Genomic DNA, 112,906 nt, shown 5'->3' with positions numbered 1-112,906 from the left:
ATACAAATGTGGACCACTTAGCTGAAAGAGAATTAAACCCACCCCACCACGGTGGGGTCGGAATCGGAAGGCAAATGTTCTAACCAAGCGAGCTCTGGGGATGGAGGCGTGCAGTTACATTCCAGGTTGAGCCCAGTCCGCCAAGAATGCATAACTATTCAGCTGAACACTTCTGCTGACGTTTATAGCAGGCGATTCTTCATTAGTTGGTTAGCACCTGTCTCTTGTCTGAAAGGCAATGGCCAGAGCATCGTCACCGATGCCCAGATCCACGATCAAACCTATCCTTTACGTTTGCCGATCCGCTGTTCCTTCATCGCCTCTCGCATCGCACTGCCGCGCAAGAGCTCCCAGCAGAAGCGCTTTTTACACAGGAACATATCGACAAATGGAATAGCTTCCCTAGTCACAAACCACGTATAGAGTGGGAGATTCTCACATCACTTTTTTCGTTTATTTTTTTTACGAACTTTTGCGCGTCGCTCTTCAGCTCCCGCATAATTCATCAGATTGCCTTGCGCCAACAAAACAACAGACCCGCCATCTTGTGCGAGCCCTGTTGCGGAGACTTCGAGTAACTTTTTCAGGAGTTTCGGCTTTTCATTCAGAAATGTCAGAATTTCACAACAGAATGACGATTTTTTTGTCTACTCACCACGCGTGAAGCTTAGAAAGTAGTGGACCGTGACGACGATGTCATCTGCTATCTAGGAAACAACTTCTTTGGTAACTGAAGGGCGTGGACACAATAGCGCAGGACGCTTCTGACCCACAGGGAAGATGACTCAAAGGTAAATGAAGACTTGAAGTTGGACAGTTAAAGTTGGACACTAAACCTTCAAACTTTGTATCGTGACCGTCATTTCACGTTTTGAAAAGGTCACAAAATGCGACCCGTGCGATCCGCTGTTAACACCACTGGTGTCGCCGCAGGGGTGCACCCGCGAGTGATGCCTAACCGACCCGACGGCACCATCGACCCGGACCTGCTGCGCGCCAAGGTGCGCTCCGAGGACGTCCACTACCCGGTCACGAAGCTCATCTGCCTGGAGAACACGCACAACTACTGCGGCGGCAAGGTGCTACCGCTGGACTACCTGGATCAGGTCCGTTGTCGTCCACATCCGCTGAGGTTTCATGTAGGGGAGAGTTGCGAGCGATGCAAAGAAGCTGGCTTCGCGGGTGTACGGACTAAGACGTGGCCTGTCGTAATTTGTTGCTTAAAACAAGTATAGAGCTAAAGCAGATAGTTAAAAGTTGAAGGACAGATAATAGAGAATTGAAAATGATCACATGTATTAAAAAGTCGAATAAAGAAACCTGTAACTTAATACAAATGAATATATATATATATAATATATTATATATATATATATCTATGTATGTGTGTGTGTGTGTGTGTGGTGTGGTGTGTGGTAATAGAAATATAATTTTTGGGGAAACATCCAATAAACTTACTTCTTTTTAAGCTTAGACAGATTATTCAATTTCTCGAAGGCGAGGTAAGGCTTCTCTTCCGGAGAACTTCTCAATGAATGAGGCGTGTGTTTGAAGGTGGTGGCTCTGGCGAAGGAGGTGGGAGTACCATCCTGTCACATGGACGGCGCCCGACTACCCAACGCTGCCGCCGCACTGGGGGAGACCACTGTGATATACGCAATGCCACACATAGTCCCTGTCCATTACGCGGTTATGCGAAACACATGGGGGTGGTATCGATATGGTGTTGTTTTCTCCACGACTCGAACAATCGATTTCTTTCTTTCTTTTCATCGATTCGTCCACGATTGATCGCGAGGGTGAAACGTATCATGCCACTTACTTGGTCACGTGGCAGCAATATGTCGTACCACATGCTTGCTGAAATGTTCACTCAACGTATACGCGCAGGCTCGAACGGGGGCAATTCGGGAGAACGTCCTAAAATGCGGGAGAACCAAATCCCGCCTTCTAGGTCAGCTCTTGGCATGTGCAACCGTGCTTTAAAGCTGCCCGAAGAAATATTGGCACCAATCTTCCTAGGGTTTTCCTGTTCGGATCCCCCATACATGGATGCAAGGGCACCGCCATGATTTGGGGCTTGGGAGGGTAAGATTTTCTAGGCGGACGTCATGGACAATAAGGACCTCCTCACAGGGGAAGAGGAGCCCTTGAGCGGTGGTCGTATTAAAGGAAAGAAACACACCAAGGCATGAACCCTTATAAAATTGTCGCGTGTATATATCCAAGTGTATAAATGTCGACAATAACAATTTCAGGAATGGGGCGTTCTAATCATCCAGAATGCCGGAGTTTTCTTTTTCCAGCCCAAGGTATTGTTTCCTAAAATGGGAGTTCCTGAAAACAGGGCCAGAAAAGGGCCCTCTGATACATGGAGAACATTATAATCCAGAAGAGAAAGTTTCTGATTCACGAAGGGTGGGGGGGAGGGGGGGAGAGGCCTCCAAATCTGATTAAGAGGCCTCATTGTCCCAAAAGGGCATCTGATCAGGACACAACGGCATGATGCACGAACAGGGGTCTCCTGCTCCATAAATGGAACCTCCTGCATATAAAGGGTGCCCCGGACCCAGAACAGGGCCTTCTAGTTCGCAACGAGTGCCTCCCAAGCCTGCAAAGAGCTTCCCTTAAGTGAGTGCTCCACATTTGTATGGGGTTTGGACTGAAATAGCCATCTGGAAGATCATTTAGTGCAGCCACAAGCCCTGCCCTTCTTAAACCCGAACCGTTCTAGTTTCTGGGACGCACTCCGCTATTTCTATTTCAAGGCCAACCAGCATCTATGATGCCATGGATAATGACATTCAAGTCCTGCCGTTTCCTTTTCCCATGTGGTGATCAAGACCAAATGTCATTGTCGAGTCGCTCATATTCTGGCGTTCGTAGGCACCAATTTCCAGATATCACGGCCATCAAGTGCTCTCAATGTTATGCAAGGTGCGATGACGTAATCAAACAATGACACATTGAGAAGCATAGTTACTAAACAGAGAAAGAGTGTTGTCAGAGGCAGGCCTTTTCTACCTCAAACGTATACCAATAGTTATAAGTGAGCTTTTGTTTCATGATATCTGATGCTTGCCCTCATTACATTCACTTGTGGAGCATTCCATTCACTTGTGGAGCATTCCATTCAACACAATATGGGCGCTACTGATGAAGATCATGGCCCATGTTTGTAATATACGGATAGCTTACAGTGCCTTTAGTTTGGTGAAAAGGGACTCCCAACATGTTTGAGGGGCAAAACATGTTCTTGCCTTCCGCCCCCTGCCAGAAGGCAGGGGGAAGGAACTGCCCCACCCCCCCCCTCTCTGCTCCCCCCCCCCTGTTGACCGGCAACAATTGCCCCCTCTGCCGGTCCCTGCATGTATGTAAAAAATCCATTTGTTCATCCATTGCATCCCCACGTTTTGGCAAGAAACGCATTAGTCTTAGATCAAGCTGTTCCCATCAGTTTCCGTCTCTGCGCCAGGTCTGTGACGATTCTGTCGCGAATTCTCCGCGGATTTGCTTCCAGCACCGCTGTGCCTGAGCAAGTCGCTGTCGGCCTCGGTGGGCTCGCTGATCGTCGGCTCAGCGCAGTTCATCAAGCAGTGAGGGCCAGAGGATGAGCTGGTGTTGTTGAGAGCGGTGGAAGCCCGACGAAACACGTTCACTGCAAGCTCAGCAACCAAACCGCGCTTCAGCTCTCCCGCCGAGATAACACGTCGCTGCATGCTCAGCAACCAAACACGCTCAGCTCTCCGCCGAGATAACACGTCGCTGCAGCTCAGCAACCAAACCGCACTTCAGCTCTCCGCCGAGATAACACGTCGCTGCAAGCTCAGCAACCAAACCGCGCTTCAGCTCTCCCGCCGAGATAACACGTCGCTGCACGCTCAGCAACCAAACCGCACTTCAGCTCTCCCGCCGAGAACACGTCGCTGCACGCTCAGCAACCAAACCGCGCTTCAGCTCTCCCCGCCGAGATAACACGTCGCTGCATGCTCAGCAACCAAACCGCGCTTCAGCTCTCCCGCCGAGATAACACGTCGCTGCACGCTCAGCAACCAAACCGCGCTTCAGCTCTCCCGCCGAGATAAAGTGCCTAACTTTATGATCAGCCACACAAACGGAGCAGTGGTGCAGCACGGATCGGGCTCTAGATGCATCATGGTAGAGTCCTGGTGCAGAACATCACAAAACATAGCATAAATCATAGTGTTACCTGACCCATGACTCCGCGAGTGACTCGACCCGTGACTGCGCGTGTGGCCTAACCCGTAACCCCGCGAATGACCCGACCCATGACCGCGCGTGTGCCTTAGCCCATAACCTCTTGTGTGACCTGACCCATGACCCTGACTATGACCTGACCGTTGACCTCGCCTGTGACCGGTCAGGGCGCGCCGAACCCGGAAGGTGCTGGGCGTGGTATGCGCCAGGTGGGCGTGCTGGCCGCCGCTGGTCTTCTGGCCGTGGACGTCATGTGTGACCGGCTGGTTGACGACCACCAGCGGGCCCGGAGGCTGGCCGAAGGTGAGGACCACCCGCCGGCAGGCGCAGAGGGCACAGGTCACTAACTTGAGAGCTCTGAGATGGAGAGCAGCCACCTCTTCTCGAGGTATCCTTACATGAAGCTCGAGTGAAGAAACCTATCCAATAGATTATCCGATGCGGAATAAATTTGAAATTGCCATTTTGGGACCATGTGCTAATGTTTAAGGTTTTATACGTGATGGCTACGTATCTATGATGTTTGCCTAACTCTAGTCGACCTCTGCCGTACACTAGCTAAAGGACCGATCTTCGGTTACCACACGCTCGAGTGACCGGTTGAATGCGACTCGTTGGAGTGGGCTGGGGCCACTGAGATCTCAAAAACTAGCAGAGCTGGACACCAAATTCACATTGCAAGTAGTTCTCTATTTGAACTTGTTTGTGCTATTTTTATGTCTCTAGGTTATGACCTTCGGGTCAGATAAGGTCAATCAAGGGCAAACTAGAGCTCGGTGCCTGAAGCTTCCTCAGACCTGCTCAAGCCACCAGCTTTAACTTGATGCTTCACGTAAGCAAAGGATCACTTTGAGTCATGTCAAGCCAGTGATTTCATGTGGCCTTCAAAGTTCAAAATGACCAAAAACCTTTGATATTATGTTCCCATTCTTATTAGGACTTAGCGTCAAGAACTACACCTTCAGCATGCTTCTCGACATAAAAGGTAAATCGAGATAATTTTATGTCAGTGACCTCCAATGGCTTTCATGGAAATCAAATGTGAAGTCCTTTGTCATCGTTGTGGTTAAGAACATAAAAGAGAGCGTCAAAATCCACCTCGTAAATCAAGTTTTCCAGTGGAAACTCTAAACGGGCTTAATCTTGTCCTCATCTTTATATCACGCCCAAGGTCAGCAGAATTAGTTGCAATAACGGTTAAAATCCTCGTATGGTCGAGGCAACCATTCCAAAGCTACATATGGCATTGTGTAACACACCATCGTCTCATCAGCGCGTGAAAATTGTCCAAGATGTACCTTGACTGACAGTCGTGAGCTGAATGTGGCGTCCTACAGGTCAGCGATCTTAAGAGGAGCTGGCGATTGTCTACGCTTGCCAGCTCGGTTCCGCGGGTTACGCCCCGTCTGCTCGGTGTCCGCAGCCATCAACAGCTGCGGGAAGCCCGGCGCCTCCGTGGACCTGGAGAACCTGCACAGCAACATTCTGCTGCTGGACCTGGACCCGAACGTTATGCTGCCCGACCAGTTCTGCCAGAGGATGCAGGAGGTCAGGTCACGCAGCAGGCAGAGGCCACGCAGAGGTCAGGTCTCGCGGCCGGTCGGCGTGTCTCGGGGACCATGATATGCGCCATGATGTGATGCGTCTTGGTTGTGCTAAACTAACGACAGTCGATCATACATCTTCAGAGATCAATGCTGAGTGCAGGGTACTTGTCTGTCGCGATGGTAGCTTGACAATGCGCCGGTTGTTATGCCTTCGTTGCAGAAATGCCTCTCATATGCCTTTGCAGCGTGTTGAGGACCCTTGTTCTCAGCACGGACATTTACAACATTAGCTTATGAGCGTGTGAGAATGTGATGTTGCCTTTGTCGTTTTAGGTAGTAAACGCACACAATTTAGTCGATGGAGAATACATCGTAGGAGATTGTAGATGCGTTTGCTGCATGACTCTGTGCATGCAACCCCTTCGGAGCTGGATACCTGCTGCACCTGTGTAAACTCTCCTCTGGTCGGACGCTGACCCCAACGGACCCGCTGTTGTGCAGGGCGCCGCCGGAGGAGATCCAGGCGCTGGGGGAGCCGGTGGCGGTGCACATGTTCCCCCATGTCCTCCTCCAACGTGCGCATGGGTGCTGCACGCCGACGTAAGCGACGCAGACGTGACGAAAGTGGCGCAGAAGCGCTGGTGTTCGTCATCCGAGGTCTGAGTGGGAAGCGCCAGACGCCGACGGGGCACGCCGCCTGCAGCGGGGCGTCAGTGTCATCGTGGGAGTAGCCGCGGCCCGCAGTAGAGGCCTCCGTAGTGGATAGCTGTGCACGGAATGCGTGATGGACGCCATAGACCTGACGGATACACTCAAGTGATCACTGGCCAACATATATCACATCCCGAAATGGCTCAAACGACCGAACTTAACCCAAATGTCAATTTCATGGATGAGATGTAATAAAAAATGAACGGAATTTACCCGGGCAAATGTGATATGCAACTCAATGAAAACGACTGGTATCGACAACTCTGCGACTTGGACTTAAGCTTTAGTTAGATCGCAAAGCAAAACCACAGCTAAAAAGCGGGAAACAAGGTATAGCTGCTCATGTGAAACGAAGGAATGCAAAGACGCCTGTCGAAATCGCACAATGACACTTGGACGATTTACACGCAGTCGACAGACTGTCCATCTAATGGAATACAAACAACTTAAAGCAGAGGCTGGGCAGGTCATTCGTGACGCCAAAAGGAGCTCGTGGGAACAACTTTTGCATATGCTCCAACCAACCCCTCCCGTACAACAGCTGTTGGATTCATCAGCGTTGAAAAAGTTTCCATTTACAGGATATGATTGGCGACAAAAAGGGGAGCTTTTTCGGGGCTACTTGGTAACGAGCTAGCGAAAATGACAACACAGTTCACATGACCCTCTCAGTTAGGACGATACCTTCAGCTTAGAATTGGCGTTCTTGTCCTTGAAACGCTTGCAGCGTGAGCTTGTGTAGAACACATGGAAAATCGACCGTTTCGCCTGTATGAGCCCGTGAGCCACAAAATGACACCAAAGGGTAGCTTTAATCAGGATAGCTTTTAGGAGTTCAGGACAGGGTTCAAGGGACCTTGCCAGAAATATACTACAAATTATGCTATATCAGGCTGACACCACAGATCCGAAACAGTGCTCTTCAAATCACTTCAGATCAGTGCTTTCCACATATGTTTTCAGCCAAGGTTCACTTCACATCCTAAGCCGTATAAATTGCCAAAATAACTAGACTCATTACTAGTCGCAAGAATCGTGGCTGGCCCCAACACCTTGCGACGAACGGGATCAATCGGATGCTGCACACCCTGTATTCTTATTAACATCAAGTTCATTTTGTACGAAATAAAATCCCGTAAGTGCCTCATGCTTTTGGCACTGATTAGTTTTATGAAGCGCGTCGGCTACCTAGGCATCTTGTCACGTTTTTAATGTGCCAACTCCATTATTTACTTGGCCAGTCTGCAAATGCGAGAAGATTTTCACCAGATAACACAGGTGGATCGAAGACAGCAATGTACGCCACATGGCAAAATGGCCCTAAGTAGCCGACGCACTTCATAAAATGACAGCAAAGCGGTGGAGAGGTTTTTATGTGTGGATTAAACCCCTTGAGAGCTCTTTCTCCAACGCAGGTATTGCCCCAATATGTCGCAGATGGTGCATGGGTTTAGTTACGTACCATTTATGGCTGTGATGTAGCCGCTGACCAAACAAGTTCTCAGCTTTCTCCGCTTATGCGAACGACTTACGATTTTTTAACCGAACCAATGTGCTCATCGGCCTTAAGTCCGCTGCGCAAGCCATTCACGCACCAAGACCTACGCCTTAACCACCGGGGTTTTGGCACGACCCAGCAAATGATTCTTTCGTGCGAATGAACCTTCCGAAATGTTTGATGATGTTTACGACTCATTGGACTTCATTTACCTTTGTTTGGTAGGATTTATCACATTTATAGCAATATGGCGACTGCTTCTGATAGATTTGACCTCCTGGTGACAATTTTTGGGCACACCTGCTGCTTGCCTCCACCTTCACATATTATCCGGCACAAGTCAACCGCGGGAAGCACATGACCTGGGTGTCCCTCTCAGCACGCTTCTTATGTTCTTACCCATGTTCGTTGGTCGTTGAGGGTTTTCGGGCGTCCTCCGTGCGCATGGCGACGCCAGCGTCAATTACAGTCACCATCAACATCATGTCCGGGTAGCAGGCGTTTTCTTATGGTGTGTGCGTGCTGATGTAATGCATGCGGTTCCCGACCAGGGCGCCACCGTCGGCCGCCCGCCGTCACCACCGCGTTCTCCCCGGCTGTCACATGTGGAGGCGATGGACCCTCCGTCTGGCAGATCGCAAGCGTCCGGCGCGCGCCCGCCGGGGGCTTGGTGGCGAATCCCTCGCTCTATCCACGTATTTACGGTTCATTTACGACTGACAGTAGAGCGATACGCTGTGTTTAAATCGCAGACATCCTGCCACGCTGGTGTTGATTGGACGCATCAGCACGGTTCCAGAGGAGACCGCTGCGATAAAAGGCACTTGAACGACGACGGGTCCGTGTCTTTTTGCCATTGAAGTGAAGCGCCACGACGGTATCCTGCAGAACCTCCCAGTTCCCGCAGATACAACCCGCCATGGTTTATTGACATGACATAAAACATGTTCACTTCTCCACTGGGTAGTACGCGGTCGCTCCTGTACACGCACACATGTAGATATATAAACAAAATGAGTGGACTGCTGGGCGGATGCGACCCGCGGCGGTGCGCGCGCGCGTGTGTGTACCCTCAGCCACGCTGGGCACAACCCCCGTCGAGCGCGTCCACTCGTGCCGACCCGCCGCCGCGGGGACACCCGCCGGACGGGGGGAGGCCGGGGCGGCGGAACGTGCGGTTGAACCGCTGCTGGTGCGCTGGAGCGTGAACAGGCACTTGTATTTGTATTGATCGCTGGGCTCTGGATGTGATCAGACTGGGGGGGAGGGCGGGGTCGGAGGGTCGGAGGTTCGCGGTGCGCGGTCACCGGCGGGCGCGCCCGCCACACATAAACATTTGCCGGCAGAAGACGCGCCGTAAACAAAACACGAGGCCGCTAAAAAATCGCCTAAGCGGATGAGTGGATGCGCGCGACGCCGAGGCTAGCGCCGCGCCCGGCGTCGCGCATAAAACGAGCTCTACAAAACACACAGACTGGTGGGTGGAGACCGCGCGGCCGGCCGGAGCAGGGCTGCGGTGGGCCGGGCCGGCTCGGCCAGCGTCGCGGGTCCAGTCGCGCCGCCACCGCCCGCCCCAGGTCAAACGTTTGGCCGGCGCACGTGCAGCAACAGCGGCGGCAGCCCGTCCGTCTGCGCGCGCGCGGGCGCCGCTAAAACACCGCCGCCGGCCGAGAGGGATGCGACGGCTTCGCTCCAATCCGGTCAGCGCGGCGGCAATGTCAGATCGCAGGTATCACAACCGGGCAAGAGCTCGGCCGAGGGCGGCCGTCGCTCCGGCGGCCGGCAGCTCGCGGGGTCAAAGTCGCGGCCGGCGAGGTCATAGTCGTCCGCGCGCGGCGGTCACCTCCCGCGAGTCCATCACGCCTCGAAGCTGCGCGCGCCCCACGCTCGACGCGTCACCGGCGGGAAGTTGCAGTTCCGACGGCCGAGCCTAGATGGGACCACTGAACAGCGGCGGTGGTGGCTCCGAGCCTCATTCGTGACTCAGGAACGTTCAGGTCTGCCAAAGGAGACGAACGTTTCTCATGACGAGACAACACAGCTGGCAGGAGCTTACCTTTCTTACAATGGTGGCATGTTGCTGACACCACTTCATCGGTCATAAATGGGATGGCCAGGACAGTCAAGGCAACATCAAAGGAGCCGCCCACCGCAGCGGTAAAAGCTAACGCCACATACTATAGATATGCATTGTGGTGAACAATGGTTGCAAGTGTTCTCATTTATGAGAAGCGTATCACAGCTTTCATGCGTAGGATTACATGGCAGCTAAACATAAGTATGCAGGAAGGCTAGGAGGAAACAAAGCAAGCACCAGCAAATGTATTTCATTGGAGGCTTGCTTTGCGTCTATTCCCAATGCTGCAAACGAGCTAAAAAGGAAGGAACAATTAACACGACACTTTAACAAGTTAACACCAACAGAAAACATCAGCATTTCTCACCTCACGTAACTTTCGCTCCAAAGTCAGTTCAAAATTATTCCTCCTTCAAGCATTGGTGCAGGCAGGCAAATATATACGGCTCCATTAACAACCAAAGCACTTGTAATTGAAACATAAACGAAATTACGCTACGCGAAATCAGAGGTCATCGTTAACTATTGCCTACAATCTTACCAGTAAACATCGTTATAAAGCATGCTTTGATTCATGCCAAATGAAAAATATATAGGGCAGTTTTGTAGCTCCTAAACACGTAAAGGAGTTGTTTCCTGCCTTTAGCATTACATCCGATACATGTTCCTCGCTTAAATCCTATCTGATGATCCCTGTTCAGCCTTCCATCACAACGGATGTGGAGAGCCTGGCGTGCGTGGCCGACATTAAATCCAACACAACGCACGAGCTCCTTCACAACACAGACACTTCTCCTTGGTCCGAGTGTGACGACGGTCTCTAAAAACGCCAATCAGTCGCTACCAACAGCGAGTCCAGCCAACCATGGAGGCTGCGCCACGGCCACACAGAGCGCGTGCGGTTGCCGCCGGCGAAATACGACTGCGTGACGTCACGGCTGACCTGGTGACGGCACCACGTGGGGCAGCGCGGGGCGCGGCAGCACGCGGCGGCCAGAGCGGGCACCAGCGCCGGTCGGGCCGCTGGCACCAGCGAGACGGACCACGGGTCAGACATGTACGCGAGCGGCGGCGGTTGCCGGGCAGCGGGCGGATGGCCGCCGGCGCCGCGCAGCGGAGGGAAACGCGGCCTCACGACCGCGACAAAACTGGCGCCCATTACCGACACCATGGTAGTGTAGGGAGACTGCGTGGCAGGTGATGCGGTGCGGCATGTGATCGGCTCGCTGCCTCTTCAACAAACGCAGCGCGGGCCGATCTTCAGGAGCTTTCCACGCTACACGCAAATTTCCGTTGATCTCCAATGAAGAGGTTTCTCTGAGACCGCGAGGGAACTCACTGCGACGCGTGGTCGGGGTCCAAGGTCCATCCTCGGAGGTCCCGTCACGACGTGTCCAGACTCAACCCCGGCCCGGCATTGGGCAAATTATTTCCAGACATACTGTGGGAGTGAGGGTTCCCAGCAAGCATCACATGCTTACGACCATCGGACACCGTCAGTTCTCGGCTCAACAACACTCCAATCTTAATTCCATGGCGCGATACGGTGACGACAAATCCCGAGAATCTCCTGATCACGAGCAAAACTGTAAATATCGTGTCACAAACACTACGGAAATTAATAATCACGCCACCAACCAATGTTAATAGGGCAATAATTGCGGGTTACAATCACGACGTAACTATTCATTGTTTAGAACTGGTGACTTTCGCTTGTCTGTACTTCCGCGCCATTCTACGGCAAAGCTATAATACGCTGGCGAACAAACCGTATACCAACGACGATTTCAAGTGAGAAGCCAGCGTCGTACCATCCATCGACGCGCCTTTTGTCGCGTTTATACAACAAGCGGCGCCGAAGATTGTAGTGCAAACGAGTTTCCTACTTACATGCATGGATAAATCCGTTAACAGTCCGTTAGATATTTAGTGTTAACGCCAGGACATTTCCACGAAATATCTATGCCTTCAAAATGCGCAAACCATCATCCTCGCGAGGAAAAACTAACGGAGACATCCTGGAGCAATATAACTGAAATAGTAATGTTTAAATGCATGAAGTTTGACTGAAGTACAGTATGTAATAAGAGCCTCTCCAACGGGCTGGCGACAACTGTTCAGGCATTCTAGTCAACGGGTCACCCCCGCTACAACACCATAATAATGCAGGGGTGTAGCTCCCATACTCAGTTGGCGGGGCTTCAGGACCCCCAGGCTGCACTGTAACTCCTCCTCCCGCCTGACGTCAAAAGGTAAATGGACGGCATCCAAGAAGAGATCGGACTTAGCAGTGATTTTCGCCAGCCTCAGCCTCCCGAATGTTTTGCAGAACTACGCCCCTGCCAGGTGGAGACATCTAGAGTTGTCGTTTCGTTACGCCGGGTAGCTGCAGGTTAGACTACGGTTCTGCTAGTCCACCACGTCCGCTCACTGTCCGGTGTACCGCCCGCGGCCCTCGCCCGAGCCGAACGCACTGGGTTGGCTCGACTCCGAGTCTGACGCAGAGTCAGCCAGCGCGGCGGCCAAGAACGGGTGCGAGTCGTACGACCGCAGGGAGGACTCGCTCGCCGGCACTGGGCGGCGGCCAAGCCAAGGTCACCCACGAGACGACGGGGATCGCACAAGCTCAGCGAGATTGCCACAGAGTCACGTGCTCACCATAAAACAGGCGGACAACAAATTTGATGGCATCACATCGATCACTGGCTTATCACGTATCAATTTGAATTAAGGTCAAGCATGGTGTACGTGAGCATTAGGGGACTTTGCTGCTTTGCTTGCATGATATGACAAACAATGGCTGTCCAAATACATGGCTAAATATACCGCTTTTCTTCGCATTTCAACGAGCATATCAACACAGCATCAACATAAGCTGAATCTGCAAAGCACAACAGACGGGATAACCGCGCATAATCAGAACAGGTCCCTTGCTCGCTTCCCTCATGCGTGTTCGGGCACGGCATATGCGCATGCGCCAGCGGCAGCCGGGAGAGAACATGCAGCGCGGGGACGCCTGGTACAAAGCAGAACAGGCGGGCCAGGCCGGTATAGAAAATGCAGCGTGCCGCGCACCTGATCCAGCTCATAAGTGGGCGGGGCTGACGGAACGTGAAGTTTGCCGGGCCAACAATAGATGGCTCTGGTCGGGATTTCCGGCCAAGCGCCGCAGCATGGCGTTCCAGTTGGTTCTTGCCTGTTCCCCGGCCACACTGAGAGATAACAGACCCCTCTACAGTCGGCAGCGGTGCAACCAGGCGACTCGGCCGCCGGCGCTACAGCGCGAGCTACGCGAGCCGGCGCCACAGCGCGAGCTACGCGAGCCAGCGCCGAGGCGCGAGCTCAACGCTCAGAGGACCAATTTTGTTTGGCAGCGCTCTTCAAGAGAAAAGGGGCAATTTACGCGGCGTGAACCTTACAAAGAAGTCTTCATGAGACATTCAACAGCTGCAGGCTCTCGGCGCCAAATCACGGGCGAGTCGCCCCTCGACGAATTTTGTCCACCAACCACACCACGGCGCGGTAACAGACAATCCGTCTTTCCTCAGGAAGAAACGTGAGAAGTGGCCCTCTAGCCCCGGGGTAACAGATGTCGGCTCGGGGCGTCACGGCGGCGTCACGGGCGACACAGGCGCGGCGCGGCTCTACCCCACCCGGGTCCAGGGTTAGAAGTAGGGCGGCGGCCGGTCATAGCTGGCGGCGCTGGGGTTGTCCGTGTATCCTGGCGGCCCCCCGTTCAGGTCCCACCTGGCCGACACAGGACGGCGGGTCAGAGGAACGTCAGGCCGCACCACCAACTGCGTGCCGCTCGCCGGCAGTGAGCTGTCGCCCAGTCAGCGTAACGGCAGTGCTGCCACAACAGGTCGCGCGTACAGGCACCCTGTCCTTATTATATGCTCGATCTATCGGGAGGGTAGGAGCTTGGGAAGGCTCAACCACCATGACGCCGGCCACGAATGGCAGCCTACATGGAAATCGCCCCTGGAGCAGGCCAATGGATGTTTAAGCATGTCAACTGCCTCAAGAGCACGCACACATCCTTCCCCCGAGTTAGTAGATTCGCATGCAGCCTGATGTCGGATTTGGGCCGGATGTGAGCCGAATGTGCGCCGGATGTGGGTCGGATGTACGTACAGTGGCGGCGCCTTGGGCTCCGTGTCCTCGGTGTCTGCGCTGGCACCGAGCGGCCGGAACTGCTGGCCGCGCGGCGGAATGGCTGTGTACGGCGGCGAGTCGGGGCTGTAGCCATGGTAACGGCTGTTCTCGTACATGTTGCCGCGCCGCCGCTCGCCGCCGCCGGCCGCGGCCGCGCCGCGTTTGGCGCCGCGCTGATCACGCACACTGCAACAGGAGCGCGACGTTCAGCGACGCGGCTGACATCTGGCGACGGAGCGGGCAGTCCAGCCTCCCGAGATCGGATCTTGGGAATACGGCGAGAGAATAGGGAGCGCTGGAAACACCGACAGTTGATTGTGCTTATTTAACCAGATACCCCTCCATTAAAAGTATGTGTGCAACGGGGTCTAGTTCATATCAAAGCAAATTGGGAGTTTGACTTCGCGCCAGATCTGTCGGCATGAGATCGACATCCCATTGCTTGACTGGCATGCGGATAAGCTGGCACCACAACAGTCCGCTTGCACACAGAACTGTCGGCATTCACAACATGGCGCACAAGTCCAGGCCTCTGGGAGCGGGCTAGTTGAGCGTGGCCGACCGGTTATCCGCCTCAGGCAAGGTTGTTGTTTATTGTTTTCGTCACCATCTGTACGCTAGTCAGGCGGGGAACATTGAGTACCGCCTTAGCAGACGGCCATCGTTAAGTACATTGGATTGACATGGCACTAAAAGCAGGGAAGAGTAAGTCACAGCGCAGGCGGGGGAGGGCAAGAGGCGGCCAGGCGGTGAAGCAGCACCCCAACGAGCTCTGTCCTCGGGTGGACACGCAAACCCAACAGTTCACCAGCGCGAGTCCACAGACAACGGTGGCGTGTGGGGAGGGATAGCGAGCAGACACCAGGTGTGAGGCGGGGCAACCAACACTGCAGATACCTAACGTCGAGAAGGCCCAACAGTCACCCCATACCTGAAACCAGCCGGCAGACGGGCGTCCTAAAACACTGCACCACGACAGACGACCGCCCGCCAAAACATATCCCTGCATCACGACCGACGACCGCCCCGCCAGAACATATCCCCGCACCCTCCGCGTGAAGGCAAGAAAGTGAGAGCATAGGCCAAAACGTCTAACACAAATGGGCTAGCTTCCTCAAATTCATGTTCGACATTCGCTTCGTTGAACCCATGAGGGAAAACGATCGCCGCAAAGCCCGAAGGTTCCCGCGAACAGCCTACCGAACCTGTTCATTTAAAACACGCAGCGGTCAGCATGCGCAGAGAATAGTCACTACGCCAGCACACAGCTGAAAGCAAAGAGCGGACAGGCAAGCAGGCAGGCAGGCCATGCAGTAGCCCGCGCTGTCTCGAGCGCCCAGGGGTGCACACCACACCGCCACTTACTTCGCCAGGGGGATATTATCGTGATCGCCATAAGCGTCGTATAAGTATTCGCTGAAAACGGGGATGCGTTAGTGAAGGTGGCGGCCAGTCCAGCACGCGAGCAGGCGTTGGCGGCAGCGAGCGGCGCGCGCAGCAATCGTCGCCATCATTCTCGTGCACCATTGGCCAGGCGGGAGGACAGCGACAGCACAACTGCACGTGGCTGGCTGCTAGCCGCCCGCTCCTGCCCTGCCCTTGGGAATGACTGCGCTAGCTGCGCCACTTTGAACATCATCTCTGCATCCGCCTTTTGAAAGCACGCCCGAGTCCTTCAGGTGAAACAGTGGTCTTATGAATGTGACATCGTGTTCTACGTTCGCCTTCCAAAGCATTTATTTTTCCTTCCAACATTGTCATGTTGGATAGATCAATACAATGGTAAAACAATTATCAAGTATGGTAATGCATTAAACCTCGATTGTCCCACAAGACGAGCAGGGAACACTTTGTTACCAAATGACGTCTCCATATCCAAGCCACATAGGCTTAATGTACTGTGACCAAATACGCCTGAACTGTCACATTCTGTAAGGAGTGTGACAGCCTATTTGAATACTGAAAGAATGTGACAGTCTATTCCACGCTCGACTTATTTCAGGGTGGATAAAAAAGCAGCAGTGATGATTTAAAAATGGCTTTCAGCAACGACCCCAGGGCGATCTCCCCATCCCAGCACAACATCAAAATACTTCTAATATCCGTGCCCAAGAACCGGCTAAAAAGCAAGCAATTTCAACTACATCTCATTTGGACAGGAGAAGCATGCAAAAACCCTGCCAAAGAAAACGTACAGTTAAGTCATTAATTTTAAGAAACCGGAGACTTGGAACGTGGACTGTCGGGAGAAGCTGAGAAGAGTTTGGCCGTGGGACAACGCAGACTACTGGCAAGCAGCGACCTCTCCGAACCCAGCCACCGAAGAATCGCAAATCATCCACGCCCCGTTTGAAAGCGAGGCCCTTTATTGACCTTTCAAAGAGCGCAGCTGTTTGACACACAAGACAGCCCCGGATCCAAGCATGAGCGAGTAGCGTTGCACCAACTAGCGACGGCAAAGTCAGGATTAATACGGCAGCGCTCAACACAGCCTGTCACCAGCACCGTGCCTCCCTACCGCCACCAGGTGCACACCACATTGCCGGCTGTCCCGAGACAACGCCACTCACGTCTCTCTCTCTCTCTCTCTCTCTCTCTCTCTCTCTCTCTCTCTCTCTCTCTCTCTCTCTCTCTCTCTCTCTCTCTCTCTCTCTCTCTCTCTCTCTCTCTCTCTCTCTCTCTCTCTCTCTCTCTCTCTCTCCTCTCTCTCTCTCTCTCTCTCTCTCTCTCTCTCTCTCTCTCTCTCTCTCCCCCTCTCCTCCCTCTCTCTCTCTCCCTCTCTCTCCCTCTCTCTCCCTCTCTCTCCCTCTCTCTCTCTCTCTTCCTCTCTCTCTGTGCTCACTTGTCGACGAAGGCCTCCGAGTAGGGCTCCGTCTTGCGGTAGAGCGAAGTCAGGCAGAGGCTGACCATCACGCAGGGGATGAAGAGCAGCACGCACCAGCCCAGGGACGCCCAGTAGCCGTTTCTGGACAACGGACATTCGCGTCAGGGAGCTGACACGCCGCTCAGACACAGCGACCACGACATGCGACCACAGACCCGGGGATCCGGTCAGAGACGGCCACCACAGCGTTCCGTGAATGATACTAGGCAAACCACGAACTTAAATGGTCAAACATACACGTAGCATTAACATAAACATAGCAAAGTTGAACAGCAAATTACAGTTAAGGGCCAGGCATATCAAACTTAAGCAGCAACCTTCTACTTAGATGGCAGAAATAGCACAATCAGTATAAAGTTACTAAATAAGTAGCAGAGCCAATATTCACACTGAAAACGTCCACCTCGCTCATCTGCATATAGTCAAGGGTGTCATTTCTCTTTCACACGGCTTGCGATGTCAAATATCACGACATCCCACTCAACACCGAAGCCTCCCTGCTGGCTAGCCGCACTCACGAACGGGTAGACGACGTTGCTGCAGAGGGTGACGGACGTGGCGTTGTAGGCCGTGCTGAGCGGGCCGCAGCGGCCCAGCCGGCGTCGGAAGCCGCCCTCCACGCGCGCCGTGAACTCGTCCAGGTGCATGAGGAACTCGGCCCGCGTACTCGTCCGCCAGCTGATGACGAGCCGACATCGTCAGTCCCGGGACGGCTGACGCCACCCGCTCAATACGCGCGCACACGATCATCTGCATACTTGGTGTCACCATCTCTGACGGGAGCGACGAAACGTGAGACGGTTTGGCTTCGGGCTGTTTGAGCATGACTGTCGCCGCCAAATGACCTCTTGTAAATCTTGCGAGCTCACGGAGGTCAGATATGTGACCCCCTGTCGAGAAAGGAATCGCCACAGTCCGCCCGCGGGAGCTCTGCTGAACCAACACGACCCGATCAATGAGGGCACCGGATTGCCTCAGACTAGCAGCTGAATGACCTCGAAGCAACACAGGATTGAATTATATGACCTTTCGGTCATCGAAGCCAGCCTATAGGATTTCGTTACTGTCAGAGATTGAACTACATGACTGTTGAGCCTGGATTTAGATGGCCTGTGAACCACATCAACAGAACTTTATAACTTCGCGCCACCCAACCAAGCTGTACGATCCCCGAGCCGCCTTGAACCGACCTGTGTGACCTGTGAGTCGCCCGATATTGACCTATGTGACTTCTGAGCCGTCCGAAACTGACCTGTATGACTTCTGAGCCGCCGCGCGTGCGCAGGTACTGCTGCGCCGACTCCGCCTGGTCGATCAGCTCCCGGACGGCCTCCGTCACGTTGGTGCGGTTGAAACGCACGTGCTCCTGCAGCGACACGGTGGCGTTCTGCCCACCGGGAGGGAGAGGTCAGTTTGGCTCAGCAGTCAGAGCCACAAAGTGCGGCAACACGTAAAAGATAGTGACACGATGTGGATCGGGAGCCTCCACTAACCACGCCAGAGTATGGCGGCTTTAGAAACAAGCCGTGGTGGCTTAGAGTTTAAGGGCGCGTCAACTGCAGTCATGCAGCGCCCATACTGCATAAACAAAAACGAACATTGTTGTGCGAGGCTATCATGAAGTGACTGATGCATTATGGACATAGGATGTGTCTAGATCAACGGTTCATCATAAATGTACAAGAACGCTTTGGACAAAGGGACGACCTTCTGGCTATACGATAGATGTATGGAGGCAGTGCTTGAGTAGGCCCTGTTGGCGCATTATCCACAGCATCCTAAACAAAGCTCTCGATGACACCACAGCAACAGTGGTCACCGTATCACTAGCGTCAACGGTCCGTGTCGAGCCCGCGGTCATCACCAGCGAACACGACTCCAGTCCGGTTCGTTTTTCTCGCGGCGGGCCGCGGCTCACCCTCAGCGAGACGACAATGTCGGCCATCTGGTCGACCACCAGTTGCTGGGCGCCCAGGATGGTGGCCTGGTTGCGCAGCCGGTTGGCCGCCGAGCGCTCGGCCGGCGGCAGCAGGTTGGCGGCCGCCTCTAGCGCGGCACCCATCTGACCCAGCTCGACGGCCGTGATGCGGTCCTCCAGCTGCGCGGTCAACGGACGGGAGGGGGTCAGCCAGGGTCAGGGTTACCACCCATGTCAGGAGTTACCATCCACCTGAAATCGCTGCCATGGCCAGGACCCACCGCTCCAGTCATGGGTCACCGGCGAGGTCAGAAGTCACCGCCCTGGTCCGGGGTCACTGCCCAGATCAGGGGATCACCGTCAAGGTCAAAGATCGGCTGAGAAACAGACGGAAGAGGTCCACCCGGGCCCGGGGTCAGAACTCGTCGCCACCCAGATCAGGGTTGCCGAAATTTAATAGGCAACTCGCCGCACATCCGACACCGGCCATGCCAACAGCATCGCCAGCTCGGAGATTTCAAATAATAACCAAAATTCAATTCAAAGGCCATCCACCAAGCCCTCCAGGGAGGACACCAGGAATGTCCATCAGCGATACGGGCAAAACGAGTAAAGAATGTCACCAGCTCTCGCTGAGAGAACCGTTGCCGCATGGTCGCCACAGGGTTTTCGACCAGCAGCCGGGCGGCGCTCACCGTGAGCGTGAAGGCGGTGTAGTTGATGCGGGCGACGTCGGAGCGCGCCAGCTCGTACAGCTGCTCCTTACCCAGCGGTCGTGAGGATCTCGACGTCGGTGTCCACCTGCAGCAGGGCCGGGTCATGCCGGTGAGGGTTCCCTCGCGACAGGGGAGGGGGGGGGGGCGTGACTGTCAGCGGCTTCAGCGCCAGTGGACAGGTCAGAGCAGCCCCCCCGGTCTGACCACCCCGGGCGTGAAACTCACGAGACAGGACTAGGTACGACGGATGGTCCCTGTCGTGCACAAGCGTGCGTATAGTCTGAAGCTTTGGGTGGTGGCTCGAGATTTAGGAAAATTTTTGGAAAAAGGCGCTCGCTATTTGCCCTTGACTGGAATAGCCTGCGGCCGGTGGCAGCGGTCGCGCTAAAGGTAAGACGACGTCAGAGCACAGGACAGACCGTGCCGAACGTTGCGGCATGTTATACATTCGGCAACAAACTCTGCCATTTACCTGGAGTTGCACGACCATATGGTAAGGGACAGGAGTCACCCAACGTGCACTGCTCAGACTGAGCTCTGACCTCCCAAATCCACCCATTCGAAAAGTTTGAAATACATCTTTCAACGATTGCAGGCAACATAAAAAATTGTCAACCAATTGCAACACATTTCACTCCACTAACGCGTGCCAAGTGCGAGGCAACCACTTCACCGCACCAACTAATCTGCGCTCGGCAACTCTGCCTACGCATACAACCAAGGCACTGAAGCCGCCCGGCCTGTGTCTGCCTGCAGAGCCCAGCCGATTCACACCGTCCACTGGTCTGTATCCGACTCTGTGGGAAACGAAGCCCCGTTGCCCGCCAACCTGTATCTGGTTGCGGAGGGCATCCAGCTGCTCGTCGATGCCCAGCTGCTGTTTTGTAGCGGCCCAGCTCGGAGAGGTCGTACAGCGGCTCCAGGTGCAGCACGGTTGTAGATCGACTGGTTCTGGTGACATCTCCTGCACCAACAGTAACCAGTGACGGTCATGAGTGCAGCCAGTTTCCGTCTCCAGATTTTCGCCAGCAGCTCCAAGAACCGTCACGTTGTGGACCCGCATGACTCCTAAGTCCGACGATAACATGTTAAAAAGCCTGCAGGAGCGTCATGTCACGATGACGAAGCACAGATTGACCGCGGCGTGGTGTTTTTGAAAGACTCTTTTCCCCTACAGATCATCCTTTGAGCTAGAGGTTTATACTCACTCTTGGCATCACTTAGAAGGTCGAACACACCTACACCGTGTCCCGACCAGCATATCCCCCGCTCCACCTCCGCACCTCTCCACCCCGCCCCTCCGCAGGCAGCCCCATGCCTCCAGCGGGTCGGTGGAGGCATGAAGGGCCCGGCCCTCCCCTGGTCCCCGGCTGCTGACCTGATGACGTCGGCCAGGTCGAAGCCGGTGGCGGCCAGCTGCGGCAGCAGCTCGTCGGCCGGGAAGACGGCCTCGAGCAGCGCCGGCCCGCCGGCGGGCGAGGACGGCTCGGCCAGGCCGGCGCACAGGTAGAACTGGGTCAGGCCTCCCACCAGGAACATGGCCGTCACCAGCAGCAGCACCAGCCAGCCGAACAGGAAGAAGAAGAAGGTTGGCGCTGTCGGCGGGCCGTGCACGTCATGTCCGGCCCGGCAAGAACAACCGTCACACGGGTGTCACAGGCTGGAAAGCTTATTCTCGCAACCACCGTCCGTGAGACGTCACCACTGCCGAAAGGACGCCAGAACAACAGGGCTTGAGGTAAACCAGGTGCACGCTGATGTTATGTGTTGTTATGTGTGTGATGATGTTATGTGCACGCAGTACCTGAGCATACTTTAACACACAACTGGTATGCTCTGATTACAATCGCATTGCTACATTGCTTTGTTGTGAGATTAGATCGCATTACCCAGAACGCATACATGAGCACCACAAAGCATTACTACAACACATTGCCTGTGATGCCGCACGGGCAAACGAACACACTTGTTAAACTGGAATACGAAGCGAGTTGGCTGCGTTAAAACCATCAACCGACGTGGCCCTCAGCCTTCCACGGCACGCCGCTGGCACTTCTTGGCGGCGCCACACGCGGGCCGTTCAGTCCACAATAGCCCGTGTCCGTTCTCACCGCACGGCCGGCGAGACCCACGTCCAGGTAGTACGGCGGGAGGGGGGGGGGGCCTCAGACCAGAGGGGGCCCAGAAAAGGGGGGCAGAGGAGCAGAGAAGTCGCCTCACCTCAGCAGGAAGTTTGCACCGGCGCCCTTGTTGCACGTGTCGTCACCGTAGACGTTACCCGGCCGCCGGCCGCAGAGGCCGCAGAAGAGCCCCATCACCAGGCAGAAGGTGACGATCAGCACCAGGCCGGAGAGGATCAGGAACAGATAGTACCTGGCGGCGCCGAGAGATGTCGCAGGTCACGATCCCGCCGGCCACTCTTCAGACAGTTCCGCGCGCCTCGCCACGGCGGTGCACGGGGTGTCAAGTGCAGGGACAGCTCCGCTGACAGAAGAGCAGCAGTGCACGGTAGGCGCGCGTCAGAACCAGTGAACGGCACAGAGCGCGAGAACGGAGAGAGGCGGGGGAGGCGGCTGCACCTCCCCTCTGCAGCCGTCCCTTCTCTCCTACGGCAATGCTGGGAAACAAAGACAGTGGAACTGAAAGTCTCAGAAAGTGACGGTTGTCAGCAACAATTTCGAAGCCGATTCTTTCCATACGTCGCTATGAGGTTAATATTCGGCATTCTCAGAAAGTGGGGTTGCAATGACACTGACAGAACACCCGTTTCTCTTCCTATACTTGAAGAAAGCGAACAACTTCGAGCTTGCCCGCCCCTCCCCACCAATCTCTTCCGTGGATGGGGCGTCATTTTCGCACGCGCGTCAGCGAGACAGCTGCCACACTGGGGCCGGCCACCACGCGACAGACCTGCCCCGTGAGACCCGGCCGAAGCCTGACCTGAACGAGCCGTACTGCTGCAGGTACTGGTTGGCCTCGTCCAGCGCCTCGTGAGCCGGCCGCAGCCGCACGCTGTCCAGTGCCGACGAGATGTTTGCTGCCGCGTCCTGCAGCCGGATGCCTGCCGACGACGGCGGGGAGGGGGGAGGGGAGGGGTTCAGCGGCCGCGCAAGCCCACACGCACACGCCGCTGGACGTCAGGCGGGCGGTGCACTAGGTCATCAGGTCATTAGAATGCGGCGTCATGTCGTTACGTATGCTGTGTTAAGTCATCATACACACTGCGGCAAGGCATCACACACGTCAAGCCGACGCTTTTCTTTTTTTGGTTTAAAGAGAGCGCGCCGCATGTCACCCCGCACCCCTCTATGGAGCGTCAGCGGCTGCCTTGACAATGTCTGCGCTCAGGAACCGTAGCACCGGCGCGGCGCTGCGCAAAGACGTCAGAAACGGCCGTCAAGATATCAGGCACAGCGTCAGGAGGTCAGCCACGGCGTCAAGTAGTCAGATACGGCGTCAAGACGTCAGTCACGGCCTCAAGTCGTTAGATACGGCGTCAAGACGTCGGACCGCGGCGTCAAAACGTCAGACACGGCGTCAAGTCGCCACACAGCGTCGTTACGTCAGACACGACGTCATGTCGTCAGACACACCGTCAAGACGTCAAAGAGTCATCAGAAAGGGTTTCAGGTACTCAGTCGCCGTACAAAGTCGTTGGGCGCCGCCATAACGCATACGGCAAGAGTTAGTTGAAAGACTACGCAGAGTCAGCAATGTCCTTCTTAAAGGCGTTTTCACGTTATGGCCGCCACAGTACGATTCACAGGCTGGTGCTCGTTACGACGGCGCTCGCACGGGTCGCGCCTCAAGCCCAGCCCCGCGCCTTCGCTGACAAAGCCCTTTTGTCGCAGTTCCGCTGCCGAATAACAACGAAGAAAGCCGCCCGGCCCGCCTGAGCCTGCCCCCGGGGTCGACGAATGGTCGCGCCCGTGGCCTGGCACCGCCGCTGCAGCACCAAAACAAGTCGGATCGATGGAGAGGCCAGACCTCCTTCTCAGAGGCTGCAATCTCGCAGGCTCTCATTGACACAGTTCGAAAAAGTTGAGCTCAGGAATGATGCTCGGAAATTCGGAGGCAGAGGAACGAAGTCTGCTCGAGGAGCGAAAGGATGGTTGCTGTGTGTTTACGTCGTCGTTATCCGCACTCGCAAACTTAATTTGTGCATTCGATATGTTGGTAAAATGCCAACACACATGCTTTGTTATCAGATTGTTGTTGTAACAACCCTGACGGCAGGAAAGTCGCGATACCCTATAAAAGAGATGCTTGATGCGCTTAATGGTTATGTTCAGCTACCATCAACATATGTCGGAAAAGCGCAGCGAACAGTTACTCACTGGATTGACCCGGTTTTCTTGTATATCATGTATGGCGTTCGTCGTTTCTATGAACTAAAGCGCCCGCATCGTTTTGCAATCTATGCTAAGCTTATCTGAAGAGACAACATGGTCTCACCTTCCCAGCTAAGATATTAAATTTTGCCTGCAAGTTTTGTCGCATACTTCTGGACAGCTTTAAGTACCAAAGGGTCTTTGACGTGCCTTTCAGCGCCACAGTACAATCATGGTGGGGCAGCCCGGTGTTCTGACCAGTTGCCAGTCTTTTGACTAGCCACGTACGCGCTATTTCTAACACGGATGCAGACTCAAACTGTTGATTCGCCCTGGAAGTCACACATATGTCTGACGCTCTAACCACATGAGCTGTAGCGAAATTCTGCGAAAGGCCTTTATTGTATTTCCAAAGAAATGCAGTGGATTGATGACCGCACTCCCAGAATAAACGCACTGACGACAATGATACAGGATCTTTATGGCTCCACGGAAGAGCCAATGATTTTAATGAGTGGGCTCTTACTCAGATATGATAATGGGCGGGGGCAATAGCTGTCCGTCATTTGCCTGGTAAGTGCTTCTGAACTAGACAATAATTATATCATTGCGACTCTTAACGTCAAACAGATGCAGTAGCTGCCCATAATACAAACCGTCGACCCCCCACACACAATAACCACTGATTGAGGCCGTAGTCCGTGATGACGACCACTGAAAGCCATTTGCCACAGACAGCATGCAGCGTGGCGGCCATTTTAGCCTACACGTCAGGCAACCGCAATAGCTGTCCATAACTCACCGGCCTGGGCAATCCTGCGACGCACTTCTGGCACGACGGCCGCCACCTCCGCCTGAATGCGGCCCGACAGCTCGTCGAACGACCGTTTGCCTGCACGCACCTCTCGCTCGATGCCGTTCTCGATCAGCGAGGAAATCTCGCGAGCCGTTCTTGTGACGTCCGGCAACTGCAGCGCAAAGTCAGGCCAGGTCAGGTCAGGTAGCACTCAGGCCACGTTACGCCAGGTCACCACGTGCCACGGGAAGTTACATTGAACACAGGTCGGGTCAGCTATAGAGTCTGTCATGCAGAGATCGGCCAGCCAGCTGTAGTGCAGGGATCGGGCCAGCAGCAAGCCATTGAGGCCCCACTACGTTAAGGTCAGGATCAGGTCATGACCCAGCCAAAGCCTCCATAAGCTGAAGACCAAGCAGGCGGGGGCGAGGCACAGTAGCTGTGACAGATGAATGAGATTGTGTCCGGCTTGGGCCAGGTCAATGGGTCGCAGCGAGGTGCCAGTGGAAGATTTGTACAGGCACCGGACACAGGCCAGGTCCGCTATCTGCAGGTCAGGTCACCGCCGGTCAGCAGTCTGGCGCCAGCGAGCCAGTCCTATGTTTGTTACAAGACAAGGTAATGACAGCTATGAGCATTGGGTTGGAATGATGGGGGCATTAGTTTGTGCACCAGGTAGCTTATACACCAGGCACGTGCAAGCAGCATTATGACCTGAAATCGAATGCAACTTTAGTTGAACCCATCTGCTTTTGGCGGACGAAATTCATGCAACGTCACACAGATATAAAGAGCCACGGTACCTATAGACACCGAGGTTCAAACAAGGCATGCACGCCTCCAATGTCCACGACCGCAGGTCAGCTAGTCCTCGGAGCGTCTCAGGCGAAATCACCAAGACATCCAGGCCTCTCACACCGTGAAACACTGGCACATGGCGCAGGTGCTGATGGACGGAGCGCGCTCCAGACACTGATCCACCAGCACCGTGGCAGACCGCACGCAGGCCAATCACGGCACATGACCACACAACTGCCGGATCCTAGCAGACTGGTGCCAAACTTAATGATAATAACGCAAGGAAATCAAGCCTCATGCAATTCATCACCGCTATGTAAGAAAACGCCATGCTTAATCACTTGCATCTGAAAGAACATATCCCCTGATTGAACTAAATGTGCATTTCAAAGATGGTACCTACTATAGAACTCAGGAGGAAAGCTGTTACCACAGAGGACATGACATTCGGGACTCAACGTCGACATACACTGGAAGAGAGCACATGCCAATCACCAACACAACATGGATAAAGTGAGCTCAAGTGCCTGCATGTCTGTGAGACCGCTTGAAAATCGAGCACACGTATGACCACAGGGTCGAGCCGGTCCACCCGTGCAAATCAGTGTCTGCCTGAACCGCTGAGAACTGTACACTGTTCTCTTCAGACAGCGACGCCTGGACCGCGGAGGACTGTACACTGTAGTCTTCAGACAAGCGACGCTTGGACCGCAAAAGCGACGCTTGGACGCTGTACCCCACAGACAAGCGACGTTCGGGCCGCAGAGGACTACACGCTGTACCCCACGGACAAGCGACGCTCGGGCCGCAGAGGACTACACGCTGTACCCCACGGACAAGCGACGCTCGGGCCGCAGAGGACTACACGCTGTACCCCACGGACAAGCGACGCTTGGACGCTGTACCCCACGGACAAGCGACGTTCGGGCCGCAGAGGACTACACGCTGTACCCCACGGACAAGCGACGTTCGGGCCGCAGAGGACTACACGCTGTACCCCACGGACAAGCGACGCTTGGACGCTGTACCCCACGGACAAGCGACGTTCGGGGCCGCAGAGGACTACACGCTGTACCCCACGGACAAGCGACGTTCGGGCCGCAGAGGACTACACGCTGTACCCCACGGACAAGCGACGCTTGGACGCTGTACCCCACGGACAAGCGACGCTTGGACGCTGTACCCCACGGACAAGCGACGCTCGGACCGCAGAGGACTACACGCTGTACCCCACAGACAAGCGACGTTCGGGCCGCAGAGGACTACACGCTGTACCCCACGGACAAGCGACGCTTGGACCGCAGAGGACTACACGCTGTACCCACAGACAAGCGACGCTCGGACCGCAGAGGACTACACGCTGTACCCCACAGACAAGCGACGTTCGGGCCGCAGAGGACTACACGCTGTACCCCACGGACAAGCGACGCTTGGACCGCAGAGGACTACACGCTGTACCCCACAGACAAGCGACGCTCGGACCGCAGAGGACTACACGCTGTACCCCACGGACAAGCGACGTTCGGGCCGCAGAGGACTACACGCTGTACCCCACGGACAAGCGACGCTTGGACCGCAGAGCGAGGCAGCCGTATCTGACGAGCTCCAACAAAGTTCAGCTCCAGGCCGGGCACGCCTGACTTCCGCGTCCACAGTGACTCGCGGATACGGTGCGTGACCGGACGTGTTAACGTGCTCAACCGCGGTGCCTGGCCAGGCGTGACTCTGACGACTCGCGAGTAGGAACGAGCGGCTACAGCGGCCGGCGGCGCACTACTACGGCTAATGAGCATGCGCGTCTCGAGTCTGACTCAGCGTGCCTGTTGTGGCTCGTGGGCACGCGAAACTACACAGCTTCTGGGCGCGCGGACCGCCGTGCAGGAATACGCCGTGCTAGTTCTCAGTAACGGTGGCGTGACTTATGGCCACCATGTGACTTTCGTGCAACCGGCCCATAAAGCGATGTTAGTACGTTACCTTCGGCAGCAGGTCGTAAGCAAGCCACTGGAAACATGGCCGAGCGGTGGTTAGTTGGGGGATGAGGAAGGCCCTCGGCGACCGCAGGAAGGCGCTGTTATTTCCACGCATATGAGTTAGATCAGCAGTCGACAGTCTGAGAGCGACGGCTGCCCGACATGTGGACGGTAGGAAAAGACAGACCAAAATTGAAAGCACAGAAGGGGTACTTGAAGGTACATGAAACAAGTGCAGGATTGAAGGAGCATGTGCGAAGGTTTAAGATCAGCAGAAATCGCCCACAGAAGAGAAAAGAGACGAAGCTCACGACCGGCAAACAAAACGCCCTTGGAGATTCAAACGTCCGGGCATAATATCGCCAATACTGTCCCCATCGTACACCACAAGACACGAGCCTTACCTGTCAGCTCCCTTTGCTTGTCACTCTCCGAGAGTCTCCCCCGAACCCAGACATTTCTATCTTCTTCTATTGAGACGCCTCTGTGCCGTTTATCATGTTCTCTCGACAATCGTCTCCAAGCCACCTGTGTATCCATTTTCTCGCACCCCTGTTCCTGCCTTCCTACTTCCTTGTGCTCCGCGTGCTCATCATCTCTGCAATTATCTTAGCGCCGTTTGTAACTGCTCCCATCCTGAAACACATTCCTACATCCTCTTGCTACCCCCGTCCGTCTGTCTTCGTCTCCCATCCCTCCGCACACACCATCTGCGTTTCCTGTGAGTCCTTGACAAACTAAGGGTGTTTGTTCTTCAGTGTCTATTTCCGTGTCCAGTGCCTATCTGCTCCTGCATTTATCAAAGTCTCCACCCTTTCCCCCTCTTTTTGTAAAATTATCGCCTCCCACTCCCTTTGCACCCGTCTCCGAGTCCCCTTCGTTATCTGCACTTGTCCCTGCCTTCGTTTCCGTTTGCTCCTTCTTTGCAGCCGCCTCCGAGTCCCTCCATTGGCACAGTCCCTTGTCCGCTCAGTACCCCACTCTCTCTCCCTCACCTGTCTGAACTCGTTCTGCACGGCCAGTTGGGAGAGGTTGTACTGGCGCTCCAGCTGCTGGCAGGCGGGCGAGCTGCACAGCAGCAGCAGGCTGGACAGCTCAGCCTGCACACCCTGTAGGCCCACCGTCAGCTGGTCGGCCCGCACCTGCAGCTGCTGGGTCTGGTCGGCGATCGCCTGCGGCAGAGACCGGCCGGCCGGGGTCAGGCGGGTCAGGCGGACGCGGAGCAGCGCGGGGAAGCGCAGGCGCTGGTGGCTGGTCGCGGACAGGGGTCAGGCGGGTCAGGCAGACGCGGAGCAGCGCGGGGAAGCGCAGGCGCTGGTGGCTGGTCGCGGACGGCGTGCGCTGGGCTCGCACTACGCCGCGATGTTATGTAAGAGCGTGGGCACACGTACTACGTAGGTTTTCTGAGGGAAATACAGCTCACGGTTGGAGTGCGATCACCGAGACTGTGTCCAGCCGCACAGAACCGTGCACAGTGATCGCTACTATGCACGCATGGGAAATTCAATTCCACGATACATACGCTATGACATAATTTTTCGGCAGTCACAAGGAAAGGCAAACCAGTACAACAAAGTACGACAAACGCGGCCGGGAAGGCAAGTGGGGCTCACGCACGTTCAGATCTCGCCGTATGTCCCGCAGGCCCTCGGCGATGGCGGCTAGGTCGTCCACGGCTACGGCACGAGAGATGTTGGCCAGCTTGGCCTTGACCCGGTCACCGCACTCTGCCGGGCGAGCGCACAGTGGTCAGCGCGGCTGCCGTCGGCGACCAGAACCGCCAGCCGGTGCACACTGGGGTCACGGAGCCAGACCGCGGTGAAAGCGGCGCCTGGCGGGGCAGGCGTAATGCGCGGCACACATACAGACGGCAAACGCTCACGACGCGGGAGCCATCAGTCTGTGGAGGTCAACACCCGCGCCCTCCGCTAATGGCGAATCATCACCGCACACGACGTTCTTGGTGGGAAACATGACGCCTTCAAGTTTAACGTCAGACTGTGTGCAATCTGCTTCACACCGAAGGCGCTGGAATGGTGTGACTACGACCGACAACGCTCGCAGACCCTGAACAAGTCCCCCCAGCCCCAGCACCGCACATGCTCCCAGCTCCAGCAACGCATGTCCTCCCAGCCCCATCACCACATGTCCTCACAGCCCCAGTCCCTTACGTTCTCCCATCCCCAGCCCCTCGCGTCCTTCCAGCCCCAATACCTCACGTCCTACCAGCCCAAAACCTCACACCCTCCCAGCCCCAAAAACTTCACGTCCTACCAGCCTAGCACCTCACGTCCTACCAGCCCAGCACCTCACGTCCTACCACCCCAGCACCGCATGTCCTCCCAGCTCCAGCCCCAGCCCCAGCCCAGCCCAGCCCAGCCCCAGCCCCAGCCCCAGCCCCAGCCCCAGCTCCAGCCCCGGCTCCAGCCCCAGCCCCAGCTCCAGCCCCAGCTCCAGCTCCAGCTCCAGCCCCATCTCCAGCTCCAGCTCCAGCTCCAGCTCCAGCCCCAGCCTCCAGCCCCAGCCCCCAGCCCCAGCCCCAGCCCCAGCTCCATCTCTAGCTCCAGCTCCAGCTCCAGCTCCAGCTCCAGCTCCAGCTCCAGATCCAGATCCAGCCCCATCCCCAGTCCCATCCCCAGCACCGCATGTCCTCCCAGCCCCCAGCCTGAGCCCCAGCCCCCAGCCCCAGCCCCAGCACCGCATGTCCTCCCAGCTCCAGCCCCAGCACCGCACGCCGGCCGCTTTGAGCGTCCATCGGCCGCCGTGACGGGTGCTAGTCTGCAGGCACTCACTGTCCAGCGACTCGTCCAGCACCCCCTGCAGCTCGCGGTAGTTGTCCACCAGCAGGTGGTTCACCTCCTGCCGACATAGACAGACACACAATGTGAGCGGCTGGCTCACCTCCAGTGGACACAAACAATGTGTAACACAAAGACCCGTCCCGCATTGGTGGATGGGCTGGAGTGGACCCCTTACCGTCTCGTACAGACGTCACAAACGGTTAGCTAAACGACGTGCTTTCGGCACCGTGAGTTACTGAACTGAGCCCTCGGACGACGCCGGGACTGAGACTGAACTGAGCCCCGGACGACGCCGGGACTGAGACTGCACCGAAACACAAACGACACGCGTGACAGACTGAACTGAGCCATGGACGATACGGGTGACTGAGACTGAACTGAGCCCCGGACGACGCCGGTGACTGAGTCGGTTGGCGGTCAAGCGCTGTGCTAGGATGCTGGACACCTACAGCAGGGGCTCAGCTCACGGGCAAGGCATGACACGTGGAGTGATCAACGGGTGCTATGAGTCAGGAGCATGGCGCGCCGACCAAACACAGGTTTGCAAATTAACTGTCGGCGATTTCAGAGTCAAGAGGAACTATGACTGGTAACCAACGCCTGGGGTCGTATAAACGATCTATTGGCCGCAGTACCCAGCGTTACGATCTGTCATAGGAGACGCACAATGCTGGGCATATATGACATATCAGAACAGTGAGACTGCCTTAGTGATGCTCGACACGCAAACCGTATCACGTCAAAAAAACCGAACATATCGAATCGTTTACATCACAGCCGCATTATGGATGTTCAGATGTTCGTGCCTTTGCATGTCCAGCTCCGCACGCGGATTAACGTCTCCCGATTACCTCCACCGACTAAGCGTCCGGTGTCAGCTGGACTGGCGACCGGTACCCAGTGTCAGCTGGACTGGACCGTACCCAGTGTCAGCTGGACTGGCGACCGGTACCCAGTGTCAGCTGGACTGGTGACCGGTACCCAGTGTCAGCTGGACTGGCGACCGGTACCCAGTGTCAGCTGGACTGGTGACCGGTACCCAGTGTCAGCTGGACTGGCGACCGGTACCCAGTGTCAGCTGGACTGGTGACCGGTACCCAGTGTCAGCTGGACTGGCGACCGGTGCCCAGTGTCAGCTGAACTGGTGGCCGGTGCCCAGTGTCAGCTGGACTGGTGACCGGTGCACAGTGTCAGCTGGACTGGTGACCGGTGCCCAGTGTCAGCTGAACTGGTGGCCGGTGCCCAGTGTCAGCAAATGGTAACCAATGACCATCATCGGTCGGCCATCGGCAGCAGAGGACCGGGGAAGCCCACACAGCCCGGGATGCCGGCTTGTCCACCATTGATCAAGCGGCGCACAGTGGCCAATTCCGACGCACGGACGGCAATACTGGCGCAGATCGATGCCGCTCGCTTCCGGCGCCCGACCGCCGACCGGTCGCACGCACCGACTCGGACCGGCGCCAGACGCCGAAACACGCGGGAGCGAGCCGGCCGCGAGCGCCGCCGGCTAGGACCCAACCCTGGCGCCGATCCTGCACGCCACCGAGCTGCGCCCAGCCACACGACGACTGCATGAGCCGGACGGGACCACGCCAGGCGGGACAATGGGCGTCAAACTCGGGGTGTAATCACGAGACGAGCGGGCCACGTTGCGCTACCATGCATAGCGCCGTCACGAGGGCCGCGACAAGTTTCTGGTGGCGCAGAGGCGGCCGCGCGGGTCGCAGCCGCGACTGCACGGCGCAGAGGCGGCCGCGCGGGTCGCAGCCGCGACTGCACGGCGCAGAGGCGGCCGGGTCGCAGCCGCGACTGCACGGCGCCGCGGCGGGACCTGTACGCGGCGAAACACTACGGCGGCGGTCGTATGCGCCAGCAAACGCCGCCCAGTATAGCGTCCGAGCCGGCCCCGAGCGGCGGCTGGCCACCCGCCAAGGCACTGCCACCACCACACGGCGCGCGCGCGGTCACGGGACGGCAGCTCGGAGTGAGGCGACCGCGGCGGCCCAGCCTCAACTTCTGGTCACCCAGGCTAGAAGCCACTGCCGCAGCGACAATCTGTTGTCGGGCCCGCGAACTTTAACAATGAATTACGCCTTCCCGACATTCAATACACTGTTCATTTGCTTTCTTGCTTTGCGCTGTTTTTCTCTATATGACACCGTACCTTGTAAGTAGGGCACCGAATCTCAAATGTTTACACGAATAAATTTAGCCCAGTGTTTTCACAGAACAGATCCAACGGGTCTTCTGCAACGTGCACTACGATTTCTGTGCCAAGGTCCAATGACATGTTTCCACCATTACTGATCATACGAGACCAATCAGTCCTTTCAACGGATATGACTAGGATGGCAGCTTGTTAGGGGTACAGACAAAGGCGCACATCCCAAGGATCAGCTGCTGATTATGACCCTTAGCAAGGTACACAAAGCATACTTTAGACAGAACACCGATGGCCTCCCCACATTGATGGGCTCGATTCTGTCCTCAGATTCTTCATTGTGCACTGCAGAAGCTTTGTCACTTAATAAAAAAACATAAACGCGGCTATAAGCAGTCTTCGAACCAAAAGACAAATCCGCCTGGCGGTTACTACATGATCTGGCTAATGCTCAGCGCTACGCTCAAAAACACGAACCAGTGGCAAGAAAGCCATGCTCCGAGGTTTTTGGCGGCGGGAAGCGTTTGCGCTAGATTTCGTTCGGTACACAACCGCTTAACTCGAACCAAACAAAACATAGGGATGGGGTTTCTTTTGTTCACTTCATGATCCACCAGTGCCTCTCTCTGTTTCCATCCGCCTGCTCACCCCGTCGTCTCAGCCTGTGTGCCCACCGTTGGCGAGCGTCCGCCGCGCACGCTCTCCTACCTTCCGGGTGTTCTTGACGAACAGCTGGGAGTCGTCAACGGCCACGTGCAGGCGAGCAGGCACCTGCTTCACGCCCTTCTCCACGTACTCGTTGACGACAAACGACGCCACCAGGCCAAACCTGGCGACACGGTGTGAGATTAACTCGTCAGTGATGTGCATTGCCCTCATCAGGAGCTGGTGCACGCGTATGTTAAGCGTATGTACGTACAAACACTGATTTCGAAACCAACCAGCTGTCACAAAAGAATCTGTGATCGCACCAACCACTCTGGCCACACATGACTTCACAACACGCGAAACGATCAGGGTGGATGGGAAGGTGTTTCTGAAACTGAGTTTCAACATGTTGGGCTTACGGCGCTCACCATGCGTGCTGTTCACACTTGGGGGACGTACACACAAGGTAGTTACCTCGGGGACTAATGCCACTCTCTCACCGACTGTACGGTATTTATTGATACGTAGGTGACAATGAATATGCAAGGTGTGATGTAATATGTAAAATTTTAAATGAACAAGTGAATACAGGGTGATCCGAGAACAAGAGATGCTGTTTTACGCCACGCGACGTATTGAGCGATCCTGCAGCGGGCTTAATTCGGTGTTCAAGGATCCTCTTTGATTTATGCCCCTTGCCTATGGTAAAATTATGCGTGAGCCACGTTCTCACTGAAAACGAAAATATCGCACAACATAAGAGGAATAAGCGAGACGAAATCTGCAGCCATATGTTTACATTCCTATGACTGGCTTGGTCGAAATAATGAACAAATTCGTGGCCGTAGCTCAGCTGCTAGTGAATTATAGACTCTGGCCGAAGCGTGACAGACGTGAAGGTTCCAGCCGAGAAATCCCGCCCCGTCCGTGACCTTCCAGTGGCGACCGGTCACTGGTCAGGTGGCGTGAAGTCGCACTAGCCACATTGTGACATTAAATTGCACATTCAGGTCTGCCTGCAAAATTGTCGGTTGAACTGGCATTGCAATCCTGCAACGGTGCTGTCAGGAGGATCTCCAAACAGTTTGTTATGCTTGGCAAGGAGCCTGATTCCCATGCTAGCGTACAAAACATCTCAATTTTCTGTGTATAATTATCAATACAAACGCAAAAAGTAATACATCAGCGAGCTGAATGCATCACGACAATGGCCACAAAGATCAACAAGCTAGTAATCAGGAAAACGATCTCTAAAACCTGCCAATACGGACAGAAGCTGGTAACAATTTTGGACCACAAATCTTGCTTCAGACGATTCAGATGTTGGTGCAAAAACTGTAAGCCTTCTCGCACTTCGCCCGAGTAAATTTGTTTTCAATCTTGTTATCCGCTGGACCACGAGCGTCCAATCAAAGCCGAGAGTCCAACGCAGCGAACCGAACGATATTAACAGGGGGATTGATCAAGACAGTCGGTGCACGCGACGGTCCGAATTCCACCCAGCAGCGAAACTATCGGAGAGTAAGCGCCACGGCCGCTGGCATACTTACAGCACCAGCACAACTAGAAAACTGAGGAAGACTCCGTAACATATGCGGCGACATTTGTCCCGCTTCTTCTCGTATACATCCGAGCCGCCGCCGCATTTACCGGCACATCGGCAGCAGCAGACCACCAGCCCTGGGGGAGAAATGGGCCAAGGTCAGCCAAACATCAGTCAATACCGTGCCGACAGCAGCAGAGCACCAGCGCTGGTGATGGCGGAAGTCAGTCGAGCGGTCGACTCGGGTCACGGCGTCTTAAGTCAGCTACCAGCCAGCCCTGCCCTGCAGGCCAGCCTTGCGCCGGCAGTGTGGCGTCACACAGCCCGACCTTGGGTCAGCCACAGGTCGGCCAGCCCTGCACCGGCAGTGTGGCACCGCACAGTCTGAGTTGGAGATATATACCTGGGTCAGGCAGTTCAGCACACATTTTGTCGCCACACGTGTCTCATCGGTCATGGAAGCTGCCATTTAGGCAGTGTGACAGGCAGAAATGCATCATCCGTCCCTCTAAATCACGCTTAAATCTCACAGTCGAGCGCTTAAAGCACCCCATCTAGCAGGCCGCGACCATGCTTGAGGTGCCTGTCATCCAAACCACGTCCCCAGATTTATCAACGTCACGAGGCCAGAACCAGATTTTCGCGTTAAAGCACAAATGTCAACTAGAGGTCACCATTGCAAAACGAGCCGCGAATAAATGCATTCCAGACCGGAACACCAATGAGAAAGGCTGGCCAAAAAAATAGGTTTTTAGCGCTACGCAGTGCATCCAGACAACTGCACAACCGAGCAGGTGCGATTACCACAAATTGTCGCCTGAAAGTGTATGAGATATGTCAACAGTCATTTCATGACCTCAGGGAGGAACAAGACCTTGCCAACGTGAAACGCATTACAACTCTTCTCCTACTGCCTTTACCACGGTGTAGTAATGAAACATTTTGGACGTTTTCATCTGACGATGGGAAATCTGCGTCATCGAGCTCCCTTCCAGAATCCATTTCAGACGAGCTCCCTTCTTGAATCCCTTTCAGGAACATCACCTGGCTATCAACGCCACTCGGACCAAGCCATCTGGGTCGGACAAATAACCCAAGCATCCACACGGAGCTGCTGTTGATGCCGGCCTATCCAAACAAAAACCTGTGGCACGAGCTCCGAACGCCGCCATGGTTCGGTTCATGACGAAAGTGAAATTTTCGACCGGCGAACACGCAACGGTAACGTGACTGGCAGCACTCACTCTGATGCGACTTTTAGCCAAGAAGCATTATCGATACGGTACTGCCTTCTGGAGACTTAACAATAAAGCGAAACACGCGATTTGATTGATACTTGGTCGAAATGAAATATAACAATTCTTTTCCAGGGTCGCCGGTATCTACATGTGATGATCATGTTGTGGGTGTCGTGGTATATATATATATATATATATATATATATATATATATATATATATATATATATATATATGACGCCCTTCCCCATTGATCGCCTCTGTGATCTGTCTTCCGTCATTTAGACCAAAAGCATCCGCAACAGTCGACGTCATCTTCAACAAACATGCATAAGAAAACTGTTGATATCTGCCAACCGAACGGCGGAGGCCTTCCGTTTACGTGGAGTTCAGAATGTAGCGTTCGATCGGCGCCGATGCGACCACCGATCTTATCCCCGGGGCATGTGGACAGCACAATCAAACCACCCGCAACAGCACGAACTGCCACTTCAGCACAACAGGTTGACAACGGTGCGCGGCCCAACCGGAGCGCTGCACCAGGCGCTCTCGGCTGCCGCCAGTCCCGCGCTACCTCGCTTTCGCTCTGGGCCTCGCTCTCGCCCCGGGTCTCGCTCTGGCCCCGGGCCTTGCTCTCGCTCCGGGCCTCACTCTCACTCCGGGCCTCACTTTCGCCCCGGGTCTCACTCTGGCCCCGGGTCTCGCTCTTGCTCCAGGCCTCGCTCTCGCCCCGAGCCTCGCTCTCGCTCCGGGTCTCGCTCTCTCTCCGGGCCTCGCTCTCGCCCGAGCCTCGCTCTCGCTGTGGTCCCAGGTCGCGTCCGGGCTCGTCCTTCAGCCTCGCTCTGAAGTGGAGCGTCGCGCATAGCTCGTCTTTGATCGGGGCCCGTACCGGCCGGCCTCCTAGCCGGAACCTCATCAGAGTAGCCCGGGGCGAGCTCAAGAGGTCACGGGGGGCGACGCGCCAACCGGTCCGCCCAGCCAGACAGATGGGCGGGGGGGGGGGGGGCGGGGAGTTCTCGGATGGCCAGGACTCTGTGACGCCCTTGGTATCAGCGTCCGTTAAGGCCGCTCTATCTGACAGGAAATGACCATTTTTCCTTGCGGATTATGCAGAACTGATGTCATGATCTGAGCTCTCGGGCTCACTCTGTCCGCCCAGACGTTTAGGATTGCTTGATCTGGTGAAGACCGATCTGACTTACATAAACCAGCCCACTGCATGGCTCATGCATAGTTCAAAACATTCATAACGGTTATGCTGTACCATAGACGGTCGCATCTCGGACGGTCCTAACTCCTTTCCTCTTGGTACACAGGGGTGGGGGTTCGTTTTTCGATTTGGCCGTGGTAGAGAAGTGCAGCAAATCATGCGCACAACAAAACGAAACCAAGATAATATGACAAACGAAATGGATGTGATGAAAGGAAAGGGAAATACAACAGCTAAGCTCAACGCTCAACAGTCCAGGCGCCCTCGGCGCACGTCCAACTGTCGTCAAAAGCGCGCCCACGGTGGGCACTGCCGTCGCCAGCACCATCCGGTCCATTCGCACGTGCCTCTGTATTGTGTCCCCCACAGCACGTTCTGTCACAGGCTCGCCGTTCCTCAGCGATAAGCACTCCCCTGTGCCTCTAGCATTCATAGCTGACGTCTCCCCCTGCCCAGCTCAGCCCCTGGTTATCGGAGCTGAGCCCCTTGTTACCGGAGGGACGGACCGGGTCCGGGCGCCATGGCAACCAGATGTGATACGGCTTCATACGCGACGCCGGAGGCAGAAGACGAACAGCATCCGCCATAGGGCCACCCATACTTATAATAAATCCCCCACTGCTCGACGTACGCACCCTATCAATTTTCAAAGCAAGGTCCTTCAAATTCATCAAATCAGAGAGCGAGGTCACATTATTGTTTTCGTACAATTTGTTTGTTTCTTCATGCAGTATTCGTGACCACTGAACGATGGATGGAATCAGCTGAATGGCCCAGACCCGGTCCCAATGTCGACTGTCAGCCCCACACACGCTTGGCCACCGCTTGCCGCTGAGACCAACACATGCGAACATGGCGAACCGGCATGGCTAGTCGTCACCAAAAGACGCGCATCCATTCTTTGTCGCGATGAACCGTGTCACCAGGCCTGGTGGCCCTTTCCACACCAGCACCGACGACCGTGGAGTCGGCGCGTGGGTGTAGGCCGTGTCCAGCTCCGGACAACGCATCCCACAGTACGCACACCAGCGTCCCCATCCTTCCTCCCCTCAGTCCGCCCCACCCCAGGTGTCGCACTGACCGGCCAGCGGCGTGATGAGGACCAGCAGCAGGCCGACGGCGGTCAGCACGGCGAAGCCCAGGTGGTGGCGCACCAGCGACGGCCAGTCACGCACGCCCAGCTGCACCAGCGTCTCGGTCAGGTTGTGTGCCTTCTGCGCCGCCTCCAGCTGACGCCGGTCTGCCGGGCAGAGGTCACACATGTCAGACGGACGCACTCAGAGGTCACAGAGGTGAGCGGGGCGCTTGGAGGTCACGGACGGACACCGTGCTGCGCGGGTGTTAACGGGTCGTCTGCAGGTCGCAGCTGAACAGCTGCGCTGTGACGGGGCAACACAAACATGCTCTGAAACGTAGTACTACGCAATGCTCCTAAACCGGTGCCGACACGTTACAGAAGTTACAGGGGTCACAGGTGTGTGGCAGTGATGCATGCGCATAGTGGCAATACCGACGCGCAGAAAAAGGCACACAAAAATTTCATTCATGTTTTGCGTGGCACCTTTCGATACTTCTTACCCGCCATCACAGCAATATCCAGGGTGTCCCCCACCTGCTGCCGGGCTTAGCTCGCATTGGTATGGCAGGCGGGCCTCCGTTACGACAATGGTTTGCGTTCCTACCCCGGTAATTGTGTGTTCCGTCACTGCAACTGCGATAAGGAGTGACAAAAATAAAAACTTAAATAAAAGTTTCATTGGATTACCAGCCCAAATCTTGCCGTCCCCAGTTGAGGTTCCGAGCGTGCCAGGCTGTCGGACTCGCACAACCAGGGCCGGGAAGCGGGAGTGGTAACTCGGAGGTGAGGGGCCGGAGCTGCGCTGTGGTGGGTGAGAGCTGCGAGAGTTGCGGCAAGTCACGGCCCGGGCCGACGGGTCCGAGTCGGCCGGCCGGTCGTGACTCCCGACTCGTGAATCACCTCTGGCATGCGGCCGAGCCGTGAGAAAGGTCAGGACTGGTGGGCGTGATCAGAAGCCACAGGCCGCAGCCCAGGACTAGTCTTCATTCAAACCATTCCGCTCTAGTACCATGCATTTACAGCGATATTCTCGACAGGTGCGCCTACTGCAGCACAATTGTAAACCTCCGGTTGATAAGAACGAACGAAAGCTAACGCAGACAAACCCACTGACTGCAAGTCACCTCTCTTCCTGGAATCTAAAAGGCCGGATGCATACCGTAACTAAGCTCTCGTCAGTTCCTTGCAAACAGTGGTCCAACCGATCTATTTTTTACACCGACGGCCGGTTTGCCGCACTGGTTTGCCTTGTGGAGCAGCTGCAAACCCGGCGTGGCAACTGAGCCGGTCCGATGCCTCACGCGGCAACATGGACGGCAACAACAACGCTCCACTTCCCGGCCGAGAGAAATCATAACGCAACCTCGGAGGGCAGAGGTGGGGAGGAAAACGTCCCACTAGGTCGCTCGGTGATGGTCGGGGGTCGTGGCGGATCACGGGCGGAGGTTGTGTCTCTTTGGAGCCCCTCCCACCTCATCCCTCGCACACACCAATGGTTGTCTCGGGCCCATCCATATTCCACCCAAATCACCAAAAGATAAAACGCATACATGCATAACAACATCTGAAACATCTGATCGCAATATCTGTACTTGGAGGGAAATCCGAACTTTCCCGCTCCCATAACCTTTTTAAATACCCGTCCAGGGGTTAGACCATATGATCCATATGACCCAGGTGGCAGCTGCGTCGCAAAGACAAGCCGAGTAGTGGCGGCTCTGACTTGGGTCCCACAGGCTCGCCAGTACCCACCAAAAGCCGTAGCCGCCGCCATGAGCGCGAACGGCGAACGGGAGATTGGCAGCAGACGCAGGGCGTCGGTGGCCCTCTGGTGACGTGCGCGACAGGTAGCGCGACGACCGGCCACAGTCCGCCGGCACAAATTACGGGCCAGGCTCCAGCGTTGTCGGCTGGTTTTGCCTCACGGCTTCGTGGCATGCAGGCTCACGTGGCATCACAAAGCACCAGTGATGGCATCACTAACCACGGTGGTTTACACCATCATTGAACGCTATTGATGACATCACTGATCCCGGTGACTGTTGCTCGCTAGGCCTCCGCCGCGGGACGTGGTGCAGGGGACACAGTTTTGGCAAATTAAACGTGACGCCCGTGGCATTACGCGCAAGAAGCTCCTACAAGAAACTCAACGATCTCGCGGCGAAGCCACTGGACGTGAGAGCTGAGGCTTGATGAAATAATGTACTTATTGCAGGCGCCGACGTGATCATTTCCAGCACCGTCCAGAGGCTTAGGCCCCTCCCCTGCCCCAGCGCCGGCAGTCACCCCCGGGTCAGGCCCCCACAGACAGCGGGCCTGGCCGACACCGAGCCCGACGGCGGGGCCACGCTCGCCAGAAGGCCGCGGTGCCCTCTCCCTCCAGCCTCTCCCGGGTCTCTCAGTCTCCGCCGTCCCGGCGGGACGGCGGAGACACCCACGGCTCTGTTTTAGCCCCGCTGACGGCCCGACCTCCCAGGCTGCCGCCCACGGGCCGCCGGCGGGAATGGGCGTGGGCAGCCTGGGCTCAGTCGCGTGGGAAATGGCCGATAACCCGGGGTGTGGCCGTGTAGCCAGACCTCGTTTGCACAAATTCAGGCGGAAAAACTGGGTGTGACATGGTTCGTATCTGTCTCCACTGCACCAGCTGCACATGTGCACATGACTGCATCAGTGTGACAGCAAGCACATATGTTAGTTAGAGGAATAACACATGAGGAGACCCCGGCCGTAACAACTAAAACATGTTCAATTGCGTGGAAACAATACAAACTTAAAGAGACAGGAAAGGGTGAATTATTTAGGCACTATGTCATCACTGACACAAGCGTGTCGCCAGGCTTCGTCAAACCAGGTGTGTTCAATATTCCCAAGGTTCCTACTGCGAGCGACAAAGCAGCGGAACGTTTCCGCCACTCCAACAACCAACCGCGAACGCTTTTCTCACAGCCAACACCGAACAGACCTCGAGGGAGATTCGTGTGAGACAGAGTAAATATCCTGACCGCGCCGTACTTCATCCCAGCTGATCGCTTGTAACACTCGACGACTCGCGGCACAGCTGGACCGCCGGCCGCACCTCAGCGAGGGCGGTGCTGGAGGGGGGGGGGGAGGGGGGGGGCCGCCAGCGGCTGGAGGGCAGTGTTGCAGACGCGACCGCCGCTTATCGTTGCGGGCGCCGATCAGGACGATGTGGAACAGGCGCTTGGTCATTCAGCCAACCAAGCCAAGCCGCGTTATCGGCCTTCGAGGCATCGGCACCGTCGACGGCGGAAACAAACATTTCCCGTGGTCAGCATCATTATTGTCGCTGGCTTCGGCCACACGAGCAGACACTGAGCTTTACGGGGCTGGTCAGCGGTCAACACCATTGCTTTGACGATGACAAGTCTTGTAATGCTTCTCATGATCATAATGAGGTTTTTTGGACGCTCCGGACTGCACATCGACACTCGCTCTTCTCCTTTGAGCGCGCCCCGCAAATGGAACGTAAGGAGCACTGCATGTGTGTATGGACGAGGTGGGGGGGGGGGGGGGGGGGAAGGAGGGAGAGGGGGAGAGGGAAACAGAGAGGCGAAAACGTCGCCGTAACATGAATCTCCCGCCAGCGTTGGTTCAGTTTGCTCCCTGCTCGCCGATCACCCGGCGGGGGTCAAAGGCAAAGGTCGTGGCGGCAACAACAGGAAGAGGGGCAGACTTCTGCTGACCGACGAGCGAACGTCGCTGTCAGGGGGTGCCCTGACTGGGAGGAGGCGCCTCCCGCCGTCCGCCAACAGACCTCGGCGGCAGGAGCGGAGCCCACCAGTCTAGTTTTAGAGGCTTTGTAGTGTCACGCACTTCTTAGCAAAGCTCCGTGGCGCTTCACGATTCATTACAATGAAACACAAATTACCAGGCAATGCACTCGTTGCTGAAAGAGGATGGAGCAACATGAACGATGACCCAGACCACGTGACCAGGATGGCTTCCATAACGCAGCGTAATAAGACGTTTCCAGGGACGGGGACGATGTCCCAGCTGGGTGCAGCAGGGTGCGCTGTGCCACCATGATGTCCCAGCTGGGTGCAGCAGGGTGTGCCGCGCCACATTAATGTCCCAGCTGGGTGCAGCATGGTGTGCCGCGCCACCATGATGTCCCAGCTGGGTGCAGCAGGGTGCGCCGCGCCACAATGATGTCCCAGCTGGGTGCAGCAGGGTGTGCCGCGCCACCATTATGCCCCAGCTGAGCGGAACAGGGTGCACTGCGCCACCATGATGCCAGACCAATATCGAGACCGGCGATGCGGAGCAAAGGCGGGGCCAACGCAGCGAACGGGATGATAAAAGCCGACACCAAAACAGAAAAGGCTGATCAGTTCTTCCGAACAGCGGGCTTGCGCATCAATATCAGGCGGTCCAAGCAGCTCGTAAAGCTACAACCGGGCTTCGATGGGAAGACAGCAGCTTTCTTCCTGGCAGCGCCGAGCCGGCCACCCGCCAAGAACGGCGGACGAGCAAAAACCAGCACAAAAAGGCGTCCAAAAACGCGCCGCCTCCAGCCAGCCTGACCGGCAGACTTCTGCGCCCCCAATCCACCGAACGAAGACCCTCGCTACCGTGTTTTGTCGACCGGCGCTCGGTGCTGTTTAACGTTTGCGGCAGAGGGAAGCCTGCTTCCACCCAGCCGTAAGGCGGACTCCCCTTTGTCCCGCGCTTCTTACGAGGCAACGTCCCTACAGCTTTAGCAGGCCTTGCAGTGAATTCGGGCGCAGCGGTGTCCGTCGGTTCGTCTGCCTTACGCGGCCCTTGTGCCGCCTGCCCCCGCCCTGCCTCGTTCCAGCCATGCCAAGTCCTGCCGCAGCCCTGCTCCATATTTGCTCCATTCCTGCTCCAACCCTGCCCAACCCTACACCAGCCCTACTCCAGTCCTGCCCCAGCCCCGCCCCGGCCCTACACCAGCCCCGCCCCAGCCCCGCCCCCAGACCTGTCCCAGACCTTCCACAGCCCTGGCCCAGACCTGCTCCAGCCCTGCCTCAGACCTGCCACGGCCCTACTCAAGCCCTGCCCCAGACCCTTCCCGGCCCTACACCAGCCCTGCCCCCTGCCCCAGACCTGCCCCGCGCCGCCAAGCCAGGGCCGGGACGAGCGGGCCGGCGGCATACCTTACCATATAAACTCGGCACGCAGCCGGCAGGGGTACACAAACCAAGCGGGCGGGCGCGAGTTTCACGAGCTGCCTCCCCGTCGGCCCACACTCAGCCCGCTCGTCAAGTGAGCAAAGGCGGACACGGCATCAGAATCAAAGACTGTCGGCGAGGTGGTGTATGAAGAGAACCACACGGCTTTGGCCCGCCAGACGCCCGTTCCGGCTTCACCCCTGGTCTGATCTCGGAGGTCTGTGAGGGTTCACGCTGGTTTCGAAGGTCTGCGTTGCCACGGCTCCGCCGGCCCACCACGCCCGCGCGGTGTGTCACCGCGGTCAGCAAACCGTTCCCAAGAGAACGGCTTCGTCCGGCCCGGCTCGACCTGAGCCGGTCTGGTGGCTGGCGAGCGGCAGTGGTTCCACTGCGTGAGCCGCAACAAGCGACACCAAATGAATGGGTCTGCGCTGGTCACAGGGCTGACATCTGGTAAAATCTTCAGTGACGTGCTTTCCGTCCCACCACCGGAGTGATTACGAGCTTTGAAATTAGACCTATGGCGGCACACAGAAAGACAAACCTAACAAATTACAATAGGCACTAATGTTGGAACTTCAATCTTCTTTGGAAAGAGCTTTACGCGGCTTCCAAACTAGTTCGCTGGTTGGAAACAGATGACCTCAACACGCAGCTTGCATCATAGCCCAACTCTGAGGGAGGCGCCAACCTTAACGCCATCAGTTCCGGTGGATCTCCGTTCTTGGAGCAATCCAGTGGGGGAGGGGGCGGGGGCCAACTGGCCTTAACCAACACAGCGAAAAACGCCTAAATTCACGATCTTTGTTTAATTTTTGAGCAACTGGTCAAGAGTTGGTGCTTCACCCTAACACGAACTTTGCCCTCCCCCCTCAACAGCGGACGCTGAATCCGCCCATGATTCGTAGCCTTCACGCTCAACGCCATCCACCATCGCCACTTCCGACATCCGCCATCCAATGCGGCAGAGTGGCGGTGCTGCCGTCGGCTCTCTCCGCCAATGGGAGGCCGAGCCCGGGCTGGCTGCGGCTCGGGCCGGCCGGCGGAGCGGCGGCGCGGACAAAGGCCGGACCCCACTGGACGGGAGCAGTCTGCCGCGGCCGGCGGCGCAAGAGATAAGTGACCGGTCGGCACAAAGCGAGCTGACGGACACACAAGCCGCTGGCCGGTAATGCCACGGCACGATACAAAGACGGCTGGTCGTTCAACATAGGCACCGCAGCTGCCGCCGGACGGTGGTGGGTGGTCCCATGGTCTTTGTAGACAGCTGGTCGACCTCCGCGAAGTCGGCTAGATCGACACAACAGGCCAGTGCGAGGCTTGGCTGGTTAGATCTGGGAGAGATCGGCCTCGGTCCGGAACCACGGCGAAAGTGAGCAGCCTGGGGGTATGCTGCTGGGCAAGGGATATGGAGAGGATATATAGGTGGAGCGCGTGCGCGAGTATGCCCGAAGGTACATAGCAAAAGCGCGCGAGGTCATGATGCCAAGATTCGGTTGCATTTCGACCCTCCTGCAGTAGACGTCAGTAACGGCGGCGCCCACGGTCACCACACACACACAGCGTGTATGCGCCGTACAATACTGGGAATGACACGGCGAAGTGTATTTGGCGTGGCGAGCTGGGCCTTCGCCCTCGCACCCCACCTGCCGAGCAACGCCAGCGCCGAGCGGTGCTCTACACCGGAGCACCGCTGACCAGCTCCACCGGAACACGGCTGACCAGCTACACCAGAGCGTGGCTGACCAGTTACACCGGAACACGGCTGACCAGCTGCACCAGAGCGTGACTGACCAGCTACACCAGAGCGTGGCTGACCAGCTACACCGGAGCACGGCTGACCAGCTACACCGGAACACTGCTGGCCAGCTACACCAGAACGTGGCTGACCACCTACACCGGAGCACGGCTGACCAGCCACACCGGAACACTGCTGACCAGCTACGCCGGAGCGTGGCTGACCAGCTATACCGGAGCACCGGTGACCAGCTCCACCGGAACACGGCTGACCAGCTACACCGGAGCGTGGCTGACCAGCTACACCGGAACACGGCTGACCAGCTACACCGGAACACTGCTGGCCAGCTACACCAGAACGTGGCTGACCACCTACACCAAAGCACGGCTGACCAGCTACACCGGAGCATGGCCGACCAGCTACACCGGAGCATGGCTGACCAGCTGTTCCCTCCAGCTGCCGCCGGCGCGTCCCCGGAGAGCGGGTACCCTGGACAATATGAACGCCTCCCCGGGCAAGGGACGCGGCGGCAGGCAACCAGCGGCCTTGGGGGACGGATACGACGAACTTGAGACGTCCGCCGCACGTCACGGTCTCTCGACCGCGGCCACGGGAGACGGCGGCGGGGAGGGGAGGGGTGTGGGGGAGGGGAGGGGAGTGGGTCGAGATCTGAGCCGTCCGCGCCGGGGCCAGTGTTGTCGGCACTATCATGCCTGCCACCTACCATTCAGCCACTCGCCAGCCAGTGGGGAGGGCTGCGAGGGATGGCGAGATTATCCTAGCACGTGGTGGGCCACGCTTGTACGGTGCAGGTGCCGTGAACGTGAATTGCCGGAGTCGATGGAGAGGCCACGGCGGAGTCCATCCCGTCCAGTGAGCCCTGGTTCCGAACCAGTCGCCCAAGTTGGGATCGACGACTGAAGTTTCGTCCGCGAATTACCCCAAATGAGGCTCCGGCAAATGGCGGATCTGAACAGAAGCGGAAACCGCGTGACAAGGCCGTCTTTGTCGGAGAGTTACATCCATGGTCCGCATCGCCTCGACTGCAGCGAACGTTTGGAGCTCTGCAGCTTCAGCCGGCGAGTTCGTGACGGAAGTTCTGCTCATCCTCTTCCGAAAGTTAACATAAGAAGTTCGCTAGGAAAGCCACAGACGACGCGGATGATCATAAGCCAGGTGCATGGCATCGAGCCACAAGAGACCGCAGTAACACATCAAAATCTTGCCACGTAAACACATGGACTTAAACCACTTGTTTCAGTGGTGTTATTTATTCCTATCAGCTATCAGGCAGCATAGAGAGCTTGCTACATTATGGTGACATAACTAAGCAACATTTTAAGATACACAATGACGTTACAAACTCATACCGTTAATAAAGCTGATCTATCTCCATCAACAAGCCAAGGCAGTGACATCTGAAAACGACACAACTTTATCTTTTCGTTACGAAATTCGACTACGTTTAACGTAGGGATTTATCTGTTCCTTGCCACGGTCTAAGTCACGTGACGCCGCTTCAGTGCAAGAGTCGGACTCGCAGCACGCTTGGAGTCATCATCCTACAGCTGGACACAGCGAGTGCAGATACTGCAAGAACACTCAACACTGTTGGCATCATACACAATGGGGCAGCCGGGCTCTCCGGCAGACACAGCACCAAGCTCGCAGGGAAGCGCTGGCAGCATTTGTCACGGGTCAGCTGGAGGCGACCTTGAAGGGCCCATACCCCAGATGGCGCACATTTCCTCTCGGCTGGCGAGGCATTCCGACGGCGCAGCGTGCCGCCTCTGACGTCACCACCGCAGCTGACTGCGTGCCAGTACGGTCTTTCTCCGTTCCGAGACGCTCGCGAGAGCCCGGGCGGAAAGAAAATGCCACATCCGGTTCCGACCGCGCTCATGGCGACTGAGCTGGCGCGGCGTTCGTCACCGGGCTCTCCTGCCCGTCGGCTAGCGTTGACAGGCTTTCCCAGCAGCCGCAACCTGTCCGGGTACCGCTTCCATATCATCCTAGCTGATCGCGATAGATAACGGTTACCACTCCCATTCAGGGTGAAATTCGGCGCTACGAACTCCGCAAGCCTACGCCTTCCTGTTGGTTGCACCGCTCCTCACGCTGAGGTCGAGCCGAACCTGCCCCCCCCCCTCAATGACAGCCTGCGTCCTGTGCAATGTGTGGCTCCGGTCCGCACCGTAGCACACGCAGTACGATCACATCGTGTAGCAGCCATCCCACGAAACACAGCACCCTGGACCTGACTCGTCCGGTAATGGGGCGCGCAGGCTCACTTAGACCGTGTGTGGATGGGTGGCCGTTTATAACCGCCGGAATAACGCGACCAGACGGCGGAGGTGCGCTGGTTTCGACCTTCCTCAGGTCAGGCGCTGACCTGACGTCTGCGGCAGCCCGGCTGGATCATCAGGTGGGGATATATCTAGTGCACGTGTCCACAAGCACGACTAAAAATAGCGTTTCTCCCTCCGCTAATACATGTTATGCCACATGGGCTCTTGAACTTGCTGGCGCCTGCCTTGTATTCATAAGTGCTCTTACACCCAAATGTTCAACTTCCCAGGCAGCATCGTGCGACGGAGGCGTGTTCCCACAACATTTCTATGTACACCTCACAATGCATTAGGGCTGCTAACGTCACACCCTCTTTATAATGCTCTGAACTGTTCTTTGATCGCACATCACCGTGCGTTCTGCATCATGAAGCATGAAAACGACTGCTTCCCCGACACCGAAGCAGATCTGCGCCCAATATTACGAGTGTGACGTGCAAAAAGAGGCCGCTGGCTCCAATACGGCTCACTTAATCGTCGCACATATCCCATGCCATCCAATTTACTTGAAAATGGGCCGCGGCTGGTGGGGAAGAATGCGCGCTTGGCCAGCGTTGCCTTGCTGATCGCCCTTTGAAGTCGAACGTGCCCGTAATAACCATGCAAAATAGCACGCAATATGTGACTGTCATATCTCCGCGGTCCGGAGCTCAAAAGGCCTCTGTTGGCGATGTGTGGGCACCCCGGCCGATTATTTCCCGGAACTATCTGACGTCCAAACATGAACGCTTTTGCCTCACCCAATCAGAGCGCTTCGTAGCTGCTAAAGCTAGTGAATGCTGCTAATCCGCGACCGCGCGGGCAGACGCCGAACAGAGGCCACGCATGCGCCCTGCTGCTGATCGCGAGACGGTACAGACATAGCAGAAGCTGCCGCCAGAGCGAGGCGGGACAGTGGGGCGGCCAGGGGCTGGGCGCAGCGCGCCCGCTCGCCTGGTTGCCGCGAGACACATGCCGACGAGCGGATGCGGCACACGTGCTGACAGCAGGGCGCCGCCACGTGTCCGCGCGGACGCCGGCCCGGTCGGCTGGGACCAGCTGACTCGGGGCAGCTGACCTGAGCACAGTGTGGATACCCGCTCAGATCGCCTTGCCGCTCGCTGTACGTGATCCATGGAGATGACACCGCGACGGGGCACTCCGGATGGGAACTGCTTACAGTGATGGCTGCAGCCGACAGTGGCCATCACGCGCTTGCAATACAACCAATGTAACCTGGTACGCTTGAGGTGGCGGTTGCAAACGACGCACGGATGAATAAGCTGTACCAGGGGCGCAGGCAGAGGGGAGGGAGCGGGGGTCAGGCTCCTTCCCTCGGCCCGTATTTTGTTACGAAGTACCATAACCGGCACGCTCGTTTTTCGTATGATGCGTGCTCACTGAGACTCCCCCCCCCCCCTCCCCCTCCCCTCTGAGGAAAGCCCTGGCCGTGGCCCACAGCTGTACATTATCTAACTGCAGTATGCAGTGAGCTGCAAAACGTGTATATTTGTCCTCTGCCAGACATCCTTTGGAGACCCGGCCCAGTGGTGTCCTTCGGCGCGCGGGAATGTTCAGAGACAGGGATGCGGTAGACTCGTCATTTCCCGTCAGCCCGGGCCCGACAGGACAATAACATCAGCCAGCCACGCAAACCCAAGGAAGAGAAGAGGGGCGCACGGGAGCCTCCGGAAAACCATGAGTAATTGCCCCGGCTAGGTCACGTCAGAGACGAGCATTAGCTGCCGAGTCCGCTTACTGAGGCGTATTGGGGGCCTCACCCGGCCTCACCTCAGGCCACGCACCCGGAGCGTTCGCAAGTGGCGCGCGGGGATGCCTTCCTCACGGCATGTGCGGACGGCGTTCAATACACCATGGTACTCGCGTATGTCTGAAGGAGACACGCGTTCCGCCTGCAAACTCTCCGCCTACGCATAGGTCCGGCTGGACGATGCCGGCGGCGTTCCTACCACCCCAGTGGCAGCCTTGGCTGGCTCCGTGCGAGGGCCGGACGGACTCCAGCGCACGTCAGGGATACTTCTGATCCTGTCAGCTGGGCACGCGACAAGGTACGACGCAACTGAGCGGTCTCCCAGCTGCCTCCCGTCCGGGCGGCACGAGCCTGCTCTTCGCCCCCCCCCCCCACCCCCTCCTCGGCGCCGCGCGTCACGAGGTGACGGTCGTGACGGCGTCTCCACTCACGCGCGGGACGTCGTGACGCCGCCTCTCCACAGACGAGCCCGCTCGTGACCCGACTGGCGATGGCCTAGTCGTGATGCTCAGAAGCTTTGCAGAACTGAGCTAAATAATTGGGCATGCAGACCAAGCAATACCATCTCTGCATACTTAGCTTATCTATCTGCACGGTTCCTCAGTAAGCCAAATAGGGTTAGTTGGCTCAAGGCACGAGGCTATGCTCGTAGCTCACGCCATACAGATGTGCTTTGATCTTTGATCGCGGGGCGGGTGGAGGGCCTCGCGCCGGCATCTGCCAGTCTCAGGCACGTTATCAGGTGGCCTTATCCCACGTGACCGAATCAGTCCGAGTTCCAGATGTTTCAGAGCAGTTGCGTGACGCGTCAGTACCAGAGGCCGCACTTGGTGCGAAGTTGTCGAGCGACTCCGTCGGTCTCGCGTTTCAGCTGACGCGTCGCCGATGTTTCTGCCTCAGTCCTGCCATGAATCGCACCCCGGCCGGCGTCTTTGTGACCAGAGGCGCGGAGATCTTGATGTCCGGTAAAATGTCACCACGCCCAGCTATGGTGGCGACGTCACTTGATGCCTGGCAGGGGCCTACACGGAAACGAGGGGCAGTTTCCTCTACGCGACAGATCGATGACAAAAGCGAACAGATTCCACTCTGCAGCAGACCGTCGACACAGGCGAACAGCGTCCTCTCCACGAGAGCCCGCTGACAAAGGTGAACACTTTCCTCACTGCGGCAGACCACCGACAAATGCGGACGGTTTGGCGGACCGCTGACAATGCGGACGGTTTCGCAGACAAATGCGGACGGTTTGGCGGACCCCTGACAAATGCGGACGGTTTGGCAGACCCCTGACAAATGCGGACGGTTTTGGCGGACCGCTGACAAATGCTGACGGTTTTAAGTGCGCAGCAGACCGCTGAGAGACGTTGACAGTTGCCTTGCTGCGACAGAGTGCTGACATGGCGTGTGGTGTCGACTGGCGTGCCATCGAGACCCAACCGGTCCATAGCTGGCTGACGCGACGCAGCCGCGAGAGACGTAACACTCGATATCCGGCTAACGTGGCGGAAACAGCGGCTGGGTCAGCGGCGGCGGGCGGACCCTGCGGCGGCTGGCCCGACGTGTTGAGTTGAACAGCTGAGCCGACTGCCCAACAGCCCAACCGACTGAGGACCGACCAGAACAACTGAGGACCAGTCGACCAACTGAGGACCGGCCAAACAAAGCCGACCAACTGAGGACCAGCCGACCGACTGACGACCGGCCAAAAAGCTGAGCATCGGCCAAACAACTGAGGACAAGCCGACCAACTGAGGACCGGCCGAACAACTGGAGGCTAGCAGAACAGCTGACGACCCGAGTTAACAAATGACGACCGACCGAACAACTGAGCACCGGTCGAACAGCTGAAGACCGGCCCAACACTGGGCACCAATTGACAAGCCCGTCGCCAGCCAACCAACTAAATATCCGTCGACACCAGCAGCGCCTCCACGTCCCCAGGCCCTCCGCATCCATCTCAATTACACACCGGGAGTGTTTCCACGCTGCAGGCTCGTGCCGCTGGGGACCAGCTGACTGGAGCGGACACATCCGGTCGTTCATTAACCGACGTCAGCTGGCCGAAACAACCGGAAGCACACTTCCATCTTCATTCGAACGCGCTCGTGCGCGTGCACTGGCAGCCGCAAGAAAGATTCAATAAGAAAACTAGAACAGAAACTGCCCGGTAAGAGGGTGGGGGGGGGGGAGGGGGGAGGGGGACAGAGCTGAAAGACAAGTGGAAAACGTAAAGAACTTGGACGGACGTGAGATCAGAAAGAAGTTGGTCCATACGAATGAGTGAATCATTTACAGCTTAAATGACGTCACTCTCGAGGTTCAGTGTGAATATTCTCGACGAGAGGTCATGATGAGTTGCTAAACCGGACCGGGGGTGACCTCCGAGGGTGGGCTGATGTCACCGACCGCGCGCCAGGTGGCGCCTGGTACGGAGGCCGGGGAAATACTGCCCGGTGCCGACGGCACTCGAGCATGAGTCAAGTGACTACCCCCCGTCCCGGCGCCAGTCCTGAACGGTTCACCGCACACAGGCCATCATCATGCCATGACTCAGCGCCGCGGCCGGGGCGACTCCGTCCGCCCGATCTCACCATCCATGGAGCGGCGAGCGCGCGCGGCGGCCGCCAGTTTCCCTTTCGTCGCCATATGGCGGGCGGGCGGGCGGGCGGTGAGCTGATCGACACCACGTGACCCGGGAGTGGGGTCAGTGACCTCGTCGGCGACAAGGCCAGACGGGCCACGGCGCTGATCTGCGTTTGCAGATCCCCGCCGGGCCAGGCAGCGGCTGGGTAGGACGTTTGCAGATCCCCGCCGGGCCAGGCAGCGGCTGGGTAGGACGAAACCAGTCCTGACCTGGCAGCTGGGCCCCGGAGTGTTCAGGGCAGCCAGCGCCTCAGGTCACTATAAATTAGGTCCAACACTGGAGATGCCCCTCATCGAAATGTCTCCAGCGCTGCCCACCAGAGTCTTCAGATATTGCTTACTCGTCTGGCATGCATTTGCCAAAGTATCATACGCTGCGCGATAATACATCACCACGTAGGTGTTTGTGCTCCGCTCCAACGTGCACCAAGAGATGGGATCTCCACCTTAAAAAGTTGAGAGCTAAATTTGCGTTTTATGTAAGCTTGCAAAAGGTTGAACGTGAAACCAGTAGCAAAAGTCCATGAGCTCTTTACTAGGTTTCCAGAAGCGTTTTAGGCAGCCGGATCGGCTATGGGACAGCTGCTGCTCGTCTGAAATGGAGCTCCCGGTAAAAACTTGGGCTGCCCCGAACCAGGTTGAGCCTCTTCCGCTAGCTGCCAGCTGACCTCGCCACGCCAGTCGGACCGACAGTGCACCCGCTGCGGGCTCGCGCCCCGTCGCCGGGCTGCGCTTCAGGCGCCCTTCCTCGGTATCACGCGCCGGCCGAAAAAAAACAAGAAAAACAAACTTCCTCCGTCATGAATCGGATGTTAGGGTGTTTGTTGGATTGAGGGTATCTGTTGTACATTTTAGTCAAATGTGAGCGGTTTCTAAAAACCTTCTTTGTTTTGTTTTTCAAAGATACATGCCTTGTCAGATGTCATTGCTTCCCTGAACAACACATACGTTATCTCCTGCGATCATGGTCCTAAAGACCCCGTGGAAGCTTTGAGCTTTCACGCCATATGTGACGAATCTTTCAGCTGATCGCGTGTGGATCTATACAAAAACATGGGTCACAAAAACGACCCCTGCTGTTGTCCTGTCAGACGGCAAACAGCTTCTTTTGGTAGCTAACGGAATTATGAATGACAGCGTAGGCCAGGTTCGCGGCACAGGTCCACCGGCCCCAGAACCCAGGGATACTATACATACGAATGTGGGGAAACCCAGCTGGGCAATTCACAGGATCCCCCTAACAGGTTACAATTGCCTGCTGAAGCGACTGTAAGCCCCCCATATAATCATATTTTCGCCACAAAGGATATCCAACTGCCATGCGTGACTGAGCCCAGCTCGGAGAGAGACGGGGTTGGGGAAGGGGGAGGGGGGGGGGGGGGTAGGGCAGAACGCGCGGTGCCGCACCCGGCCGGAGGTTCGGTGCCTGGTCAGTCGGCAAGCCGTCAGATCCGACGTCCCGCTATCGACCGATAGACCAGTGGGGAATTGGGGCCTCGCCTCTAGGGGTGTGTCTGTCACTGTCTCCAACCGTCTCCCCGGTGGGGAGAGGAAGGCCACCGCTCTCGGCCAGGCCTCGCCTCAGAGGGTGCGTCTCCCACTGTCTCCGACCGTTTCCGTGTGTTCCAGTCTGTCTCCGACCATCTCTGACGCCTCCAACCTTTCCCAATCTTTCCGACTGTCGTCGACTGTTCCTGACCGTCTTCGACTGTGTGCCACTGTCTCCGACGTCGCGACTGTTTCCAGCTGCTTTCGGCTGTCAGCCACTTCCTCGTACGTCTCCGAAATTGCCAACGTCTTCGACTGTCTCCGGCTGCCACACATCGGCGGGGAGACTGGAATCTCCCGTCTCCGCCCGTGTACGACCGCCGTGTACGACGCCGGCCGTCTGCTGCTCTTCCCCAGCCGACAGCCACCGCCTGTCTGTCGCTGTCACAGCCCTGCAAAGCCACCACCATTGTTTGGCGTCCGCGGCCGCCTCAATGGCGACGTTTCTCTCCGCGCACCGCCGCGCCATCGGCTGGCACATCTTTGATCGGTGGTGACGCGGCGCATGACAGCGGCAGCGCGGCCGTCACTCGAGGCGCCACACCGCCGGCGTGACGCGCTCGCGGCGCGGTCAGCCCCGCCGCCGCCCGTTTCCCGTCGTCCGACGCCGTCGATGGCGCGGCACTATGCAGAGCCAAGCCACAGCGCAGAAGCGCCAGCTGGGAGCACGTCAGGCCGGTCGGTTTCAATCTAACGTGCGCCGGCCCTCTATCAGGCCATTCCGCCCGGCTCCGCCTCCCGAACGAGAGCAGGCCCAGGGCAGAGCATCTGCAGTCCCGGCCCCGCCGCCGCCGGTTCGGCGGCGACTGCAAATGGCGACAGCTGTAGCCGCGCTGACGTCCTGACTGCGGGCAGCGCGCTCTGCTAGTATGCTCGATCGATTAAGTTAAGCCGGTGTCCAACATGGAAATGGCACCTCCTTACCGATGCCCCTCATCAAAAACATGCATTCAGGAGGTGTGGAGGCGCCCCTGAAAGCAAAGCAAAACACAGAGAAGGTCCGTTCTAATCCAGCTGACGCTGCGATCAGTAAGGCGCGCCGTCATCTTTGTCCATGGGCCGCACGCCAGCTGTGAACCACCGCCAGCGTCGCCGATGACGGGGAGGGGGAGGGGCGGCTCTATTGACCGGACGACCACAGGTGGTTCCCGAGGGAGGGCCCTGACCTCCGTCCGTCCCTGTCGTCACCGCGGCTAACGGGCTGACAGACGAGCATGCCTGGCGAGCGCCGCCGCCGCCGGACCAATCACAGCGAGCGCGACCTGCTGACAGAGCAGCGGCCACCGCCAGCGAACGCGGCCGCCTCGGCCGGCGCGGCCGTGCCGGTGTCGTGCGGGAGGCGTCGCTTGGACAGGCCGCCCGTGAACCGGCGCCCGGGGGAGGGCAGGCGCCGGCCGGGCGGGACTGCCACGCGCCTGCGCCACCGTCTCCATGGGAGAGTGAGCAGAACTGAACGGGCCCACTGGGCTGGGGCCGGGCCAGCCCGCTGTTTGGAGCTTAACGGACGTTAGCAGCGAAGAGACGGCCGGAAAATAACCACTGACGTCGTCGAGGCCATTGCATTTCCGCTGCTCGACGGCAGTCGATGGGGAAACGGGCTGGAGGCCCCTGCTCCTTGAAACGTTTTGCAGGCCCCACTGAAACCATGATGTTACACGACATGGTCAGAAACGGATCACAAGCCCGTGGCTGGCGCTTCTCTGTTCCCATGCGAACGGCAACCTCCAACAAAGCAGCCATGATGATTGCAGCCAAAACCAGCTTCGTGAACACGCCATTTATTATTCGTTTCGCTGAACTGTACGCTCGCCTCCCAAACTGATCATGCCCTCCGCGTGATTACCGCCACCCCCACCCAACCTCCTGTACCAGCGACCCCTTGTCGCAGAATCGCCGCGGGCTATGCCGCCCGGCCGGCCAATGGCAGGACGACCCTGAGTCGGCCAGCGGCACGTGACGGCCACTGGGCACGCTTCGGGCGCTTCCGTCCGGGAGAAACAGCACCGGGCCTCCAGTCGTCAGCCGACGCCATCAGGTGTCCGACGCCACATCTGGTGACGTCACCGGGCCTCCGGCATCGCATCTGATGACGTCATAATGTCTCCCGGCACCACATCCGCCGACGTCATCAGGCCATCTCCAGGCATTACTTGCCCCACCGTGGGTGAGCGCCTTTGTTGATGTCATTACTGGAAACTCATGGGAGGATGCCTCGTTAAAACACCGGATTTGGAAAAAACAGTAATACGCTATTGGTGCGAATTTCTCACGTTTTGCCAAGGACAGCTGTGACCACCTCCTCCCTGAGCACCATGGCAGCCGGGTTAGTTGGGTTGGCACAAGAGCCCGGGGGCTTACGCCCCTTTTGGGCCACGCCAGGCGGCCGTTCACGCCCCTGCTTACCGTCATGACTGTGGTCAAGAGGCTTGCTAGTTTGAAATAGCCCCTAATCTACGTTTTGATTCACTGATGGCTGGGTAATTAAGCAGTCAAACTACCCATCCGACGAGTGACTGGGCTCCGTGCTAAGGCGGCGCAGCGATTACATTCACCCTCCAGAGCCAACAATGTAGGGACGAACGACACGTCCTTTCATCTCCCCATACGTCAAAGATGCCGAACATTGGCAGCCAGGCTCCGGTGAGCCAGCCACCTGCGCCAGCGGAGCAGGTAACCTGACCCGCGTCCGGCCGACCGTGTGCAGCGGGCCGTGACGCTGCACACAGCACCCTCCCGGGCACACGTGACCCGCGTCCACCATAACTCGGCCGGTCGTCACCATACATTATGAGGGCTCGTGAGGTGCATCGGCCCAGTCCGTGCGCCCCGCAACACCCCACGCCATCTGCACTCTGGCGTGCCTGCCTCACTTGTGCTGATGCAGCTCCGTGCTGTAGAGACCCCCCTCTGGCGACAAAACTGGACATTGCGTGGACGATATTTTAGTTGCTGACGTGCGTTGGCCGCGCAAACAGCCCCACGCCGGCCGCTGGCGGCCTGGTCAGGACCGGCCCGGCAGGCCGAGGGGAGCGCGAGCGCGCGGGCGGGCTCGCCCGGCGCCGGGCGACCGTTACAATCGCTTCCGAGTGGGATGACCCCGTCAGCGGTCAGCCGGCCTCACGCTCCAGCGAGGCGGCCGCCCGGCTCACCGGCCCAGAGCCGGACACGGAATCACCAGCTCACCGGCCCAGAGCCGGACATGGGATCACCAGCTCACCAGCCCAGAGCCGGACACGGATCACCAGCTCACCGGCCCAGAGCCGGACACGGGATCACCAGCTCACCGGCCCAGAGCCGGACTCGGGATCACCAGCTCACCGGCCCAGAGCCGGACTCGGGATCACCAGCTCACCGGCCCAGAGCCGGATTCGGGATCACCAGCTCACCGGCCCAGAGCCGGACTCGGGATCACCAGTTCACCGACCCAGAGCCGGACTCGGGATCACCAGCTCATCGGCCCAGAGCCGGATTCGGGATCACCAGCTCACCGGCCCAGAGCCGGACACGGGATCACCAGCTCACCGGCCCAGAGCCGGACACGGGATCAACAGTTCACCGGCACGTAGTCCATGGCGTGAACCGGAGCTGTTTTGTGTACTGCCGTATGACACAGGGAATTGCAGCTTTGTAAAGACGACACCCTGAGCGCCGGTGAAAGAACACAAGAAAGCGAGACGGCATCCCTTATCATCTCTTTGAGTCGCGTCAGTCACACCAAACCTTTTGTGGAAGCTTGCTTGCTTAAGCCATCCTCACCCGTGACCGCACCATATCCAATGATTGAACTATAATAAGTCATGCAGAATAGCTTTTGATGCCAGCGATGCCAGTAAACCTCTCCAATTTGACGTGATCAGGTTCCGGTCCATCGTGATATTGCCTAATCCCATTAAATGTACCCAATAACGCGATCCAATTATCGAGGCTCACGCAATGTGGCAATAGTCTTGATTTTATTTGGCGAGATGAGCCTACCCAACGGCTAGGTCCAATCAAGACGGTCCGTTTATCACAAGCAGAACCCAGCTTTATTTCGCCGGAGGCGGACCAGTCAGCAGCCGCGGCCCCGACCGGCTGCAAGGAACGCACACAAACTCACATCCCGCCACACCATGATCCTCGAGAGCATCAACGACCACATCATGACGCCCCCTGCAGCAGCACCAGGACACTGCGAGGCCCTCTGCGACGAACGACACATCGTTTATTTCATCGCAGAGGCCATCCACAGCCGTACCGTTCAGCCCACAGGGAGCTTCGGCCTGAACGAGGTCACTATAGAGACGGTCGGGGTCAGCGCGTCCAGCAGCCGCGACCAGGTGCGCGTGCTGGGGCCAGCAGCGCTCGCCGCAATAACAGATTCTGGGCTTGCAAGCTTCAGCCAGGAACCTACAGGCCTGGCCAAATTGACCGAGTTTATGTCACGTGTTGGCTCAGTGGATGATGCTTTGGTCGCTTAAACAGCCAGACAGAGAAACAACGAGGTTAACAGGTTGTCTGAGGGACGGAATGTCTCGCGGAACATCTCGTACCATTTGTCAGACGTTGTAACTAAGCCATCGGACTGAGCTGACGTTTCTGCATTGCTCTCACCCCGTTGAGGAGGAGGCTCAGTCAGCTGATGCTGCGCAGTGGCTGGGTCAGAACACGCCCCTTCTCTCCGGGCGAGGCGCTCCACAGTGGCTGGGTCAGAACACGCTCCTTCTCTCCGGGCCAGGCGCTCCGCAGCGGCTGGGTCAGAGCACGACCCTTTTCTCCGGGCGAGGCGCTCCACAGTGGCTGGGTCAGGACACGCCCCTTCTCTTCGGGCGACGCGCTCCGCAGTGGCTGGGTCAGGACACGCCCCTTCTCCTCGGTGAGGCGTTCCGCAGCGGCTGGGTCAGAACACGCCCCTTCTCTCCGGGCAAGAGACGTCTAACACTGAGCTAGTTGCCACCACAACGGCAAGCCACTCACGTCAACAGACAAGTTTGAAACGGCACATGCCGGGGAAAGGCTCCCTGTTCCTCCGCCCGCTGGATCGGCAGCGAGCGGGCGTGCGCACGCGTCAACAGCATGCGAGCGGCTCGCTATTCCAAACTCAGCCGTGGGCGCTGCCTGTTCCCTTTTCTCTCCCAGACGGTGGACGGGGAGACGCGAAGAAACAGACCACGCGTCCGTGAGCTGAGATTTCTCCCGTCACCGCTAACAGCCCCCCCCCCCCCCCCCTCCCCTGCCCCTCCCCGGCCTGACCCACAGGAAGGCGGCAGCAGCTGGGGAGCGGCGGGTGGGCTCCCCTCCCCACCAATCAGAGCCGGGCGGCGGCAGGTACGGAGGTTCAAGGTCGCTGAGGCCAGCCCCGCCCGTCAGTGGTCCTGCCGCCGTGACCCAGACGGGAGTCGCACCGGCCCCGCGGCCGGGGATCCCGGGACTGGCGATGAACATTGATTGATGGTGTGACCCATTATTTCCAACATTTTGATATGCCCACATCGTCCAATTTGACAGGGCCCTCCGCCCAATTTGGGCTCACATAAATGTTTGGTGGGGACTCCTTACTCAAGAAGATATCGGAACACATAAGATAACTTACATCGACTACGAAATCCATTTAATGCAACTGTTCCGGCTCAAAGCATAAACACATTTGAAACAAGGCAGGAGCAAGGCGTCCTGAAAAACGGAATTAATCCACCCCGCATACGCTCATGGCGGCGATTTTTCCACACCCATCACTTCCATAATTGCCTCCGCGCGGCACACTCGTTTACAAACGCCCGTCTTAATCTGAAGACCAGCTACATAAACAGACACGCACGTCGCACAGCGAACAGTTCGTTTTGAACGCCCGTCTAGCTCCGGGCGAACGGCGACACGCGTACACACGCACATCACACATCTGCCACTGTCGCCAGCCGGTACGTGACGGCAAGCCACGAGACACTGCCTGAGTTCTTCACACATCGGCCGGCGACAGAGAGCAGGCCTCAGTCAGCGCCCCGCGCTGCGGCTGAGTCACGCGCGGGAGGCGCCCCCGCCCGGCCGCTCGCGGCGGCGGCCGTGACGGGCATCGGCCGCAGGAGGGCAGCGGCACGGGCAGCGTCACACCCGCCGCGGGGATCGCCACCATCGTGACGCGTTCGTGATGCCGCACCGCGCCTGGGACAGGCCCCGACGAAGACGGGACGTAACGGACGCGCGACAGGGACGAGTGCGCCACGGCAGGGGCGAACAACGCTTCCCTGGCTACGAACTCGTCTATCACAACCAGCTGGCGAAATAAACGATTCGTCTATCTGAGATGGTGGTTGGCTGGTTGGCAAGTACGCTCCAGCCAATCCCGTCCGGCTCTTCCTGCGACGGCGCTCGTCAGATGATGGCTGGCTACCACAAACCAGACCGGTGTCCTGCTGCGCCAGCGTCGTCAGAGCGCCGGCGCCGCCCAGAGCCACCCCACCAGAGCAGGCCACCGGACACCACGACAGGATGCCGCCCAGCGTCGGAGCGTCCGCCCAGAGCCGCCCCACCAGAGCAGGCCACCGGACACCACGACAGGACGCCGCCCAGCGCCGGAGCGTCCTGCCCAGAGCCGCCTCACCAGAGCAGGCCACCGGACACCACGACAGGACGCCGCCCAGCGCCGGAGCGTCCCGCCCAGCGGCTGCCGCCCGCTGACTCCCGCCAGGGCACACTGATCCGAGTCATGCCCGACTCCGGCTGGCCGCCGCCGGCAGTGGCCGAGCGTTGGTTCAGCCCCGTCGCTCCGGCGCCGCCGCCGTCTGCTGAGATGTCGTCTAAAGGGCGTCTGCGCCGGATGGTGCGTCATCCGCCGGGGGGCCCCGCCGGCGGGCCGTCCGCGCCTCCACGGACGGCACTGGCCCCGTGCGGATGATGATGAGGCTCCCACGGTGAGGCCGGCCCCCCTCCCCCCCCCCTGCTCCTACAGCCGGTGTGGCGCGGCGTGGCGCGCGGCGGGCCGGCGCTTTCCTTCGATTCCCGGATGAGTCATGGTCAGAGTACGATGCCTTTGTCTTTGTTCGCAAGAGTCGTGCCGTTTGCTCCACCACCACCTAGCACCCTCGCTCCGCTGCCATGGCATAGAGCGCATTCATAGCACGTGAAATGGCCTGATACCTGCACGGCTGTCAGGGGGGTCGCGCTACAAAGCATGCACTGCTATTGTTTTCGATCGAAGTGTATGATTAGGCAGATTTCATGCCTAAACATCATTACACCTACGCTATCATCAGCAAAGTGAGGCAGTTTACGCATGTCAGTTCAACTTGGACTAAACACCAACCAGCAGCATGAGCTCAGCCAACATCGACGGTCCACTGGATTCCCGACAGGCCCCGGAAAGCACTCCAATCCTGCCAAATCGAACCGCCGCTCGCGCGACGGCACGGACGAATAACAACGCTAGAATAACAGATCGCGAATCTGGGCTAGAGCGCTCGGGTCTCCCGGGCTGGCGACCGGCCAGGTCCGCCGTCCGTGACGAGCTGAGGCGTGCACTTACCGGGCCGCCTCCAGCAGCCGTTCAGCCGGCTGGGGCGATCTGGACTGATTGTCAGCTGCAAAAACGTTTGGCCTTCAATGCGAAATGCCGCCACTCTTGGCACCAGTCATCGGCAAATCAAACAATCGGAGTGCAGGGGCCCGCAGGCCTCATGAGCGAAAACATCCCAGGGGCCGACCCAGTAAAAACGCTGGAGGGGCAGACGGCGCCGGAGCAGCCCGAACCCGGCGAGCTGACGGCAGTCGGCGCCGACCCGAACCCGGCGAACTGATGGCAGTCGGCGCCGACCCGAACCCGGTGAGCTGACGGTAGTCGGCGCTGGAGTAGCCCGAACCCGGCGAGCTGACGGCAGTCGGCGCCGATCCGAACCCGGCGAGCTGACGGCCGGGAAGCGAGCCCGGCGCGCGGCGGCGGTCACGTGACCCGGCGGTGCCGACTGATCCAAACAGACCCGGGCCGGACCAGCTGTAACCGGGTCAGAGCGGGACGGCCCTGCAGTCAGCTGATGCTGCGGCTTGGGGGCGGTGCGACCCGGCGCCCGGCCCGGCCGACCGCTCGCATTTGGTGGCCTCGATCTGCGACGCGGGCGGCGGGCTTCCGGTGAGTGGACCGCCGCCCTGCTGCTGTAGTGTCCGGTACGGCCGAGCCTGTGGACCGCCGTCCTGCTGCTGTACTGTCCGGTGCAGCAGAGCCCATGGACCGCTGCCCTGCCGCCGCACTGTACGGTACAGCAGAGCCCGTGGACCGCCGCCCTGCTGCTGCACTGTACGGTACAGCAGAGCCCGTGGACCGCCGCCGTGCTGCTGCACTGTCCGGTACAGCAGAGCCCGTGGACCGCTGTCATGTAGCTATACTGTCCGGTACAGCACAGCCCGTGGACCGCTGCCCTGCTGCTGCACTGTACTGTACAGCAGAGCCCGTGGACCGCTGTCATGTAGCTATACTGTCCGGTACAGCGGAGCCCGTGGACCGCTGCCCTGCTGCTGTACTGTTCGGTGCAGCAGAGCCCGTGGACCGCCGCCCTGCTGCTGCACTGTCCGGTACAGCAGAGCCCGTGGACCGCTGTCATGTAGCTATACTGTCCGGTACAGCACAGCCCGTGGACCGCTACCCTGCTGCTGCACTGTACTGTACAGCAGAGCCCGTGGACCGCTGTCATGTAGCTATACTGTCCGGTACAGCGGAGCCCGTGGACCGCTGCCCTGCTGCTGCACTGTACGGTACAGCAGAGCCCGTGGACCGCTGCCCTGCTGCTGCGCCTGTACGGTACAGCAGAGCTCGTGGACCGCCGCCCTGCTGCTGTACTGTCCGGTACAGCAGAGCCCGTGGACCGCCGCCCTGCTGCTGCACTGTACGGTACAGCAGAGCCCGTGGACCGCTGTCATGTAGCTATACTGTCCGGCACAGCAGAGCCCGTGGACCGCTGCCCTGCTGCTGCACTGTACTGTACAGCAGAGCCCGTGGACCGCTGTCATGTAGCTATACTGTCCGGTACAGCGGAGCCCGTGGACCGCTGCCCTGCTGCTGTACTGTCCGGTGCAGCAGAGCCCGTGGACCGCCGCCCGGCTGCTGCACTGTACGGTACAGCAGAGCTCGTGGACCGCTGCCCTGCTGCTGTACTGTCCGGTACAGCAGAGCCCGTGGACCGCTGCCCTGCTGCTGCACTGTACGGTACAGCAGAGCCCGTGGACCGCTGCCCTGCTGCTGCACTGTACGGTACAGCAGAGCTCGTGGACCGCCGCCCTGCTGCTGTACTGTCCGGTACAACACACCCCGCGTGGGCGCCATCTATTATACAAGAGCCGCTGGTGAGGGAACATCGATTAATGCCGTTTGGCCCCCACCTGTGTGGTGCGTTTGGCATGTTCGGCGCGTCGGGGTGTTCCCCGTCCCCAGAGGGCGAGGCGTGAACGACCGTTCCTTTCCTCGCTCTGGCCAGAGCGGAGCGCCAACCAGCGCCCCTGCTGTCGCGGGAGGGGCGAGTCGGCGATGGGAGGGGAGTCGGCGGCGCTCGTCCGCGGCCGGGCGGCTGAAACTGGCTGGGTACGGCTGGGGCGCTGGTTGGCGAGACGGCTGGTTGGCGGCGGCAAAGCAGCTCCACTTGGTGAAGCCCCAAGGTCCATGGTCGAAACCCGAACAGCTGGTGACATCGGCACCATCCGGTGACACGTTTCACACGGATGCTAGGCGATACCGGATGACCCATGCAGCTCAAACCCCGTCAACATTTTTCCGGCGGCGTTATCGCTGGCAATCGGAGCCAAGGATCACCGTGATTGAGAGACGTCCTTCAAACTGCAGAGCATTTCGATCAACGTGGTGGCGAACGGTAACAGGCCACCACGCCCCCTTGATTGCAGGGCATGTGTGGCCGCGGTCAACACGGTGACTACTATCCCCAATTTGCCGACAGGTCAGAGGCGCCCACAGGGCACCCGACCGGTCAGAGGCGCCCGCAGAACTTGTGACAGATCAGAGGCGTCTGCAGGACTCCCGACAGGTCAGAGGCGCCTGCAGGGCTCCCAGCACGTCAGAGGCACATGCAGGGCTCCCGACAAGTCAGAGGCGCCTGCATAGCTCCCGACACGTCAGAGGCGCCTGCATAGCTTGCGACACGTCAGAGGCACCTGCATAGCTCCCGACACGTCAGAGGCGCCTGCAGGGCTCCCAGCACGTCAGAGGCACCTGCATAGCTCCCGATAGGTCAGAAGCACCTGCATAGCTCCCGACACGTCAGAGGCACCTGCATAGCTTGCGACAGGTCAGAAGCACCTGCATAGCTCCCGACACGTCAGAGGCACCTGCAAGGCTCCCAGCATCCGTCGTTCAGCATTGCGCTCTCCACACCGACTCGTTGCCCAGCTAATTGCGGCCAGCGTCACGAGGCCGGCATTACGGTCCAACAGCCGGGCAGATCAATAGGAATATCGCTCTTGCGGCGCCAGGATTACATCGATCAGCTAAACCCGGGCGATGCGGGGGGCCGCACCAGCAGGCGGTGATGCCAGCAGAAGGCTAGCGGCCGACAAGTCACAAGAGGGAATCAAGTGGTCTGGAGAACCGCACGCTGGTAATGCCTCTTCCGCTTGGTCGCTGCAGTCAGCCCCGGCTATAGTCAGGCCCGAGGGTTCGGATTCAGCGCCGCTCCAGCTGCACCAGATCTCCCGCCGGTCAGCCCAGGCTCTTCAGGCCCGGGGGTTCGGATTCAGCGCCGCTCCAGCTGCACCAGATCTCCGCCGGTCAGCCCAGGCTCTTCAGGCCCGGTGGTTCGGATTCAGCGCCACTCCAGCTGCACCAGATCTCCGCCGGTCAGCCCAGGCTCTTCAGGCCCGGGGGTTCGGATTCAGCGCCGCTCCAGCTGCACCAGATCTCCGCCGGTCAGCCCAGGCTCTTCAGGCCCGGGGGTTCGGATTCAGCGCCGCTCCAGCTGCACCAGATCTCCGCCGGTCAGCCCAGGCTCTTTAGGCCCGGGGGTTCGGATTCAGCGCCGCTCCAGCTACACCAGATCTCCGCCGGTCAGCCCGGGCTTCAGTCAGGCCCGAGGGTTCGGATTCAGCGCCGCTCCAGCTACACCAGATCTCCCGCCGACATGCCGTCACGAACACCAGACGCAGAGCATGTACAGCTGGCCCACCAGCCGCCTGGTCGGACCGCGCCACAGCGCCTGCACGGCACCCCCGACGCTCTGCCGGCCGCAGGCCCGGTCCGCCGGCCCGGCGACGCTCCAGTGCTGACCGCGGCCCGCGGCCCCAGCGTAAGACATTACATAACGCCCCAGAGACTCCGACGCCGTGAGTCATGGACGCGGCGGCCCGAGCGGGGCGCCCGAGAGCGGCATCTGACCGGGTCACGGGCTGACCGGTGAGTCAGCTGGCTCGGGGCAGCGCGCTGGGTGGTACCGGCGCGGGCGGCGCACTCGCCGGCGGAGCCGGGCCGCTGCAGACGTCTGAGACGTGATCTGAATCGTCAGTGGGGGGGGGGGGGGGGGGGGGGGGGGGAGCTGCTCCCGCCTGACAGAGGCGACCAATGCAAACACGCGGAAAGAACTGGTCGCACTGGCTCTGGTTGGGGACGGTGGAAACAAGTCCAAATGATGCACCCGATGAACACGCGTGGATTGCAAGACAATTAACGCTTTCTTGTCAGTCGAGTTTCAGTTCCCAGGAATTCTAAAGCGGTTTCAAGCCAACACAATTATGAGACCACAGAAATGACCGTGCGATGGCTTCATATTCACCAGATGCACTCAAGAGGTTTTGTGACTCTGGTTAGTGTTGTCTGCTTCCTTGCGGTTTACGCAGTATCCACCGGATGAGCCACCACGTCAACCCACGCTTTGTTCAGGACAGCACTCCCTTTTCTGCAGTGTAAGCGCCCGTTTTACACGAGACCGTGGCAAAACAGCACTCGTACATCCATTCCTCTAAAAAATTTAATGTTTCGGAGACATGGATGTCTGATGGTGGATTATCTAACGTATATGTGCGGACATCCACGTGCAGCATTATCTCGACGCTTATGTGTCTCCGGTTTCTGTCCCCCCATGGTATCCGATCAGCCAAACTAGAAGCCCTTTTAACAATGACGTTGGTTTGAACATCGCCTTAAAAACGTCAAGATGAGTCCCTTAAAACGTCAAGTTGAGCCCTTAAAACGTCAAGTTGAGTCCCTTAAAACGTCAAGCTGAGTCCCTTAAAACGTCAAGTTGAGTCCCTTAAAACGTCGAGTTGAGGCCGCACGCTGAGTAACAAACGGCGACAGAGACACTTCCACCGAGCAGACGTCGCTGTTCCCGACGGCAGCGGGCCTTCACCCACCTGCCGGGTCGTACCCCAGTGACGTCACGCACCACTCCAACCAAACACAATGTCACGACGGTCTGGCGCCATCGCCTCCATCTGCATGTGAAAAGCCGTCAAGCTGGCGACGCTCGTGCATTGTTTTCGGAGGTCACCGGCAGGGCCCGTCGCCCCAACGGAAGCGGCGGTGACACGGTTTTTCTCGCGGCTCGGATGCCTTCGAACGTGGCCAAGCGCCCGGAAATCAGGCCATCAGAGCGATAAGTTCCCACATTCCGACAGCAGCGGGCGCAACGGGCGAACGTTAACGCCGCGAGCCTCAGCGACGGCCGCCGCGGCCTGCGGTAACTATGCCAACGGCTTCTTGAGCTTTGAACGGAGGCCTCTCCACTCCCATCTACAGCGTTGCCTGTTCTTATGGTAGTTCTGTTAAGGCGATGCACCGGCGGCGTGCAGCCGAAAACGTGTGCAGGTCAGCACTGGTCTGTCCGGCATGGCGGCAAGTACTGCATTATCTTCCGTAGCCACGCCGGCTTCGTCACAACGCTGCCCCCCCCCCCCCAAAAAAAAAATTGCCACCAGGAAAGGCGCGGGTGAGCGGGGCAACACACGGGCCGGGGTCAAGAGGCCCGGCCTCGGTTGAACCTTGCGGTGGCACTCGCCTCGCGGTCCGCACCACGACTGGCATCTGACGCTCGGGTCCGGATCCCGACTGGCATCTGACATTCCGGACCGGATCCACGACACCCATCGACACACTGGATGGCTGGCATCCACGGCTGGCATTTGACGCTCGGGTCCGGATCCCGACTGTCATCTGGCATTCCGCACCGGATCCACGACAGTCATCTGACACACGAGATGGGATCCGCGGCTGGCATTTGACGCTCCGGTCCGGATCCCGACTGTCATCTGACATCCCGGACCGGATCCACGACAGTCATCTGACACACGGGACGAGATCCACGACTGTCATCTGACGCTCGGGTCTGGATCCCGATTGTCATCTGACATTCCGGACCGGATCCACGAATGTCATCTGACACACGGGATGGGATCCACGACTGTCATCTGACGCTCGGGACCGGATGCAGAACTGTCACGTGACGCTTGAGACCAGATCCAGGACTGTCCTCCGACGCTCGGGACCGGATCCAGAACTGCCATCTGACTTCACTCGAGACCGGATGCAGAACTGTCACCTGACTCTCTGGACCGGATCCAGAACTATCATCTGACGCTCGGGGCGAGTTACGCGTAAACAACTTTACTGTCCTCACCTTGGAGACCGCGATCACCCCCAAAATTTCGTTTTCCCTTCCCAAACGCACACAAATATTTAACATGAATTCCTCCTATCTTAACCAAAACAAGACAAATTCACGGACCTGTCCGTCGCTGGGTTGGGTTTTTGGGGACAGCTTGCCACAGCAGCTCGCCCAGTCGTTGAACAGATCAAGCGAAGCTTCAACTGAGGTCTGCATTTCAGCTGCCTGTACGGTTAGCCCTGTACTCGAGCACTCTTTGTTACCCGACCAACCTACCCACAACCTACACCCCAGCTCGTTAAATGTGCTCGCGCCAGCCTCGATGTAGATCCTACACCCGAGCTACCTGCGCGATCAAGCCCGGGTATGGCCTCCGTCTCCGAGCTGTGCTTCTGAGCCATCAGGCTGACTTAAGGTCCGGCCGGGCTAGTCAGCTCTGAGTCCTGAGGACACGGACCCTCATCTCAGGCCGGGTCGGTCGCGCTTGCGCGGACCCGTTCCTGTCCGGTCCGACCACTCACCTAGCGCGGCCGAGTCGTCCCGCTGGATCAGGTCCAGGAACAGGTTGGTCACGAAGTAGAGGTGCTCCATGCCCATGGGGTCGAACTCGACCGACGAGCGGTAGCTGTTATTGAGCCGCGGCGTCGAGTACTGCACCGGCCGGTAAGGTAGCACGCTGCGCGGCTCCAGCGCCTGGCCGAGCGCCGGCCTCGCCACCGTCACCCACATCACCACCGCCGCCGCCGCCGCCGCCGCCAGCACGCTCACGCGCGTCCCGGCCATGGCTCCTCCGCTGCCGCCGCCGCTGCCGCCGCCGCCTGCTCGTCCCCTCACGCAGCGTCCGCCCGCCGACTGCGGCAGCAGCGGCGACCAGCCGCCCGGCGAGCGTTGAACCACGCCGCCGCCGGCCAGTCGGTGACGTCACGGCCGCCCCAGCGCAGCCGGCCCGGTGTGACGTCACCGATCCCGTCCGCCGCGCTGCCGGCAGGGAGAGGTGTTAGCAGCGCCCCTGGCGGCCGCGTCGCAAACTGAAGGGCCAGCGGCCGTGCGGAGGGATGGGCGAGGCGGCGCGGGGCCGCGGAGGTCGGGTTCGCGTACCGTTAACCCACTTCACAGCTGATTCCGAGCTCGCATAGCTGGTTAGCGCCGGTTGTGAAGGAGTGCTACGAACGACTTTGACGTAACTGGGTATTGTGTTGCATCTGTTAGGTCCCGCACATCACTTAAGATTTCACAGACCATCATCCGGTATCACGGCCCACAAGCAGCTCATCCCAAACGTTACGCTAATGGGGGCTAATGGGGGTAAATAAGCCGGATGCCAGCGGGCGCCGATTAAAGACGTGACAGCGTCAAGCTTTCGGGTTGAGCAGAATGAAAATATCGCCAAGTCGTTACCAGGCATTGAGCTCACCGACAAGGAAGTGCCATATTTTGTGGGACAATTCCCGCTCAACCTCAGTACATGGACTCCCATTCGAGCCACGGCAACACCCTGCGCTGTGGTCAGCTGTCGCAATACGATTTAATTTGACAGCACACGTGGCCGTGAAGGAATGGCTAACCCTCAGTGAGTGGTAATAATAATGCTTTCAAGGAACGATCTACATTTGAGGATATTCAGGCAAACATCAGATATGATGCAAAAAGCTGAGTTGTAAATATTGGCATACTTGTTATTCCCAAAGACTGACTGAGACAAAGAATTGTCGCCACTGTTTTGTAAATACGCTCCTAGAAGCGTCATGGTTTAATTAGGTCATGCAACTTCTTTTAGCGTCAGTCACTACGGGACTGGCCGTAGCAGAATTGCTATTACAGCGGACGGGCTGACTAACTTATAACACTTAAACTCACCACAAGGGGCAATTTCATTTATAAGTGTGAACTGAGCCTACGATCAGTAAGTGTGCGTGCTGCCCAAATGCCGGTAGCATGCACCACTAACGTGGTTAGTGTTCCAAACTTGCATTTAACGCGTGAAGCAGGCTGAAAGCTAGCTGTTGTTCGCTGAGCAGTCGTTTGGGCTGGCGTACCCTAGACGCGAGTAAACCGATGGTTATATCTTGATTTCCATTTGACACAATATGGCCATTGCTGGGGCGGAATTCGTGCGACGTTTCGACGGCGTCCTCATAAATATAGTCTGGCGTCCTCATAAATATAGTCTGGCGTCCTCATCAATATAGTCTGCACAGGTTCGTGTACGTCCCGCTCAAAAACGAGACGATTTTAAGTATTAAGAACGCCATAGCTGTGAAATGCAGGACATTTCAGAGCTAGCCGGTCCTATCCGGTCCTATACGGTCATATCCGGTCCTATACGGTCCTATCCACTCCTATCCGGTCCTATTCGGTCCGGTTCAAATTCATGTTTTGGTTGAAATTTCTGATCCGGTCCAGTCCGATCCACGGATTGATCCACAACCGGCTCGCATCCAATCCGGCTCGTGGGTGGATTGACCCAATCCGTGAAGTGCTCCGGTGGAAGACTGGAGCTCGCTCCCTGTCCGCGGCTTGTTATCTTTGTCTCTGGGTGACACTGAAGGAAATACATGTACATGCATGGATTGACTTAATTCTTGCAAGGTCGCCCAACAATTAAAGGCTCCGGGCGTATGTGGACTCTATTTTTTCCCTTCCATGCGTAAATAATTGCTGTCGATCTCTTCAGTCATTGTTCCATTTTCCTTTTTCTCATGGTCCCATTTTCAACCTGCAGTAATTGTCCAACGTTTTGTCCTCGGCATCAGCCCAATGGGAGTCGTGCATGCGACAGTGATATTTCCTTGATGGGTATACGTTAGTGCTCAGTCTACAGCGTTACTGCCAAAGGCAGTGCATCGTCACTAAAGCTGTCCAGAATTTGCTGGAGTTAAGAGATGTGCTCGTTGAAACATGAATTATATCATCGTTCTACGCAAGAAAAGACGTTGTTAGACTCTTAGAGTATGCAGGTATGGAGATCTGATAGTGAAAATGACCATTTTAATCGACATAAACTGTTCCCTAGTTAGAAGAGTGGCATAGCACCACCTGCAAAGGACGAACATTGTAAAAACAGCACACCCGTTTTCTCGTCCGCGGAGATGGCCACAATAACTGGCACGCGTGGCGTGGGCGCAACACTTACAGAATTGCTCAGGTATTTTGGCTATCTTGGTATGGAACGCCTACACGCTTAATAAACGTGCGTTGTGTGATTGTTCGTGTAACTTTCGACGACTGTGCAGCACGTGATAGTCGTGTATGGCGTGTGTGCATCAAATAAAGTAACAGGTCACAGAAGCACGCGGTGAAGGCGCCTGCAGCGAACCTCGGCAACATCATTTCAGTACAACAGGACTGCATAGTGGCTGCTGTAACTGTGCAATATGACTGCCGCCACCTCTGGTGACCAGCCAGCCGACCGATGGCTGCCAGCTGCGTGACCTCTCTCCGAAGCGAGAACTCAGCTGTTGTGTTAAAACACACTGCACGGCTAACCGAGACACGGCTGCTCGCTTGTGAGACGTGTCACAACGTTGTAGGATGGGCCGAGAACAGCCGGCACACGGTAGACGAACACACCCGATGGCTGGCGACACGGCAGACGAACACACCCGATGGCTGGCGACACGGCAGACGAACACACCCAATGGCTGGCGACACGGCAGACGAACACACCCGTCGGATCGGCGCCACGGCAGACGAACATACCCGTCGGATTGGCGGCACGGCAGACGAACATACCCGTCGGATTGGCGGCACGGCAGATGAACACACCCGTCGGATTGGCGGCACGGAGGCGTCAGCCGACCTCAGCTGCACTCAGACAGCGTCCTAAGGTCACAGCCTGGGAGAGCTGACGAACTCTGGACAGCCCCCGGGTTCGTCAAGCTGGGCACCCGGAGCCCGTCCGACGAGCCCGGAGCCCGTCCGACGAACCCGGAGCCCGTCCGACGAACCCGGAGCCCGTCCGACGAGCCCGGAGAGCGTTGAAGAGAGCATTTTCAACACGGAGCCCCCTCTCTTCCATGCACATTTTCCAGCATTCAACTGCACGCAAATTAATCAATCATCACCAGCAACTGCCAACTTGTCCCTACCCAAACAAAAACACCACCCACTCCTCAGAAAAGTTCAGGCGCTTGGAACGGCCCCTGTAGCGGGCCGCTCCGAGTCCCGATGGCTCGTCGCGTGTGCGCTGGCACTGAGGAGGTCGGGGTGAGCTGCGGCGTGACGGGCACCTGCACCGGGCGTCGCCCAGTTCACGAACGGGTCCACTGGACGGTGTCCGGTCCACTGTTCGCGGCGCACTGCTCAAAGACGGATCGTTCGCAGCACGCCCCGCAGCGGTTTCGCCGCTGCCCAGAACTGTCCAGGCGTGGGGACAGCGCCATGCCGCTGCCCAGAACTGTCCAGGCGTGGGGACAGCGCCATGCCGCTGCCCAGAATTGTCCAGGCGTGGGGACAGCGCCATGCCGCTGCCCAGAACTGTCCAGGCGTGGTGACAGCGCCATGCCGCCTCATATCGCCACCTAACCGGTTCGCATTCATTGCAGACTGCTTTATATTGATTCTGGATGAATTGACATTTCCATGAATTGACACGGAGGGCCGATGCCTGATTGACATTGACGCCGAGCGCTCCGCTGTCCGGAGAAAAGCCGACGGCAAAGCCGCCAGGCAAAGCCAGGCAAGCCAGGCAAAGCCGACACAGGCAGGTGCAACACCTGAGCACCGTCTGGGAGGGCACGACCTGCCAGCACATTGGGAGGGTACGACCTGCCAGCACATTGTAATGTTACACTGTCGTAGTGCCTGTGGGTGTTGGATCGAAGGAACTGAACTTTGAATACTGTTATGCCGTACCCGAAAGTTTCAGAAAGTTCAACGTGAACGAAAATCCTGAAACATCCCAGCAGTCAGAAGATAAGGAGCGGGGGGGGGGGGGGCACACCACGCCACGTTCGGAAGTTGGAGCAGATATCTTCTCCGAACGATCTCCACACAAAGGTCACGGAGGGCCGGTGCCTGATTTCAAGCGAAAAGTCGCGTCTCTACATAACTGTATATTAAGCTGAGCGCAGTCCGCCGACGTCCCGTGCTGCGGTGCTCCCGTGCTCCCGTGCTCTCTGCGGCACGGGAGGCGTTATAGCGTTGTTCAAAACCACGCGTTGACAACAGAAGGATCCAGTTGGCCTGGCCTGAAAGAAGGATCCAGTTGGCCTGAAAGCTGACAGGAAGGCCGCCGCCCGATCCAGGTTCTCTCGCCTGCCCCCCCCCCCCCCCACGCCCTGATCAGGACAGCTTCCAATCCGCGCGCTCTCGGGTTCATCGGCAGAGCCGCCGGCAAGTGAGATTCGGAGGTGCGGGCCCGTCCCAGAGCCGCCGGTGGGTGAGATTCGGAGGTGCGGGCCCGCCCCAGAGCAGCCGGTGAGTGAGATTCGGAGGCGCGGGCCCGTCCCAGAGCAGCCGGTGAGTGAGATTCGGAGGTGCGGGTTCGCCCCAGAGCAGCCGGTGAGTGAGATTCAGAGGTAGCGGGCCCGCCCCAGAGCACCCGGTGAATGAGATTCGGAGGTGCGGGCCCGCCCCAGAGCAGCCGGTGAGTGAGATTCGGAGGTGCGGGTCCGCCCCAGAGCAGCCGGTGAGTGAGATTCGGAGGTGCGGGTCCGCCCCAGAGTCGCCGGCAAGTGAGATTCGGAGGTGCGGGCCCGCCCCAGAACAGCAGGTGAATGAGATTCGGAGGTGCGGGTCCGCCCCAGAGCAGCCGGTGAGTGAGATTCGGAGGTGCGGGTCCGCCCCAGAGCAGCCGGTGAGTGAGATTCGGAGGTGCGGGTCCGCCCCAGAGCCGCCGGGGAGTGAGATTCGGAGGTGCGGGTCCGGCCCAGACCAGCCGGTGAGTGAGATTCGGAGGTGCGGGTCCGCCCCAGAGCAGCCGGTGAGTGAGATTCGGGGGTGCGGGTCCGCCCCAGAGCAGCCGGTGAGTGAGATTCGGGGGCGCGTGCCCGCCCCAGAGCTGGTGGGGTGCATCAGCTGACGTCTGCTCTCGACAGAGGCCGTCCGCTGGCCAGCCGTGCGCCGCAGTGTGCCACTCCTTGCTCTTCAGTCAACTACGAAACTTTCCTCGCGTCGCCTCTCCGCGTCCCGGATCGTAACGGCACAGATCGTCACGACACAGGTCGGAGATGCGGCGCCCGCAGTTCGTGACAGCGCAGCCGCCTGACCTGGTGAGCCCGGCTGGGTGACCTGGTGAACTCGCACTTCACATCGTGAGCGCTCCGGCACCCCAGGCGCCCACAAGTTACCAGCGCGCCGGCTGACTGCGGCGTGCACGCGCCGAAGCTGAGCCGCCAGAGCGCGCCAGGAGTGGGGCCGAGCCAGCCCCGCACGCGCTGAAGCTGTGCCGCCAGAGCACGCCAGGAGTCCGGCCGAGACAGCCCCGCACGCGCTGAAGCTGTGCCGCCAGAGCACGCCAGGAGTCCGGCCGAGCCAGCCCCGCACGCGCTGAAGCTGTGCTGCCAGAGCACGCCAGGAATCAGGCCGAGCCAGCCCCTGTTTGACCAGGCGACCGGGTCATTATCTTCGCCACCAGGCAGACCTGAGTTGTGGCTGCTGTTCCCGTGTTTAGTGCCCATATTCAACAAAGGTGAATATGAGTATGCTGGTGAATAAAGTTAAGCTCTAATTTGCAGCTAAAAGCTTAACACTACCTTAGCACTACTCGACGCGTTGTGATGCCTGCCTTGCAGCACCAAGCTGTTTCATGTCGTACTTTCATAGAAAGCGATTGTTTGCACATAAATCGCTGCCCCGTGGTATACGCATTTACTTATAGACCGCTGCAAGACTTTGGAACAAAGTACCTCAAACTGGACCCAGAACTATAGCCATAAATGATTCACTGGCACAGATATCAACTATGATGTTGGTGTGCTACGGCGATGGGGTGTTATGTCCACGTCAGAACCTTGGGATGCCATTAACCGTTTTAAGTAGCATGTACCAAAAGTGGTTTTAAAAATACACCGACTGAGGCCGAATCGTAATGCCGCAACAGGGAGGAGCTTTTTTGGGTGGGGCGGGGTGGGGCTGGCTTGATGGGTTCGGGCAGTCAAGGATTTTAAGAACATGGATGATCATGGGTGAACCTTTGTGACTCTTTGGGGTGCCTTGCCTTTCCCTCCCAAATCTCAGTTTCTCACTCCCAGTACATGGAGTCAAAATCGCTAGTATTGATCTTAAAATCCTAAAAGCAACAATGCCATGGCAACTATGAGACCAACCATAAAATATATTTCTTAAGACAATATTCTGCTCCTCCTTCTCTGTTGCACCGCAGTCGACATCAGAAGTTCTCCTCTACGTTAATTTTTCACTGCACGATGAGATAGGAGTCTACTTTTACCGAGAACTTTACATTAATCTGAAAGCCGCCAAGTTCTGCTAATGGGCCACCAAGCTAAAATCCCGCTGCATGTCTGGAAATCTCTACAGAGACGCCACACTAATTAATTCAAAAAGTTTAACATGACTGCACTGTAACCTCAAATACTTAGCCAGCCGTTGGCAAGCTCATCAAAAACACGAGCCCCTTTGAGTAGTCACATGCGTATCGGCCTGACACACAACGAAGCTTCTCGAGCAAATGGATGTAATTGTCCGGCTTTTTTACCTACTTTGCTGCTTTGCAGATTACATATAATATCAGTCCACAGCGTAGCAGCAATGGCTGGTTTTCGCTGCCACAAATTTCCCTTCATATCTACGGGATGACGAATATTTTGCAAGCAGCTAAGCTGCCATTTCGACGGACAAACGGGACGCAGTATCACCGCTTCGAACGAGTGCGTGTCACCAAGAGTTCAGCGCCCCTTTCCACAACACTGCAGCTAAGGGCGCGCTCGGCCGAGGAAAATCATGCAACGAATAATTATCCCCCCCCCCCCCTCACCATCTATGGGGATTCTTCATCTACGTTAGGCAGGTTCGGAAATCATCCCTTTGTTTCGTTTCCCTTGTGCCATGCACAACCATCGGTCAGAGCTTTGCATAGCGAAAACAGCTTCTCCGTCTTGACCACGTTCGGAAAATGTTCCGGTATTCTTCCTTGGTACGGAAGCTTGGTACGGCATTCTTCCTCGGTACTCTGAGATAACTCGCCGTGTTGGCAAGGCTGGTCGCCATTCCGGGAATTTTTCCAGCATTCTGGATAATTCAGCGCTATTATCTGCCGGTCGAACGCGCCCCACGTCCAGCCTCGTCGCCAGCTGTCAGCTGCGTTCCCCGGTGGTGCAGACGTGCCGCGGCGCATTCTGGTCACCGCGAGACCCGGTCCGAGCGAGCTATCTCCGGTCGGGCAAATGGTCGGCCTGAGAGAGGCCGACCATCTGCCGCCGAGATGGTGGTTTCCGTGGCCGACCATCTCTCCGTTTGGAGAGATGGTCGGCCTGAGAGAGTTATCTTCCGTCGGGCAAATGGTCGGCCTGAGAGAGCTACCTCCGTTTGGAGAGATGGTCAGCCTAAGAGAGCTATCTCCGGTCGGGCAAATGGTCGGCCTGAGAGAGCTATCTCCGTTTGGGGAGATTGTCCGCCCTAGCGAATTATCTTCGGTCGGAGACCGAACGAGCTATCTCCGGTCGGAGAGATGGTCGACCCGAGCGAGCTCTCTCCGGTCGGAGAGATGGTTGACCCGAGCGAGCTATCTCCGGTCGGAGAGATGGTCGACCCGAGCGAGCTATCCGCGGTCGGAGAGATGGTCGACCCTAGCGAGCTCTCTCCGGTCGGAGAGATGGTTGACCCGAGCGAGCTATCTCCGGTCGGAGAGATGGTCGACCCGAGCGAGCTGTCTCCGGTCGGGGAGATGGTCGGCCCGAGCGAGCTATCCGCGGTCGGAGACGCTGCCATCGTTTACGCGAATTTCTGTTCACAGGAACTTTCTTTTTACGCACATCGGCATGAACCAAAAGAGATGGAATAGTGAGAAAAGTGCGAAGTGTAATACATAGCCAGGGATGGTGTATGGCGTGTTCAGGATGAACGACGGCTCGCTCGTGCCAATGTTAGTCATACCTGAGGTTCATGTGTTCGCTTCACGGATCTCGCTGTCAGATCAAGTTCAGGTTTACACGAAAGCTGCAATCGTTAAACCACCGCTGACTGTAAAAAGATGGCAACATAAGTTACCCACTCTATATTAAAAAAACGACAACAAAATTCATTCAGGCATCCTCTCCTCCAAAGAATATCCGCCTAGACTGGACAGGATATGGCGGAGGAAAGCCTTTTCTGTCAGCAGAGGCGATGCGTGTCAAAAAGTATGACACATTCAGCACAACTACGACAAAAGAAGATCCGCAGTTTATGGCCTGCGGCTATTGTACGGCGTCCAACTCGCACAAAAACCGTGTGGAGAGACAATTTATGGTTTATCTGCAGGCGAAATGTGAACTGGCAAACCGAAAACATCCAGCGGTTAACGTAAGCCAGCCACACCTGTCGGGTCCACCACGAATCACGTGAAAACACGTAACATCACAGCGCAGTCAAACCCAATGAACTACTTCTATATTATAAAGGCTTCCGAGCCGCGCCGTTGGCTGCGTGCGACCGAGGAGCGCTTGGCCTGAGCTGGACCCCAGGAAAGGGGGGGGGGGAGGCGGAGTATTAACCTCCCACAATCACTAGTTGGCGACACGGCGCGGCCGCCTAGCCCCTGCAGCTGGCGCAGCCATTTGTGCAGTGCAACTTTGGACAACGTCCTGACCCCTTTGAAATACACGGGAAGCATGCATGTAAGCTGGCCAGTGCTGGTCGGACCAGTACAGGGTTGGTCGGATTCTGCATACACGAACATATCCCAGAGAGGACTACAAAACAACAAAAAAACAAAACAAAGAAAATCTGAGTATCACAGTCATGGAATGAGAAAGTGGCTATTCAAGGGGTTGGGGTTGGAGGCATGTGACTTCCTTAATACTTTTGTACATGAGTGTAAATCAATATGGACAATAAAATCGAGGTATGCCCGCCAAAATACCCACGTTGAGAAAGCACGTGTCGTAATCCACCACACATGAGCTTACGCACATTCGCAGCGCGCCAAAAAGAGTTTATCGGTCAAAACTTTTGAATTGAGCCGCCGCATTACGAAATCCTGCATGGGCCCACGAAAATTACACGGTTGCGAGTGGTGTATTGTGTTGCTTTCAGTCGTGCATTTTTAAAACCAAATTTATCATCATATTGCTGCTTGTATCTTTGTCTTATGCATGCTGTTGATGCATCTTTATCAGCTTAGTGAATTAAAAAAGAAACATAACCGTACAAAATAAACTAACCAACAACAAAATAGAACAACCGCTGCATCAGCTGCCATGCTAATTCAATATCCAACGAGGTTCGATTAGTCTCAGCATTGGCTTGAAGTTTACGAGCCTTGGTTATCTTTTTCGAGCGGATTTGCAAAGTCCCTCGTGGTCGCAAATGGAAGCTGGATTAGGCTACAACTTGCCACCCAGTCTGACACTACGCGACAGCCTTCGATCACTCGTGTCCCAACATGGGGAGGGGCAGGGGAGACGGACGGATGGAAAAGACACCAGTTTTTCGGACATTTGACGTTACGGCGATGATGACGCATAGGAAGCGTCCCACAAAAGCAACGATACTATCCCTAACTTTGATCTGTGTTGGAAAAGGAGCACCAACTTCTGGGCATTTAAATTCTTTAGTGCTGCCACCTGGTTGATAAATCACGCCAGGCCGGTCCGGCAGCGCCTAATGGCTGTTTGTGATGTGAACCGGGGTAACGACCGCTCACGAAGTCGTGACTTCCAGCCTCTTTTGTGAGAACATACATAGATGTTTTGACTGATTTATCGCGTATGTAGCATTGCAAGTCCTGGCGTTGTCATTCTTTGTTTCATGTCGTAGCCCGTGAAGGCCGGATATCGAGATCCTATCACGTGCTACCAGAATCCGCAGTGATCCCCGGTGGTGGACATTTCTAAAAAAGCAGCTTGTGCGCGTGCGTAGCAGCGGGGTTCCGCGTGTGTCAAGGCGCACCACTTTCCGAGAATGCTCGACATGGATCATGTGTCGGCGCGGCAGAGCATCAACTTCAACATCGGTGGTTTTGGCACCCCTGCTCTCTGAGATTTCCCTTCATCTCTGAGCTCGTGGCGGTTATTGCTAGATGCTACATGCAATATTATGAATGCCAAAAGATGCAACTACAACCGTGCTTTATCCACATGATTCCTTAAACACGAACTTGAGAGATCCAGGTAGAGATCTCCGCCGTCAGTACCGACTCACCCGCTTGCCTGGGAGCCGCCGAGAACCCTGGGAAGCAAAGCGACATTCTGCTCTCACAGCCGCAGGACTTTAATAAATACGACCTCGCGGCGCCGAGCGACTTTGGCACAGAGCCAGCGCAGAAAAACGAGCAATTGGTGGTGGAGCACGGAGCTGCGGGAGAGCGTAAATGGGCCATCAACGGGGATAGGCCGACGCTGCGCAAGAAGGGTGGCATCTTTGGAACGACAATTGGCTGCGAACACGCTGAATCGGGTCGAGCTGAGGGGAATATCCTGCTCAACCACAGGCGAGGCGAACAAATCATCAGCGGCAGCACGGTAGAGCGTACGCGGTTGGGCTGAGCGCTACTACTCTGACTAAAAGGCCTTCTGCAAGAACCATTTGGGCTGGTTCGTTCGCACTGTTCACGAACAGAATCCGTTATTGGCGCGGGTGTGAGCGCCCAGACCAGCCGCCACAAGCTCGACTGGAATGATACCGCCGCACGGCCACTGGTGCGACCGCTACACCACTGCCGGCTGCGATTCCGGCCGGTTCCGACGCGCAGCCGACGCGTCGCACTTCCCGCACGAAAGTCGCCGGCGCGCGAGGCGAGTCGAAGTCCTACATCGCCCGTGCAGCCAGAGGGTCGCATCGTTCGCATTCTGGTACCCTGTCAAAGTGTACATACAGTGGCAAAGGTAGCAGTTATGTTGGTGCCAGGCTTGAGTTTTAGCTTTTAAATACCTTTTTTATTCTTTCATATATTACCTGGACCTGCCCTCCGCTATTGCTCTCAATCCCGTCAGTTACCAACCAGGCTGTTTGTCATCGCACATGACAACAGCTGGCATGGTGTCGGTGGCATAGTTTCATATATCCTTTAGGTGTGCAAAGCGAATTCGCCAAAATTGGTCTGAAACGCTTAAAACTATCGAGATGACTGCAGAATCATGCTCGCGGGAGAAATGCTGTGCTACAGAACACACAGCACTCGCGGGAAATGTCCTATGTGCTCTGTAGGAAATATGCAAAGACATAAAGACATAAAGACATCTGACCAACCAAGAGCCACAAGGGACCATCAAAGCTGGCCTATCTCAGGTTCCGTATACGTCCTCGAAGCTAATCTCACCACCTGACCTGCATGAGTTTAGCAATAAATGAGACATTTAGACCTATAGAACTTCTCAAAACAGTTTTTGAGTTTTGCCGGAGACGAACTTCCAAGTCTACGATATTTTAGTGCATACAAATCCATGGCCTCGAGGCTATCCTTATATTTTAGGTCGCCAATCTCATTAATCACCTCAGTTGCTTTTCGCTGCACTCTTTCCAGTCAATCTTTATCTTTTTGGAAGCATTTGGACCAAGGCTGTACACAATACTTCAGGTGTGGTCTGACATCAGCTAGGTACAACTTTTGACAACATTCATTCTCTTGTTATGTACATTTCCGTTAATAAGTCCCAGTATCCGAAGTGCCTTGCTCCTAGCAGCCCACATTAATTTTAATCCTTTAAATCCCTAGAAGTTATAGCCCCAGGAACTTTTGTTCCCGATCTGGTGTTACTCTTGGTCTCCAACTTTGCAGCTAATGCCCTTCCTGTTAAAATTACCCCAAATGCATCACCTTATACTTATCATGTCTGGATGACATCTGTTACCGAGAAGCCTAGTTCTATAGCTTATTTAAATCAAGCTGAAGCTGCTCCACCTCATCGGTATTTTTCGACAGGCCTACCAATGTTTTATCGCCAGCAAATTTTAGCACATTACTCCCTATCTCAATGTTGCTCACAAAAATAATAAAGAGCAACAGGCCCGGCACCGACCTCCGTGGAAAACCCACTCTTTTCTAGCTCCCACTGAGATTTTGTGCCATTGAGCACCACTCTTCGTTTCCTCTCTAGCAGCCAAGCCCTTACCTGACCAATAATTTTACCTCAATGCCACGCAATTTTAACTGATGTAGGGGACGTTGGTGTAGCACGCTATCAAACGCCTTACTTGAATCTAGATAGACAACATCTTAACTATTGCTTTCGTCTATTTGACTAGTTACATTGTCCATGAACTCAGAAAGATTTGTCAAACAGGACCTACCAGAAAGAAAACCATGCTGGTTACGTTTTATGAACTGATGCCTTTCTAAGTGTGACTGAATGCTAGCCTGAATGAATTTCTCTTAGATGTTACATGCTAGCGAGGTTAAGCTCACAGGCCTGTAGTTTTGTAGTTGTTTTTTGTCCTACTTTTTTAAAAATCGGCACTTTATTGGAATTGTGCCAGTCCTCGAGTACTTCTGAGAAAACTCAATAATCTATTGCATATCAAAATAAGAGAATAAGCTAAAACATTAGCGTATTCATTGAATACTTTGTCATATGTCTGGTCAGGTCCAACCTCCTTATTAACCTTGATTTCCTTCAAGCCATTCCTTACCATACCTCGGTTACCGTCAAACCTTCAAGACTGCCCTCAGTCAAATTTTGCCTATTTTCAGGAGATCACAGTCTCCTTTTTAAAAACTGAAGAGAGCATTTACAATGTCCTTGTCTTCCACTAAAGACGTTTCGTCTTCCCCGAGAGGGCCGACAGAGGATCCCTTAGATGTGAATTAAAAGTAACTAAAAAAATTATTAACGTCGCCAGACAACGTGTCAGCTTGCCGCATTTTTGATAATCTTTTGGCTGCCCTGATTTCCTGCTTAAGCTTTTTTTGTTGCAACCCTGTGCACTGTCTTGTTTTCTGTCTTGCCACTTTTTGCCTATCATATGTCTCCTTCTTTACCACCATCAAATTGTGCGCACTCTGTGGCTGCCACGGGGCTTCCTAGAACTTTTTTCTCGTATTTTCCTTATATGAAATGCAATACATTACAGAAGTGGTTAAAAAATAAAAGAGAACACGTAAGCAGCCTCTACTACTTAATCGCACGTCATAACAAATAAACCAACGACATAACCGCCGTTTCAGCTTAACATTTATTATGTCTACGCCATGCTCCATGAAAATCTGCTGCGATAACCCGCATAGCTGCGCCCACGGACTTAGCTTCATCCCTGATTGTGAGGATGGTGTCGTTCGGGAGCACCCACGGACTTCACTTCATCCCCGATCGTGAGGGTAGTGCTGTTCGGGAGCACCCACGGATTTAGATTCTTCCCTGATCGTGAGGGTAGTGTCGTTCGGGAGCACCCACGGATTTAGATCCATCCCTGATCGTGAGGGTAGTGCCGCTCGGGAGCACCCACAGATTTAGCTTCATTCCCGATGGTGAGGGTAGTGTCGTTCGGTAACACCCACGAACTTAGCTTCATCACTGATCGTGAGGGTAGTGTCGTTCGGGAGCACCCACAGACTTGGTGTCATCCCTGATCGTGAGGGTAGTGTCGTTCGGGAGCACCCACGGACTTAGCTTCATCCCCGATCGTAAGGGTAGCATCGTTCGGGAGCACCCACGGACTGAACTTCATCCGCGATCGTGAGGATAGTGTCGTTCGGGAGCACCCACAGACTTAACTTCATCCGCGATCGTGAGGGTAGCATCGTTCGGGAGCACCACGGACTTAACTTTATCCACGATCGTGTGATGCCGTTCGAGAGGGAAATGGCGCGTCCGTGGGCAATTTCCGTCGGCGGGAATGGGCTCCCTGCTCGCTGTCTGAGTCTCAAGCGACGGTGCTCGACACGGTCCCTAACAGCATCGTTTGCCGCGGACACCAACGCCCAGCAAACGCCTGCTATGAATGGTAAAGGAACGTTGGTAAGGGATTGTGATGGGATGTGAACGCTGGGCCCCGCCTGGGTCAAGCAAACTAACATGTAGGTGATTCCCACAACATCGTCTGGATCCGTAGCAAGAACCTGGACAGCCTTGACTTCTTGATCGGTGCTTTCAGTTCTGATGTGGGAGTGGGAGCAGTCGCGCAGCTGAGAGCAGTGCCATGTGTCCGGCGTTCGCGACTCCCGCACGCTGGGAGAGATGCCGGGCTCGTAATCCAGTCGCAATGGGTGCGATCACAGAACTGGGCCCTGTTTTGACGGTCTGGCAATAGCCAAAGAGGGTCAAACCGTGCTAGGACATTGTACGACGTGTAATGATCCTGTCTGGCATGGAGCCCGTAGGTGCATTCAATTAACTGCATCGCCCAATTGTGGGTGGTGAAATTAGGACGCACGGAACAAACAAGGCTTAGCACGTACTTTGAAACAAAAGCGTTTGTCAAGATCATTCAAGATAGTGTGAGAAAATGTGGAAACGTCGCAACATCTAGACCATGAGCCCTCGAGGCGAGGCACGGCCCGGGCTCGGCTGTCGGCTCCCCGACGGTCGGAGACAGACAGCCGAGAGCGGTCTCGGCTGTCTGCTCTCCGGTCTCGTCGGCGTGTTCCCCGGTCTCGGCTGTCTGCTCCCCGGTCTCGGCTGTCTGCTCCCCGGTCTCGGCTGTCTGCTCCCCGGTCTCGGCTGTCTGCTCCCCGGTCTCGGCTGTCTGCTCCCCGGACTCGGCTGTCTGCTCCCCGGACTCGGCTGTCTGCTCCTCGGACTCGCCTGTCTGCTCCCCGGACTCGGCCGACTGCTTCCCGGACTCGCCTGTCTGCTCCCCGGACTCGGCTGTCGACTCCGCTCTGCTCGCCAGGTCAGCCTGACGCCGCCTCGACCGACGAGCTCCGATTTCGGACCAGAGGCCCGAGAGGCCACGCACGGCGGAGCAGAGGCTGCACCGGCGCGCTGAACGACGCCGTCGGGAGAGTCCTGACGGCCGGCCGTTGGCAGGACGCCTGAACGGTCCGGCGCCTGTCAAACCATGCCACTCACACACGTATGTGGAGCTTTGCGTCTCGTTCCACCAGTTTTATCCCCTGATGCTGGAGTCTGCTTACTCACAATTGCGCAAAATCACAAAAATGTCCGGGGTATCGGTTTAACTGAAGAATATTTGTTATACAAAACATCTCGTCTCCAGCCCACAGCTTATTTTTGGTAAAGCTCAGTCATGGACGCTATGCATTCAACAGCCATGTGAGCCCATGAAACCAAAGGTCAGATGGCTAGTCATTGATTGAAAACCGTCCAGCGCAAACAGTCGGATGCCCAAGTGTTGACAGGATAAATATCGAGACATAAACATAGAAAAAGGAATTAAATGCAAAAATGATCGTTGAGCCACGGTCAAACGCCAAAACATCAACATCAACAGGGTAAACATGGGCAGGATAAGCGAGAATATGTTAAAGTCGACGCAGTGAATATTTCGAGGAAGGCAAAACCACAAACCGAAAACGATTTAAATCACGAAACAATCGATGGCGCCCCCGCTTTGTCAGAGAGAGAGAGAGAGAGAGAGAGAGAGAGAGAGAGAAATGGACTGAGCACGCAGCCGGGTTACATTTAGTTCTGATCAAGCCGACTGTAACCCAAACCGTTTGTAGACTCAAGCAAAAGTAGTGATCGAAAAGAAAACTAGTTTCCGGGGCTAAGCGCGTCTCTTTTCTGGAAGTAAAACGGGCTACTACTTGCAGTTCAAGGTGGCTGCTCAGAAAGCCCAGCCCGTAACTCTGAGCCGTTTAAATTGAGGCCCGGGACAATCACGGCGCGTTGCAGGGCTCAGAGGCAAATAGAGCAGCTGGAAGCGCTGCTGGCCAGGCCCTTCAGCTGTAAGCCGCAGTCCGTCCCAGATAGAGACGATCTCGGACAGCGCTGGTGAATCCGGAAGTACGCGGAGCATTTAACCGTCAGCAAGCAAACAAGTGCAAACGAAGTTGAATGCGGGCGATACATCAGAGGCGGCAATATCAAAGACGTACGAACAAAGGCTGCCTACACTCAGCGTTCTAGAATAGCGTGTTTCGGTGACCACACGTCGCTTCCTGCCAACGATGCACGCATGTTACTCCCAGGGGCGGGTTCAGCAATAGGTCCTCGGGGTGGTTTAAGTCCGTACACGGGCGGAGGGAGGGGGGTTAGTTCCAAATTGACTGCCAGTTGCAATTGAATCAAGATAAATTACAGGTTTGAAGCGTTTTTCTACATCGCTTAGAGGCGAAATATTCTGGAATACATATCTATCCCCCCTGTGAGGATCCGCCCTTGCTACTCCTTGCAGAGGGTGCCTTGAACGGTCTAGTACTAGCGACCTTATTTGAAACACAGCAGAGAGACGGAAAACAAGACCGTGCGCGATTACGCGCGCAAGAACCAAACCACCATCCGCAAATAGGACAAAGCGCATCCTTCCGTCACACCGTTAAACGAGCGGTTGCAATTCGCGTTGCAATTGACCCCGATCCCATGAACACGTTGTGGCGGTATGAGCCTTGTGACCTGATTTTCCGGCCAAATTCTCGGCCATCGATTGTGAGGAGCAGAGGGCGCCGGTCGTCTCCGCGGCCCAGAACTCTTCTGCGTTGGCTACCCGCCCGCCACGGGGATACGCCTCAGGCGCTGCGTGACCTTGGGGGGGGGGGGGGGACGGAGGTGAGCCAGCGCGGTGAAGGAGGATTTCCTGCCAGCTCGTCCGCATTCGTGGAGGGAAGCGGAAGAGCTTCGTGAGCAGGCTTTAATCGTTCGCTGCTTACGCTCCAGTGACGTCATCACTGAACTGCGGTTGGCAGATCGACTGATGGGATTTCTCTCGAGCAGGAACGTTGCCTTCGAGACCCTTAGCACGGACTGCACGAGTCTCAGGCCTAGCGTACTGTCCACGAATTCATCAGTCACAGCATACTATCGACAAATGCAACAGCCGCAACACACTGTCCACAAATTCAACAGTCCCAGCAAACTGTCCGCGAATTAAACCGTCCCAGCAACCTGTGCGAGAATTAAGCAGTCCCAGAATACTGTCCGTGAGTTTGACAGTCCCAGCGTACTGCCCACAAAGTCCACAACCCCAGCACGCCGTTCATAAATACCATATGGGGTCACTCGTCGGCGTGCACTGGATGTTGGAATTTGTTCGGTTTTAGTATTCGTGCCAGAAAACAGGACGCGGTGGAAACGTAGCTAGCACTCAGGCGTGTTCCGTGCGGGCTTGTGTGTTTGGTCTTAGTCACATCGGTATGATTTGTTTCGGCACGAATGCTTCCCGGTTGAACCAAGCGCCCGAGTACTGTTCATCGAACGGAAACCGTCGGGAGTAATCGATCGAAAACTAAAATGTTGGCAGAATGAAGATCGAGATGGAGAATGATCGAACGTTGTAGCCCAAACAGCGCCGATTCACTTAGCGCGGACGGCGCATCGCCAGCAGAACTATCGGCAATGAGAAATACCGAAATGAGGAACGACGGAAAGACAAAATATTTAAACAATAAACGTAAGAAATCAAAGCGCAGAAAATAGGATGGGAAACATCGACGAGTTAAATGCCAACGGCGACGCGGCTTGTTACATGAAGTGATGAGCTTGCGATTTATCTACGGAGCAAGCTCGCCACGCGCACGTACATAAATTGAGAACAAACGGGACTGGATGAGGTTCGTTAGCTAGCGTTGCGCTGATGACCTCAAAGGCTTAATGAGGGAACACAAAACGGCCGAATGCCAAACATCTCTGGATGGTAGAATCAAATGCAAATTACGAGTCGCGACCCCTGACATAGGCAGGGCATAGGCAGGCCACATTGTTACAACAGAAGGTGCCTCATCCCGACAGCTACCGGCGGATCCCACAGGAGGTACCTCATCCCGACACTTGCCGGCGGACCCCCACAGAAGGTACCTCATCCAACAGCTGCCGGCGGACCGCACAGAAGGTACCTCATCCCGACACCTGCCAGCGGACCCCACAGAAGGCACCTCACCCCAACAGCTGCCAGCGGATCCCACGATCAGGCCATCAGGCCTTTTCTGACCTGACTTGACCTGATCTATTTTCATTTCGGCTTTTGCTACCATGGAACCAATGGGCTGTCAGCATGTCCAATTTGTTCGAGGGAGTTGTTTATCAAGATATCGGTTTCATTGTCCATATCAGACTATATTTCCTTGTCGATATCAAAATTGTTTCTTTGTCGGTGTGCACACCTTTTGTTGCAATTATATCGCTTGAGAAATAATTTTTATAATAAAGTTTCGATACCTTATTCATCTCGATCTGTATTCAGCCCTTCGATACTAAGTCATTCCATCGCCCCCCATTTCGCTGACCAACCCCCGTCAGCATTTTCTTTTCGCTCTGCTGCATTCCATATTCTTCCAATTCATCACTTGCTATTTGAGATGTTGCCAAGAAACAACTAAACTTCAACAAGATAGCCATAAAGGCAGGCCGTCAGTTGCAAGATGGTACTTTTCAGTTGACTGTTGAAGAGGCTGCCCACGTAGCAGCAGAACGGCCTTCTGCACACACTGGACACCATCGCGCCTCCAAGATATTTTGTGCGCGGGCCGTAATGATTTCTTCCAAAACGTACAGAGCAATTACAAGCTGGGCGGATCAAAATGACGTCAGGCTCTAAGTCAGCACCGGCCCGGTCACGAAACCACCACCGGACCAGAGGCCAGTCAGCCAGAGGCACCGTCCAATCTCCCGCCCCCTGACTGCGCCCAGCCCCCGCGGAGCACCCAGCCGACGCCACCGCTCCCCAGCAGTGTAAGCCACCAGGCAGGGGGGCCTGTCCGCGAGCCTGACCGGCTTGGCCTCCCAGCGGTGCTCAGTCCGCCGCCGACCCCGGCCGCCCGCGGACCCTACCTTTGTGCGATCCCCGGCGGATGGCCTCCCCCGCCGACGGACGCGACCACAACTGGCGGCTGGGCCCGCGCCGCCGCCGACGACGATGAACGCTGCCATCGATTGCACGCAGCGACGCCAGAGGTTCCCAAACCGACGAGATAGCGGCGCACGCGGCGCTGGGGCGTGCGTGACGGTAAGGTGCGCGGCGTTACAGGCGCCGGATCCCGTGGGACGCGAGCCCGTGACGGGCTTTGTAACGCAAGGCAGAGACAATGGCCGCCCGTACATGCCACAGTGACGACAGCTTCCAAGACGCCCAATTGCAGGGGCCTTCAAACTGCGCAGAACGTGGCGCGGTTTGCCAACGACGGAGAGTCGTACGCCGACGAATGACGTCCATTTCACGCGCCGCCGAGACCGGAGCCTCTCAAACCAATCACCGGCGAAGGCCGACGGAAGCCGACGACCAGTGGCTTTCATCCCGGCGGTGGCGGGCCCAGCTAACCCAATGTGTGATGCGACTGAAACCCCTGCCGGCAAGCTCCCAAGCCGTATCAACCAGGGGTCCTCCAGTCGGCCAGCGTCGCGCCTACAGTGTGTCCGTGGCCGACGGTGCTGCGACTCGGAGGCGTCCTGTGCGGTCGTGGGTCGTGACGGTCGGTGGTCACCTCCCTGCCGGGGACTTGCGATCCACAGAACGCCGTGGCGCTGCCCAGTCGGCCAGATGCCGCGTGATGTACTGTCATGACAACCAGTCCAGTATTCGGAGACTGTAGATGTTATTGTATATCAATAGATCCAGAAAATGTATTTCAAAATACATGCCCAAACGTTTAACAGGAAACAGTCAAAAGGCACACAAGAAGTGGCTAGAAAGTACATGAAGACAAAGTCAAAAAGTTCAGAGGAAATTGCTCGAAGGTATACAGCAAATATCCAAAAGGTGACTCAAGTGTCAGCTATGACACGAAAAAAACGGCACATATCCCAAGCAACAGTTTTTCAACTGTTCCCATCGAGGGAATTATTTCCTTCACAACTTGAAAGGAGTACACAAAATCAATAACACCATACACGCGATAAAGCAGGTCTGAGTCAGTCCACATATGTCCCCTGAATGCAATGCCCAGGACTTGAACAGCGGGAGCCCGAAAATTCTAAAAGCCAGCCCAGCGTCTCATCTTGAGGACAGCAAACTGTTGACACGTACCCAGCTAATACTAAACCGGAGGGCACCTGATGACATCGTCCCAGATGTCGGCGTTAAGGTCTCGTGAGGAGCTCCTGCTTCCCAGTGCCGTCCGGTCCGAGGCTCCTGCTACCTGTAGTCGTTTGGTCGGGGGTTCCTGCCACCCGGTGCCGTTCGGTCGGGGGCTCCTGCCACCCCGTACCGTATGGTCGAGGGCTCCTGCCACCCGGTGCCGTTCAGTCGGGGGCTGACAACGATGCAGCATGATCCAGATTGACATGTGCGTGCCTATATCGCTACGCCGCAATAAAACACTCGAGTTCTCGCTCGCTTCTTCAGATCACAACCGGCCAACATCGGCTATGACCAGCGCTGTCCAGTCCGTCAGCGCCGTCGAGTCCGTCCGGCGCGTGCTCGGCTGCCGCCCGGGCGCCGTCGGTCGCACGTGCCGTCACCGCGCGACTCCCGTCCCAAGGCAACCTCCTGGTCATCCACCGAGCCCTGTTGAGACGGCGCTGGTGCGGCGCCGAGCCGGCCCAGCCGCTCGGCCAGCTGGAGGCCGAAGGCGGCCGTGAAACCGGACTAACGCTGTGCAACAGCGCGTACGGCGTCCTCGAAGAGACCGACCGTCGCCGCCGTCATCACGTCGTGCCCCTCGCCGCAGACGGCGAAGCCGCCCGCCGAGAGACGCACGGTCACGCGCCGCCCCTCCAGCGTGGTGATGTTGAGGAGCGCGCCGCCCGCGTCCGCCGGCAGCGACGACGGCGCTGCAGACGCCACCTGCGGTTGCGATGTCGCGACTACGGCTTCTACCTCCTGCCGCAGGCGGCAGCACTGGGCGGGCGTTCAGGGGCGTGTGGTGGCGTCATGGACGGGCTGCTGGCATTGATGTCGATCACCCTGGTGGAGAAATATCGGCTTACTCTGTGGTACAGCGTAAAGTGGGGCGTCGTAACAGAGTCATTCTGACAACAACTGATGATCGCTTTGCAGGGCTGGCTTTGGGATGAGGGTGCCCGGTAACTGGCTCATTGCCAAGAGCCATGACCACACTGCTGCAGGAGAGCACTGTTGTTCCAGCGCGTGAGAACAGTGTGGCTGAAATATTATAATGCGCCATAAAGGGCCATAACAGTCTCTGATGAGTCAAGTAATCATATGTGGTATATGGGATGTGGGCCCACATGGCCAGCTACTCCAGAAGTTACGTGTCCAGCAACCAAGCAACAAGTATGGCACAGAAACCTGCACAGGAACCTGATACACTTATCCACCAAAGTCATTTTCATGCAACACAATTACATGCAGATTGGTAAATGTTGGCAATGGCAAAAATGATACTTGTTCCTATGCATTCTTGCATTCATAGCAACTTTACTTGAGGCCACATCACACACGAGGGCTATATGTTCTTGCATTGGTAGCAGCTGTACTTGAGGCCACAGTACACATCATAAGGCCTATCAGAACATCCTGGGAACAGAATGGTAACGTAAGATGCTTTTTCAAGAGAACTGCGGAAAGGCAAGATGGGACTGTGTTTGGGAAGACCACATCTGCTCGATTTTGGATGGGTTCTCTGATACCAGTTGTACCTCCCGGCACGACTTCTGCCATAGGTAAGGAGAGGTGAGGGTGGCAGCCCCAAATTGTGTGGAATTTTACCAAGTGCCGGCATATGCAGTACATTAAATAAATGTTCAGCATTCCCCTATTGGGTTGACACTTCCTACAGATGAAGTCAGTGTATATGATAATTCAAGATAGGAACAAATCAGTACATTGTTTGCAGATGTCTTTATAAAACAATTATCATCTTTTACAACACAATTCGATAATGGACTGATAAGAAAATCAGGAAAGGCAAATTCATACGATCAAGACGTAATAAAATCCCGAACAGGCCATGATATGAGATCCAAGGTCTATTAATACGCGTCCAGGTGGCCGGCTACATACCATTTGCTCGGGTGGGGGTCAATCTGACCCCCCTGAGATCTCGGGAACTAAGAGAGCTAGAGACAAACATTTTCAGGGTGTGTTGACCTGTATGTGAACTCAGTCATATCAGAGTTTGAGCTTCCTAGGTCATGACCTTCAGGTCAAACAAGGTCAAACAAGGTCGAAATGCCCCAGAACCTAGGCAATTGTTTCTCAGCAAAAGGTAACAAGCCCACATTTGGTCAGTGACCTTGTTTGACCTTCTCAAGGTCACAGTGACCTAAAATCATAAAAGACTGCTCAGAGCTTTGCATTTGAATAAGCAACAAAGATTACACTTGCCAGCATGCTCCCAAAACAAAATGTCAAACTGGGTCATCTTAGGTAAATGACCTGTTCTGACCTCTAAGAAATCAAAGGAATATGTATAATGCAGTTCCTGCTATCAATAAATTCAAAATTAGCACTATAAATTATCTCATACAGGGCCAATTGGAGCATTTCATTTCTTCAAAAGTAGAGGCTCTTTGGCTAAGTGAAGATGCTGTGTTACCACATATTGATGCCACAATGGTGTCAGGTCAAGGTCATTTCCAAGGTTAGCATGATTATTTGGTGCATTTATGCAACACATGATCCAAAAAAATTCACATCCAGTTTGCTTGTGTTATGCAGCTTAAACATCAGCTACATTTTTTTTCTGGCCGGTACATGCTCAAAATGTAGGTAAGATGCCAAGATGTCATACGAGGTCAGGATGTCACGTGGCAGGCTAGCCACGTCATGCATATTTCCGGATGGCCTCTCCCACAGGAATCAAATAAATCACTTAATCTGGCATCAGGTCATGTTAGTTCCTAAAGAGACCAAAACCTGCTGTTTGTCAAGACCTTCTCTGACCTTTGAAAGGCATTCAATGGCCATCAGCAGGCTCGGGAGATTGATTTTCAACCTGCTGTGGAAACAACTACCACTCAGCTCATGTCTTGTTTCAAATGCAAACTTCAGAGTTTGCAAAGCAGTACAAGTTTCAATTTGCTGGCCAATAAAGGAAAGCAAACTATTTTGTAACAACTTGACCTTGTCCAGCACACAGATCACCTTCATTTATGCAGTAATAAAGTGCTCTAGCATGATTTCCTCAGTACCAAGAGCAGCCACACAATGTCCCTATTCTTAGTATCAACAATGGGGGAATAGGTGAGGAGACCTGGTCACAGCATCCCATTTCTATACAGCATGCACAGTTCTTACTATTGGTAGCTTGTGGCACAGATGCTCGTCCAAGATGATTTTGGCTGTGCCTGCATCACGGTGCACAGCAGCAACAGTCTTCTGACAGTTCTTCTCACTGTTAGGATTGCAGATGCCCCTCTTTCCATGCCTCCCTCTTAGGCACCTGTCTCCAACAATTTCATTGCAGGTCCCTGACAGATCGAAGCAAAAAAAAAGTTGGATGATCTAGTTATTACCAGCTTTCATGGGAAGAACTGGCCTTTATGATGTCTTTGATATGACTGGACCCATACAACAAGCCTGGACTTCAAAGCACATAATGGACCAGCTGTAAAATTCCATATCTGATCACTTTCATAGAAATCATCTCTCCTTCACCATATAATGTTGTTTATGTGCACCTGCATTCCTAAGGAAGATGATGTGATGATGAAAAATCACTGTGACATGGGATTCAGTCCCAACAACCATGGTATGTCATCAGATGGGATTGCAACTCAGCTCTGTCCATAAATATTAACAGCATTACAAGGTTCACTAGCTGTCTTTAATGTCAGCCTGATATTGCATGCTTCCAAATGCTTTCAACAGAAATAAAAAAGGCTAGTTATCTGAGTAGTGTCAGGATTAATTGAAGAGATGCATCAGCTTTACAATACAACAATATGATATATTTTGTACTGCCAGGTTCATACATGTCTGCAAATGCAGCCAGAGAAACACAACACACACAGATGCACACACATACACACACATACACACAAGCACAGCTCAAGACAGCGGGGAAGGCACTCGCAACTCGCTGCAACAATCGGTCCAATGCCACTATACACTAGAATCATCAAAATAGAAATGCCTGCACCTTTAACATTACAAACGGCTTACATACGGCTACCGTACACACAAGCAGCATCGTGCGCAGCACACTTCTTTAACTTTCGTGCATAATACACAAAGCTTTCAATACATCACAACTAAATCCAACAAGCACCGCCCTCAATAATTCTCCCACAAAACATCAATAACGTTAACTGAGCAAAAAGTAATAGGCAGCCACGCGAGTCTTTTTCTAGGTGGGGCCAATGCAAGGCCTCTTTTTTCCCTCGACGGACATAAAGTCACCTCCGAGGGGGGGAAAATTTACTTCCGGCACAAGGCCAGGCAACGATTACGTTAAACCGGCTTATGCTGTCTGGCGCAAAGCAAGGGAGGGGGTATGCGTAAGTGACGTTACGTTAAACTGGCTCATTTTCGTCCAGCAAGATCATAGCAAGTAAATCAGACGGCGGCAACGGATATATTTATTCCATGACGACATAGCACGCATTCAATACGTTTGAACGACAAGTGAGCCTCCTCACCGGCCCTTCCGCCTTACTCCTGGGGTGCCGTGTGTCCTGCGTGGGGAGTCCGTGTCAGCGATGGCCTTGGCGCAGCTGACTTGTCTGCGACCTGTGCGATGGATGGATGCCGGCCCGCTTCATCGCAGCAACGGGGAGATCAGCCACGGGCTCCGCTGCCGGGCACGACCTTGCGGTGTTGTGTGATGTTATTGAGTCCTGGAACGTGCTAAGAAAGACCAGGACTTCTAGCCAGTAGGGAAGAACCTGTAATCTCTGCCAAATTGTGCAGGAAAAAAGCCCTTTATTCAAATGAAGATATCTAATCCTGTACTGTGTAAAAACTCGAGGGGAACGATCAAATCAGGATAAAGATCACCAAGGAGAGAATGGAGATTGAGTGGAAGCCGATTAGCGTTGGTGTGAATGATGAGCGGCTGCCTTGATCGTTGATATACTGGACACACGAGGAGGAAGTGATTTATTGTGAAAGGGATGCCGCAGCGATGACACAGTCGAGGGAGGAGTGCGTTCGAAAAGGTGGCAGTGTGTGATTTTGGTGTGACCGATACGCTGTCTGGCAAGCAGCACTTCCTTCAGGCGATTATCTTGATTGATTGTCGGCCAGTGCTGAAGTATGGGTTTGATTGGGTGAAGGTGGTGATGAGCGCGTTGATCCCATTCGGATTGGAGAAAGAGACGGAAATGTAAATTGATAGTTGCTAGAATATCAGAAACGGGACAATGAAGATGATAACGTTCCGATAGCATGAGACTTCGTTTTTGCTTCTTCGTCAGCCGTGCTGTTTCCACGAATATTTGCGTGTCCAGGTATCCAGAGAAATATTACGTGAGTACGTTGAAGGGAGCAGAGCGTTCGTCGCATGCCATTTAAAGTTGGGTGGGATGAATTATGGAGAGTGGTGAGTGCTTGTAAGGACGAATGAGAGTCGGTGCATACGACTGCCCTTAGTAGATGGCCTCGCCTGATGTAGAGCAGGGCTGTCAGGATTGCTGTTAGGTCAGCCGTATACACAGTATTGTAATTTGACAGGCGGTTTGATTTGTGGTAATTATGATGTATGAAGGCAGCTCCTGTGCGACCATCGCGTCAGGAGCCGTCAGTGTAAATAAAGGTGTACTGGTCATATTCTCCTTTGAACTCAGCGAAGAGTGCACGCACTTCGGTTTCTGATACGTTTCGTTTTTTTTGTGTGTTTAAACAGAAAGATTACGTTAGGTATAGGGTCGCCCCAAAAGGGTCGGAGACTGGGAGTTGAGTTGCAGGGAGTGTCGGGGAGATTAAGCGCTCGCTGCGCTCGAATAACACGAGTGCTGATGGTTGGATGCTGGAGTTCCGCGTTGGTAAGTGTGCGGTTGGGGCGGAGGTGTGCGAGGACGTTGTATGTAGGGTTACCAACGTGGCCTGTGGCGCGTGCGTAAAACCTGAGAAGTTGTAATTTTCGTCGGTGTGATAGGGAGGGGATATTCGTGTCCGCGGGCAAATTTGGGACCGGGGAGGTGCAAAGTGCACCAGTCACCATGCGGAGGGCTGCGTTTGGATGGTCTCCAGGGTTTCGACATTTTTGGAAGAAATAGCATAAAAAGAAAGCCATTGTAGTCCAACATCGGGCGTATCAGGGAGGTATAGAGGCGGAGGAGAGTGCGTCTGTCGGCGCCCCACTCCCGCCCTGCTATGCATTTCATTATATTCAATCGTCTGGCGCATCTTTGCTTAAGGTCAGCAAAATGGGCATTGATAACAAGACGACGATCTAATGTTATTCCGAGGTATTTAAAACTGTCAACTGGAGGGATTATTTCACCATTAAGATTCAGGGGGTGGAAGGTTGAACGTTATTTCGCCTAGAGAAGATAATGTCAGCTGACTTTGTGGGGGAATCTGCAGTCCCCACCGTGCACACCAGGCGTGAATATCATTTACAGCTAATTGTATATAATGCAGTGCGCGATCGACATTAGCATGCGTATGCCACACAGCTAGGTCGTCCGCGTATAAAGAATGCTGAAAATATGGAGAAATATTATTAATATTATTGAAAACATCATTTATCATCACAAGAAAGAGGGTTGGAGATAAGACGCTGCCCTGAGGAAGACCGTGATCCTGCGTCGTCGGAGAAGAATAAGTATTTTCCGCAACGCACTGAAAACGTCCTATCAGTTAGGAAGTTTTTAATGAAAGCGGCGAGCCGACCACAAACTCCGATTTCATGTAGTTTAGTGAGGAGGGCACTTTTATTCACCCTGTCGAAAGCGGCCTTTAAATCCACGAATAATGCTACTGTAGTAGATATGGTCTGAAATCCAAGCTAAATTGAATCTATAATGTGGACCAGGCTGTCCACCGTTGAGCGGCCGGGGCGAAAGACGTTCTGAAAAGGTGAAAGAGGGTGATTTGACTCAAGGAACATCCTGATACGTCCGTTGACCATTTGTTCGAATGTTTTAGAAGCACAGCTAGTAAGAGAGATGGGGCGATAGCTCGAAGGGTCAGAGGGAGGCTTAGAAGGTTTAAGTACAGGGATAAGTGTGCTAGAGCGCCATGAAGGAGGGAAGGAGCCGTTAACCCACATATCGCTGAAAGCCGACAGAAGATTGGTGAGTCCAGACCTAGTAAGATTTCTAAAGAAGGGGCAGGCTAACTGGTCTGGACTGACAGAGGTGTCTCCGCACTTACTGATCGCAAGGTCCAATTCATGGGGTGTGAAGAGTACGTTGAATGTCTCAGTGTTAGCAGACGTGAAGTTGAGTGCGAGCAGTGTGGCATTAAGTGTGCTAGTGATCTGTTGGGAATACTGCTCGGATGATGATACACGGGCGAAGTGTGTGGCAAATTTTGTGGCGACTTCGAATGGGATGCTGTAGTGTTGGTTGCTGACTACAAGGTGCGGAGTTTTATAATCGTGGAGTGCGTTTGTTTGTGAAACACCGAATCAGTGACCATATTTTAGAAAGAGGGGTAAAGCGGTTAAAAGGTATTTGAAAATTGCTCCCAGCTTTCCTGTTTTGCGCGTTTATTGATTATATAGGCTTGATGTTTAGCTCTGCGAAACTCCTCTTCATGAGCTCTGCAAATGCAGTTACGAAAGGCACGCATAGCCCGGCGTCGCAGGGCTAATGCGCGCTGACACTCATCGTTCCACCAGGGCGCATGTTTGTGCCCTGGTCGACGATGAGCGTGTGGAACGAACTGGTGCGCTGAGGCCAAAATAGTGATTAGAAATGTGGGGAGGTCGGGAGTTGCGCCTGACGGGTGTGCCTCGTCCATATAATTTTGGAAAGATGCCCAGTCCGCTCTGCGAACATTCCATCGGGGAATAAAATTGAAGTCTATTTGCCCTGATGCGACCTCTTTTATGTGGATCGGGTAGTGGTCGCTAAAAAGCGTGTCTGATTGTGATTGTGCGTAAGAGGTGGTGCTACGCGTGGTGTTGTTAAGGCTAGATCTATAACAGTGCGTCACTGTGCCTCCGTGGTGATGTGCATGCGTAGGTGTTCAGTTCGTTGATGCATATGAGGTCATGAGTGTCCATGAGTGTGTGTAAGACTCTCCCCCTTGATTGTGTCGTGCTACAACCCCATGCGCGATGATGGGCGTTCAGATCCTCAAGGAGACAGGGCGAAGGAATTTGGGGCGAGTAAGGCGGAGAGATCAGCTGAGGAGACAGGGCTAGGGGGGCTAATGTATATAGAAAGAAGAGTAAGATCTAACTGTGCTAAGTTTACGTTTATTGCAACTGAATTGAAATGAGTATTAAAATGACTTGACGATGCAAAAGGTTATTTGAGACAAACAAGGCCGAACCGCCTCGGCGCGGGGTTCGTTTACGTTATGTGTTGTAGAGGCAATAACCGTTGATCTTAAACCTATAATTAAAAGAATCCGAGTCGTCAGATAAGGTCCCTTGAACGGCGGCTATCAATGGTTTGTTTTTGATCACATATTCCTTGAATTCTGCCCAGTGGGATCCCAGAGATCTCGTATTCCATTGGAGCAAGAATTCACCGAACTGGGGATTCATTTAGGGCAGGGAGGGAGACCATCCAGCGGAGCGGCAGTGAGAGAGCGATCGAGGGGCGCGACGGCGGGAGCGCGTAACGGGTCGGGCTCGGCGTTCGACTGAGGGACTGGCCCGGGGGGTTGGCGTCGGGAGCGCGGCGGCTGAGGCATCGGATGGGGCTTCTTGGGACGCTGGCACGGGTGGAGTGGACCAACAGCAACGTTTTGGGGTGGGAGAGAGGCTCTCCGAGTTTGGTGGGGCGGGTTCCTGCTCAGGGAGGCTCGCAGCCACCGGCTTTGCTGTGACTGGGTCGGCCGGCGCGGACTCGATCGCACGCAGCACTGGACGCGGCTGACCTGCTGGGGAGGGGCGGCGTGCTGAGGAGGAGCGTTGTGCTGAGGCACAACACTGGTTCGATACATCAGGCTCCTCAACAGGACGCGGAGGAGGGAGGGGGCGCCGCCGCGGAGCTGGTGTTGAAGGGGGAGGATGAGGGTGCGCCTCCCGCGACGTGGGCCACTCCTGAGACTGGAGCACTCGGACCGGTGCATAGGCCGCTGCCGCTGCCTGCTGCTGGCGCTCGCGCAGCGCCTCGCGCTGCACACGCCAAGCGGGACAGGCGCGGCGGTCCCCAGCTGCGTGGCGCAGTTCACATGTGGCGCATCGCAGGTTTTTTGCGTCACACTCCGCCGTGTAATGAGGGTCAGCGCAGCGGCCCGCAGGTCGGGCGCGCAACTCGGCAGGTCCGGCCAGTGTGGCCGAACCGTTGGCACGTGCGGCACTGCTGGGGAGGAGGGACCCAGGCCTTTAGTGGGACCATGAGGTGCCCGCAGTGGATTGCACGCAGGAGCTTTAGCCCCCTGAAATTTTGTCTCTTCCGCGCCACGCATTTGGCACTTAGCAAACATGAACCTATGGCGATGCCGAGGCTGGCGATACACAGGGATGACAGGGGGCTGGCGTGACAGGCCTATTCAATCGCTATCGTATTAATTATGTTTTAAAGCTAGGATCACGATTTGTGGTGTCCTGTTTTATGTTTTTTTTTGTGGTGCCTGAGTTTTTAGGAACGCCACTTGGTGAACGCTTAATATGGCAGCATCAGGCACGGATGTAAACAGTGCCCTATCGTGCTGTAATTATTATGCAATAGCTTGGGTTGACAGGGTCTGGTATGCGGGAGCAGGAGTGTGCAGATAATAGAAAGGTTATTATTAACTACCGCATCAAGTCTTGCTTATGAAATTTTCTTCGGTTATGTCCATCAAAATGTCTTGTGCGTCTTGTGATAATAAATTGCATGGGTTGTGTTTGACAGTTCATGTTGTTTAGGGAAGTGTGAGGCCTATGCCATTGAAACTCAGATTTTGGCCGTTAGTAAAAGGCTTTCCATCCTATTGTCCTAGTTAAGAGATGCCTCTATTCATGTTGAGGGGGATGGAACCCAAGTTAGGAGACTTAACCCCCTTTATTGGAAGGAAAAGTACACCCCTGTGCTGGTCTATGTTATATTCAACAGCCATCTTATCCTCCAAAATCCTACTGTGGAGGTACTATTATGTGATACTCACACTCTGTAATGTCATGTGATATGCAACACTGGGATGATAGCCTTATGAGAAAACTTATTAAAGGAAAATGATTTCAATTACTTCTTGATTGTATGAATTTGCTGTGCCTTTCCTTATTTTTTCATCAGTCCTTTATTGAATTGTTGTTTAACAAGATGATAATTGTTTTACAAAAAACACATCTGCAAACAATGTACTGATGTGTTCCTATCTTGAATTGTCATGTATGCTGACTTCTTCATGTGTAGGAAGCATCAACCCAGTAGGGAAATGTTGAACATTTATTTAATGTACTGCACATGCTGGCACTTGGTAAAATTCCACACAATTTGGGGCTGCCACCCTCACCTATCCTTGCCTGTGGCAGAAGTTGTGCCAGGAGGTACAACTGGTATCAGGGAACCCATCCAAAATTGAGCAGATGTGGTCTTCCCAAACACAGTTCCATCTTGCCTTTCCACAGTTCTCTCGAAAAAGTATCCTAAGTTACCATTCTGTTCCCAAAATGTTCTGATAGGCCTTATGATGTGTACTGTGGCCTCAAGTACAGCTGCTACCAATGTGAGAACATACAGCCCTCATGTGTAATATCGCCTCAAGTAAAGTTGCTGTGAATGCAAGAATGCGCAGGAACAGCTAATACTTGTTGCTTGGTTGCTGGACATGTAACTTCTGGAGTAGCTGGCCATGTGGGCCCACATCCCATATACCACATATGAGTATTTGGCTCATCAGAGACTGTTATGGCCCTTTATGGTGCATTATAGTATTTCAGCCACACTGATCTCATGCGCTGGAACAACAGTGCTCTCCTGCAGCAGTGTGGTCGTGGCTCTTGGCAGTGAGCCAGTTACTGGGCACCCTCATCCCAAAGCCAGCCCTGCAAAGTGATCATCAGCTGTTTTCAGAATGACTGTTGCGCCCCACTTTATGCTGTACCACAGAGTAAGCCGGATATTTCTCCACCAGGGTGATCGACATCAATGCCAGCAGCCCGTCCATGACGCCACCGCACGCCGCTGAACGCCCGCTCAGTGCTGCCGCCTGGCGGCAGGAGGTAAAAGCCGTAGTCGCGGACATCGCACCGCAGGTGGCGTCTGCAGCGCCGTCGTCGCTGCCGGCGGACGCGGGCGGCGCGCTCCTCAACATCACCACGCTGGAGGGGCGGTGTGTGACCGTGCGTCTTTCGGCGGGCGGCTTCGCCGTCTGCGGCGAGGGGCACGACGCCGACGACGGCGGCGACGGTCGGCTCTTCGAGACGCCGTACGCGCTGTTGCACAGCGTTAGTCCCGGTTTCACGGCTGCCTTCGGCCTCCAGCTGGCCGAGCGGCTGGGCCGGCTCGGCGCCGCACCAGCGCCGTCCCAACAGGGCTCGGTGGATGACCAGGAGGTTGCCGTGGACGGGAGTCGCGCGGTGACGGCACGTGCGACCGACGGCGCCCGGGCGGCAGCCGAGCACGCGCCGGACGGACTCGACGGCGCTGACGGACTGGACAGCGCTGGTCAGAGCCGATGTGGCCGGTTGTGATCTGAAGAAGCGAGCGAGAACTCGAGTGTTTATGCGGCGTAGCGATATAGGCACGCACATGTCAATCTGGATCATGCTGCATCGTTGTCAGCCCCCGACTGAACGGCACCGGGTGGCAGGAGCCTCGACCATACGGTACGGGGTGGCAGGAGCCCCCGACCGAACGGCACCGGGTGGCAGGAACCCCCGACCAAACGACTACAGGTAGCAGGAGCCTCGGACCGGACGGCACTGGGAAGCAGGAGCTCCTCACGAGACCTTAACGCCGACATCTGGGACGATGTCATCAGGTGCCCTCCGGTTTAGTATTAGCTGGGTACGTGTCAACAGTTTGCTGTCCTCGAAGATGAGACGCTGGGCTGGCTTTTAGAATTTTCGGGCTCCCGCTGTTCAAGTCCTGGGCATTGCATTCAGGGGTCGTATGTGGACTGACTCAGACCTGCTTTATCGCGTGTATGGTGTTATTGATTTTGTGTACTCCTTTCAAGTTGTGAAGGAAATAATTCCCTCGATGGGAACAGTTGAAAAACTGTTGCTTGGGATATGTGCTGTTTTTTCGTGTCATAGCTGACACTTGAGTCACCTTTTGGATATTTGCTGTATACCTTCGAGCTATTTCCTCTGAACTTTTTGACTTTGTCTTCATGTACTTTCTAGCCACTTCTTGTGTGCCTTTTGACTGTTTCCTGTTAAACGTTTGGGCATGTATTTTGAAATACATTTTCTGGATCTATTGATCTACAATAACATCTACAGTCTCCGAATACTGGACTGGTTGTCATGACAGTACATCACGCGGCATCTGGCCGACTGGGCAGCGCCACGGCGTTCTGTGGATCGCAAGTCCCCGGCAGGGAGGGTGACCACCGACCGTCACGACCCACGACCGCACAGGACGCCTCCGAGTCGCAGCACCGTCGGCACGGACACACTGTAGGCGCGACGCTGGCCGACTGAGGACCCCTGGTGGATACGGCTTGGGAGCTTGCCGGCAGGGGTTTCAGTCGCATCACCATTGGGTTAGCTGGGCCCGCCACCGCCGGGATGAAAGCCACTGGTCGTCGGCTCCGTCGGCCTTCGCCGGTGATTGGTTTGAGAGGCTCCGGTCTCGGCGGCGCGTGAAATGGACGTCATTCGTCGGCGTACGACTCTCCGTCGTTGGCACCGCGCCACGTTCTGCGTCAGTTTGAAGGCCCCTGCATTTGGCGTCTTGGAAGCTGTCGTCACTGTGGCATGTACGGGCGGCCATTGTCTCTGCCTTGCGTTACAAAGCCCGTCACGGGCTCGCGTCCCACGGGATCCGGCGCCTGTAACGCCGCGCACCTTACCGTCACGCACGCCCCAGCGCCGCGTGCGCCGCTATCTCGTCGGTTTGGGAACCTCTGGCGTCGCTGCGTGCAATCGATGGCAGCGTTCATCGTCGTCGGCGGCGGCGCGGGCCCAGCCGCCAGTTGTGGTCGCGTCCGTCGGCGGGGGAGGCCATCCGCCGGGGATCGCACAAAGGTAGGGTCCGCGGGCGGCCGGGGTCGGCGGCGGACTGAGCACCGCTGGGAGGCCAAGCCGGTCAGGCTCGCGGACAGGCCCCCCTGCCTGGTGGCTTACACTGCTGGGAGCGGTGGCGTCGGCTGGGTGCTCCGCGGGGGCTGGGCGCAGTCAGGGGCGGGAGATTGGACGGTGCCTCTGGCTGACTGGCCTCTGGTCCGGTGGTGGTTTCGTGACCGGGCCGGTGCTGACTTAGAGCCTGACGTCATTTTGATCCGCCCAGCTTGTAATTGCTCTGTACGTTTTGGAAGAAATCATTACGCCCGCGCACAAAATATCTTGGAGGCGCGATGGTGTCCAGTGTGTGCAGAAGGCCGTTCTGCTGCTACGTGGGCAGCCTCTTCAACAGTCAACTGAAAAGTACCGTCTTGCAACTGACGGCCTGCCTTTATGGCTATCTTGTTGAAGTTTAGTTGTTTCTTGGCAACATCTCAAATAGCAAATGATGAATTGGAAGAATATGGAATGCAGCAGAGCGAAAAGAAAATGCTGACGGGGTTGGTCAGCGAAATGGGGGGGCGATGGAATGACTTAGTATCGAAGGAGCTGAATACAGATCGAGATGAATAAGGTATCGAAACTAAAAGCGATATAATTGCAACAAAAGGTATGCACACCGACAAAGAAACAATTTTGATATCGACAAGGAAATATAGTCTGAATATGGACAATGAAACCGATATCTTGATAAACAACTCCCTCGAACAAATTGGACATGCTGACAGCCCATTGGTTCCATGGTAGCAAAAGCCGAAATGAAAATACTCGCAAGTATCAACGCATGTACAGTAAGTCACTGCATGATGCACAGGTACCTACCGGTGATCGGGAACATGGGTATATGTGATAGCTGCGAGGCTAAGATAGATCAGGTCAAGTCAGGTCAGAAAAGGCCTGATGGCCTGATCGTGGGATCCGCTGGCAGCTGTTGGGGTGAGGTGCCTTCTGTGGGGTCCGCTGGCAGGTGTCGGGATGAGGTACCTTCTGTGCGGTCCGCCGGCAGCTGTTGGGATGAGGTACCTTCTGTGGGGTCCGCCGCCAGCTGTTGGAATGAAGTACCTTCTGTGGGGTCCGCCGGCAGGTGTCGTGATGAGGTACCTTCTGTTGGGTCCGCCGGCAGGTGTCGGGATGGGGTACCTTCTGTGGGGTCCGCCGGCCGCTGTTGGGATGAGGTACCTTCTGTGGGGTCCACCGGCAGGTGTCGGGATGAGGTACCTTCTGTGGGGTCCGCCGCCAGCTGATGGGATGAGGTACCTTCTGCCGGGTCCGCCACCAGCTGTCGGGATGAGGTACCTTCGGTGGGGTCCGCCGGCAGCGGACCCCACCTTCTGTGGGGTCCGCCGGCAGCTGTCGGGATGAGGTACCTTCTGTTGTAACAATGTGCCTGCCTATGCCCTGCCTATGTCAGAGGTCGCGACTCGTAATTTGCATTTGATTCTACCATCCGGAGATGTTTGGCATTCGGCCGTTTTGTGTTCCCTGATTAATTCTTTTAGGTCATCAGCACAACGTCAGCTAACGAACCTCATCCAATCCTGTTTGTTCTCAATTTCTGTTCATGCGCGTGGCGAGCTCGCTCCGTAGATAACTCACAAGCTCATCACTTCATGTAACAAGCCGCGTCGCCGTTGGCCATTGAACTGATGGATGTTTTCCCATCCTATTTTCTGCATTCTTTCATTCGTGCATTAGTGCATTCGTTCATAGCATTCGTGCGGAAACAAATCATACCGTTGTGACTAATACCAAACACACAAACCCGCGCGGAACACGTCCGAGTGCTATCTACGTTTCCACCGCGTCCTGTTTTCTGGCACGAATACTAAAACCGAACAAATTCCAACATCCAGTGCACGCCGGCGAGTGACCCCATATGGTATTTATGAACGGCGTGCTGGGGTTGTTGACTTTGTGGGCAGTATACTGGGACTGTCAAGTTCACGGACAGTATTCTGGGACTGCTTAATTCTCGCACAGGTTGCTGGGACGGTTTAATTCGCGGACAGCTTGCTGAGACTGTTGAACTTGTGGACAGTATGCTGCGGCTGTTGCATTTGTCGATAGTATGCTGTGACTGATGAATTCGTGGACAGTACGCTAGGCCTGAGACTCGTGCAGTCCGTGCTAAGGGTCACGAAGGCAACGTCCCTGCTCGGGAGAAATCCCATCAGGCAATCTGCCAACCGCAGTTCAGTGATGACGTTACGGGAGCGCAGGCAGCGAACGACTAAAGCCTGCTCACGAAGCTCTTCCGCTTCCTCCACGAACGCGGACGAGCTGGCAGGAAATCCTCCTTCACCGCGCTGCCTCACCTCCGTCCCCCCCCCCCCCAAGGTCACGCTGCGCCTGAGGCATATTCCCGTGGTGGGCGAGCAGTTCACGCAGAAGAGTTCTGGGCCGCAGAGACGACCGGTGCCCTCCGCTCCTCACGATCGATACAGACGCCTTGCGTCTGATTCACCGATGGCTAAGAATTCGACCGGAAAATCAGGCCACAAGGCTCATACCGCCACAACGACATGTTCATGGGATCGGGTCAATTGCAGCGCGAATTGCAACCGCTCGGTTTAACGGTGTGACGGAAGGATGCGCTTTGTCCTATTTGCGGATGTTGGTTTGTTCTTGCGCGCGTAATCGCGCACGGTCTTGTTTTTCGTCTCTCTGCTGTGTTTCAAATAAGGTCGCTAGTACTAGACCATTCAAGGCATCCTATGCAAGGAGTGGGCAAGGACGGATCCATACAGGGGGATGGGTATGTGTTCCAGAATATTTCGCCTCTAAGCGATGTAGAAAACGCTTCAACCTGTAATTTATCTTGATTCAATTGCAACTGACAGTCAATTTAGAGCTTACCCCCCTCCCTCCGCCCGTGTACGGACTTAAACCACCCCGAGGGACCTATTGCTGGACCCGCCCCTGGGAGTAACATGCGTATATCGTTGGCAGGAGGCGACAGTGTGGTCGCCGAAACACGCTATTCTAGAACGCTGAGTGTAGGCAGCCTTTGTTCGTACGTCTTTGATATGCCGCCTTTGATGTACCGCCCGCATGCACTTCGTTTGCGCTTGCTTGCTCGCTGACGGTTAAAGGCTCCGCGTACTTCCGGATTCACCAGCACTGTCCGCGATCGTCTCTATCTGGGACGGACTGCGGCTTACAGCTGAAGGGCCGCGCCAGCAGCGCTTCCAGCTGCTCTATTTGCCTCTGAGCCCTGCAACGCGCCGTGATTGTCCCGGGCCTCAATTTAAACGGCTCAGAGTTACGGGCTGGGCTTTCTGAGCAGCCACCTTGAACTGCAAGTAGTAGCCCGTTTTACTTCCAGAAAAGAGACGCGCTTAGCCCCGGAAATTAGTTTCTTTTCGATCACTACTTTTGCTTGAGTCTACAAACGGTTTGGGTTACAGTCGGCTTGATCAGAACTAAATGTAACCCGGCTGCGTCCATTTCTCTCTCTCCTCTCTCTCCTCTCTCCTCTCTCTCTCTCTCTCTCTTCCTCTCTCCTCTCTCCTCTCTCTCTCCTCTCTCTCTCTCTCTCCTCTCTCTCTCTCTCTCTCTCTCTCTCTCTCTCTCTCTCCTCTCTCTTCTCTCCTCTCTCTCTCTCTCTCTCCTCTCTCTCTCTCTCTATCTCTTCTCTATCTTCTCACCTCTCTTCTCTCTCTCCTCTCTCTCTCTCTCCTCTCTCTCTCTCTCTCTCTCTCTATCTCTCTATCTCTCTCTCTCTCTCTCTCTCTCCTCTCTCTCTCTCTCTCTCTCTCTCTCCTCTCTCTCTCTTCTCTATATCTCTCTCTCTCTCTCTCTCTCTCTCTCTCTCTCCTATCTCTCTCTCTCTCTCTGACAAGCGGTGCGCCATCAATATTCGTGATTTAGTCGTTTTCGGCCACGATTTGCATTCCTCTTGATATTCACTGCGTCGACTTTAACATATTCTCGCTTTTCCTGCCCATGTTTACCTTGTTGATGTTTTGCCGCTTGACCGTGGCTCAACGATCATTTTGCACTTGATGACTTCCCTTTTCTATGTTTGTGTCTCGATATTTATCCTGTCAACACTTGGGCATCCGATTGTTTGCGCTGGACGGTTTTCAATGACTAGCCATCTGATCTTTGGTTTTATGGGCTCACATGGCTGTTTTATGCACAACGTCCATAACTGAGCTTTACAAAAAATAAGCTGTGGGCTGACGACGAGATGTTTTGCATAACAAATATTTTTTTCAGTTAAACCGATTCCCTGGACATTTTTGTGATTTTGCGCAAATTGTGAGTGAGCAGACTCCAGCATCAGGGGATAAAACTGTGGGAACGAGACGCAAAGCTCCACTTACGTGTGTGAGTGGCATGGTTTGACAGGCGCCGGACCGTTCAGGCGTCCTGCCAACGGCCGGCCGTCAGGACTCTCCCGACGGCGTCGTTCGGCGCGCCGGTGCAGCCTCTGCTCCGCCGTGCGTGGCCTCTCGGGCCTCTGGTCCGAAATCGGAGCCCGTCGGTCGAGGCGGCGTCAGGCTGGCCTGGCGAGCAGAGCGGAGTCGACAGCCGAGTCCGGGGAGCAGACAGGCGAGTCCGGGGAGCAGTCAGCCGAGACCGGGGAGCAGACAGCCGAGTCCGGGGAGCAGACAGCCGAGACAAGGGAGCAGACAGCCGAGTCCGGGGAGCAGTCAGCCGAGACCGAGGAGAAACAGCCGAGACCGGGGAGCAGACAGCCGAGACCGGGGAGCAGTCAGCCGAGACCGGGGAGCAGTCAGCCGAGACTGGGGAGCAGACAGACGAGACCAGAGAGCAGACCGCCGAGACCGGTCTCGGCTATCTGTCTCCGACTGTCGGGGAGCCGACAGCCGAGTCCGAGCCGTGCCTCGTCTCGAGGGCTCATGGTCTGGATGCTGTGATGCTTCCATATTTTCTCACACTATCTTGAATGGTCTTGACAAACGCTTTTGTTTCAAAGTACGTGCTAAGCCTTGTTTGTGCCGTGCGTCCTAATTTCACCACCCACAATTGGGTGATGCAGTTAGTCGAATGCAGCTACGGCCTCCTTGCCAGGCAGGATCCTTACACGTCGTACAATGTCCTAGCACGGCTTGACCCTCTTTGGCTATTGCCAGACCGTCAAAACAGCGCGCAGTTCTGTGGTCGCACCCATTGCGACTGGATTACGAGCCCGGCATCTCTCCCAGCATGCGGGAGTCGTGAACGCCGGACACATGGCACTGCTCTCAGCTGCGCGACTGCTCTCACTCCCACATCAGAACTGAAAGCACCGATCAAGAAGTCAAGGCTGTCCAGGTTCTTGATACGGATCCAAACGATGTTGTGGGAATCACCTACATGTTAGTTTGCTTGACCCAGGCGGGGCGCAGCGTTCACATACCATTACAATCCCTTGCCAACGTTCCCTTACCATTCATAGCAGGCGTTTGCTGGGCGTTGGTGTCCGCAGCAAACGATGCTGTTAGGGGACCGCGTCGAGCACCGTCGCTTGAGACTCATACCAGCGGAGCAGGGAAGCCCATTCCCGCGGACGGAAAATTGCCCACGGACGCGTCATTTCTCTCTCGAACGGCATCACACGACCGTGGATAGAAAGTTAAGTCCGTGGGTGCTCCAGAACGACACGTACCCTCACGATCGCGGTGAAGTTCAGAATCTTGTCTGTGGGTGCTCCCCGAACGACACTCCCTCACGATCGCGGGGTGAAGCTATAAATCCGTGGGTGCTCCCCGAACGACCCTACCCTCACAAGCAGGGACGAAGCTAAAGTCCGTGGGCGTAGCCATGCGGGTGTGATCGCAGCAGATTTTCCATAGAGCATGGCATAGACATAAGACAGGTCAGCTGGAAACGGGCGGTTATGTCGTTTGGTTTAGTTGTTATGACGTGCGATTAAGTAGTAGAGGCTGCTCACATGGTCCCTCTTCTTGTTTTTTACCCACCTTCTGTAATGTATTGCATTTCATACTAGAGGAAAAGGAAATGCCGAGAAGGAGAAAAGTTTCGAGGGAGCCCCGTGGCAGCCACAGAGTGTGCACAATTTGATGGTGGTAAAGAAGGAGACATATGATAGGCAAAAGTGCAAGACACAAAAAACAAGGCGGTACACAGGGTTGCAACAAAAAGCTTAAGAAGGAAATTAGGGCAGCCAAAGGATTATCAAAAATGCGGCAAGCAGACACTTCGTCTGGCGACGTTAATAATTTTTTTAGTTACTCTTAAGTTACATCTAAGGGATCCTCTGTCGGCCCTCTCGGGGAAAACGGAACGTCTTTAGTGGAAGACAAGGACATTGTAAATGTTCTCTTCAGTTTTTAAAAAGGAGGCTGTGTGATCTCCCGAAAAAGGCAAAATTTGACTGCGAGCAGTCTTGTAGATTTGACGGTAACCGAGGTATGGTAAGAAATAGCTTGAAGGATATCAAGGTTGATAAGTCGGCTGGACCCGACCAGATACATGGTAGAGCATGGAATGAATGAGCTAGTATTTTAGCTTATTCTCTTACTTTAATATGTAATAGATTATTGGGTTTTCTCAGAAGTACTCGAGGACTGGCACAATACCAATAAAGTACCGATTTTTAAGAAAAGAGAACAAAAACAACTACAAAAACTACAGCCCTGTGAGCTTAACCTCGCTAGTATGTAACATCTAAGAGAAATTCATTCAGGCTAGCATTCAGTCACACTTAGAAAGGCATCAGTTCATAAAAAGAAACCAGCATGGTTTCTTTCTAGTAGGTCCTGTTTGGCAAATCTTCTTGAGTTCATGGACAATGTGACTAGTCAACTAGACAAAGGCAATAGTTAAGATGTTGTCTATCTAGATTCAGGTAAGGCGTTTGATAGCGTGCTTCATCAACGTTCCCTATATCAGTTAAAATTGCGTGGCATTGAGGTACAATTATTGGTCAGGTAAAGGCTTGGCTGCTAGGCAGGAAACGAAGAGTGGTGCTCAATGGCACAAAATCTCAGTGGGAGCTAGAAAACGAGTGGGTTTCCACGGAGGGTCGGTGCCGGGCCCTGTTGCTCTTATTATTTTGTGAAACAACATTGAGATAGTATTAGCGAGTAATGTGCTAAGATTTACTGGCGGTATAACATTGGTAGGCACTGTCGAAAATACCGATGAGGTGGAGCAGCTCAGTTTGACTTAAATAAACTAAAGAACTAGGCTTTCCGGTAACAGATGTCATTCAGACATGATATGTGTAAGGTGGTGATTTGGGTGGTAATTTTAAAGGAAGGGCATTAACTGCAAAATTGGAGGCCAAGAGCAACCGCCAGATCGAGAACAAAAATTCCTGGGGCCATAACTTCTAGGGATATAAAGGATTAAAATCAATGTGGGGCCGCTAGGAGCAAGGCACTTCGGATGCAGGGACTTAGTAACGGAAATGTGACATAACAAGAGAATGAATGTTGTCAAAGTAACTACCTAGCTGATGTCAGACCACACCTGAAGTATTGTGTACAGCCTTGGTCCAAATGCTCCCAAAAGATAAAGATTGATGGGAAGAGTGCAGCGACAAAGCAATTAAGATGATTAATGGGATTGTCGACTTAAAATATAAGGATGACCTTGTGGCCATGGATCTTGTACTGCACTACAATATCGTTAGACTTGGAAGTTCGTCTCTGGCAAAATTCAAAAACCGTTTTGACCAGTTCTATAGGTATAAATGTCTCATTTATAGCTAAAAATCATGCAGGTCAGGTGTGTGAGCTAGTTCGAGGACGTGTACGGAACCTGAGATAGGCCAGCTTTGATGGTCCCTGTGGCTCTTGGTTGGCCATATGTCTTTAGATGTCAGTCATGATGTCAACATGTCAGTCTTCTATGTCTTTATGTCTTAACATATTTCCCTACAGAACACACAGCACATTTCCCGCGAGTGCTGTGTGCTCTGTAGCACAAGCAATTCTTTGATCTTCATTTCTTTTCTTTGATTTGATTCTTCGCGAGCATGATTTTGAAGACATCTTGATAGTTTTAATCGTTTCAGATCAATTTTGGCGAATTCGCTTTGCACACTTAAAGGATATATAAAACTATGCCACAGACACCATGCCAGCTGTTGTCATGTGCGATGACAAACAGCCTGGTTGGTAACTGACGGGATTGAGAGCAATAGCGGAGGGCAGGTCCTGGTAATATATGAAAGAATAAAAAAGGTATTTAAAAGCTAAAACTCTAGCCTGGCACCAACATAACTGCTACCTTTTGCCACTGTATGTACATTTTGACAGGGTACCATAATGCGAGCGATCCCACCCTCTGGCTGCACGGGCGATGTAGGACTTCGACTCGCCTCGCGCGCCAGCGACTTTCGTGCGGGAAGTGCGCTGTGTCGGCTGCGCATCGGAACCGGCAGCCGGCAGTGGTGTAGCGGTCACACCAGTGGCCGTGCGGCGGTATCATTCCAGTCGAGCTTCTGGCGGCTGGTCTGGGTGCTCACACCCGCGCCAATAACGGTTTCTGTTTGTGAACAGTGCGAACGAATCAGCCCAAATGGTTGTTGCAGAAGGCCTTTTAGTCAGAGTAGTAGCCGCTCAGCCCCAACGCGTACGCTCTACCGTGCTGCCGCTGATGATTCGTTCGCCCTCGCCTGTGGTTGAGCAGGATATTCCCCTCAGCTCGACCCGATCAGCGTGTTCGCAGCCAATTGTCGTTCCAAAGGTGCCACCCCTTCTTGCGCAGCGTCGGCCTATCCCCGTGATGGCCCCATTTACGCTCTCCCGCAGCTCCGTGCTCCACCACCCATCGCTCGTTTTTCTGCGCTGGCTCTGTGCCAAAGTCGCTCGGCGCCGCGAGGTATCGTGCTCATTCAAGTGCTGCGGCTGTGAGAGCGGAATGTCGCTTTGCGTCCCAGGGTTCTCGGCGGCTCCCAGGCAAGCGGGGTGAGTCCGGTACTAACGGCGGAGATCTCTACCTGGATCTCTCAAGTTCGTGTTTAAGGAATCCTGTGGATTGAAGCACGGTCGTAGTTGCATTTTTTGGCATTCATACTATTGCATGTAGCATCTAGCAATAACCGCCACGAGCTCAGAGATGAAAGGAAAGCTCAGAGAGCAGGGGTGCCAAAACCACTGATGTTGAAGTTGATGCTCTGCCGCGCCGACACATGATCCATGTCGAGCACTCTCGGAAAGTGGGTGCCTTGACGCACGCGGAACCCCGCTGCTACGCATGCGCACGAGCTGCTTTTTAGAAATGTCCACCACTGGGGATCACTGCGGATTCTGGTAGCACGTGATAGGATCTCGATCTCCGGCCTTCATGGGCTACGCGGATGAAACGAATAATGACAACGTCAGGACTTGCAATGTTACATACGCGATAAATCAGACAAAACATCTACGTGTGTTCTCACAAAAGAGTTGCAAGTCACGACTTCGTGAGCGGTCGTCACCCCGATTCACGTCACAAACAGCCTTTAGGCGCTGCCGGACCGGCCTGGCGTGATTTATCAACCAGGTGCAGCACTAAATAACTGAAACGCCCAGAAATTGGTGTTCCTTTTCCGCCACAGATCAAAACTAGGAATAGCATCGTTGCTTTTGTGGGACGCTTCCTATGCGTCGTCATTGCCGTAACGTCACCAATTGTCCGCAAAACTGGTGTCTTTTCCATCCGTCCGCCTCCCCTGCCCCTCCCCATGTCGGGACACGAGTGATCGAAGGCCATCGCGTAGTGTCAGACTGGGTGGCAAGTTGTAGCCTAATCCAGCTTCCATTTGCGATCGCGAGGGAGTAAACAAATCTGCTTCGAAAAAGATAACCAAGGCTCGTAAACTTAAAGCCAATGCTGAGACTAATCGAACCTCGTTGGATGTTGAATTAGCATGGCAGCTGATGCAGCGGTTGTTCTGTTTTGTTGTTGGTTAGTTTATTTTGTACGGTTATGTATCTTTTTTAATGCCATAAGCTGATAAATATGCATCAACAGTACGTATAAGAAACGTACACAAAAAGCAATATGATGATGAATTTGCAACAAAAAAAATACTTGAATGAAAGCAACACAATACACCACTCGCAACCGCATAATTTTCAGGCGCCCATGCAGGATTTCGTAATGCGGCGGCTCAGTTCAAAAGTTTTGACCGATAGACTCTATAGCGCGCTGGGGATGTGCGTAAGCTGATGTGTGGTGGATTACGACACGTGATTTCTCGACCTGCGTATTTTGACGGGCATATCTCGATTTTATTGTCCACATTGATTTACACTTATGTACAAAAAAACTAAGGAAGTCACGTGCCTCCAACCCCAACCCCTTGAATAGCCACTTTCTCATTTTATGACTGTGTGATACTCAGGTTTTTTCCTTTGTTTTTATTTGCTGCCTTGCAGTCCTCTCTGGGACATGTTCGTGTATGCAGAACCCGACCAACCCTGTACTGGTCCGACCAGCACTGGCCAGCTTACATGCATGCTTCCCGTGTATTTCGAAGGGGTCAGGACGTTGTCCAAAGTTGCACTGCACAAATGGCTGCGCCAGCTGCAGGGGCTAGGCGGCCGCGCCGTGTCGCCAACTGGTGATTGTGGGGTTAATACTCCACCTCCCCCCCCCCCCTTCTTTCCCGGGCTTCGGCTGAGGCCAAGCGCTCCTCGGTCGCACGCAGCCAACGGTGCGGCTCGGAAGCCTTTATAATATAGAAGTAGTTCTTTGGGTTTGACTGCATTGTGATACTACGTGTTTTCACGTGATTCGTAGTGGACCCGACAGGTGTGGCTGGCTTACATTAACCGCTGGATGTTTTCAGTTTGCCCGCTCACATTTCGCTTGCAGATAAACCATAAATTGCCTCTCTACACGGTTTTTGTGCGAGTTGGACGCCGTACAATAGCCGCAGACCATAAACTGCGGATCTTTTCCGTCGCAGTTGTGCTGAATGTGTCATACTTTTCGACACGCATCGCCGCTGCTGACAGAAAAGGCTTTCCTCCGCCATATCCTTCCAGTCAAGGCGGATATTCTTTTGGAGGAGAGGAGCTGAATGAATTTTGTTGTCATTTTTGAATATGGAGTGAGTGACTGATTTGGCCATATTTTTACAATCAGCGGTGGTTTATCGATTGTACCTTTCTTGTAAACCTGAACTTGATCTGACAGCGAGATTCGTGAAGCGAACACATGAACCTCAGGTATGACTAACATTGGGACGAGCGAGCCATCGTCCATCCCGAATACACCATACACCATTCCTGGCTATGTATTACACTTCACACTTTTCTCACTATTCCATCTCTTTTGGCTCATGCCCGATGTGCGTAATAAGGAAGTTCCTGTGAACAGAAAGTTCGCGTTAACGATGGCAGCATCTCCGACCGCGGATGGCTCGCTCGGATCGACCTCTTTTCGACCGGAGATAGCTCGCTCGGGTCGACCATCTCTCCGACCGGAGATAGCTCGCTCGGGTCGACCATCTCGCCAGCCAGAGATAGCTCGTTTGGTCTCCGACCGAAGATAATTCGCTAGGGCGGACCATCTCCCAAACAGAGATAGCTCTCTCAGGCCGACCATTTCCCGA

At 55.5% G+C, this 112,906-nt stretch overlaps 4 protein-coding genes across 5 annotated transcripts in view; 2 read left to right on the top strand and 2 right to left on the bottom strand.

Moving 5' to 3' along the window:
- Positions 1–380, bottom strand: part of LOC119113648 (prominin-1-like) — a 12,402-nt gene extending 12,022 nt beyond the window's left edge. Inside the window, exon 1 of the mRNA XM_037237931.1 lies at positions 293–380. Within this exon, the coding sequence (XP_037093826.1) occupies positions 293–380 (88 nt within the window). The remainder of the gene's footprint in view (positions 1–292) is intronic.
- Positions 381–887: 507 nt separating this feature from the next.
- On the top strand, positions 888–6,369 carry LOC119113647 (putative low-specificity L-threonine aldolase 2). Its single transcript, XM_037237930.1, has 6 exons — positions 888–1,106; positions 1,555–1,647; positions 4,386–4,521; positions 5,156–5,203; positions 5,642–5,766; positions 6,268–6,369. Exons 1-6 carry the CDS (start codon positions 888–890, stop codon positions 6,367–6,369), a joined length of 723 nt encoding a protein of 240 aa, XP_037093825.1.
- Positions 6,370–13,716: 7,347 nt separating this feature from the next.
- LOC119113646 (prominin-like protein) lies at positions 13,717–67,796 on the bottom strand. The gene is made up of 21 exons (XM_037237929.1): positions 67,571–67,796; positions 38,308–38,466; positions 34,786–34,915; positions 33,296–33,416; positions 30,415–30,481; positions 29,240–29,349; positions 28,618–28,794; positions 27,627–27,653; positions 24,858–25,023; positions 22,665–22,785; positions 21,945–22,097; positions 21,743–21,779; positions 21,103–21,173; positions 19,704–19,809; positions 19,009–19,188; positions 18,343–18,477; positions 17,754–17,768; positions 17,571–17,722; positions 17,049–17,171; positions 14,186–14,392; positions 13,717–13,798 (listed from the first exon to the last, which is right to left on the bottom strand). Exons 1-21 carry the CDS (start codon positions 67,776–67,778, stop codon positions 13,717–13,719), a joined length of 2,547 nt encoding a protein of 848 aa, XP_037093824.1. The 5' UTR covers positions 67,779–67,796.
- Positions 67,797–97,485: 29,689 nt separating this feature from the next.
- On the top strand, positions 97,486–99,961 carry LOC119114346 (uncharacterized). Of its 2 annotated transcripts, none has more exons than XR_005096020.1 (2): positions 97,486–97,951; positions 99,285–99,961. XR_005096020.1 is itself a non-coding variant. In XM_037238546.1 (2 exons), coding segments are annotated over exons 1-2 (561 nt in total). In that variant the 5' UTR covers positions 97,487–98,874; the 3' UTR covers positions 99,844–99,961. The 2 variants fall into 2 exon arrangements, 1 of the variants encoding a protein (XP_037094441.1); XM_037238546.1 differs by having other exon boundaries at positions 97,487–98,876.
- Positions 99,962–112,906: the final 12,945 nt, after the last annotated feature.

The sequence above is a fragment of the Pollicipes pollicipes genome, unplaced genomic scaffold, assembly GCF_011947565.3.
Source record: "Pollicipes pollicipes isolate AB1234 unplaced genomic scaffold, Ppol_2.1 Scaffold_7262;HRSCAF=8765_pilon_pilon_pilon, whole genome shotgun sequence".
Classification (NCBI taxonomy): domain Eukaryota; kingdom Metazoa; phylum Arthropoda; class Thecostraca; order Pollicipedomorpha; family Pollicipedidae; genus Pollicipes; species Pollicipes pollicipes.
This window is presented reverse-complemented; position numbering and strand designations above follow the sequence as displayed.

Bases quoted from the DNA above. Each gene is read 5' to 3' on its own strand.
- LOC119113646 (XM_037237929.1), bottom strand. From the start codon at position 67,778: ATGTGGGTGACGGTGGCGAGGCCGGCGCTCGGCCAGGCGCTGGAGCCG. The intron at 21,780-21,944 runs GTGAGGCGACTT...GGCGCCGCCAAG, and splicing joins GGTGCAAACTTCCTGCTGAG to AAGTGCCAGCGGCGTGCCGT. The intron at 13,799-14,185 runs GTACGTACATCC...TGTGTCGGCCAG, and splicing joins GAGCCCAAGGCGCCGCCACT to GTGGGACCTGAACGGGGGGC.
- LOC119113647 (XM_037237930.1), top strand. From the start codon at position 888: ATGCGACCCGTGCGATCCGCTGTTAACACCACTGGTGTCGCCGCAGGG. The intron at 4,522-5,155 runs GTGAGGACCACC...CATTCTTATTAG, and splicing joins GGCCCGGAGGCTGGCCGAAG to GACTTAGCGTCAAGAACTAC. The intron at 5,767-6,267 runs GTCAGGTCACGC...CTGTTGTGCAGG, and splicing joins TCTGCCAGAGGATGCAGGAG to GCGCCGCCGGAGGAGATCCA.